This window comes from Primulina huaijiensis, chromosome 2 (genome assembly GCF_012295235.1).
Source record: "Primulina huaijiensis isolate GDHJ02 chromosome 2, ASM1229523v2, whole genome shotgun sequence".
Lineage (NCBI taxonomy): Eukaryota > Viridiplantae > Streptophyta > Magnoliopsida > Lamiales > Gesneriaceae > Primulina > Primulina huaijiensis.
Genome location: NC_133307.1, coordinates 27,946,307 through 28,090,485, shown reverse-complemented (window position 1 = coordinate 28,090,485; position 144,179 = coordinate 27,946,307). Strand labels below are relative to the sequence as shown.

Sequence of the window (144,179 nt, the reverse complement as noted above, 5' to 3'; positions counted from 1 at the left end):
TATAAATTATTATTCCTTAAATTGATGGTGTTCTACCAGGTTTGTAAGTCTACTTTGCCAATAATAAATCTTAAAAATATATGATTTTAAAATTCCTTTTATTTATTAAGTAACGATATATTTTTTTTAAAAAAATTAATCGTGACAATATTTTGGTATATATAATGGAGTAACGCACGCATATATATTAAATTATAATGTGCATACAAATATCACTAATTATTTTTTGGGAAAATGATTTTTAGGTCTATTAAATTGTTCACTTTTGGGTTTTGTTCGATTAAATTTTCAAAGTTTTGCTTTGATTCACTAACTTTTAATTGTTTGTTATTTTTGTCCAATTGCTGACGCGACATCTGATAAATCAGCAATTTTTTATGTCAGAACATCATTTTTTTGATATCATGTGAGCATTTTCTCGTGCGAAATCAATATTTCCGGTGTCACATCAATATTTTTCGTTGTCTCATCAACAACTGGACAAAAATAGCTGAAAATTAAAAGTTAGTTTACTAAAATCAAACACTGAAAACTTAAAATTGAACAAGTTAGTGGACCAAAAAATTTATTTATCTCTTTATGTATTTTTTCCAAAATCATTTTGGATGTTGACCTTATAAAATAATGTGTAACTTCACTGGACAATGCTTACCCTTTCATTTAATTTCCAACCCGACATATACGAAATAGGCCACAGTGTGAGATTTTTATAATCCATCAATAATTCATTAAAAAGAAAAAGAAATTTGTAAATTTACATATAATTTAGTCAAGTCAAATTTGTTTTATAATACATGAAATGAACTAAATTGTCACCATTTAGTAAAACGCCTCTCATGAATAATTTTTTTCATAATACACATATTTAACTTTATAAATAACTAAATATAATTGCAACAAATGTATTTGTAATTAAGTTCACTAAATCGGGCGACTGATGCTGATCAGGGTTATTGAATTTTAATTTTTGGGGGACCTTCCAATTATTACGTTTTATCAATTGTCTTTTTTCTACCAAAAGCATAATATATTTAACAAATCACCTATCAATAAAATTCTTGTTTATAAATTGTGTTTAATATAACGATTGGTAGTGATCTAAATGTGCAGCTACATACATAGAGCAGCTACTTACCAAAATTTTAAATATTTTTTTTATCATAAGTGAACGTTAGACAAGTGTTCCGTTGACACTACATCAGTGTCGTGTCACAAAAATGATCGAAATTGTAAAGAACATAGATTGTAGATTAAATTTGAAATATGACAACAAAAATGACCAAAAATGAGAATAATTATAACCTTTAACGAAAATATCATTTTAAAATAGTGATAATTATATTTTTGATTCCTAATATTTTGCGCCAAATTCAATTTCTACATTCTTCTTTGCCATATGCCAAAAGTTCCATTAACTTGTGAGTTCTGAATGCTTTTATCCCCGATGATGCACGATTTCTAAAGTCTAAAAGCAGACGAAAAATGGCGAGATTGCCACAAATGCCAATTTTTTTTTTTTTAAAAAAATACCTACTTCCATAAATTTGTATTACTTGTGTTCGGGACTAAAACCAATTCGATCTCTCTATTAGACCTTTTCCAATAATTTTAAACAAAAACTGTAACGTCTCATATTCGACGACTGTTCTCACTGTATCAAGACGGACTTTTCCAGCATGCTTATGTCCTCACTCACACGAATCCTAAATAAGTTCCAAGGGGGTCACCTATCCCAGAATTGTCCTAAGTCAAGCACGCTTAACTATGAAGTTTTTATGTGACGAGCTACCGAAAAGAAGATGTACCTTCATGATATAAGTAGTACATATCAAATCTTTTAAGTCCTCGTCAACTACACAGACTCATATCTGAACAGTTTCGGAATCACTATCTTTCCGGTGTAAGATCGGTTCATTCATGTTCCTTCTGCCTAGAAACTTGCCAGGAGCCGCTCATTGTCCGTGCAACCTCATGACACCGGCGATNTATAAAATATTAGGGTTGTACTATTATCAACAACTAATATTTTTGATAAAAGATGAGTTTGGTCATACGATATAAAACACTCTATTTTTATATAAAAATGGAAAAAATAAATAAATTTGATTGGAATTACCACTCCATTTTCAATTGGCTGAAGTGATGGTTTCTATTTATAGCACGTCAACAGGTCTTCAAACCTAGAAGATGACAAAAATGGAAACCTACCAAACCTCCCAACAATTAAATTATTACAAGTGCTAAAACTTAGAAAAATCAATTATTATTTATTTGATTATAATAGATGCGACACCGACCTGACCAGACATTTTGGTTGATCTTTTGGAGAACATAATACATGATTTTTGATTTATTTATGTAATTGTGGAGGATATGATGAGTGGGATGTTCTGTTCACGGGACCTAGTGGCAGCACAAAATTCAACCCCCCACCTTACTTATTAACATTTCGATAAATAATTTTGGAGAGATTATTGTGTTATTTATATATAAATTTAGAATAAAAATTATATGCATTTATTTAAAAATATTATAAACTATACAAAAAATTATGTGAAACTATTTCATGTTTCAATTTTGTCATACGGATATCCGATCTGACCCTATCTATGAAAAATATTAGTTTTTATATAAGAAAATTATTTTTCATTTCAAAGTATTATATTTTGTTATTTATATTATGAAAAATATTATGTAATATATGTTGATTTGAGTTAAAAATATAACTTGCAATGTCAAAAATATATTGTGTAATATATGACGATTTGAGTGAAAAATTTCACTACTTTTCACTGCGTGTATGGATTAGGTCAACCTATGTCATGAATATAGATCTGTGATATCGTTACACATGATATTTACTCTTATCATTATAACCATAATTACGGAATTGATCAAAATAAAGGACAAAAGTACACTCTGGGTATTGTATATTTACTTCTTGTTTTCGATTTTGACAAATTTCAGTTTTAGTCTATTTTTTTTCTTTTATATTGTAGTTTTTTTTTAAATGGTGCCGATGTGGCATACAGTTGACAAAGTCATGACGTGTAGCTCTCTTGCCAGAAAAGGCTAAAATAACCAAAAAAAAATTTGAAAGATATATGATTGGAAGTGAAATTAGATAACATAAAGATCGTAATCGTAAAGTGAAATTAGATAACATAAAGATCGTAATCGTAAAGTGAAATTAGATATACAAAACTAAACTTACATTTTTCAAAAATACATTTTAAATTCTCTTATTTAAAATCATCAATAAACCCCATTTTGAAATCAAAATAGCCCCCACTATCATAATATCGAAAACCAAAAATTATTGTAAATAAATATATGTGCAAAAAGATTAAAATAAAAAGATTCGTTAATCCTATCGGCCCATTCCTTCACTGCCATCATAGCTTCTTTTTTTTTTTTTTTAATCTCCAATTGTATCACATGTATGGCACCACGAGCCTTTCAGCCCAAGTTCCAGACCGGTCATCGCATGTTGGGTTGCAAATGTTTGAATTTGACATGCATTGAATTTCAAATTTAAATAATTATTTTTGGAGTCGTTATGGTGAATTTTAAATTCATTTCAACGTTAAGTCATTTTAAATCACCCTCAAATACTTCACCAAATCAAAATCCTTCAATGCAAAAGAAATCTTACAGTATTTGTGTAGGTTCGATATAGATATATCTATGTCAAATGATTATCCAAATTTTGAGACCAGTTTGAATAATTAAATAACTCTTAAAATATCTTCAAACTTGGGTAAAATAGGATAAGGTTTGTTTGTTTGCATTTGACTTAATTCACTTTCTCAATTGTCAAACTTAAAAAAATATGCCAACAATAAATTATAAAAATATGGAGAGATAAAGTAGATATTTGCGGCTGTTTGTTTTTCTAAAAGGTTCTTTTAAGAAATATCCTGAAAGGAAATGTGTTTCTTCCCATCTTTAAAAATTATTTTTAATTTTAATTATATGTTGTTTAAAAGGAAAAATGTTGACTCCTGATCAAGGGATCTTTTTTTCCCTAATGTAACATGTTAAAAATATTTACATATTATATATAAACTCCGATTTGGTACGTGCAAGTGTTAAGATATTACATTCTTCTTAATTATAATATAAATAATCAATCATGCAACAAATGTCAAAGACAAAATTAGCTAGAATTGACTTGGTAACTCAAATATTTAATATTTTTATTAAAGAATGTAGGCGTGAAAATGAACAATTTATATATTTATATATATATATATATATAATTTGGATAATGTTGGTTTTATATGTATGGATCATATGAAATATAATGGACAATAATACTTGTTAATTTCGTATTTTCCAAGAAAGTTATTGGAGATAGGATATAAGTGGAGGAAAGATTACTTTACAATATTAATTGGTTAGATGTTGTTCATCATCTCATCATTCGAATCAAACAACGTTTTTAACATAAATTCATTAACATCATGGACTTTTACAGATACAGATATGGTTTTTGGGTCGTGCCTGAGTGTCGGATTAATCATTTCATATCCTAATAATTATCGTTTTTAACCAGAAAACTAGTTTAAACAAATCGTTGAAACCTACAATTATAATATTTGGATTTTGTGAATTATTTAATTGAGCTGATTCTTTTATTAAATTTAGTTGAATAAAACCGAATGGAAATCGTCTTATAATGGCATGAGCTCATGAAAAATTTAAACAAAATCATTAAGCTCTGTTGGTTGGAATGAGAAAATTATTACGTCATTTTTTTGGGAAAAAATTACTAAAATTGAAAAATAATGCAAATTAATGGGCTAAAGTAAGTTAATTGACAAACAACAGGAGACAAAGTAGAACAACACATGCAAAAAGCTGATTTTACCAACAACAAGATACAAAATGGTAGATATAAAAAATTCGTTGGATAAAAAACACGGGTTTAAATGGTAAATACATACTCGTCTCTTGTATATGTCATTATGCGATTTTGATAATTTATGTTATCAAATTTCAGTCTTGATATGTTATTTTTATTTTTTTTTTATTTTTTTTATAATTTTAGTCATTTTCGATTTGGCATTGATGTCTCACATATCCAACGCCTATGTAGCTCTGACACATGACAATGATCTCCGATAAAAAAAATAAAATAAAATAATCAAAATTAAAAAATACAAGACTTATAAACTATAATTGAATAACATAAAATATCAAAATTACAAAACAATAAATATATAAGATAAAAATTACAATTTGTACTTAAAATATTCATTTATTTTATTTTTGAAATATAATATTGCTCACATTTAAACATTATAAAATAAAACATATCCGAAGGGAGGACATGATATTGTCTTACAATCGACATGATTAAATTCGTACAAGCCTTCTAGCAAATGCGAGTTGATCGCGAAGGGACGTTAAAATTATGCGTGCATGCATTTGTACTCCACATGATTTCTGTCGAATCAAAACATGATCAAACGTCAATAACATAGTTTTTTTTAAAAAAAAAAAAAAACAAGAAAAATAGTTAGTTTTTTGAGATTATATTTAATAAGAATTTTTTGTTAAGTATATTAGCAGATTTATATTGGATTGATTTATCATTTTATTAGTTTGCAAAATAGTTTAAAATTCTAAAATACAACATATTATATTAAATAATATATTAGTATTTTCAGAAAGTGGGTAAAATATTAATGATGATTATGCTCTAAGATTAAGTGAACAAAAGCATATTTAATTCAATTTTACATATAGAAAATTAGAATGATTTTATTCATTAAATGGAGTTTATTAAATTTTTGAATATTTTAATGAGTTCCTTCTCAATTCTCATATCCCCCAAGTACTGCATGCAAAGAACAATTTAATTATATGGCACAGCTCATCTCTAGCAGACATTTATAAAAGTATAAATTTTCAATAATTGGAAAAGATCGATTTAATTATATAACAAGACTCATTAATCCTCGAAGACTTTTGTAACATTAAATGATACAATTATGAAATGTAGCCAACAAATACTGCTAAACCGTCGTTTCATCCCGCCAGAATTTCTTGATAAGCACAGAACAAAACAAAACCCAATCTGGAAATTAATAAATCAGTCCCAAGATTTTAATAATTAGACCAAGCAATGCATGTGTTGATGTTTTGTTTGAAATTATTGATTAAAATTAACAGACACACTGTATTCATGTGTGAAATCTCAAACTATTGCCCGGCCGATTCATGTCGCATGAATTCGTATAGAAAATTCATGTCGCATGATCGAATTCGTGTATGCCGATAAATTAAAGTTGGTGCGGTAAAATCCCCAAGTTATAGGAGGTAAAACCCCCTATTTCGGATTTTACAAAAGTACATTGTCATTCTGATTTTATTTATACCAGTATAAGTGTACACACGTTGCATTGCGTTTATAGTATAATATATTTTTTGAAAAAAAATAATTGATTTAATTTTGGTTTTTTACAAAATATTTTTAAGTACTTGATTTAATTACATATGTTGTATCTAGAATGATGGAGCTACGATGAGAGGGAAAAAAAAAGTAGAAAAAAATTAATGAAAATTTTGAGATTGTAAATAAGTAAATGGAATGAAATATAAATATCAAATATGAGATTGTGGCAAAATAATTGGGGGATGAAAAATAGGTGTAATAAGTCATACCAAAAGTGATTAGTCTAGATTCATTTTTTTTTATATACTAGAATCTTTGTGCATTTGTTGAGTGTCTGTGTAGTTGATTTTTTCGAAATTTTCTTTTGAGATTGATTATTTTTTTAAAATTAATTTAATTTAATTTATATTAAACTATGAGAAATATCATATTTGTAAAAATTAATGAGAGTCTTAATACAATTTCTGAACTCAGCCACGCCAAACCTACCAAAATTGTCTTCATTAGGCTAACAATTAATATAGTAAGTGTGTGTATATGTATATATATAAAATATTTTTGTAATTTATATTTTTTGTCATGTGTTTTTGTTTTTTTTTTACAATTTTGGTAATCTATGTTGTTAAATTTCAATATCAATATATTATCTTTGTATTTTTCGCAATTTTAATCATTTTTCTGACTTCGCGAGCAAATAACATTTGTCAAATTTTTTTCTAAAAAAATATTTATTTAAAGTTTATTTGACTATACTCATGATAATGGATACACTTGGGAATGTTATTTCTCTAAAAAAAAAAAATGACCAATGCTATCTCCCTAAAAAATATCTCACAAATGGTAATAAATTAAGGAGTAAAAGTTTGTGTGGCTTGAATCACAAACTCGTGAACAAATATATATTATATTGTGTTGAAAAATTATTTTAAAATGTGAAAAATATTTGTGTTGAAAATGTGAATGTTGAATGTTGAAAATTAGGTAAAATTAGGTGTTGAATATTGAAAATTAGTGTGTGATGATGTAGGTAATGATGTATTTTATTTTTGGATTATTTGTAAAAATTTTCTATAAATAGATCTCTCATTTGTGAAGAAAATCACAATTGAGTTGAGAGAAAAATATTATAAAGTGTGTAGTGTGATAATTTTGAGAGTTTGAGATTTTTACTTTTTACCGTAAATTTTTACTTTTTCACAACACGTTATCAGCACGAAGCTCTAAAAGTCCTCCATATTTTTCCAAGCTCCGAACAGAAGAAAAAGGTAACAAAAGTAATAATATTTATTTTACTGTTATTTATTTATTGTTTATATATGTAATATATAATATAATGTTATTGTTAGAAATAATAAAAATAATTTTTTCAAAAACTTGTTATAAATCCTGGGAGGATGTTAAGACGACATCCCACACTCCCGGTAAGGGATACGACAAGTATAAAAGCCTATAAGGTTTTTTAAACAAAATAACTTATGACACCTAATTATAATAATGTGATATGATATACATAATTATTTAAATATGACTAATATTATATACACCATATTATTACCATAAAATTATACAAATACATACATTTATTTTCTTATACACCAACGGTAATAAACGGTAACAAAACGGCTAGTTTTTGCTCTATAAATACAATCTCACAAATACATTCAATCACTCCAACTTTCTCTTCTTCTCTAAAAATTATTCTTCATCAAATTTTCGAAGAAAAAAAGAAGATGGCTTTCACGAGGTTATTTTTAATTATTTTGGTTATCATACTCACCAGTCTTGTATTTATCGGAGAATATCCTCCTCGTGTGTTTTCTTTATTTTTACGAATACTTGTACTTGTTGTTTATCCATTACTTTGTATTGCAATATTCATTAACTAATAAAATGCATCGTAATTTTTAGTACCACCATGGCAAACTTGGCAAAGCTCGAATTCATCGCTCTTGATATTACTGGGAAAAACTATATGCCATGGACTCTTGATGTAGAAATGCATCTTGAGTCATTGGGTCTAAGCGAGACCATTAAAGAAAATGGTATATCTTCATCACAAGAAAAAGCAAAAGCTATAATATTTTTACGACGACACCTTGATGAAGGTTTAAAATGTGAATATCTCATCGAAAAAGATCCCATGGCTCTGTGGAAAGGATTAAAAGAGAGATTTGAACATATAAGGGAAGTTATACTTCCGACCGCCCGTGATGAATGGAATATGTTAAGATTCCAAGACTTTAAAAAAGTCAGTGATTACAATTCAGCGATGTATAGAATAATCTCGCAGTTAAAATTTTGTGGACATGAGGTTACAGAATCGGAAATGCTTGAAAAAACATTTTCCACGTTTCACGCATCAAATATAACACTACAGCAACAATATAGAGTGCGTGGATTTGCGAGATATTCTGAACTCATCGCCTGTCTTCTTGTGGCGGAAAAGAACAACGAGCTATTAATGAGAAATCATCAGTCCCGACCCACTGGATCAACAGCATTTCCAGAAGTAAATGCTGTAAGTAAAAATGAATTTAAACCTGGAAACCAAAATCAAATTCAAAGACAAAGTTTTGGTCGAGGTCGAGGTCGAGGTCGAGGTCGTGGACGTGGACGTGGACGAGGAAGTGGTCGTGGTCGTGGACGCGGCCGTGGTTTTGAAAATAATCGAGATAGTTATTTCTATAACTCATCTCAAAATAACGTCCCAAACCATCCACAGAAAAGGCATCAAGAAAACATGAGTGTTAATGAAAATCACTCGAAAAGATTTGAAAGTTCTTGTTTCAGATGCGGTACTCCAGGACATTGGTCTCGTATTTGTCGAGCCCCTGAGCATCTTTGCAAACTTTATAAAGAATCGATAAAGGGGAAAGAAAAGGAGACCAACTTCACTGAGCGAAGTGACCGTTTGAGTGATTCAACTCATTTTGATGCTGCTGATTTTATGAATGATTTCTCTGGAAATGATCAATATGTTGGTGGGATAGAAATGAACAATATTGATGCTGCAGATTTTCTCAATGATTTCTCTGAAAATGAACAATATAGTGGTAGAATATAAATGTACAATAATTTATTTTTCATGTATTTATATGATAATGTTTTATTGTACAATTATGATATGTGTTATATTTAAATATGTATTGTCATTAATTTTTTTTCATTGCATATTTTTTGAAGTTCAAATATGGAAAATGCTATGAGCAAAGCTGAAGTTTGCATACCCGATAGTGGTACAACGCACACTATCCTCCGAGATAAAAGATATTTCTTGGAACTAAAACCAACAAAAACAACGGTGAATACAATATCAGGTCCTGTAGACTTGATTAAAGGATGTGGTAAAGCACAATTTTTGTTACCTAATGGTACAAAATTTTTGATCAATGATGCTTTATATTCACCACAATCGAAAAGAAATTTGTTGAGTTTTAATGATATATATTCCCATGGGTATGATACTCAAACAATGAATGAAGGGAATGAGAAATATATGTGTCTTACCACATATAAATCAGGAAAGAAATATGTGATTGAAAAACTACCAATGCTCCCTACTGGATTGCATTATACACATATACGTCCCATTGAATCAAACATGGTAATTGATAATTCTTCAATATTAACCAATTGGCATGATCGATTAGGACATCCTGGTTCAACAATGATGCGAAGAATTATAGAAAATACACATGGTCATCCATTGAAAGACCAGAAGATCTTTCAGAATAATAAGTTTCAATGTAAAGCATGTTCTCTTGGAAAACTTATTATAAGACCATCACCAGCCAAAATCCAAACTGAATCACCAATGTTTCTTGAACGTATTCAGGGTGATATTTGTGGACCAATCCATCCACCATGTGGACCATTCAGATACTTTATGGTATTGATTGATGCCTCCAGCAGATGGTCACATGTATGTTTATTGTCAACTCGAAATGTTGCATTTGCAAGATTACTTGCTCAAATAATAAAATTGAGGAATCAATTTCCCGATTATACAATCAAGAAAATTAGACTTGATAATGCTGGTGAATTTACTTCCCAGACTTTCAATGATTATTGTATGTCTATGGGAATCATTGTTGAGCATCCTGTTGCTCATGTACATACTCAAAATGGATTGGCTGAATCATTGATTAAACGTCTGCAAATGATTGCTAGACCAATGATTATGAAAACAAAGCTCCCTATTTCTATATGGGGACATGCAATTTTACATGCTGCTTCATTAATTCGCATCAGACCAAGTGCATATCATAAATACTCCCCATTGCAGCTTGCATTTGGTAAAGAACCAGACATTTCTCATCTGAGAATTTTTGGATGTATGGTGTATGTGCCTATTGCACCACCTCAACGAAAGAAAATGGGACCTCAAAGAAAGATTGGAATTTATATTGGTTATGATAGTCCATCGATCATTCGATATCTTGAACCACAGACAGGCGACGTGTTCACAGCACGTTTTGCTGATTGTCATTTTAATGAGGAAATCTTCCCAATGTTAGGGGGAGAACAGAAACATACCGAAAAAGAAATTACATGGTATGTATCATCATTGTTACATCTGGATCCAAGAACAAAACAATGTGAAAAAGATGTACAGCAAATTGTGCACTTGCAAAGAATAGCAAATCAAATACCAGATGCATTTGCAGACACAAAAGGGGTAACTAAATCATATATACATGCTGCAAATGCCCCTGCTCGAATTGAAATTCCGAAGAAACAAATTGAAGATAGTCATGATGTCATTAAACGCCTGAAGCGTGGAAGGCCAGTTGGTTCCAAGGATAAAAATCCTCGAAAAAGAAAATTCATAGAGAAACACAATGATCACAAAATAGAGAATGATGTTCCTGAAGAAACACATAATGATCACAAAATAGAGAATGATGTTCCTGAAGAAACACATGATGATGAAAATGTTTTGTCAGAACCACAAACTGACGAGAATCATGAAATCTCTATCAATTATATTAATACTGGAAAAATATGGAACCGAAAAGATATAGAAGAAATTGATGATATATTTTCTTATAATGTGGCAATCGACATCATAAATGATAATGAAGATCATGAACCAAAATCTTTTGGTGAATGTAAAAATCGGCAGGATTGGATAAAATGGAAAGATGCCATCCAGGTTGAATTGGATTCGCTAAATAAACGTAATGTTTTTGGACCTATAGTCCTTACACCTGAAGGTGTAAAACCTGTTGGATACAAATGGGTTTTTATTCGAAAGCGAAATGAGAAAAATGAAATAGTAAGATATAAAGCTCGACTTGTTGCACAAGGTTTTTCTCAAAGGCCTGGAATTGATTATGAAGAAACGTATTCTCCTGTGATGGATGCAATTACGTTTCGGTATTTGATTAGCTTGGCAGTATCTGAAAATTTAGAAATGCGTCTTATGGATGTTGTTACAGCCTACTTATATGGATCACTTGATAGTAATATATATATGAAAATCCCTGAAGGATTTAAGATGCCTGAAGCACAAAGTTCAAAACCCAGAGAATGTTATTCTGTGAAATTACTAAGATCATTATATGGGTTGAAGCAATCCGGCAGAATGTGGTATAATAGGCTAAGTGATCACTTGATGAAAAAGGGATATGTAAATAATTCAATATGCCCTTGTGTTTTCATTAAGAAAACAACATCCGGATGCGTAATTATTGCTGTATATGTTGATGATTTAAACATCATTGGAACGAATAATGAAATTCAAGAAGTTGTGTCATACTTGAAGGAAGAATTTGAAATGAAGGATCTTGGAAAAACCAAGTATTGTCTGGGTTTACAAATTGAACAAAAAGAATGTGGAATATTTGTTCACCAGAAAAATTATACAGAAAAGATCCTTAAACGTTTTAATATGGATAAATCAAATCCTTTAAGTACTCCAATGGTTATTAGATCATTAAACATAGAAAAGGATCCATTTCGTCCATATGAAGATGATGAAGATATTCTTGGTCCAGAAGTACCATATTTAAGTGCTATCGGTGCCGTTATGTATCTTACAAATTGTACAAGGCCTGATATATCTTTTGCCGTAAATTTATTGGCAAGATTTAGCACATATCCAACAAAGAGACACTGGAACGGAATTAAACATATATTCTGTTATCTACGAGGAACGACAGACTTGGGACTTTTGTATTCAAAAGATGCTAATCCAAGTATAATTGGTTATGCCGATGCTGGATACTTATCTGATCCACACAAGACACGTTCCCAAACTGGATATGTATTTACTCGTGGAGGCACTGCAATTTCTTGGCGTTCATAGAAACAAACGCTCGTAACAACTTCATCAAATCATGCCGAGATTATTGCACTACATGAAGCAAGCCATGAATATGTGTGGTTAAAATCAATGACCCAACATATCCAAATCTCATGCGGATTATCATTCGACGAGAAGCCTGTGATACTATATGAAGATAATGCTGCATGTGGTGACGCTCCATTAATTATGTGGAGAGATAAAGTAATCAGAGAGAGAAAATTTCAAGAGAAAATGTAGAATTATCGATATGTTAATTCCCATCTATCCAATCAAGATTCAAGTTGATACAAAAAAATTAAATGCAATTAATTAAGTCGTCGATCACGCGTATTGAATTATAAAATCAACACACAATTACGAATATATTTGATTAAATTATTTTGTATCGACCCATTTCTAAATTTTTATTGTTCGACATACGACCAACATATATGTGTACGTTTCCATTAAATATTAATAGATGTAGCTCCTTTAAATGCAGCAAGGACAACCTCCACATGCAACCTTCCAATTCTCTATATGAGGTTTTTTGATCTATTGCCTTTTTGGCATATATTATCTAATTTTTAATAATAATACAATGAGAAAATAATAACATTGATATTTTTTGTCATATAAATTGTCAAAACAAAAACTAATATATTTGACTAATATCAAATGTTGACGACGTAAAAAGTAATATTTAAGACATATTTTGAAATTTTTTCATAATATGCCTCTCACAAAATATATTTATTTATTCACGAGGCGATGCGCCCTGCCTTTCGCGCTTATTTGGGCCCTTCTTGTCTTGGATTATATACACACGAGCAATGTCTTACACCTTCGAAGGACTAAAAGCGAAAAAAAAAACAAATTTATTAGACTAAAATCAAATTTTGACGACGTATGAGACCATGGGCCAAAAACACTAAATTTTAAGACAAATTCTGTAATTTTTCCATAATACGCCTATCACAATTTTTTTTTATTTATGAGGGGACGACTGCTTCTCCGCGCCCTTCCCTTTCTGGCGTATTGCAGTGTCCCTTGTTGTCTTGGATTATATATACATTAACAATCATGAAAGCAAATAAGGACAGGAAACCGTGTCGTCTGCGTACATATATACGGGCACAAGTCGGTTCATGTTCTAATGTTCTTGCAGTATGTTCGTATTTTATTAATTTAATTTGCTGGAAATTGTTCGATGTTTAAGCCAACCTTAGCCTCCCTATACCATCCACTCGTTTAATGTTTTTTTAAACAAAACTAACGATAAAAAAAGTGTGAAACTGTGAGTTACGTCAGAAGAACTAAAGGGTTTTCGTTCTTGGATTGTTCCTATGTTTTAAAATAATCTGTGCTCAGATTTTCATGCAAGCCGAAACCCTAGAATAATTTTATCACTTTACTTCTTATTCACACTCGAGGTCCATCCATTCTGTATTTTAACATTGGTTTTGCTTCTATTATATTGGTCGGTTATCATTTAAAAGATTATTTTTTAAGAAAAATTTTATACATGTGAAGATATATGTAAAATAAAGTTTGACTGAACTCCAATTTGATGGTGCAATACTCTTGAATTCTTGGTTCTATATTTTGTTATGTTTTTAAAAGTATCAAACAATGTGAGAAATATTTTTGTATAATAAATTTTAAATTTATTATAATATAATAAAAATGATATGATATCTTTGGGAATTGATAAAAAGTCGATTTATAATTAATTAATAATTATGTGTGAGAGGTTCAAATATTGAAAAAAAAAATTTGATTACATCTTAGAATGGTTGGACTAGAAAAATCAGATGGAAAATTAAATATTTATCTTTGCTCATTTCAGTCGTATAAATATTCAACAATAATAAGTGCGAAGCGAGTGATAACTCTTCCCATACACATTCCATTAATACTATATATTTATTTTTAAAAATAGTAATTAATTTTACTTTTATAACTTTGATAAACAATAATATGATAATTAATTAGCTTATTTCCAATGGATTAACTACTAGCCAGCCAGTGATAGAAATCGTAAGAAGAAAGGGAAATTTGAGAAATCTGGATTTAGATCCTCTACTGTGTTGAAAACACAGTACCAAGTGCTGTGCACTTTTTAAACGAGATGATCACATGATCATTTCGTTTAATCTGACAACTTTTTAAATTTATCTCATATGGTGAGATGTCCACAAGATGATCATGTGATCATCTCATGTAAAAAGTGCACAGCACTTGGTGCTGTATTTTCAACACAATAGAGGATCCAAATCCGTGGGTGACCGTCCGCCTACCGATTTTTAGAACACTGTTTTAAATAAAAAGAAAGTTAGAACATTAATTAAGTTGAAGATTTCTTCAGAAGTTTACTCGTACATTAAAGAGGAATTTACACAGAATGTGAGAAATTAAGCAATTGTGAATTGTGATCCCATGTCCTACATTATCTGCCTAAGGAAACATCACTACCTTCGCGAGGCAAATACAAAAGAATAGGTAATATTTGTTATTGCATTAATGGTGTGTTGAGAAAATATTTCTGGAAAATTTATTTTGAGATATTTTATCGAGAAATATTAGGCGTTATAACACGATTTTTTTCATATGTGGAACACGACTTTCCCTATTTGGCATTTGCGTGATTATGGTTTAAAAAAATTAAGTTTGACCAAGGTTATTTGGATTTGGATCCTTTACTGCGTTGAAAACACAGCACCAAGTGCTGTGCATTTTTTAAACGAGATGATCACATGATCATCTCGTTTAATCTGACAACTTTTTAAATTTATCTCATATGATGGGATGTCCACAAGATGATCATGTGATCATCTCGTTTAAAAAGTGCACAGCACTTGGTACTGTGTTTTCAACACAGTAGAGGATCTAAATCCGTCACCCACCGCCTACCGCCTACCGCCTAGGCGGTTTTTTTAACCTAAATATATAGTTTTTTTTGTTTATCTCCATATTTCTAAAAAAAATTCTATATATCGAATTCAAACTCAAAATCAATGGTATATATATTTTTTTAATAAAATACAAATTGATTAAAAAATATTTGAAACAATCTTTTTTTTAAAAAATAAAATAATATACACACACACACACATTAGGTAGTCACCTAAACGGATTCTAAAAATCGGGGCGGCTTTCGCTCACTGCCTCACCGCCTAGGCGGCGCCTAGACGGTCAAAGGCGACGTCTTTTAGAACACTGATATAAAAACAGAGTATGGTTAGTGTGATAACTTTGTCCCACATCTGAAAAATCAAATATTTAAAATGAGTTTATAATGGCTTACAATGGACTTCTATAGCAACTTGGGTTAATTATTTTCGTAAAGCGAAGACGAATACGAAGTAGTTGTTATAGGGGCCTATTGTGCAGTCACGCAGGTGCGGGCCCGGGCTCGGGGCGTGACAGAATGGTATCAGAGCCGGTCACCAGCATGGAACACCGGGAAATAAGTGCTATGCAGGGCAAATTGCTACGTGCATGGGAGCCACCTCTTGAACCTGCGGGAAAAAGTGCAACATGACGGGAGCCACCTCTTGAACCTGTAGGAGCCACCTCTAGATTCTCTGTGCTGGTGGATCGAGGGGTCAGGCCGCGACGAGGACGTCGCGTTCTGAAGGAGGGGTGATTGTTATAACTTTGTCCCACATCTGAAAAATCAAAGATTTAAAATGAGTTTATAATGCTTACAATGGACTTCTATAGCAACTTGGGTTAATCATTTTCGTAAAGCGAGGACGAATACGAAGTAGTTGTTATAGGGGCCTATTGTGCAGTCACGCAGACGCGGGCCCGGGCTCGGGTTGTGACAGTTAGCATGAGACACTCTAGTGAAAAATTATTGATGATATGTTTAATTGGCATTTACCAGCACTCTGGCTGAAAATTAATTAAAAATTTCAAAAATAACTAAAAACATAAAACAAAAAAAATAGCAGACTAAAATTGACTAATTTTTCCCTTAAATTGGATGCATTGCATTCATGAAGACAGATATATTTTTACAAATATCAATTAAGTTATCACAAGCAAATAGCTATCAATTATTCAATCAATTGATTACCGGAGGCATTTTTCGTTTGGTAAAAAAAATTACTAAGAGTTAGACTGATGATATTGCATAAATTCTTTTTAATACTTATCAATTATTTTTCACAGAGAAGCTGATGCCTTCAATATTTTTTTTAAATATTTACTATATTTCAAAACAAATTTAATTTTTAGGTAATAAGTTCACAAGAATTTTCAAAATCTGTCATGAATAAAATATTGACATGTATATATATTGAATTCACACCTTTCCCAGATGAGAAAATGGAACTGAACCCTGAGACACGATATTATCTATAAATTATGTCTTTCGGACCTTATTTTTGAATGGAATTAATGTACGTACAAGTATAGTAGGACTTCAATGTTTGCGGCTCCTACTCGCACACACATAATAAAATAAAGAATATACATATTAATTTTCTCAATTACTTTCTGCAAATTCAATTATTTACTTATATAAAATAAAGAATATACATAATTTTCTCAATTACTTTCTGCAAATTCAATTAATTACTTATATAAACACCTAATTAATTTATAAAGATTTCAGACATAATAAGGCAATCACATGGAAACATGAACTTCCTAGGAAACATCCAATTGTACTTAATTTGGTCTGTTTTAACTTCATATTGGCATTAGTTTAAATTCTAAAGCTGCACAAATTCAGACATTCAACAACACAAATTAAAGTAAATCTAATTCACACCTCTTTAATAGGTTAGTCTTTGTAAAGCCTTTTTTTTTAATCTTATTTGACTTTTTTGTCTTCTCATTTACCACTCATTTAATATTAATAAATTAAAGCTTCTAAATATTAAACTAATAAATTTTCACAACATCTTTTTGACAAGCTTAAGTAAGGGGATCCGACTTTTAATAGGACACGTACCCGAATGTCCAAATACAACAGATATATATACATGCGTGTATATATATATATATATATATATGACAAATAGAGGCCAAAATAGTAATTTCAGTCCATAACATTCCTCCGTATGGCCTTTAAATACCCTAGGCATCCTTGATGTGGACTAGACTGGATAGTGTTGGAGTTGATATATATCTTTCTTCCCTTTGTTTCACTTTGTGCATTCATAATAATTTTAATGGGTGATCAAGGGCAAGACACTGGCGGCTCGAGGCCGAGCTACGGCGGTGAGGCTGACCAGAGAAACGAGCCGGTGCGGTCGAGGTGGACCCCGAAACCAGAACAAATCTTGATCCTGGAATCAATCTTCAACAGTGGGATGGTGAATCCCCCCAAAGACGAGACGGTGAAAATCCGGAAGATGCTCGAGAAGTTCGGGTCGGTGGGCGACGCCAATGTCTTCTACTGGTTCCAGAACCGCCGCTCCCGCTCGAGGCGTCGGCAGAGACAACTCCAGGCGAGTCTCACGGCCGTGGAGCTGCCGCAGGCCCCGCCGCATGGCGGGGGAGATACAATTCAGTTCGATCAAATTAACGCTGTCACTGCTGGTTTCGTGCCTGGTTCCTCGTCTTTCTATTCGAACACGAGCTCCTGGTTGGTGGGCTCGGGCTCTTCTTCGTCTTCTGGGATTGGCGAAAACACTTGTATTCCTCATAATTCTCATGATTTCTACTCGTTTTCAGGCCATTCGGGCCCGCAAGAACTGGAGCATAACCCCATGTTTTGTCACTCTGATGCTTCCAGTTTGCATTACCAGCCAGGTGAGTGATCATTTTTTCTCTCTCTCCCAAGATTTCAAACCCTAAATTTTGCAATATCAACGAGGTGGTCGGTTAAATGTTTTATTTTTCTAAAAACTAAATTAATTCATTCTCCAAATATTATGAAATTGTAACCTTTCTAATTTAGCTCAAAATATTTTGCCACTAAAATTACAAATGCTTGTGGTCGTGGTTCAAATTATTATTATTTTTGAACCTTTTCAGGTTCAAATTATATTTACTAGCAAGATTCTTGTACGGGTAAATTTCGAAAAAGTAGGAAAAAAAATACAAATGAATGGTACAGTAAACCGGACAAGAATCCATTACGATGTCTAATTTTCATCCCTTAGATCTAATTTTTTATTCCCAAAATAAAACAAATTATCATTTTCAATCATTTTGGAAAAAATATTTCCACCATTTTTTTTACCACACAGCTTAATCATTGAGTTGAATTAAACTTCTCACCAATTCTAAAAAATACATAAAATTTTAATCAATATACTAATTTTAAAATTGAACAATACATGGTTTTGACACTGATAGTTGAAATGATCTCAAATAAACTTTTTCAGCTTTTAAAATCATTTCTCAAAATATTTTATTAAAATGTTCAAAATTGTGGGTTTTTCTTTGCTCTTACATAATAATTAAATGATATAATTAATTAGCTGATCATAATCTTCTTCACTATTATACATACCGCATAAAATTCAGGAGTGATTACAGTGTTCATAAATGGAGTAGCAACAGAGATGGCGAGGGGTCCTCTGGATATTAAGGCTATGTTTGGTGGAGATTTTGTGTTGTTTCATTCTTCAGGAGTGCCACTTCAAGTCAATGAGTATGGATTTCTGGTGCAGAGCTTGCAGCATGGTGAAAGCTATTTTCTGGTAAGTTTTTTTTAATATTATTGATCATTAATTAATTTATTTAATATATTTTGCATTGAAATTTGAGTCCCAGAAAACGTCAGCCCAGATTTTAATTGTTCTCATGTGAATATGCACTGAATTCCATCGTCGATTTCATAATGATTAAATTAAGTTTTAATTTTATGGCAAAGAATAATATGTTTTTACAAATTTTTTAGAGTTCTAAAATATTTTTATCTTCAAAAATGTATGCTGGAACTTTAATCAAATTCTCGTGCCACTGAATATATGGTGTTCAAAAAATTTAACTTTAGGATATGATAATTCAAGTGATAATAGGTTCGATTAATTTTTTTTTTCTTTTTAAGCAACGTCAATCGAATTTGAGTTGGAGAATATTTATATAACTGAAAGGATCTATATCTATATCTATATATCTACCGATTAATCGGTAAGATCGCTCTTGCCTGAAAACTTTTCCCAAAATACAATCAAGAAACCCCTATAAATAAAATTTAGCATATGATAATCCACATTTTCTAGTTCTGTGAAATTATAATTGTAGATGTTCAAGTTTTTTGTGATTGCAGCAATTTATTTTTTGTTGATTTAATAAAACGTAACCTTTTAATAAGTAAACACATAAATAAAATTTAAAAAAATTTTGACTGCGTCGAATTTAAAAATTGTTCTAATTTACGATAAAGTACATCTCTTTTTATTGAATTTAGCAAAACGAAATCACCACCTCTGCAAAGAGTTGCATTGAATTAGTTATCTTTTCCAGGAAATATAATTACAAGCAAATTAAGTATAAACACTACGTTTTACTGTTAAGTAAAGAGACTTAAGATGAATATTTACAAGGTCTTTTGGTAACTAATTAGATTATTCCTTTAAGCCATATTATTTGTTGTTACTTTTCATATTTATGGTATTTAATTTGTACTAATTTTTTTATATAGATATTGTTCACGAAAATGTGTCAGTATGTTAGAGTTTACCGTTTACATATAAGTACTGTAATAAACATGAAAACTATGTTTTTGTAGAACGTCGGTTTTCTTACGAACTCTAACATATATCGTCTCACGAATTCGTTGTTTTTATACACTTTTCCCCTGAGTATGAAACATGGCGGTGTGAATAAATCATACCCGAAACGAAAATTTTGTTAGATTAATATATTATTATTATCGCTCGATGATATATTAGTCATTTTATTCTTTTTATAGTTTAATCTAACCATCATTCTTTGTAATCTTTATTATTGACTTCATAAGACTGCGACTTGAGTTTTCACTCTCCGTTTCTTCAGAATCGAGGTATGAGAAGCACACATTGTTTTTATTCCTTATAATATTCTTGGAATTGTTTTCAGGTTCCCAGACATTCATGAATTGAAGTGCATGACGCATGTTTCTGGGAGGTTCCAACGTTATAATAATTTGGGAGGCTAACGCCAAATCTGTTATTTTTAGAATTGTAATAATTATTGTTATAATATATTGATAAATTTTTCTTTTTTGTATCTTTTTTTTTTTTTTTTTTTTTTTTTNTATATTGCTTCAGTACAATCAAAAGTTTGAGAAATTAATCATATAATTTTGCACTTGGCATGTACGGTAATATAAACCTTGGAAAATTCTAAGCATGGAGGGGTATAAATAAAATGAATCAAATCGAATTATATAACTCATATGCTCTAGTAGAGCTCAAAATTAAATTTTATCGAGTCAGCAATAAATTGCTCGATTTAATTACTCGGGTTCGAATACGATACACACAATGTAATTGATCAAAATTATAAATTTTTCATACTTGCAATTAATTTTTTCTTTAGCTAAGCACGAAAAAAGTGAATTAAATTATTATTGCCTATATGTTCTTGAAGCTCGAAGTGGATGTCTCTGATTTTTGTAATGATAGATTTTTTTTTTCCAAAGCGAGAATATAATTTAAAAGGCGATCTTTTATAAATAGAAATGGGAACAATGATACAAACAAAATATGTGAACAAATAATTGTAAAACAGAAGTGTGAAGTCTCACGAAATTAAATTTTTTTTGGGCTTATTAACTTGTCCAATTTTGGGTTTGATCTATTAAACTTTTAAAGTTTGGTTTTGATAAAAACAACTTTAATTTTCGGCTATTTGGTTCAATTGCTGACATTGACAAGTCAACAATTTCCGATATCACGTCAGTATTTTTTTTATATCATGTCAATATTTTCTGATATGATATCATCATTTTCAAGTACCCGAAGTAAGCAATCTAATGAAATAAACTGAAAGCTAAAAAAAAAAAAAAATTCAAGGGTAGGACATTAAAGCAAAATACATGAAAAGTTAGTGATAAAAAACCCAAAATAGGAAAAGTTAGCGAATAAACCATCGTCTACCTCATTTAGTAATAGACTAATAGTAAGCAAAATAAAAGGAGAAGATCCTTCATGGCATCTCTAAAGACCTATAGGAAATATTTTATATTAATATATATTTTTCATTTCGCTTTCCGTTTGATAAAATAAATTGCTGATTCCCAAGACTCATGCATGCATGTTTCAAGGACTTTAACAATAAATACATTGCAATTTATCTGAACCATTATTAGTAATTATTTGTACGCGATTACATTATAAAGTTCTGAACAGTGTAATAATTTCATTTTATTCCCACGACGAATAATGGAAATTCTAGTTTGGTGATCAAAGATTTAACTTGTAGTTCTTTTAAAAATTGAAAAAAAAAATCAAATTATCATTGTTTTATGAAAGTTTAAAATTTATTAACCCTTGAATTTTATAAATTAATTATATATAACCTGATTTTCACATCTCTATTTTACTGTAATTTGCGAACCAAATATCTGGTTGAAGTATCTAATAGGAGCTGTCTACATGGAGAAAAATTGTCATTCTGGTCATGCACATTTATTTTCATTGTTTTTTTTTTTTGCAATTAAGACTTAATATAACTCTACCCCAAAAACTAGTTTTAGGGGGGAGAATCGTCTGAATCCATATATATAAATCTAAAAAAGTAATACAATCGATGTTAGACATCTAAGACGACTATATTATAAAATTTTTAATTTCGATCTCAAATTTTAATATGTTTTTTTTAATATCAATCCAAAGTTTTAATAGAGGTGTGAAATATTTTGGTAAAATTAAATTAGGAGAAACTATAATTTAGGTAATATAACTTGATCAATTTTTTAGTCCAAAATACATTTTAATGCATTTAGTTGATCTTTATTTTCATTGTTAGTATTTTTTCAACACTAGGATGAAAAATGACTAAAAAACATTGAACTAGAACTGCAATTTGAATAGATTTTAGACAAAAAAAATGAATAAATAAGTTAGATTATCAAAATTCCTTAAATTAATTGTCATCTAATAAATAAAACATTTGTATAGTTTAGTTGATTATCTTTATCTGTGTGGGAATATAATCTATTTGTAATTAATTATACTAATACCATAAAATGGAAAATTTGGAATTATAAAGTTTTTTTAAGTATATATTTACCAAACGTGTGATGAGCGAGAGTAGGCATTTTGTCTGCTGAAACCTGAAAAAAGGTTAATGAATCCGGAATTCAATGGAAAGATCTTAAATTACCTTTTAGTATATCTATAGCTAACAATGATCATGTTTATTTAAACAATTAATTTATAAGCCATTCGATTAATTAGGTTTAAGATGTACAAATATAATAATTAAAAGCAATCTTTGGTGCAGTGAACTAAAATTTTTAATTGTTTAACCACATCCATGTATGATAAATTGTGAGTGGAAGCACTCATTTCTACCACAATTGAAAATTTTTTAATTAATTTTTTTAGGAAGTCAATGTCATTTACGCTCCAATTTTGGTTAATCACATTCCACTTTTATGCATAAAATTTATTAATAAAAGTGGAGTGTGGTTAACAATGATTGGGTGTAAATACCTCACTCATTTTAATCACGTCCTTCGAGGCCTGGGGCGAATACAAAATATATAATTTTTAGACATAATAGACACAAATTAGTATTNGGCCTATCCTTAGCCAAGGTAGAAGACCTATGACAGACCCATGTATTCTCCTATAAATACAAGGTTTGGCTGTCCAACTCAGCAAGATTCACTATATTATTTTTCAGCAGCACCCTTAGCTGCTTTCTCCTAATATCTTCAGTGTCTGACTTGAGCGTCGGAGGGGCTACGCCGGGATACACTCATGGCCCCATTCTAACTGTCTTCTTCGTGATTTCAGGATCATGGCAAATTCGAAACCTGCGTCTGGACTAGTGTCACTTGTTGGAACCGGACCCTAAATTTTTATTGAGTATATATATATAGACACACTCGATATGTTATTGTAGATAAAATCCCATAAGTTCTTGGCTTTAGAGATATCTGGAGATGATGAACTTAATAAATAAGATAAGAATATCGAGTGAATTGAGGAATCTCTATAATGAGTTGAGGCGGAAAGGCGAGCGGATTAAACATTTTGTTATAAATCCATTTGAGGGAATTGCCGACCCCTCAAAAATTTAAGGGACTATGTTGGTTGTTGAGATTTAGAAACCTTAATAAATTAGCACTTTTTTTTTCCATTTTTGAATCCTACTTTATACATGACATTGTTCTGTTTGTTTTTTCATTTCCATCCATTTGAAGTAATTCCAACTAATGATTCAACAATGAAAAAGGTAATAACTCTAGTTACTTGCGACGCCTCATATTACCGGAATCCGAAAAAAATAGTAGCCATCACTTCGTCGTGACCAAAATATTAATCATGATTCTCTTGACTGGTTGAAACGAGCTGAAAGAGAAATGGATTATGAATTTTCAAATTTAAAACTTCCCAAATCTTACTTTATGTGTCATCAAATCGTTTCTAAAATAGAATTGAATAATTAATTAGTTTGTGAAACAAAATCTCTCTATTGAATGAAGAACTAGAACGTATTAATGATATGTAGAATCAAAAGTATGTCGTTTTTCATACAAAACAATGTTTCACCTTTATTTTATAGACTTTGTAATAGGTCAGTAAATTTAATTTGAGCTTAAAAATGGGCTGCTAGAATGACATTGACATTAGATTTGGACCTTTTAGTCCATATAAATTTATTTAGGTCCATAAATTTTACGAGACTCGAATTCTTTAATATTGTACTAAAACTGAGGGATAAAAAATAGCTGATTATTTTTAGTTCATTTTACATTAAAATCTTAATTTTAGGACAAAATCTCATATTCAAGATTTAGTTATAACATTATCTTCCCCAAACTTAAAAAAAATACCAACGAATAATTTTATATATTGCCCATATATTAATTTAGGAATATGTGAGACGGTCTTACAAATATTCTCAAATGTGTCCTTTGTTGAATCTGTTGGTTGTCAATTCTATGTTAGAAGAGATCTCATTCCCGATCCGCCATTTATGGATCAACTTAACTGTTCTGAAATGTTAAATTTTTTAAATGCGTGGAAATTGTGGCATGAAGACATTGTTTTGATTGTTGCAGATGGTTTCCTATACAAAGGCGATCTCTGTTAAGCTTCAGGACTCATCCGAAGTCATCGACTCATTGGTGGGAAATGGACTAAAGCATACGATGGGAAAACACTTGAGGTTCGGTTGTGTGGCAATTATTGACAGGAAAATGTGTACAGCCTGCTGCTTTGTTGTATGTGGAATAATAATACCTTCTCATTTTCAATTTTTTTTGTAAAAAAAAATTCCAAATTAAGAATAATTTTATATATTTGTAAGTTTCAACATTAATTTAAGTTGGAACTAATTGATAATCTGATAATGAAATTTGATATCGAGATGGAATTTCTTACATCAATATCAAATGCAGCCTTTGGATTTTCTGCAGCTATTTTATATATTTATATATACGCGATAGAGACGCTAATTACAACATGTTTATCTTATTGGCACTCTCCTGCGAAGGCTCATTTTCAGTTTGTCTTTTTTCCATGATCTCTTATAAACTTTCAAGAAGATCCTCGATTGTAATCCAATCTTTTGTCATATTCAAGGGTTGTCGATGTCAAGAAATCAGCTGCTCTGTTTTGTTCTCTATAAAAATTTGATCGATCACTCTGAATTCATGTCTTTTAGCGAGTAAGTTATGATATCTCGATACCAAATTAAACGAGGACTAACATAGTGTCGTCCCTTCTGCAGCTATTGTTGATCTAATCAAAAGATGCATTTATATAAGCTATATATTTATTGTTCTATATATCGAAGAGAAGTCTTAAGAAAAAGGATATTGAATGGTTTGATGAGCTACTCAATCAATTTGGAACCATATATATATCTCTATGTTTGTAAAGTGTTTAAATTTGAGAAGTTGCATGATTCTTAATTTGTATTCTCTTACAAACTAACTAAAAATGCACCTTTTTTTTATTTTTTTTTTAAATTTTTGAAGCTGAACACTGATTGGTGCTCTCAAGGAGATCCCGATAAAGACATTACAATCAAAGAATTCATTAGAAGATAAGGGGTCATTCTGATAATTCGAAGAGTTGAGGGGTAAAACTAAATAATAATGTAACAGATTCCTAGTCCCAACATGCAAACCCCAACGTAGGTTTTTAAAGCCGTGTTTCTGTTTCTGTCACCCAATATAAATATATTTCTCTTAGCCAAAAATCTACACATGAAATCACCGGTTTAAGTAAAATCAGCGCCGCCTTCTGTTTCGGGTAAATTTTATATTGATGTGTGTTCACTGAAATTGAATTCCTCGTGATAATTTTTTTGCTGCCGCTAAGAACATGGAATTATCGATCAAGAGATACCCTTTCACGTTAATCGATCAAAAGATGGGTCTTTTTTTTGTCTTTTCTTGGCTTTATTGATTTGGAAAATCCCTATCTGGTGTTTTAGTCTTAGAGTAAAGATTATTAATGCTACCGCTTAGCTGTTGCAGGTTGGTTGAGATTTTGGGTTGTTTCCAATCTTGTTTGTAATGGGGCCATTGAAGAGTGAATCGGTGGTTTGCCCCATTGATCAGAAGTGCTCCAAGTGGGCAAGAAAGTACATGGGTTTTTTTATTTGCACGAGATGAGTTTTCATTGGCATTGGGCTTGATTAGTGTGATGAGCTGGTGTGTGGCTGAAGTACCTCAGATCATCAGCAACTATTCGAAAAAATCTGCAGATGGACTCTCTATGGTATTTCTTTTGACATGGATAATTGGGTAATTTTTTTCCATTTAATGGAAACTGTTCTCTAGCTATGATCGGATTGTTCGCGAGATCAACCCGGGATTTTTGAGTTTCCACAACCTTATGGAGCAATGCTGATGCAGTTTGTGCAAAAAAAAATTTTTAGTGTAGTTGCGGACAGAACCGCGTTTTGTGCAGTGCGTCTTGTTTTTTTTTTTTATCTGTATCGAGGATCATTGTAGCATGATAAGCATGTTTTCTTGTGGTTATATGCAAATCTAGTGGCTGGTTCCCTGTCAATCGCTTCTTTTTGCAGAGATTTATTCAACCTTTTTGGCTGCATGCTAGAACCAGCAACTGTAAGTTGTTTTACGAGTAATGCTGATGCATCAATACATATCAGAGAAAACCTGTGCTTGTTCTGTCTTAGAAATTCTCTATGCCATCCATATGCCTACACAAGTTAGCTGTTAACATAAATTCGGACTGCCTCTGAGTCTCTGACCATGTCACATTCTTTTGCATGAATGAGTTTTCTAGGCTGTGTTGCCAAAGATATACAGGGATGAAAATCAGTTTGCTTTAGATTTTTATGTTCATCAAATATTTTGTTGAGAAACCAAAGGTCTCCGAGGACGTTACTGCATAAATAACTGGTAAGACATCATTCTAATTTCAAACTTTAAATTTCTACCTTTATATCAAAGTTGATCTATAAGTGAGGTTTATACTAATTTGTTATAGATGTATATTGCAACTACCTTGACGCTTTCCACACAAACAGTATACTATGGGCATAATCCACGCCTAAAGTCCAACAAAAGGAGGCAGGAGGTTAGAACTTATAAGATGTGTTACAACTAAAGCTTCTTACATTGATTCATAATTCTGTGTGTTATAAAAATAGAATTGTACTGCAAATACTTGTCGAAATTTTTAATCGTGCTTATGCATAATATTCCGTGATGGTGGTTTGGTCTGCTAATCAAGAAAATGGAAAATGGAGGGAGTTGATTATGGATGACCCATTTTGGTTTGGTAGGATAGCCTGGATATCTGTGGTACTTGGCACACACAAGAAATAGGAAATGCCGGATACTTACACAAATATGAGAAAGATGATGACAATAAAAAATGTTATGCAATGAGTAAAGGAAGAAATTATTAGAAGGAAAAAATTGCAATTTTAGTACGGTATATTTGTATATGTCTGCAATTTAGGTCCTCTTTGTTGTCAAATTTCAGTTTTAATCCGCTATCTTTATTATTTTTGTCATTTTAATCTTTTTTGAGGAGGGACTTATGTGCCGCTAATATAATGTTGATGTGTGCAGAGGGTCACATCAGCATATCCGTTGAAAACTTACTAAAATTTAAATATATATATAAAACTAAAGACTGAAATTGGACAAAATAGAGGACCAAAATAACAAATTAACAAACAAAAATTGCAGTTTTACCATTGTTAGGATCGACTATGCCACTCGCATAGTTAATGTTTTGATATGAATATTCTTTACAAAACAATGAGATGATTGTTAAGGAGCAAGAATTGTGCAAAAGTGACTATAGCCAAAAGTTGGAAAAGGGAGAACTGGTGTAAAAGAAGTATGAATCACACCTTAGATTCTGAACAATACAATACCATGTGAGAGTTATGTTGCATAAAAACTCCACAAAATTTGCCCTTGAACTAAGAAAAATTCTTCTTTCAGTTTCTTAAAGACGTATTTATGTCTTTGGTCATCGACATCATTAAGTTTTAGTATGAGGGTTGTTTGGGTTGGCTACATGGATCTCTCTTTTGTCCATGATATCGTAAAGACATTGTTTTGAAAATTTTCTTCTGCCCTTATTAAACAAATGCCAACACGTAGTCTAAACATCACTCTGCTTTAGGAACAAAATCATAAACCCCAGTATGACATGCAAGCAAAGATTTTTACCAACTACCGTTATTGCACATAGTTTATTCTTTATTTTAATGCTTCAAATATTTTGCCAACCTTCATCCAAGTAAATACTTTTTGTTAAGGCACTAGAACTTCAAATATTTGTTGTTGTCGAATATTTTATAAGGCTTCACAAGAAACAGATGAAGAACAAAAAAGCGAGTACAATTATGGTGTCAATGCCGAACAAGTCAACAATGTAGGGAAGTGTAGAATTGCTCCAAGCTCTCCCATCCCTGTTCCAAACAGTTCTCAAAGTAGTTCCCATGAAGATGAATGGTATCTTATGTAAGGATTTCCTCTATAAAATTAGAACGCATGCTTACTTTCATGGTGAATATTGCGAGTAATTTCTTGATCTCCATGCGTGCAAATTATTTAGTCATACCAGAACTACAGTATGACTTGGTTATTTCCTCTTCCCATGTGATTGCTATTTTGATCTCTTTCCTTCAAACTGAGATGAAACCAAACTAGATAAAACTTTTGCTCTTCAAACTTTACAAACACCTCCATTCAGTCAAAATACTTGTTGACTTGGTTCTTCACTTGTTGCACAAGTCAATAAAGATCCAAGTATGCTGTTTACACTTAATATTTATTTCACAGACTGTATATAGTGCAAGCAATTGCATGCACAATGAGTGATTTTAGTAGTTGATTGCCTTTCTGAGACTTTAATAACCCTGGGCATTTTTCATGTTCACGGGTAAGTTTAGATGCTTAAGGGAGCCACTAGTTGATGTGAGAATGAATGCCATTTGTATACTAAACATTAATCACAGATCTCACTCATCACATCCTCTTTAATATGGTGATGTGGAGTGCCGGAGTCTTGTTTTTTATCTGATGTTCCTGTTCATTAAGTTGGGTTATCTCTCCTAAGTTCTGTGTTTGATGTTTTTTTTTTTTTTGATTACAACGCACGCTGGGAGGAGATCGAACCCGGGGAGGGAGCCAGCTTAAGCTGGTGGGTGAGACCATTAGGCTAAAGCCCGGTCTCCTGTGTTTGATGTATTAACTGGCCGGGAACAAGAGTTTAATGTGCTTTTTTCCAAGGGATTTCAAACAGATTTGAGCATCTCATCGTATCGTTCTTAAAATAGATGCAACTTTTATTATTGAAATTCTGGTATCTTCTCGAACTGCTCACTTGGTGTTTTGATTTCTTTCAAGTCAGCAAGATCTCTTTCGGTTAGTCATACCCCTACAGCAGGATCCATCCCAGCTCAGAGAACTCTGACTTCAGATGCTGAACAGCAAGGGCTCAAGGAGCCATTGCTCGGTGAAGTTAAGCCAATGCCATCCGCTTCTTCTCCAAAACCCAAAACCTTGCTCTGTGTGGTGAGAGCTTTATACAGCTTCCTTTTATAGAGTCGGAACAATAGGAATCTGGTTTCTTACATTCTCTTACTTCAGGTTGAGATTACTTCCAGTGAATCGTACTCTTTTAATTTTATTGTTTCATGATGTGTCTACCGAGGAATGAAAACAAGTCAAATACTAGCCATCTTTATATCCAAGCTTGAGCTCATACGAAGAGTCAAATACTAGCCCTTTTTCGTAATCGAGCTTGGACTCGATTTTTTCAGCTAGCTCAAAATTTGAAACATGAATTATTTTGAACTTGATTTCAACTAGGATGAAAAATCAAAAGCGTGCTTGATTCATTTGGTTCGAACTTAATTGTGCTAATTTTAAGTATTTAATTCAGGCTCGAGCTTATAAAATTTTAATTAACATGTTACAGGTGGCAAGCTATCTAACCAAATAGTTTGACCATATTTCAGCTTGCGAATACGTTAATATGTTCGAGCTCAGCTCAAGTTCGATAATTTCAAATATCAATCATATTCAAGTTGACTCGATTCATTCGTACCTTAATCTAGCATGTGTCATAAGTTGCCTAGTTTGTATATTTCTTTTCCAATTGCACGAATAATAATGTGAATGAAGTTCTCTCCGACTCGTTGTGTTACACAATATATTTGACAGCATTTTATCGATCATTTTAATTTCAGGAAATTAGAGTTTCAACACAGGGAGCTGTGGCTGCAGAGAGCAATCGAATAGGATCATTTCTTGGCTGGGGAATGACAGCTATTTACCTTGTTGGGCGTCTTCCTCAAATCAGCCTAAATGTAAGCATACTTTATGAATTCCTATCATGAACTTATGGTTTCATCCGTCCATGAAATTTTACTGCAAACACTAGTTAAAAGTCAAGCCATCAACGGACCAAAACTGGAACCAAAATCATCTATAAAAAAAAAACAAAGGGAATCAAACTATTTTTTTAGTTTCCGTTCCAAAATCAGACTGGGACTGATGGTTTGATTTCAGTTTCTAAAAATTAGAGAACAAAACTGTAAATGTCTCTTAACTTTTATGGTGATGAGTACTGTTAGACAACTTGATTTATATATTAATCATTATTTTACTTAACCTTTTAGGCTTTTACCAGTTTCAAAAAAATAATTTGTTTTATATTATATTATATGACATTATAGCACGATACAATATTTTTAAAATATATAACTACTTAATATGACATTACAATATTAATCGTAATAACATTTTATGTGATGAACTACCTACCAATCATAATAAAATACATTTACTCGAAAGGTCACTAGTTCTTATGCAGCAAAAGCAAGAGCAACCACGCCGTATTAGAGCCTCCCTCCCACGGTCGACCCTCGGCCTAAGACGAAATCCGGTGGCCTTGTGCCACACACTTAACCGGCTGCGGCCCCACGCTCACCGCCTTCTCTTGACGGCACCCCATTAGAAGCAGCCCATTTCCCTTCCGCCACCCGCAGTGGCCACCCACCTCCTCCTGTTTCTGCAGCGGTTCCATGATATCGGCTTTGCAGATTTCTGAGGCGGAGGCTGAGATATTAGTAGTGACACTTGCCTTGTCCAGGCCCTCGGCCGTGGCCACGCTCCAGTCAATGCTAACTTCACTCGGCGCCGTAACACTCAGAAGCCGAACATGGCTCGTCCAGGCTTTTCATGTCAAATTCAACCTTGCGAGTCACATTAATGCCATGCGCGGATATTGCAATTCTTCTCGCACTAAATGTAGAACGTTCCTCCACTGAATAATCCCTTCCGCAGTACATTGAATTACACGAAGTTGGGGCTGATAAGCTATCGATCTCGAATAGGTCCGAGCTCGCATCGCTCCCAATATCATCATCTATGTTCGTTACACCCACGATTGGACTTCCTCGATCAAAAAGGCCTGCTCGACCACTCACCAGATTTATCGGTCCTAAGACCGATGACAGATCAAGAACTGCACGAAAAACTTCCAAAGACTTGTGGGGTGGATCTTCAAAAGGGCTAGTATTCGATTTTCTCCCGATATTCTTCAATGCAGGCATATGATTCTCATTCTCCCGGTTAGAAGTGCCTACTATAGGGAACCAAAAACGCCTCAATTCTTCGATAAAAGGCCTCCCTTTAGCTGATACACGCTGTTTGAGTGTTTCTTGTGTGGTCTCGAGATTGTTTTCTTGCGAGAGCCTCTTCTGTTGGTGATTTTTTAAGAAGTCAGAAGGCAAATGGTTGTCTTCATCATCGATGTTCTTACCAGTTTTAATCGAGTCCAGCATTGTTTTTTCTGGCTCCAACTCAACCTCCTTAACCTGGACAGCTTTCTTGCCAATGCAGCAGTTACCCTTTCTATCCAATTGCCATTTCTTGGCAGCAAATGTCCTTCTCTTGCGATCATTCGTAGGAAAATTCTTCAAAGAAACTCCGGTGGGATTTGACATCAACAACCTGGTTCGACTATTCCAACTAGCCTCCGATGTAGATGCCGTAAGAGTAGCGTTGAAAGATCTTCTCTGTGGGAAATTCCTGCAATATCCATCAACAGAAGAAACTGGTGACGGTACCCTTTGATCATCAGTAACCAAATCGTGAGACTTCTCTTCTTCTGCAGCTGTCTTCCGACCTCTTTCGGATCGTCGATTCCACTGAAATACATGTGTGCGTCAAAAATGCTCAGCTCGGTGTCATTAATGGAGAATCCGCTCTCATTTTGTGAATTTTTTGCAATATCCTTGGGTTTCATCATGAGGTACGAGGTGAAAGATACATCTTCAAAGCTAGATTTATTTAGCGCAAAGGCAGTATACCGAGGGGGAGTTTCCTTAGAGGTGAACATTGGCTGCTAACGTACTGAATTGTGCTGAAGTTTTCTTGGTAAAGTTGCTGCTTTTTGAAGGAAACTCAAACTCCTACCATGGCCTTGGCTATTCCTAGATCTTCTATATATATAAACACACACACACACACGTGGATATAGACTCCACATAGGCATTTTGCGTCTAAAAATGTTGTACAAAATTAGTAACTGCATTTTTAAGTCTTTCAAAAAAAAAGAAGAAGATATTTATATATATAAATAAAGATATTGCAGGGAAGATTGTTAAATTGATCGTTTGAGTTGGCCTTCTTGTAATTTTGTCTATCTAGTCACATTTCAGTTTTAGTGTAATAACATTTTTTTTTCAATTTGTAGTTTTTTTTGTCTCGACGTTGATCTGGTGTTGGATGTTGCTGAAGTGGTGCTAATAATCGCTGACATGGTGCCGGATATTGTTATGTCTTGTGCCACGTTGACATTTCAGAGAAAAAAATTATTGGAATTGTAAAAGGTGGATTTTATTGTACGAGAATATTTCAATTTTTGTCATATTTCATCGAGAATGATGATGTGATACTGTACACATTTCTGGCATGTCGGTGTCGCATCACCAACGCATGTACGCATCGTTGTCACGTAAGAAAATGACTAAAATTGCATAGAAAAACAATTTAACGTACAAAAGCTAAAATTTTACAACGTCGAACACCAAATCGCAAAAGACATAAAAATACATGGCAAAAATGTAATTTCTCCGTACTAACATTGAAACCTGACTAAGTTGATTGCTAAAATCACGATGACGAAACATATCGGACCAATTTTGTTTTCCCCATAAATATATAAACAGACAAGAGTTGGGCACATGTTGCTCAATTATGTTCACACAATGAGAACTATCTTGAAAATTGTTGACTCATTATCTTAATTTTTTGGAGTAAATAAATCATTTGCTGGAAATATTGATATCTAAATAAATTTAAATAGTAGTATTTATGCATTCATGTGATTTTCCATCGCATAAAAACGAACAATGCACTCTGCGTTTTGCATATATCCATTTATTGTTGGGAAACTAAAGTTTGAAAGTACTCCTGATCGAACTTCGTTTCTGATTGGATGAAATAATTAGGGTTAGATAATATAAATTTAATCTGAAATTTTAATTTTTTTTCTTTGGAATAGTGGTTAAATGTATTGTTGTTACTATCATATAATAGATATCTTGGAAAAGATAAATATAACCCGTTGGATATACCGTATACAGACAATGTTAGATGTAGAATGGGGAACCTAATATGATCAGTATTTGTCTTACGGATCTTTTTTTATGAGACGAGTCAATCCTATTCATATTTACAATAATAAAATAATAAATTTTTGCATAAAAATTAATATTTTTTTAATGAGTAACCCATGTTGAATATATGTCTCATAAAATTAACATGTGATACCATCTCACATGAGTTTTTGTACGTGTGAGATGAAAGTTTCGTCTTTGAGGAATTCTAATCTTTAATTCTATAAGGTTAAATAAAAACTCCATATTTTTTTTCCCAATAAGATACAACTATGTATGATTGACAGATTTCATATTAGAAATATTCACAATCGTTACCTTAATTTGCATATCTCAAAATATGCATTGGAATCGATAGATTTATATTATTCGATTTCGAATTGTTTGACTTGGATTGATTAAATTCAAATGAATTCTAAAATTAAATATATAAATTTAAACATTTTCGATAATAATTGTATATTTCAAACATATTCATATATAGTGTCATTTGAAATATGATTGCATTTAAACATTTTATATTTATAATTATGGTTCCTTAATCTCCACAACCTAATTTACTCGGGTAGCAATGGTCGATGAGCATTATGAATTTTATGATATGCCTTCTTTTCGGGCTGCATGTGTGACAAGCTCCATGGCCGCAAGCTGGGTTAGATTATAATATTATATTTATTAATTACATCAAATTAATAATAGCAATAGATTATCAAAAGATTGTGAAATATTAGTGTTGGAGGACTAAATTAGAGGCCCAACATATTTCAAATATGAGTTGGTGGACTGAAACCTAGGCCCATTAACCATTTTCTGAATACAGTCCATTGTTCCTTAAGCTAGGTTTTTACTAGCAACTCCTCCTATCCCACTCGTACAAGATCATGGCAGAGAGAGGCGGAGGAGATCGTGGCGGTTTTGGACGTGGCTTCGGCGGTCGGGGACGCGGCGGTGACAGGGGGGGACGCGGGCGTGGAGGCCGCAGGCCGCGTCGCGAAACGGAGGAGGAGAAATGGGTGCCAGTGACTAAACTTGGACGATTAGTGAAAGACGGGAAGATCAAATCTCTGGAACAAATCTACCTCCACTCCCTCCCAATCAAAGAGTATCAAATAATCGACACTCTCGTTGGGCCGTCGCTGAAAGACGAGGTGATGAAAATCATGCCGGTTCAGAAGCAGACTCGGGCTGGGCAGAGAACCAGATTCAAGGCGTTTGTGGTGGTTGGGGACGGAAACGGGCACGTGGGATTGGGTGTGAAGTGCTCGAAGGAGGTGGCGACTGCTATACGTGGCGCTATTATATTGGCCAAGTTGTCTGTAATCCCGGTGAGGAGAGGCTATTGGGGGAACAAGATCGGGAAGCCGCACACTGTTCCCTGTAAGGTGACCGGGAAATGCGGCTCTGTTACGGTGCGGATGGTTCCGGCACCCCGAGGGGCTGGTATTGTGGCGGCGCGTGTCCCTAAGAAAGTGCTCCAGTTTGCTGGTATAGATGATGTCTTCACTTCTTCCCGTGGGTCGACCAAGACCCTTGGAAACTTTGTCAAGGTCTGGACTTTTACAGCTGATAGTCTCTGTGATATCTTTGTTTTCTTGCATAATCAAGTTTGTGTATGTTTAGCTGCATTCAACATAATCATTACTGGCGCATAAAATTGCTTGGTTTTAGATTTGTATTGTTTGGATCTAATAATTGATTATCATTTCATTTAGCTTAGACCGTAGGGGAAAAGGATATTAAGAAAACAGAATATCTTGAATTCTAATATTACTAGTTTGCCTAAAAATATGTACATAAAACTCATCTTAGCGATTCCTGGTGTTATGTAACATGGTACGATGCGTACCAATAATATATGAAATTTGCACTCTTAAAATGTTTTTGAGAAGTTCTCTGAAATGTTTTCTTATTGAATTGGAACTGTGTTATCATTTTGTGGGATTCTCAATTGTTTATTTTCATGTACTCATTGGTGTGTTTTTAGCAGTGTTACCTCTGTGTTGATGTGTTGTGTTTGATTCTTGAAGTTACTAGTTCTCTTCTTTATTTTTTTTATTTCTTAGACACTTGCAGATGCTACACAACCAAATATCATCTAATTGAAGAAATATAACTTCCATGGCTAAAATCGATTTGGTGCTTTCGGGTTCGGATCACGCCCCAATTTATTTTTGTTGTTTTTAAATAAAAAAAATGAAAAATAACACAAATATGACTAGTCTAAGAAAGCTTATGAAGGAATAAGAAGAAAAGTACTTTTTTTCCAATTATATAAATTTATCAAATATCCATAGAGAAATAGAAAAAAGTTAGAAATTATATATTGGCTTTTTTGGCTGGGTTTGATTGCACAAGAGTTTTGGGTTTTCTGAGTTTCATTTCATAAGCATGTACATGTATATATTTGGTAGTTTGTGTTCAAATGTGTGAAACCTGCGACCAAGCCAGTGATACATGCAATTCATGTTGTGGTATTGACTGAAACTCATTCTTTGCAGGCAACTTTTGATTGTTTGTTGAAGACATATGGCTTCCTAACTCCTGACTTCTGGAGGGAAACCCGCTTCACAAAGTCGCCCTTCCAAGAGTACACTGATCTATTGGCTAAGCCCACGTCCAAAATCATCCATGTCATAGAGGACAACGAAGCCCATTCTGTTATGTGAGGATGCTTCAACTTATATAATTTCCTAGTTTGTCTTCGGTAAGTTGAAATCACTTTTGTTTGTGAACGGACTGCTTTAAATACACTCGACATTTTACTTTCTTAAATCTTTGAACGATTCAAGTTGTTATAACTTAAATTTGTCTGTCCATCCCTGTAATTGATGTGTTCCCTAATCGCCACAACTATGGTGGAAACAGTAGCAATCATTTCGGTTGAAAATCGACTTGAGCTCTGTTTTAATCGAGTTCAAATTCTAATTCAGTCAGAAATATGCATAAATTGATCTCTCCTTTTCTTTTATGTTTATGGGCGTGTACTAGACTTAATGGAGCGACCTCATTCAAACAAAAAATTATTTACATTATTCAAAATTGTACGACCATGCAAATCATATTATCTCAAAATTCATCGAATTGTGACCATCACTCTAAAAAGTTCAAGAAATGATCTCCATTACTTCAATAACTATTTTCTTGAGGATCGTGCAAAACCTTTTATAAGATTATTATCATATAAGATAACAAGCTACGGGCGAGTCTAGATACAGAAACTATAATAGATCTTTAAATGTCGTGGATTCGAACTTTTGAAGTTACTGATCCAATCATACGAGGATGACAACGATGCCAATGTATGAAATATATGTGTCAACATGATTCCAATTTGTAAACATGAATTCAAATTCTTAATGGTCGAAAACTCGGATGCAGCCATCCACAAGTTGAATCCGACTATTTAACAATAAAACGAAAGCATAAATCAATCTCAGTGCAAATCAATTTCCGATTGATGAACTCCCTTGCATCTCAGGGTCAGATTCTAAATCTGAAACCTTATCTTCGGGTAAGACCAGAAACGGTTTGAAGGTCATCACGAGGCCGATAAATTCAACTACATTCAGTATAAAGAAGACCATATGAACACCTGCATCACAACGCAGCACTGTCAAAAGTCGGAAATAGACTAAGGGTGAAGATCGAAACTAGAAAACACAAAACTCATTCAGACCTAGTAAACACCAGACTGATTAGAACCCAACCTGGCCAAATCTTTTTTATTTTATACATATTTAATCTACTATAGGGAAAAAAATGTTCAGATCAGTGAAGAGTTGTGTGAAGCAATGTAAGAGCACAGTAAGACCAACTTAGCCTTTTATTTTAGTTCAAGTCCCACATAAACCTGATAAACCCTTATATTATTCACAGTACCTTGAGTCCCAAAATGACTTTTGGCACTCGGAAACAAAAGAACTAAAAGATAATAGAAAAAAACACAGGCAATGCTATGCAAGTTCAAGGTAACCCGAAATGGATGGGGACAGAGATTCTTTTTTTGTGGGTACTCCCGGGAACAAATCCAGTGGAGACGGGGTAAGGCCTGTAGCTCAGAGTATCAAAGCACATCGCTACGAACCACGGTGTCGAGGGTTCGAATTCCTCCTCGCCCAAAACCGTCCCAAAAGGAAATATCTTTCCCTCTGAAGGTAGGAAAATAATGATTGGAATAGCAGACCAAAAGCTATGAAACTTGGGTGTGAGTCTTTGGAATGACTTTTTCTTTTTATCTATCGTGAATGACGGCCTCATTACACATAGTATGTCCCCGGCCCGTCAGCGTATCCTTTTGTTTTACTCCCCGTAACTCTTCTTCAGCTAGTCTTGGGTAGAATAAGCTAGCAAGTACAAGTATTAGTAGCATAATAAAAATGTCTACCTTGTCATTAATACATTTGCTTGCGGTAATTGTAAACTCTTGGGAGAATATATAACATCTTTCATGCAAAGCTAATATACCTGAGAATTATTAATTGGCTAGTTGTAAATAACCACGGGGCTGTAGAGCAAAAGATTATCCCGGAATTACACTAAGCTATTGACGATCATTTTAAAATCTCGTGGGCACTCGGAAACACAAGAATTAAAACAAAATAGGAAAACACGGGCAATGCCATGCAAGTTCAAAGTTAACATATTAAAAATATTTGAGTTGAACTATTCTCACTAGATGAAAATTTTCGTGAAGTGACAACTATTTGTTATAGAGTCAAGTCATATTTTCGATTCTTAGGTGCAATTATTGGAATGAAAATTATTGAAGAACAATAATTCTTCATGCTACAAGAACGATTAAAATGTGGTACTTGAATTGTTGTATAATTTAAATTATTTAGGTTGTATAATTATCATCGACTGTAACTATTGGTTAAACAGATAGCTCTTGATCCAATAAAAAGAAATTAAGACTTTGTACCTGGTAAAAAGTTTGTGTTTCGGCGGAGTTGAGCCCATGAGAGTCTGTAGTTAGTGAAAACCATTAGTAATGTGAGAAGATAGCAAGTGCAAAGAAACTTGGTCTGTATTTCTACATTTGCATCGTCTCTGAATTTAAGTTCTTTTAATGTATTCTAACGAGGATACTACTCAATTATAAGACACTGGAGATACTGCTCAAGTGTTGCCTGCCCTCGTACAAATTAATTATACATAAAAAAATGATATTTGCAGAAAATTTAAGATACGTATCAAAAGCGGTTTTCACTTTAAATAGTATCTCGAAAAAAGTTCATATTTTTCCTCCACTTACGATGACATGTCTGCACACAAAAAGATTTAATACTTCCACATATTATTAAAGATATGGGTATTTTTTCTAGAAAATTCAGAAGATTTCACAGACCAAAAGGGGCTTTCTAATAGCCTTTTGTTTAATAGAGAGATAATAAAAACTAAGTTCATAAAAAAGAGTAACTCACAAGGAACCCCCAGCCGCAGGACCAACTGCTTTAAAAAGAGACATGGCAGACATAGATATGCCATTTGCAGCTCCTCTTTGTTCTTGAGGCTGAAATTAGTACCAAATAGGTTTTAGGTACTGGAATTTCATCGATTCAATATGCTTAGGTGTTCAAAAATTCAAAAAAAGTACAAGAGAAAAGGAGATAGTACCACAGCTCGATTTTGCATGACTAGCAGACATGTCGTGATGGATATCTGTTTACATTTATAATGAATCAGAAGCAAACATTACATAAACATAGCGGGAAATCATTCTCTAACACATTTTGGTTGTTTACAATTGGTTAGATGATATTTGGATACTCTAAACTAAATTATGTCTTCTGTAAATGAAGTTCATATAAAATGCAATCTTTGTAAAGCTCTCATATAGTTGTTCGTCAGTTGCAATTTCACAAGAGAATGACCCGACCATCTTGACTGAAACAAATAAACGTGTCAATGAACAATGTGAACTCACAGAGAGAACATTCTTTAACATGGAAGCGCAATTAAGCACAAGCAAAAGAATCAGACCAGATAATCCCGCTATAAAGGGATAACTCGATAGCAATGGTATTGTTATAACCTGCAAAGAGGATGATTACAAGGGTGAAAAACCAATACACTAAAAGGAAAACATGATGAAATATTCGATTTTATGAGAGGCCTACAGCTCCAATTCGAGAAACCATGATGGTGCCCAATGTCTTCTCCACCCAAGTATATAGAAAGAGCTGAAAGATAAGCATACCAAATCCTGAACGATCAAGCAAAAGGTAAATGACAGATATCAACCAGCGTAAATTATAGTAAATGTGCAGACATATCATCGTAAGTGGAGGAAAAATATGATTGGTTCACCATCACATAAATAAATTGCAAAGCAAGGTGAGAACTTCTTACCCTGTCCTAAGAACTACCACTGAGGGATAAACCATGTACCTGTTATGACAAGAACAACACCAACATCTGAGGTTGTAAAACTCAATCCTCCAAACTTCCTTGGGCTGACAGCCCACAATGAGAATATCTGAAATGAATAAGGCTGTTGAAATAGAAGCTATAGAGAGCAATATATTTTTTCAAGCATAAAAATAGATAGAAAATAATGTTTTTCTTGTGCATTTAGATCGTTGAATGATATAGTGCTTGCCATCGTCACACCATTTATTTTTTGGAAAAAATTTAGTAAAGCTAGGATAGCTTACTAGTTAATCCAGTGACTGATAATATGATGCAAGTGTAAATAGTACGAATGATGAAAAAATAAATATCAGACTGCAAAAAGGAATAGCGACGAAAGGATACAAAGTATAGAAACAATGAAATCAAAAAATATGCATTAGACAGTGGCTAAAACTTTAGTGAGAAGGCAAAAAGAAATGGAAAGATAAAGATACCTCAGTGTAGGCCATATCATGAAGTTGAAAAATACAATACACCATAATAGCAGATAATAACGGCCAGTTTTTAAGAATACTCCTCTTCTTCAACGGGAGACTGCCTTCAGAACCTTTGATTTTATGTGGCTTAACTGACTTGTAGGAATTTCCCTCCAAAACAGCTTTCCCACCATCTTGTTCTATGTTTTCTTTTTGATGAGTGTGCAGAGTTTCCTACAATTATCCAATATTTTTGCCAAAATAAACAAAATTCAGGAATCATGATTATATGGATATATCTTCCCTAGTAAATATTCACATCTTGAGCAAGATGAAAACCCAGGTAGACGGATATAATAAGAGAGAGAAACATACGGGAAGCCAGCAAGATACAATTGATGCAACCAACGCAAAGACTGATATTGTAAGACAAGGTAAAAAATATGGAAACCTACAATAAGTGTTCATCGATAAAATGGTAAATAAGTTTGCATCTACACAGTTAGTAAAATAGAAATAAACAAATACGCCGTTACGCAAGATAGTTTGACTTACCTCCCAAAAATAGATTCCTTAGAAAAGATGTGGGGATACTTCTCTGCAGGCTGAAATCAAAACAAGTGAAACAAGTAACTCGTATGCTATTTATCACTCTTTGTTGAGGCTGAAGACTGTAAAGTGAAATATCACGCATAAATTTGAAGTCTTAAGCTACCAACTTAGATGGAATTAGGCTAAGCTAAGGAAAAATTATTATATCTGCTGTGGTGGTGTAAGATATGTTATAACTAATATTGGATATTATCTAAAATTATTATATATCATCTTGATATAAAATTAGGACTTTTAGCTAATTAGATGGTTTTAGTTAAGATAAGTAACCTTGTCAAAAAAAAGTTAATAAGTTAAGTATTTTGTCAGATACAATTGATTTGAGATTTGAATTTGAATCAAATCATTAAATCCATTGATCCAAACACAACTTTAAACATGAAATTCTGATGAGAGAAATACTGTCCCATTGATCCTCAAGAAGCAGAGAAAAGACACTACCTGAGCGAGAAATCCTCCAACAGCTGGACCAATGACCAAGCCGATACCCCAAGATGTGCTAATCTATAATCAACCATATTCAGGGAGCCAAATCATCATAGTGAAGTTGACAAGAATTGCTGTCGAAGAATGAAAAGGATTAAATGCCTTACAACTGACATCCCCAAAGCTTCGTGTTCTTTGCGACAAATCTCAGAAGCATATGCCTGGATCAGTCGGAAATTGAAATAAATAAATTTAATTGCCACATGAATTATTATGACAAGTCATTTACGGACATACTCTCATAGGACCAAGTATTCCACACAAACTTCCAAGAATGAACCTTGTGCTAATTGCCATCCAAAAGTTTACACTCAGTCCAAAAAGTGTGTTGAGAATAACCCTGAATTTTACCAAATTGAAAAGGAAACAATGATGTCAAATGATAAAATCATAGAGAACCACAGCAAAAGAGAATAAAAACAATAAGGTTATTGGCACCCACACTATGATAGTACCAAAAAGTATTATTGGTTTTCGACCATATTTATCAGCAACCAGTCCCCAGAGAAGAGAAGTCAAGGCTCTACCCAACATGAACGAAGATCCTTCAAGAAACATTACATAAATGCCAATTGAAAGCTGCCACAATGGGTGGTATATAGCACCTAAACCAGAAACTAACCCACATATCCAGCATAAAAACTTATATCTTCCTCCCTTTTTGCAATATGGAAGTCCCTGATCTGCACCAAGTTGAAGGAGAAACGCTCAAAATTGAACCTCTTAGAGGAGGCCAATAATCTAAGGTAGTCTATAACCAGCGCACGAACAAATTAGTCAGCATGAAAATAACCAATAAAAAACTATATAAGAAAAATGGCCAAAAGTTTGCTGCAGGGAAGGGAGTGATGCGGAAAAAATTCAAATGGTCGTTTAAGCCAGGCAAAAATACTCCATGAAGTCAAATGCCATTTGTTTTTTGGACGAGAAGATCCTGAACGTACAATTGCAACAAGAAATACAGGAAGTCAGAGCATGTACCATAAAATAAAGGAACGGAAAGAGAGATGATATTGGCAGAGCTGCAATGACACCAGAATAAACTACTAAATTAGAAAGCTTAAACTCAAATTCGGAAAATACGATATCAATAAGTGGTAAAACATTTGTTAACAAGACAATTAAACTTGCTCAGTCCTGGTTCACCAAACACACATAAATCAAACAATCTAGAAACTTTAGTTGTCTATACTTTAGCTTATTGCACGCAGGAATCTTTAATTTAGTCTTGGGTGACAGTGATTCTACTCCTGGACTATCCAATCTTAAACGTGCCTCATGTTGCCTCGTGTTAATCACAAAAAGGGCAAAACAAATAGGGAACCCTGGACCATCCAATCTTAAACGCGCCTCGTGTTAATCACAAAAAAAGGTAAAAACAAATAGGGAACCCTTGATGATTTGCTTCAAGGAAAAAAACTTCAACCTTGTAGGAACAAAAATCTCCCAACACAAACCAAAGTTACTCAAGTTCTCAACATTTCTTTAGTTTTTTTGGATGCAACGTCAAAAATCAAATTAAAGCACAAACAAAATAAAAACCATAGTAATAAAGAAAGACAACCAGCCGATTCAAAAGGGACTCTTGCTTTATACCTCGTAATTAATTCTTGAACATCAAAAGTATAATACTTCAACAACAACAAAAAAAAGAAACCTGCACAAAGGGTGACAATCCAAACAAATGTCATGTTCTTATAAGGGATCCGACTGTCTGATTGCTTGAGCTTCTCAATCTTACAACCCGGGCAATCATCATAAAATACGAAATCTTCTTGTTTCTTGAGCAGAGGTTCATTAGCAGCATGCTCCTCCATTCCCACGTACGGCTCTCTCTTAGCTCAGACCTACTTTTCAAGATGGAGACTTTGTCAACTGAGAGCAAAAGGACAAAATTTGTACCGTAATCGAAAGTCCGCGTCTAATGTCGTATCGGGCCACGTTTCATCATGATTTCGGAAACTCGTACGTAATTTTATAATCTTGATAGATATCGGAACGTGATCGAAACTGTATGTGTTAGTTTAAATGTTTAATTATAGATAAAGACATGCGAGAGAACAGGCGAATTGCGACCGGCTGCGAGGCAACATCCAAGAAACATAGCATAGCTTAGCAGCTGTTCGTTGTTGGAGGGGTATTTTGCAGTTTTAAAAAATCCGCTTACGCCCAGTTTAAACATGTTTAAATTTGAAGTTCGATAAAAATTAAAGATAATTAAAACGTTTAATTAAACTTATTTAAACAAAATTAATCACACTTATTAATTTTTAAAATTTTTAATTTTGAAAGTATATTTTTTATTTTAAAATAATAAATTAGGTTTATAATTTAGATGTTTATTTTTTAATTTTAATTATGATTAAGCGTGTCTGATAATAATTTGACAAATATTTAACATTTTTAATGTGATCTAATTGCAAAAACAAATAAAGATTGTAATTTTGAGATTATTATGCTTCTATAAATATGAGAATTAATGCATCAGACTTAAATTTANAGGCTAAAGCCCGGTCTCCTGTGTTTGATGTATTAACTGGCCGGGAACAAGAGTTTAATGTGCTTTTTTCCAAGGGATTTCAAACAGATTTGAGCATCTCATCGTATCGTTCTTAAAATAGATGCAACTTTTATTATTGAAATTCTGGTATCTTCTCGAACTGCTCACTTGGTGTTTTGATTTCTTTCAAGTCAGCAAGATCTCTTTCGGTTAGTCATACCCCTACAGCAGGATCCATCCCAGCTCAGAGAACTCTGACTTCAGATGCTGAACAGCAAGGGCTCAAGGAGCCATTGCTCGGTGAAGTTAAGCCAATGCCATCCGCTTCTTCTCCAAAACCCAAAACCTTGCTCTGTGTGGTGAGAGCTTTATACAGCTTCCTTTTATAGAGTCGGAACAATAGGAATCTGGTTTCTTACATTCTCTTACTTCAGGTTGAGATTACTTCCAGTGAATCGTACTCTTTTAATTTTATTGTTTCATGATGTGTCTACCGAGGAATGAAAACAAGTCAAATACTAGCCATCTTTATATCCAAGCTTGAGCTCATACGAAGAGTCAAATACTAGCCCTTTTTCGTAATCGAGCTTGGACTCGATTTTTTCAGCTAGCTCAAAATTTGAAACATGAATTATTTTGAACTTGATTTCAACTAGGATGAAAAATCAAAAGCGTGCTTGATTCATTTGGTTCGAACTTAATTGTGCTAATTTTAAGTATTTAATTCAGGCTCGAGCTTATAAAATTTTAATTAACATGTTACAGGTGGCAAGCTATCTAACCAAATAGTTTGACCATATTTCAGCTTGCGAATACGTTAATATGTTCGAGCTCAGCTCAAGTTCGATAATTTCAAATATCAATCATATTCAAGTTGACTCGATTCATTCGTACCTTAATCTAGCATGTGTCATAAGTTGCCTAGTTTGTATATTTCTTTTCCAATTGCACGAATAATAATGTGAATGAAGTTCTCTCCGACTCGTTGTGTTACACAATATATTTGACAGCATTTTATCGATCATTTTAATTTCAGGAAATTAGAGTTTCAACACAGGGAGCTGTGGCTGCAGAGAGCAATCGAATAGGATCATTTCTTGGCTGGGGAATGACAGCTATTTACCTTGTTGGGCGTCTTCCTCAAATCAGCCTAAATGTAAGCATACTTTATGAATTCCTATCATGAACTTATGGTTTCATCCGTCCATGAAATTTTACTGCAAACACTAGTTAAAAGTCAAGCCATCAACGGACCAAAACTGGAACCAAAATCATCTATAAAAAAAAAACAAAGGGAATCAAACTATTTTTTTAGTTTCCGTTCCAAAATCAGACTGGGACTGATGGTTTGATTTCAGTTTCTAAAAATTAGAGAACAAAACTGTAAATGTCTCTTAACTTTTATGGTGATGAGTACTGTTAGACAACTTGATTTATATATTAATCATTATTTTACTTAACCTTTTAGGCTTTTACCAGTTTCAAAAAAATAATTTGTTTTATATTATATTATATGACATTATAGCACGATACAATATTTTTAAAATATATAACTACTTAATATGACATTACAATATTAATCGTAATAACATTTTATGTGATGAACTACCTACCAATCATAATAAAATACATTTACTCGAAAGGTCACTAGTTCTTATGCAGCAAAAGCAAGAGCAACCACGCCGTATTAGAGCCTCCCTCCCACGGTCGACCCTCGGCCTAAGACGAAATCCGGTGGCCTTGTGCCACACACTTAACCGGCTGCGGCCCCACGCTCACCGCCTTCTCTTGACGGCACCCCATTAGAAGCAGCCCATTTCCCTTCCGCCACCCGCAGTGGCCACCCACCTCCTCCTGTTTCTGCAGCGGTTCCATGATATCGGCTTTGCAGATTTCTGAGGCGGAGGCTGAGATATTAGTAGTGACACTTGCCTTGTCCAGGCCCTCGGCCGTGGCCACGCTCCAGTCAATGCTAACTTCACTCGGCGCCGTAACACTCAGAAGCCGAACATGGCTCGTCCAGGCTTTTCATGTCAAATTCAACCTTGCGAGTCACATTAATGCCATGCGCGGATATTGCAATTCTTCTCGCACTAAATGTAGAACGTTCCTCCACTGAATAATCCCTTCCGCAGTACATTGAATTACACGAAGTTGGGGCTGATAAGCTATCGATCTCGAATAGGTCCGAGCTCGCATCGCTCCCAATATCATCATCTATGTTCGTTACACCCACGATTGGACTTCCTCGATCAAAAAGGCCTGCTCGACCACTCACCAGATTTATCGGTCCTAAGACCGATGACAGATCAAGAACTGCACGAAAAACTTCCAAAGACTTGTGGGGTGGATCTTCAAAAGGGCTAGTATTCGATTTTCTCCCGATATTCTTCAATGCAGGCATATGATTCTCATTCTCCCGGTTAGAAGTGCCTACTATAGGGAACCAAAAACGCCTCAATTCTTCGATAAAAGGCCTCCCTTTAGCTGATACACGCTGTTTGAGTGTTTCTTGTGTGGTCTCGAGATTGTTTTCTTGCGAGAGCCTCTTCTGTTGGTGATTTTTTAAGAAGTCAGAAGGCAAATGGTTGTCTTCATCATCGATGTTCTTACCAGTTTTAATCGAGTCCAGCATTGTTTTTTCTGGCTCCAACTCAACCTCCTTAACCTGGACAGCTTTCTTGCCAATGCAGCAGTTACCCTTTCTATCCAATTGCCATTTCTTGGCAGCAAATGTCCTTCTCTTGCGATCATTCGTAGGAAAATTCTTCAAAGAAACTCCGGTGGGATTTGACATCAACAACCTGGTTCGACTATTCCAACTAGCCTCCGATGTAGATGCCGTAAGAGTAGCGTTGAAAGATCTTCTCTGTGGGAAATTCCTGCAATATCCATCAACAGAAGAAACTGGTGACGGTACCCTTTGATCATCAGTAACCAAATCGTGAGACTTCTCTTCTTCTGCAGCTGTCTTCCGACCTCTTTCGGATCGTCGATTCCACTGAAATACATGTGTGCGTCAAAAATGCTCAGCTCGGTGTCATTAATGGAGAATCCGCTCTCATTTTGTGAATTTTTTGCAATATCCTTGGGTTTCATCATGAGGTACGAGGTGAAAGATACATCTTCAAAGCTAGATTTATTTAGCGCAAAGGCAGTATACCGAGGGGGAGTTTCCTTAGAGGTGAACATTGGCTGCTAACGTACTGAATTGTGCTGAAGTTTTCTTGGTAAAGTTGCTGCTTTTTGAAGGAAACTCAAACTCCTACCATGGCCTTGGCTATTCCTAGATCTTCTATATATATAAACACACACACACACACGTGGATATAGACTCCACATAGGCATTTTGCGTCTAAAAATGTTGTACAAAATTAGTAACTGCATTTTTAAGTCTTTCAAAAAAAAAGAAGAAGATATTTATATATATAAATAAAGATATTGCAGGGAAGATTGTTAAATTGATCGTTTGAGTTGGCCTTCTTGTAATTTTGTCTATCTAGTCACATTTCAGTTTTAGTGTAATAACATTTTTTTTTCAATTTGTAGTTTTTTTTGTCTCGACGTTGATCTGGTGTTGGATGTTGCTGAAGTGGTGCTAATAATCGCTGACATGGTGCCGGATATTGTTATGTCTTGTGCCACGTTGACATTTCAGAGAAAAAAATTATTGGAATTGTAAAAGGTGGATTTTATTGTACGAGAATATTTCAATTTTTGTCATATTTCATCGAGAATGATGATGTGATACTGTACACATTTCTGGCATGTCGGTGTCGCATCACCAACGCATGTACGCATCGTTGTCACGTAAGAAAATGACTAAAATTGCATAGAAAAACAATTTAACGTACAAAAGCTAAAATTTTACAACGTCGAACACCAAATCGCAAAAGACATAAAAATACATGGCAAAAATGTAATTTCTCCGTACTAACATTGAAACCTGACTAAGTTGATTGCTAAAATCACGATGACGAAACATATCGGACCAATTTTGTTTTCCCCATAAATATATAAACAGACAAGAGTTGGGCACATGTTGCTCAATTATGTTCACACAATGAGAACTATCTTGAAAATTGTTGACTCATTATCTTAATTTTTTGGAGTAAATAAATCATTTGCTGGAAATATTGATATCTAAATAAATTTAAATAGTAGTATTTATGCATTCATGTGATTTTCCATCGCATAAAAACGAACAATGCACTCTGCGTTTTGCATATATCCATTTATTGTTGGGAAACTAAAGTTTGAAAGTACTCCTGATCGAACTTCGTTTCTGATTGGATGAAATAATTAGGGTTAGATAATATAAATTTAATCTGAAATTTTAATTTTTTTTCTTTGGAATAGTGGTTAAATGTATTGTTGTTACTATCATATAATAGATATCTTGGAAAAGATAAATATAACCCGTTGGATATACCGTATACAGACAATGTTAGATGTAGAATGGGGAACCTAATATGATCAGTATTTGTCTTACGGATCTTTTTTTATGAGACGAGTCAATCCTATTCATATTTACAATAATAAAATAATAAATTTTTGCATAAAAATTAATATTTTTTTAATGAGTAACCCATGTTGAATATATGTCTCATAAAATTAACATGTGATACCATCTCACATGAGTTTTTGTACGTGTGAGATGAAAGTTTCGTCTTTGAGGAATTCTAATCTTTAATTCTATAAGGTTAAATAAAAACTCCATATTTTTTTTCCCAATAAGATACAACTATGTATGATTGACAGATTTCATATTAGAAATATTCACAATCGTTACCTTAATTTGCATATCTCAAAATATGCATTGGAATCGATAGATTTATATTATTCGATTTCGAATTGTTTGACTTGGATTGATTAAATTCAAATGAATTCTAAAATTAAATATATAAATTTAAACATTTTCGATAATAATTGTATATTTCAAACATATTCATATATAGTGTCATTTGAAATATGATTGCATTTAAACATTTTATATTTATAATTATGGTTCCTTAATCTCCACAACCTAATTTACTCGGGTAGCAATGGTCGATGAGCATTATGAATTTTATGATATGCCTTCTTTTCGGGCTGCATGTGTGACAAGCTCCATGGCCGCAAGCTGGGTTAGATTATAATATTATATTTATTAATTACATCAAATTAATAATAGCAATAGATTATCAAAAGATTGTGAAATATTAGTGTTGGAGGACTAAATTAGAGGCCCAACATATTTCAAATATGAGTTGGTGGACTGAAACCTAGGCCCATTAACCATTTTCTGAATACAGTCCATTGTTCCTTAAGCTAGGTTTTTACTAGCAACTCCTCCTATCCCACTCGTACAAGATCATGGCAGAGAGAGGCGGAGGAGATCGTGGCGGTTTTGGACGTGGCTTCGGCGGTCGGGGACGCGGCGGTGACAGGGGGGGACGCGGGCGTGGAGGCCGCAGGCCGCGTCGCGAAACGGAGGAGGAGAAATGGGTGCCAGTGACTAAACTTGGACGATTAGTGAAAGACGGGAAGATCAAATCTCTGGAACAAATCTACCTCCACTCCCTCCCAATCAAAGAGTATCAAATAATCGACACTCTCGTTGGGCCGTCGCTGAAAGACGAGGTGATGAAAATCATGCCGGTTCAGAAGCAGACTCGGGCTGGGCAGAGAACCAGATTCAAGGCGTTTGTGGTGGTTGGGGACGGAAACGGGCACGTGGGATTGGGTGTGAAGTGCTCGAAGGAGGTGGCGACTGCTATACGTGGCGCTATTATATTGGCCAAGTTGTCTGTAATCCCGGTGAGGAGAGGCTATTGGGGGAACAAGATCGGGAAGCCGCACACTGTTCCCTGTAAGGTGACCGGGAAATGCGGCTCTGTTACGGTGCGGATGGTTCCGGCACCCCGAGGGGCTGGTATTGTGGCGGCGCGTGTCCCTAAGAAAGTGCTCCAGTTTGCTGGTATAGATGATGTCTTCACTTCTTCCCGTGGGTCGACCAAGACCCTTGGAAACTTTGTCAAGGTCTGGACTTTTACAGCTGATAGTCTCTGTGATATCTTTGTTTTCTTGCATAATCAAGTTTGTGTATGTTTAGCTGCATTCAACATAATCATTACTGGCGCATAAAATTGCTTGGTTTTAGATTTGTATTGTTTGGATCTAATAATTGATTATCATTTCATTTAGCTTAGACCGTAGGGGAAAAGGATATTAAGAAAACAGAATATCTTGAATTCTAATATTACTAGTTTGCCTAAAAATATGTACATAAAACTCATCTTAGCGATTCCTGGTGTTATGTAACATGGTACGATGCGTACCAATAATATATGAAATTTGCACTCTTAAAATGTTTTTGAGAAGTTCTCTGAAATGTTTTCTTATTGAATTGGAACTGTGTTATCATTTTGTGGGATTCTCAATTGTTTATTTTCATGTACTCATTGGTGTGTTTTTAGCAGTGTTACCTCTGTGTTGATGTGTTGTGTTTGATTCTTGAAGTTACTAGTTCTCTTCTTTATTTTTTTTATTTCTTAGACACTTGCAGATGCTACACAACCAAATATCATCTAATTGAAGAAATATAACTTCCATGGCTAAAATCGATTTGGTGCTTTCGGGTTCGGATCACGCCCCAATTTATTTTTGTTGTTTTTAAATAAAAAAAATGAAAAATAACACAAATATGACTAGTCTAAGAAAGCTTATGAAGGAATAAGAAGAAAAGTACTTTTTTTCCAATTATATAAATTTATCAAATATCCATAGAGAAATAGAAAAAAGTTAGAAATTATATATTGGCTTTTTTGGCTGGGTTTGATTGCACAAGAGTTTTGGGTTTTCTGAGTTTCATTTCATAAGCATGTACATGTATATATTTGGTAGTTTGTGTTCAAATGTGTGAAACCTGCGACCAAGCCAGTGATACATGCAATTCATGTTGTGGTATTGACTGAAACTCATTCTTTGCAGGCAACTTTTGATTGTTTGTTGAAGACATATGGCTTCCTAACTCCTGACTTCTGGAGGGAAACCCGCTTCACAAAGTCGCCCTTCCAAGAGTACACTGATCTATTGGCTAAGCCCACGTCCAAAATCATCCATGTCATAGAGGACAACGAAGCCCATTCTGTTATGTGAGGATGCTTCAACTTATATAATTTCCTAGTTTGTCTTCGGTAAGTTGAAATCACTTTTGTTTGTGAACGGACTGCTTTAAATACACTCGACATTTTACTTTCTTAAATCTTTGAACGATTCAAGTTGTTATAACTTAAATTTGTCTGTCCATCCCTGTAATTGATGTGTTCCCTAATCGCCACAACTATGGTGGAAACAGTAGCAATCATTTCGGTTGAAAATCGACTTGAGCTCTGTTTTAATCGAGTTCAAATTCTAATTCAGTCAGAAATATGCATAAATTGATCTCTCCTTTTCTTTTATGTTTATGGGCGTGTACTAGACTTAATGGAGCGACCTCATTCAAACAAAAAATTATTTACATTATTCAAAATTGTACGACCATGCAAATCATATTATCTCAAAATTCATCGAATTGTGACCATCACTCTAAAAAGTTCAAGAAATGATCTCCATTACTTCAATAACTATTTTCTTGAGGATCGTGCAAAACCTTTTATAAGATTATTATCATATAAGATAACAAGCTACGGGCGAGTCTAGATACAGAAACTATAATAGATCTTTAAATGTCGTGGATTCGAACTTTTGAAGTTACTGATCCAATCATACGAGGATGACAACGATGCCAATGTATGAAATATATGTGTCAACATGATTCCAATTTGTAAACATGAATTCAAATTCTTAATGGTCGAAAACTCGGATGCAGCCATCCACAAGTTGAATCCGACTATTTAACAATAAAACGAAAGCATAAATCAATCTCAGTGCAAATCAATTTCCGATTGATGAACTCCCTTGCATCTCAGGGTCAGATTCTAAATCTGAAACCTTATCTTCGGGTAAGACCAGAAACGGTTTGAAGGTCATCACGAGGCCGATAAATTCAACTACATTCAGTATAAAGAAGACCATATGAACACCTGCATCACAACGCAGCACTGTCAAAAGTCGGAAATAGACTAAGGGTGAAGATCGAAACTAGAAAACACAAAACTCATTCAGACCTAGTAAACACCAGACTGATTAGAACCCAACCTGGCCAAATCTTTTTTATTTTATACATATTTAATCTACTATAGGGAAAAAAATGTTCAGATCAGTGAAGAGTTGTGTGAAGCAATGTAAGAGCACAGTAAGACCAACTTAGCCTTTTATTTTAGTTCAAGTCCCACATAAACCTGATAAACCCTTATATTATTCACAGTACCTTGAGTCCCAAAATGACTTTTGGCACTCGGAAACAAAAGAACTAAAAGATAATAGAAAAAAACACAGGCAATGCTATGCAAGTTCAAGGTAACCCGAAATGGATGGGGACAGAGATTCTTTTTTTGTGGGTACTCCCGGGAACAAATCCAGTGGAGACGGGGTAAGGCCTGTAGCTCAGAGTATCAAAGCACATCGCTACGAACCACGGTGTCGAGGGTTCGAATTCCTCCTCGCCCAAAACCGTCCCAAAAGGAAATATCTTTCCCTCTGAAGGTAGGAAAATAATGATTGGAATAGCAGACCAAAAGCTATGAAACTTGGGTGTGAGTCTTTGGAATGACTTTTTCTTTTTATCTATCGTGAATGACGGCCTCATTACACATAGTATGTCCCCGGCCCGTCAGCGTATCCTTTTGTTTTACTCCCCGTAACTCTTCTTCAGCTAGTCTTGGGTAGAATAAGCTAGCAAGTACAAGTATTAGTAGCATAATAAAAATGTCTACCTTGTCATTAATACATTTGCTTGCGGTAATTGTAAACTCTTGGGAGAATATATAACATCTTTCATGCAAAGCTAATATACCTGAGAATTATTAATTGGCTAGTTGTAAATAACCACGGGGCTGTAGAGCAAAAGATTATCCCGGAATTACACTAAGCTATTGACGATCATTTTAAAATCTCGTGGGCACTCGGAAACACAAGAATTAAAACAAAATAGGAAAACACGGGCAATGCCATGCAAGTTCAAAGTTAACATATTAAAAATATTTGAGTTGAACTATTCTCACTAGATGAAAATTTTCGTGAAGTGACAACTATTTGTTATAGAGTCAAGTCATATTTTCGATTCTTAGGTGCAATTATTGGAATGAAAATTATTGAAGAACAATAATTCTTCATGCTACAAGAACGATTAAAATGTGGTACTTGAATTGTTGTATAATTTAAATTATTTAGGTTGTATAATTATCATCGACTGTAACTATTGGTTAAACAGATAGCTCTTGATCCAATAAAAAGAAATTAAGACTTTGTACCTGGTAAAAAGTTTGTGTTTCGGCGGAGTTGAGCCCATGAGAGTCTGTAGTTAGTGAAAACCATTAGTAATGTGAGAAGATAGCAAGTGCAAAGAAACTTGGTCTGTATTTCTACATTTGCATCGTCTCTGAATTTAAGTTCTTTTAATGTATTCTAACGAGGATACTACTCAATTATAAGACACTGGAGATACTGCTCAAGTGTTGCCTGCCCTCGTACAAATTAATTATACATAAAAAAATGATATTTGCAGAAAATTTAAGATACGTATCAAAAGCGGTTTTCACTTTAAATAGTATCTCGAAAAAAGTTCATATTTTTCCTCCACTTACGATGACATGTCTGCACACAAAAAGATTTAATACTTCCACATATTATTAAAGATATGGGTATTTTTTCTAGAAAATTCAGAAGATTTCACAGACCAAAAGGGGCTTTCTAATAGCCTTTTGTTTAATAGAGAGATAATAAAAACTAAGTTCATAAAAAAGAGTAACTCACAAGGAACCCCCAGCCGCAGGACCAACTGCTTTAAAAAGAGACATGGCAGACATAGATATGCCATTTGCAGCTCCTCTTTGTTCTTGAGGCTGAAATTAGTACCAAATAGGTTTTAGGTACTGGAATTTCATCGATTCAATATGCTTAGGTGTTCAAAAATTCAAAAAAAGTACAAGAGAAAAGGAGATAGTACCACAGCTCGATTTTGCATGACTAGCAGACATGTCGTGATGGATATCTGTTTACATTTATAATGAATCAGAAGCAAACATTACATAAACATAGCGGGAAATCATTCTCTAACACATTTTGGTTGTTTACAATTGGTTAGATGATATTTGGATACTCTAAACTAAATTATGTCTTCTGTAAATGAAGTTCATATAAAATGCAATCTTTGTAAAGCTCTCATATAGTTGTTCGTCAGTTGCAATTTCACAAGAGAATGACCCGACCATCTTGACTGAAACAAATAAACGTGTCAATGAACAATGTGAACTCACAGAGAGAACATTCTTTAACATGGAAGCGCAATTAAGCACAAGCAAAAGAATCAGACCAGATAATCCCGCTATAAAGGGATAACTCGATAGCAATGGTATTGTTATAACCTGCAAAGAGGATGATTACAAGGGTGAAAAACCAATACACTAAAAGGAAAACATGATGAAATATTCGATTTTATGAGAGGCCTACAGCTCCAATTCGAGAAACCATGATGGTGCCCAATGTCTTCTCCACCCAAGTATATAGAAAGAGCTGAAAGATAAGCATACCAAATCCTGAACGATCAAGCAAAAGGTAAATGACAGATATCAACCAGCGTAAATTATAGTAAATGTGCAGACATATCATCGTAAGTGGAGGAAAAATATGATTGGTTCACCATCACATAAATAAATTGCAAAGCAAGGTGAGAACTTCTTACCCTGTCCTAAGAACTACCACTGAGGGATAAACCATGTACCTGTTATGACAAGAACAACACCAACATCTGAGGTTGTAAAACTCAATCCTCCAAACTTCCTTGGGCTGACAGCCCACAATGAGAATATCTGAAATGAATAAGGCTGTTGAAATAGAAGCTATAGAGAGCAATATATTTTTTCAAGCATAAAAATAGATAGAAAATAATGTTTTTCTTGTGCATTTAGATCGTTGAATGATATAGTGCTTGCCATCGTCACACCATTTATTTTTTGGAAAAAATTTAGTAAAGCTAGGATAGCTTACTAGTTAATCCAGTGACTGATAATATGATGCAAGTGTAAATAGTACGAATGATGAAAAAATAAATATCAGACTGCAAAAAGGAATAGCGACGAAAGGATACAAAGTATAGAAACAATGAAATCAAAAAATATGCATTAGACAGTGGCTAAAACTTTAGTGAGAAGGCAAAAAGAAATGGAAAGATAAAGATACCTCAGTGTAGGCCATATCATGAAGTTGAAAAATACAATACACCATAATAGCAGATAATAACGGCCAGTTTTTAAGAATACTCCTCTTCTTCAACGGGAGACTGCCTTCAGAACCTTTGATTTTATGTGGCTTAACTGACTTGTAGGAATTTCCCTCCAAAACAGCTTTCCCACCATCTTGTTCTATGTTTTCTTTTTGATGAGTGTGCAGAGTTTCCTACAATTATCCAATATTTTTGCCAAAATAAACAAAATTCAGGAATCATGATTATATGGATATATCTTCCCTAGTAAATATTCACATCTTGAGCAAGATGAAAACCCAGGTAGACGGATATAATAAGAGAGAGAAACATACGGGAAGCCAGCAAGATACAATTGATGCAACCAACGCAAAGACTGATATTGTAAGACAAGGTAAAAAATATGGAAACCTACAATAAGTGTTCATCGATAAAATGGTAAATAAGTTTGCATCTACACAGTTAGTAAAATAGAAATAAACAAATACGCCGTTACGCAAGATAGTTTGACTTACCTCCCAAAAATAGATTCCTTAGAAAAGATGTGGGGATACTTCTCTGCAGGCTGAAATCAAAACAAGTGAAACAAGTAACTCGTATGCTATTTATCACTCTTTGTTGAGGCTGAAGACTGTAAAGTGAAATATCACGCATAAATTTGAAGTCTTAAGCTACCAACTTAGATGGAATTAGGCTAAGCTAAGGAAAAATTATTATATCTGCTGTGGTGGTGTAAGATATGTTATAACTAATATTGGATATTATCTAAAATTATTATATATCATCTTGATATAAAATTAGGACTTTTAGCTAATTAGATGGTTTTAGTTAAGATAAGTAACCTTGTCAAAAAAAAGTTAATAAGTTAAGTATTTTGTCAGATACAATTGATTTGAGATTTGAATTTGAATCAAATCATTAAATCCATTGATCCAAACACAACTTTAAACATGAAATTCTGATGAGAGAAATACTGTCCCATTGATCCTCAAGAAGCAGAGAAAAGACACTACCTGAGCGAGAAATCCTCCAACAGCTGGACCAATGACCAAGCCGATACCCCAAGATGTGCTAATCTATAATCAACCATATTCAGGGAGCCAAATCATCATAGTGAAGTTGACAAGAATTGCTGTCGAAGAATGAAAAGGATTAAATGCCTTACAACTGACATCCCCAAAGCTTCGTGTTCTTTGCGACAAATCTCAGAAGCATATGCCTGGATCAGTCGGAAATTGAAATAAATAAATTTAATTGCCACATGAATTATTATGACAAGTCATTTACGGACATACTCTCATAGGACCAAGTATTCCACACAAACTTCCAAGAATGAACCTTGTGCTAATTGCCATCCAAAAGTTTACACTCAGTCCAAAAAGTGTGTTGAGAATAACCCTGAATTTTACCAAATTGAAAAGGAAACAATGATGTCAAATGATAAAATCATAGAGAACCACAGCAAAAGAGAATAAAAACAATAAGGTTATTGGCACCCACACTATGATAGTACCAAAAAGTATTATTGGTTTTCGACCATATTTATCAGCAACCAGTCCCCAGAGAAGAGAAGTCAAGGCTCTACCCAACATGAACGAAGATCCTTCAAGAAACATTACATAAATGCCAATTGAAAGCTGCCACAATGGGTGGTATATAGCACCTAAACCAGAAACTAACCCACATATCCAGCATAAAAACTTATATCTTCCTCCCTTTTTGCAATATGGAAGTCCCTGATCTGCACCAAGTTGAAGGAGAAACGCTCAAAATTGAACCTCTTAGAGGAGGCCAATAATCTAAGGTAGTCTATAACCAGCGCACGAACAAATTAGTCAGCATGAAAATAACCAATAAAAAACTATATAAGAAAAATGGCCAAAAGTTTGCTGCAGGGAAGGGAGTGATGCGGAAAAAATTCAAATGGTCGTTTAAGCCAGGCAAAAATACTCCATGAAGTCAAATGCCATTTGTTTTTTGGACGAGAAGATCCTGAACGTACAATTGCAACAAGAAATACAGGAAGTCAGAGCATGTACCATAAAATAAAGGAACGGAAAGAGAGATGATATTGGCAGAGCTGCAATGACACCAGAATAAACTACTAAATTAGAAAGCTTAAACTCAAATTCGGAAAATACGATATCAATAAGTGGTAAAACATTTGTTAACAAGACAATTAAACTTGCTCAGTCCTGGTTCACCAAACACACATAAATCAAACAATCTAGAAACTTTAGTTGTCTATACTTTAGCTTATTGCACGCAGGAATCTTTAATTTAGTCTTGGGTGACAGTGATTCTACTCCTGGACTATCCAATCTTAAACGTGCCTCATGTTGCCTCGTGTTAATCACAAAAAGGGCAAAACAAATAGGGAACCCTGGACCATCCAATCTTAAACGCGCCTCGTGTTAATCACAAAAAAAGGTAAAAACAAATAGGGAACCCTTGATGATTTGCTTCAAGGAAAAAAACTTCAACCTTGTAGGAACAAAAATCTCCCAACACAAACCAAAGTTACTCAAGTTCTCAACATTTCTTTAGTTTTTTTGGATGCAACGTCAAAAATCAAATTAAAGCACAAACAAAATAAAAACCATAGTAATAAAGAAAGACAACCAGCCGATTCAAAAGGGACTCTTGCTTTATACCTCGTAATTAATTCTTGAACATCAAAAGTATAATACTTCAACAACAACAAAAAAAAGAAACCTGCACAAAGGGTGACAATCCAAACAAATGTCATGTTCTTATAAGGGATCCGACTGTCTGATTGCTTGAGCTTCTCAATCTTACAACCCGGGCAATCATCATAAAATACGAAATCTTCTTGTTTCTTGAGCAGAGGTTCATTAGCAGCATGCTCCTCCATTCCCACGTACGGCTCTCTCTTAGCTCAGACCTACTTTTCAAGATGGAGACTTTGTCAACTGAGAGCAAAAGGACAAAATTTGTACCGTAATCGAAAGTCCGCGTCTAATGTCGTATCGGGCCACGTTTCATCATGATTTCGGAAACTCGTACGTAATTTTATAATCTTGATAGATATCGGAACGTGATCGAAACTGTATGTGTTAGTTTAAATGTTTAATTATAGATAAAGACATGCGAGAGAACAGGCGAATTGCGACCGGCTGCGAGGCAACATCCAAGAAACATAGCATAGCTTAGCAGCTGTTCGTTGTTGGAGGGGTATTTTGCAGTTTTAAAAAATCCGCTTACGCCCAGTTTAAACATGTTTAAATTTGAAGTTCGATAAAAATTAAAGATAATTAAAACGTTTAATTAAACTTATTTAAACAAAATTAATCACACTTATTAATTTTTAAAATTTTTAATTTTGAAAGTATATTTTTTATTTTAAAATAATAAATTAGGTTTATAATTTAGATGTTTATTTTTTAATTTTAATTATGATTAAGCGTGTCTGATAATAATTTGACAAATATTTAACATTTTTAATGTGATCTAATTGCAAAAACAAATAAAGATTGTAATTTTGAGATTATTATGCTTCTATAAATATGAGAATTAATGCATCAGACTTAAATTTATGATATTTATGTATTATTTTATCTATTTATTAGTTTGATATAATTACAATTACACTAAAAATAAAAACACTTTTTCATGTTTAAGCATGTGCTAATCTCGCTTAAGCTTGAAAAACTTGGAGCTCGACATCCGCGCTTCGGGACGCTTCACGGTTTTTATAACCTTGGTATTTTGTTATTAAAATTCGTCAATAATTATTTTTAAAAATGATTTTTACTATATTTTGTACGATGTAATTCAAATATATTTGAAAAGATTATTTTTTTAAAAAAAAATAGTTGATCAGATCTATTTTCTCATACATATATATACTTGAAATTTTATTTCTGTAAAATGTATACAATAATTTGTTAAATTGACTCGACAATCGACACATTACAATAGAAATTTATAAATTACAACTCAAAAAAATATCTTAACGAAAACCAATTTACTACAAGTATAATTTTTTTTATTCATAAATCCAATTTTTTACGTGTAAAAAAAAAATCAAACCTGTTATAACGACATTCTTAAAAATCAATTACCAATTTATTTTTAAAAAAAATATATTTACAATCTAATTCACTTCATAATAATTTCCACCAAATAAATTTTTTTGCACACCAGTAATGATAAAATTATTTAATTTAATTAACTAAAATATCTATATGAAAAGTATGTCTGGGCTTCAGACAGCATCGGACGTTTTCCTTCTAAGTTTTACTTTGAGTAGTCTATTCATTAATCATTGGCAACCCTAGCTTGTCTAAGTAATTTTCAAAATGTTTTATGTTTTAATATTTGTTAATTAATATGTTTTAAATGAAAAAAATTAAACAAAATGGATAAATTAATTTGATAAAAGGTCTAAAAAAATAGTTATTTTTAAGTGTGCAACATAAGAAATACTTAAAATCAATTAAACAACCCGTTCTCACATTGTGCAAATTAATTATTATTTGTTTGTAATATTTTTTGGCGCTGCGTAATTTTGCGTAAAAGATCTATAATTGAATTTATAAAAAAATAAAATTTTTTAATAAGAGTTTTTGATAAATAATTAGGAAATTCTTTAATCAAGATGATATTAGTTATTTTCGAAACTTATGGTGTATTATAATTATTTCGTGGGTTAGGACATAGGATTAATGTGATTATTCAAATCTGGAATATGATTAGTGTAGTTTCATATCTTAAATTGTGTTTGGCTGGAAGAATTTCTGACTATTCTAAATTGGATAAATAAATTATCTATTTATTTATATATTATTTTAGATGTAAAAAATCATAACTAAATTAAATATCTGAGAAATTATTATTTTTACATATAAACATCATAATCAAACTAATTATTTGAAAAATAAAAACCTAATGAAAAACTCCAATCTAAAGTCAATCATATTGAATCTACCATATTAGAGTGTTTTTTTAATATAAATTAATAATATTATGTAAAATTATTAATAGAGATAATTTTGTCCACCTAACTTTAAAGCTCTATATAATTAATATGGTAATTATAAATTAAATAGTAAGTTAATTTATTAGTCGAATTGAAGGGTAGTAAGTTAATTTATTAGTCGAATTGAAGGGTTTGACCTTATGATTTGTTTAGTTTACCAAATTTGATCAATTACATTATTATAAACCATTATTGAGAATCATTAAATCAATAATTTTACATGTGGGGCACAATTTTTTTTAATTAATTCAATCAAAATAAATTTTACGCAATAGAAATAGCATTACATATACATCAGCAGTTGTGCCCAAAATAATGCGAGTGCAGGTTGTATCCCTAGACTAATCTAGTTGATACGAAAAATATAAAATAAATAAAGCAGTCAAATGTATTATTATTATTTAAACATAGACGTGCAGTGTTACAACTAAATTAGTTAATTGACATTAATACAAATTTTCGGAAAAATAATCTAATATTTTAGTTTTGTGGTCCGAAATGAATTATTTATAGCATTAGTGCACAAAGCACGATTCCAATCACTACACGATAAAATGAGGTGACGTGGTTAAAATTGATTAATGTTTGGTAAATAGTTAGGAGTTCAGTTTTTTTAGGGATGATGATAGTTTATGTTTAAACTCGACCTTGTGTTAAACTCGTTATGGTGAGACTGATTTAGTCCGGCCTAACCGGAACACTTAGAGGAGCTCCTGTATCAATCACTTCCATTCCTNGTCTCGGAGCAAGTCAAACCCGTCCCGAACCACCCATAAAAATATGATATATATATCATTAATGATATAATTATGTCCCAAACAGTTGTGCGTATTTTATGAAATAATGAAATTTTATTTAATTAAAAAAACACCCAAAACAAACAAACAAACTACAATTTTAGCTTTCAAACGTAACAGCTTAATTGTTGCTAAAATTTGTCCAATTTACATAAGTTCCACACAATCAACCATTATCTTTAAACCACATATATTTTCATATTCTTAATCTTAATTATTACTCATTTATTTTATAATCCCTTCCTTTCTGTCTAAGACCGCCCAATTGCATTGCTAGCATTAACACACGAGTTAGACTGCGAAAGCTTTTTAATCATTTCCATCTTCCTCGCTATCTTGTGCAGTAGTCCAATCGGTGCTATATTTGAAGTATTTCTGCTCTTATAATATGGTCAAATGTTAATCCTTAGATCATCAATATATGTCAATTTCTATAAAAATGCGAGAGACTCACATAATATAATGATAATATAATGATATTGAAATAAGGAGAAAAACACTCATTCAACAAACTAATAGTATTTATAAGGAGGCTCGTAAAATATGGAAAAACTCAGTTCTTTGGCCAATGATGAACGATTCTCGGGGAGGCTTTTTTCAGTACTTGTTTAGCTATGTTGTATAGAATGGCAAAGGGGATGATTTTCAGATTTTTGTGGTGGTCTGTTGGATTAGTTGGGGAGAACGAAACAAAATATTATGTACAGGAAAACAAATATCAAAGGAAGATGTAATTGCTAGGGTTGGGAAAAGCAGCAACTAGCTATCTTCTACTACCACAATCTACGACTAAGCTTGCCCCTCGATAACTCATAAGTCACAATCCTATTTGGCTACCATCGCCTGCTAAAGTTCTTAAAGTGAGTGTAGATGCAGCAGTGACTGATTCGAGTGATATGTTTAGTGTGGGCTTACAAGGCAGAGATCATCACATACATGCTTTATTCGTTGATGGCAGGCGTTTCTCTGGCAACTAAGGAAGGTGTTTTGCAAGCTGTCCAATTTGGATGGTCAAAGTGCTTTTGTGGTCAAGTTCCAGCGTCTTTTTCTATGGTCGATCTTATTGTCAAAGTCGTGTGAAGCTGCTGTTCACAAGCACATTGTGCATCAATCAAACACTGTCCACGAACTGCAAATAAGCGGCTCACGAAATTGCTCGAAAAAGCTTCTTCAATTGTCGGTCACAATTTTGCAACAGAATTTCGAATTGTCCAGAAAGATAACTCTTCATACGAGTTCGGATGATTTTAGAAGGTCTCTTGATATAAGCTATGTCAATGTCCAAAATAATGGTCCCTCTTTGCACGAGTGTCCTTTCATGTGATCAAACTATGACCCTTGGTGTAAGTACTTTGCATTTAAAAAAGTCCTTATTTCCATAATCAAACACACCAACAAAAACATTTCATCACAACAAAGAGTTCAAAAGTATTCTAAAGTTCTTTGTTCTTGTGATTTAAAATGCTATTAACACAAGAAAAAAATCGTTATATCTTGAGAGACAATTGTCATATGCTATAAATACCATGTGTGAGACAAATTCATCATAAAGACATCTAGTTTAACTCTAGACTCGATTCAACCGAAATTTTCCATTTCAGATGATGTTATAGATTCAATTTGCAACAGAAGTTGAGACGATGTTATGTCAAACGAAGATACCACACACAACGTTCACTAAATAATTTCATGAGTTTGTGATAAATAATTTTTGACTCTCATTTTTTTATGTCAAATCATTTTGAAGTTTTGAATGTTTTTATTTTGTTATATATAAAAAAATCCATAGATTTATACATTTTAGATGTATTTATTTTGTTATTATTACATATTTAGTATTATTTTTTTATCAATATTAATAGATTATTTTATTTAAATAAAAAATAATATTTATCAAAATATACAAAATAAAATTTGTCATAAATCTAAGAGGCTGGTTTTTCAAACCCGGGCTGATTGGGTCACCTGTTCGCCTCGTGAAATCGTGGGCAGTCAGTTCTGTGGAGCTGTAACCCGTTTCATTCAAGGCTTCAGGGGGATGAAATGCTGCAAATAGCTATGGAGGATAGCACTTTGTACAGGCATCTGCACAAGCTGGTGGGCTTGAAGTCGGGGGAAGAGCTTGAAAACTTGCTTGAAATGCTATGGAAGACCCGCAAAACTGGTCTTTCCGCTCCACAAAAGTCTTCCCTTCAGTCCCTTCTCAGGCTCCCCCTTCTCACCGACCTTGACCCGGTAAGTGATTATTGTTCCCTTCCCAGTAAATCTTGTTTTTATCCAACAACATAATTCAGGTATGATATCATGTGTTTCAGTCAAAAGAAATATTGTTTGATCTCTACGTTTTAAGAACCTAGATAAAAAAAAGTGGTCACTCTAAAGGGCTTTCCCTTAATATATAGCATATTAGCCACATATGTATTTGATGTGTTATACTTTGTGTTCCATCCAAGAATACGTCTTCTGGCCTGGAGTTTGAGATTTTGTTAAAACTCTGTGTTGTGAACAAAGTGTAATGTGATAGTGAGTTACTGTTTTCGGTTTGCTTCTCTTTTTTATGCATGTTCTTTACTGGCCTCTCGAATGAACCACTTGATTGGAGGTATTCGAAGATATGAATTTCAAATCTACCGCTACCGGTTGATTATGACAGCTTTGAAATCCTTCCAAGATGGTATCAATTCAAATCCACTCTTCAGATCCCTCCCCCACAAACAATCAAATCCTCTCATCCAGTACAACATAAAATAAAAGATATTTCGCTTGGTACAGTTTTAGTGGCACCATACAGGGCAGAAATTCAATTGTAGATAACTAGCTGGCATGGTCAGCCACGTGTTTGGATAAGTTGGCTTGCATGCATCGTCTTGGATAGTTTGTATTGTCCGTTCAATCTGTATAGTATTGACTATTTGATTCACAAGTTTCATGAATAGATTCTACTCCATTAATGGTTAGCTGAGAGTGTTCAATTGGTAGGATTCTGATCAAATTTCGACATATACTTAAGTGTTGATCATAGGTGCTGGCATGCCTTCGTTCTCTTCTTATGAAGTGTTTGCACAAGAGTTTCGGCAGTGATTACATTTTGAAGCTACTTCCACCCGATCTGACATTGGAAATGCAAAGGATGCTGCTTGTAACATTGCAGAAACATCAGAACCAGTGGAAGGAAGAGCTATCCCAAGAAGAGGTAATCTTTTTTCTTGATTTCAAACAATATGGGATACAATATCCTTCTTGTGATAATGAATTGTAGAATCTCTTTGACGCGTGTGATTCTTGCAAACATATTATGAGCAATAATATGCTGGGCATATATTTGTTATCATCTTTAATTGTAACAATTTTATGTCTCTGGCAGTGTTTATTCGGAAAAACCAGCTTCTCGTATCAGCTTAATGCTGGCCTTCCGACGCCTTTGTTATCGTGTTCCTTTCCAGAGGTTTCTGGGTCATTATTGCCACAACAATTTCCTATTACTCAATTGAACAATCATAATCTTGGAGGTCATACTTCCATTGCTGCTGAAAGAAACATGTTGAGTTTTCCATCAACGTTAACTCTTCAAAATGATGCTTTCCCCACTGACACTCTGGTATGCTATTTTATAAAGAAATTTTCTGCCTTTCCCTTTTGAAATAATTTTCTGATGGAAAATTATCTTCCCCACTCCTTAACCACTTTTTTGTCTACTCATCGATATGTTTTGACATTTATTCATGCTGCCTCCGTAATCGGGCCACTTGTCCATTGTTGTAGAATATTGAAGTAACATACTTATTTCTTCCTTCTGTTGTTTTCTCATAATTCACTCAAATTCCATTCCAGAATGTGACAAAGTGATCAAGTTCATAAAAGTTCACTTTCTACTAAAGGAAGCTGTGCTGCTAATCTATGTTGATGTATAAACTTGTTGTAGGGAACTCTTCCCCAACTAAAGTTCATGACATGGACTGTAGAGAATAAAAATGCAGTGCCAGAGAGCCGAGTGGCTCTTATTACGCTTAAGGTATGCGAATTAAAAAAACTTCTATGATTGGTGCCCCACTTAGTTGACCAAAACATCACAAAAAATAAGAAAGATTAAGTGAATAATGAGTAGCCTAATGGATACATAGTCATTCTCGCTGTCCTTGCTGGGACAGCCAGCCATTAAATGGTTCGTAGATTACATGATGATTTGAAATCACAGACTTCTATCTTTTAGATTTCGCTAAGGTTGCATATTGAAGTTTCATATAAAACTTTTTTGGTTATCTTTGTTTTAAAGTTCTTCATATATACTCTGCAAAGCCTTCTCTCTTTTACACTCTGCTAAGGATGCATTCATCTTATAGATATATATTTATTAAAGATTTAATTAGATTGACTCATTACGGGCACTTTTGTAGAATGTTTTTCAATATATTTCGATAATTTTTTTTTAAAAGCATGCATCAGGAAGTGTCTGTCTTTACCGTTCTCATTTTTTGTTTTAAGTTTTAAAACTTAAATATCATGCCCCTTTTCGTGATTCCAATTCCTTCTTATGTGATAGCTGCAAGATTATAACAAGGCTCCTCCAACGGAGACAGAAGTCAAGTTTCAACTCACAAAAGACACACTCGAGGCAGTGCTGAGATCAATGACTTACATCAACGAACAGTTATCACGATTTGTAAGTGAAGTATTCTCTGTTTTGTGTCTTTTATGCTTATCACATCAGTCAGCACAGTGATAGGACTCTTTAAGGGAAACAGTTGTGCCTTTATGATATTTCTGCTTCTTCTATAAAGCTGCTGGGTATTCCTTGTGTCACTGAAACCCAATATGGTGTTTTTTGTTTTGGTGTCTGCATCATGAAAATTATTAGTTTTGCAGTTTTGTAATGTATATATCTTGCAATTTTTGGTTCAGGCAGGACCGTCTTCAGCCTCATTGCAGAAGAAACAAAGACGATAGCCTCAGTTTTCCAGTAATGTATATATCTTGCATTTTTGTTTGTACTCCTGTGCCGTGTCTAGATGAATATTACTCACCAATTTCATCAGCCTTGCTTTGTAGTCTGTAGAGCTGTCTTCTTGTTGCTTGATGAGTCTCAACTTCGCTTGAGAACCCCTTTTTTCGGGTCATTACCGAGCTGTTGTATGCATATTCAAATACATGTAATTTATTGTGCATGATTTAGTATGAACACAAATGGTGCTGGCAGTTTATGGCTATAATAAGTTCAAGAATTTTCCATTTGATATATAAAGTACATCAATAAAATAAGCATATGTTAATATCAAAGTCGCACAAAACACAAAATTACTACAAAAAATTTGTGACAAATCCTGTCGAATGTTCAATACCAAGCCCTACACAAGCACGAGATCCGATCACACGCCTCGAAAGATGATATATGAATTAGAGGACAAATATGAATTAGAGGACAAATGCAAGCATTATCCCTGTCTTTTCTAAGATCAAAATGACCAAGTTTTGAGCACGATATTTCACATAATTTGTTACTTGTCCGACATCGTTCACTAGAGTTGTATATATCCATATTTACAATAAAAAATAATATTTTTAACATAAAAAGTAATATTTTTTATGAGTGATCCAATTAGAATATTATTATCACATCTCAAATTTTTTTTATGAAAATTATATATTTTTCTCATCTATTTTCTCATAATGTAATAACGATACTGTAATAAAGAATAATTCTCTCTTTGTTCAAAAAAATGTATTTTATTAGAATAATAAATGTATGTGTGTATAAAAAAAGAATAATAAACATATATTCTCTCTTTTTTTAAAGAAAAAATAATAATAAAGAGAGCGATAATTTCTCTTGTTCGTTTGCCCGTCAATTTTAATTTATTTCTCATCTTGACCTTCACCACCTCTTTCGTGCGACCCCAGCTCAGCTCTTATTCTCAAGGGTTTTTCCAATTTCTGTAATCCCTAAAGCCCTGTACGCAATCCATATCGCGAATATATTCGAATCCGTTCGTAATCCTACATTAACTTTACAATTAGTTTTGTTTCGCTTTCGTTTTCATTTCAGATTTATTTTTCTTTTGGGAAAATGTGCTATAATGGAAGTGCTTCAACAATCAGGTATTCCATCGTTTCCTAATTTGCGTGAAATTTATATTTTTATTTAAATATCTTGCAGTATTGTTTTGCGGAGACAGCGGCGGAGGGAGAGGGGCTGGGGGGTCTGTCGGGGCAGCCTTTGGATGGCCTGTCTTAGATTTTTCGGTGGTCTTATGGATTTGTTATGCGCATGCAAAAGGAATAACCTCTTTCTTTTAACTTTTGGAGTTGTGGTTTCAAAAACTTCGGGCTCGGTCCAATAGGTTGATATGAACTAGTAATTTTTTGTTCTTTTTGGCCTCAAGATTTGTTTTTTAAATGTTTTTTTTCTCAACTGACTTCTTTGGGTAATTGGGTTGGTTAAAGAGGGAACTCGAGTAAACAGGTTCTTAGAACTATATGTTGACTGTACATACATGAACACGTGTACTTGTGTGACGCACATTAGTAAATGTATCTTATGAACACTAGCATGTGGAATGCCTGAAAATTATTGTATATTTATGAAGCCCATAATTTGTTAGCCGTTTTTGGTGGGATTGAGAATCCATGCAAATTAGAAAAAATTTTTGTTCTCAAGTGATAATTCATGTAAAGTGAAATTTCAAGTCAAGTTGAATGCCTTAAGATTTTGACATTTGTTATATTGTCTTCTTTAGTTGAGTTTTAGTTATTACCATGAATAATCTAATCAAATTTTATCTTTGTCTTGGAGTGTTAGAAAAGCTTAATTAGTCATCGTTCTATTTTCCTGTTTGATTTCTAGTAGATTTAATCAAACTCTAATAATTTTTGCTTTAGATTTATGAATCACGATTTATGCAAAATATATTAATATTAACTTTAAAAACACACGACTGTGATGGAGTTTTAGGTTACTTAGTGTCATTTCCCATTAATTATTTTTTGAGATTCACCACTGAGAGAATACTATAGGGATGCTCGGCGGTCATTTTGTCTTAATCCATATTCACTTGCTTGTGGATTTCTTTCTTTTATTTTTGAAAGTTACGTCTTGGCCGTGATAGAGAGTGCATATTTTTTAGCATGTTTCAAATGAGAACATATTTAATGATGGTAATATGTTGACCGTCTTGTTGAGAAAACCGATATTTGTACACGGTAGCTGATACGATGTGAACTTGTAGATATGCTTTTTTTATTTTTTATTTTTTATTTTTTATACTTTTATATATTTATTTTCTGTCTCGTGAAAAACACTTCTAATAAAACGTGCTAGCGAAGTTTTGATTTTACTTTCTTGAAGACTTTGGGCTCTCTTGGTGTTGTTTTAGGAGTTTTTTGTGAAGTTCTGGGGAATATTTCGAGAAAATATATAGTTACCATAATTGAAAACTAATGAATGATATTTTAAAATGAATTGGAAAAGTATTTTGACTGAAATAATGAAATGAGATAGTGGTGTTTGATTTTATTTTTTAAGATGTGGGATATATTTGGAGAAATGAATCTAAACTAGGGTTATCCTTCCTCGCTTTATTGCCTCCATCACAATTAACCTGTGCAGAAACCTTCATCTCAAGCAAGCCTCTTCCTCACTCACGCTATACTAATATCCCAAAATTGTATCCTAAATTGTGGTAATTTTTTTTCTTTATTTCATTAATTTGCTATCTGTCATTGACAGAGTGTTGTGTAGATGAGTTCAAATCGATCCAAAAAAGCAGTCAAGTGCTAGGAGTTTTGTTTTAGCCATAACTTGGTCCTTTTTATCAACAAGAAGGCAAAATAGGTTACATTCTTCATTTTTTTTTATGATTTCCAATGATTGATTCTAATTTGGATTGCGGGTAAGCAATTTAGATCGCGTGTTTTCCTAGATTTCTGATTAGTCTGACTTTATAGTTCTTTTTTTCTTAATTATTCTCTTCTTTTCCACGAATAACTCTCCGATCTTATCTTGGAGGTTGCAAATTGAATAGATGTCCGTAATCTGTCGTTGGCTAACTCCTAGATCTTCGATGTGGTTCATGTCAATAAATAGTGAGCACAATCAAATCTAAATGCAGAATCTATACAACAAAATGGGCCTTCTATAGTTTTTATTATCGTTTATATCCTCATCATGTGCATCAATCTATATTTAATGGTTATTGATTTTCTTTTTGTGATTTTTACCATTTGTAACTCTAGTGCCTTGGTGATAGAACGAGATTATTGACACTTTTTGGACAATTTCCATTGCAAACTAGTTAGAGAGTCCAGATGTGGTGCACTAGTACACTTCTCATGAAATATATTTAAGATTTGAGGCGTGAGTTGAGGTGGAAAATGGGAGGGTTAGTTTGGATTTGATTTAAACCAGGTTGCTATGAAAAAGATTGATTGGCCGGTCATATAGTGGGATCTATCTGGCCTGACCACAGTTCCAAAACTGACGGTTCTGGTTTCAATGAAAGGTGAAATCGAAGCCGAACCGCTTGGATATGGTCCCGGTTTTTGACGGTTCTAGGTCCAGTTTTTAGCGGTTCCGGTTATGGTTTGAAATGATTGAACTAATTGAACTAATTGTTCAACAACTATATTATAAAATAATTTTAATATTTAGTTTTTATTTTTTTAAAAATAAAATAAGGTAATTTATATTCCATTTCCAGTACTGAACCGAAAAAATAGTTTCAATTCCCATTTTTAAGAGATGGTTCCGGTTTCAGTTCTACTGTTCCTGGGAACCGTGGTCGGATATGTCTGCCTTAGGCTGACCTGAAATACTGACTACTGTGTTTGGCTACTGGTAAGGTTGTTGGGAACTTGACATTCGGCTGTGACTTTGATCAGATATGTATCTACTATTCTGGCCATGGAAGGCAACTGAAGGCTGCTTATTTTTCCTACCGTTATTTTTCCTGTGCATTTCTGAGCGATCTACTGGCATCCCACAAACTTGTCATGCCGACCCATCCACCATCCACACCTAACTGGAATCTTGTCGATCACCTATCCTCCTCTATTTCATGGTACCCTTATGACATGAACTTCTTTCCTTGCCATGGGACATCAAACTCATTGGTGATGTAAAAGATACAGCCATTTCGACTTGCAGTCTAGGTTGTCCAATTGAATTCAGCTGGTTAGTACACTGGAAATATGGCCCGTTGCAGGGAAGCTTAGGAGGTGATTAATCCATTGCTTTAAATGGCAATATAAATTGTCTGGATATACATGGATTTTCAAATGCTCTTATGTGTTGGTTCTACTTACTAAACGAAAATCCATGAGATGAAAATTATGAAGTCACTATTCCTATAGAATGTAAATTGTATAGTTTGACAAAATTGACATTGGTTCTAAGGTTAATAAACTGCTCAGATGCTATTTTTACACTCTGATTTTCTGTAAATGATTATTTTTCTATGTTGAACTATATCTTGCTTTAAAGTTTAATTGTTTATTACTTCTAACTCTCAGTAGTACAATTTCGTCTTCTACCACTATCTATTTCATCAGGAAAAAAGCTTTAATTTTCCTCCTATCCTCATCCCTGAATCATTCTTCTCTATTTTTCTTTTCCTATGTGATTTAAATTCATATGTACTATTGCAGGCATTTGTAGGGATAAGTAAATTCAGCAAACAGAAGGATGGCTGATGATATTTTCGATGAGAAGTCATTGTCAGAGAAGCTGTCTAAACTAAATAGTTCTCAACAAAGCATAGAATGTATCCTTTCTTTATGAGGCAGTAGCCATTCATATACTTTTTAATTTGGAAGTTGTAGTGTCACGTCATATTGGACATTAATTTTCTTTCTGCAGATGATTGTATCATCATGCATGCTATTTTTCTTGTGGCTTGAGTGATGTAGAAAATCTTTCATTCCACGCATGTACATATTTCTTCTTCTTCTTCTTCAGGGAATATTTACCCATTTTTCTACTCCTATTTTAATCCATTTACCTTTGTTGGATGGAATTTGACGTGTTGGGAGGGGGTTTAAAGGTGGGTGTGTGAGGGTCTATTTTATTTGTGTATATATGTATCTATCTATCTTGGGTTTTGAACAGTATATGCGATAACCGATGGAAGGATTGAATCTTACAATCCCTTCTTATCTTGAGTCACATGTTTCTGTTGTATTATTTAATAAAAAAGTTATTGTTATTTTTGGTTTATGGAATTTGAAATAGTTTTTTTTAAAAAAAGACTGAATATAATAGTGTGCAAGGAAAGTGGATGAAAGTGAAAACCGTTTTTTTTAATGTTCAACAATTATGTAAAGTATAGATAAATTATTAGGGTTATATTGGTAATTTTGTATAGTGGTCATACCAAAATGAGTGGTCATACCAAAACGATCAAGTTAGTAATAGGTAGATTCTTTATAAAATAGTAATATATTTACTGACTGGACAAGTTATTGGGTGCTGTGAGGATGCTAACTGATTCTCTTGAAGGCTATACGGTTGTACTTATGAGGAAGCCAATGGTTTTGAGAATAATCTTAGTTTCCTAAGTGATAATTGCTATATCTGATACCTTTTGATTTCTTTACTCGGATCTTTTGAAAGCCTCCAAAGTTTCTGTTCTTTCTTGGGATGCTTTGGTTTTTGTTATACCGAGTCTTTGATAGGTTTCATCAAATGTTGGGTACACTTGAGATTGTGCACCCCAGCAGTTGGAGGGAAAAATGCGAAAATTATTCTTTCCAAAATTCAGTATGAGTCGATGGAGTTGCTTGTCAAATGATTATAGGTCATGCACCTTATGCAGTTCTTGCCTCTGGTTTTGATTCTGGAATTTACTTGTTAAATAAATATGCATTTTAAAGATACAAGATAGTAAACATGAAATTACATCTCTATCGATGTTGAGTTTTTCTCCTTTTGTGTGCTTTGCTTTGTATGGTGCGATGGTTCTGGATTAGATAGAAAAAGAGGGATTTCTTGTTAGGTAGTTTTCATTTCACCTGGAGTTTGGCAATGGATCGTGTTAATTTAACTACCGAACCCATTCAAGTTGCTTAACAATAATTTTTTTTATATGTAACTTGCTTTAAGTTTTTCTTATGGCCTGAATAAGATCAGCATGAGACACAACGGATTTGGTGTCTTAAACGTATTTGATGTTGCATAAAAACACTTTTCTTCTTCTTCATTTTGTATAATTTTTGTTGATATCGACAATATAGTCCCCAAGGAAAGAGTGTGATTTATGGTGCATTTCTTGATTTGTATTTTGCAATTTGAGATATGTTTTGATTTATGGCTTTAGATTTTATAGAAGTATTCTATAATGATTAGTAAATTATTATCTTTGATGTTTTGATTTTCTCAAAAGACTCAATTTTTCTTTACTTTCCTTGATAGATTAGGTGATAAATCATTGAGAAATTCCATTCATTCAATGAACTAATGTTGCATTTGAGGAGTTGAATTTGAAATTCATGGATTTCGATTATACTTTTATTGTTAACGATGAAATAAATTATAAAATCTTAAATTCATACATTACTTATTTTTTTTGATAGGACATACATTACTTATTATATATTAGTTACACAAAGTAGAATGAATTTCAAATGTCTCTATTATTTGATGAACTTGAAATCTATCATAATTAACGTAAAACACCATATAAATATGGAAGAGGTGAATTTGAAGTTTATGATCTTGCTTTTCTAAAACTAAAAAGTACATTTGATTATATTGAAATCCATGGATTTGAATTCTATCAATGCAACCTAAGTTTTCTTGTATACTATACATAATTCCGGATGATTTTTGGGGAACGCACTCCTTCTATGGATTGGTAGATCTATGATGGTGTAAAATAAAAAACAATTTACTCGGTTATGCTTGTGAGATATTTTCGCTATTATTATGTGAAAGTTGAATGTGAATTTGAAGATGTTTTGTGGCATATAATCATTTTAAAAATTCATAGTATAATGCAGTTTCTTTAAAATCCAATCAGCTTTGTCTCGGTGGTGCATATCTCACCGGAAAAAGGCCAAGCAAGTTGTTGAAACATGGGATAGGTTATTTCAATCTGCACAACAGGATCAACGGGTATCTTTCTTGTACTTGGCCAACGACATCCTGCAAAATAGCAGGCGTAAGGGCAGTGAATTTGTGAATGAATTTTGGAAGATCCTGCCATCAGCTCTCAGGGTTGTTTATGATAGCGGTGATGAAAATTGCAGAAAAGCTGCCACTCGGCTGGTATTTTATCTAGTCTTTTTTCTTCCTACTGAACCTTTTCTTTTCTTCTACGTAAGCATGAAAAGAAATTGCATAACCTCCTACCAGAGCGTGAATAACCAACCAGTCACGTCAATGTTTCCTCCCTTTCTTATTTCTCTGAAGGGGTGTATTCTTGTCTTACATTCTCTCGGTAAATACTAGAGGAGTGAGACTTGTCTTTTAATTCTCATGGATATAATTTGTTTGCTTCTTTGTTCAACTTCTTGTACGTGTTTTTGGACTCTAATTATCTTCTTAAAATTTGCTAAAGTACAGGCATGATAGATGACGAAAAAATAGTATATTGTTTGCTATGGGCATTCTGAGGATGGGAGGGTATTTATTTTATCTAGTGAGCTTTGTCCTGCGTATTAGTGGTAGAATTTGCATCAGATTCTCTCGCAAAGTTGCATTTAATTTGAAAATATTTTTCAGTTTATGTTTGATAAACTTTTTATGGGAGGCACTTTGATAAACTTTTTCTGGGTGGCACCGGTTTACCACATTATTTGTCAAAACATCAGAACTTCTGGTATTTCTTTGCTGCTTTGAGACCACAATTCTGACCCAGTTATCTCTGTCTCCTGGTACAATATTTTGATTCCTCTCTTTGGTGCAGCTTTATACCATGTGCACACTGTTTCTTTCTTATATTGCTCCCACCATTGCACTGTCACCACTTGGTTGGTTCGCTACAAGGGCCAAATTTCTGTAGGCTATATGGATACTGCTTTTTTTTTCTTCCTATTATTATTGCTCTTTTATTTGTTCTCACCTTCTTAATTACTAGCATTTCGCGTTCTCTTTTCTCCCCAATTTTGGGGGATGCTCTTTGTGTCAGGTTGACATTTGGGAAGAAAGAAAAGTATTTGGATCTAGGGGTCAGAATCTCAAAAATGAATTGCTAGGAAAGAATCCTCCTCCCAACACCGGAAAGGATCCTTCTATAATCACCAGTGGCAAGAATTCGAATCCTATCAAAGTTGTGAAGAGAGATGCCCACTCTTTGAGAATTGTAAGTACAGATCCTAGCAAAGCATAGGATATGTATTGTTTTGGGTTTTAATTGGCATTTTTTGTTAGCTTTATTCTCAAGATATTCCCCTTATTTTTTGATTCCAGAAATTGGCTGTTGGTGGCATGCCGGAGAAAATCTTAACCTCATTTCATTTGGTACATGATGAGGTTGCCAATGAAGAAGCTGCCTTAAACAAAAGCCAAAGTGCTATTTCTGGTGTACAAGAAATTGAGATCGATGTTGCGAATGCTTCTTCTCAAGGTTCGACCAGAGTCAGTGTCCTCTAAATTTACTTGCTGTTGGTAATGATCATGCCTTGGTTGTGGTTTTCTATTGTGGTTACTCTATGAATGCATCAACTATCAAGCATGCTATTAACCTGTTAGGAGTGTTATAGATTCTTTTTTCTGATTCTATAATGATGTATGAATGGTGTGAATATTATCCAACTCTATAGATGCTAGCTGCAGTTAGTTTATAAACTTTCTGAATTACTTTAATTTTGTCTTCAGGAGACGTTCATGGTTCTGTTGTTATGGATAACATAGAGAAACAGGAGAACATGCTTCACCAATGCGTTAGCCAGCTTGAAAAATGTGAAACGATCAGAGTTGCTTTGGTTTCCCAGCTTAGAGGAGCTCTTCAGGATCAAGTATGCTTTTGCTTTGGGAAAAATCAGTTTATGTTGTTTTATTGTGCATATTTATGTGTCCTAATGTTCGATGTTAATCAACACCTACTAATTTTATGCGTGGATATGGAAAATCTTAAATTTTTTAAGGTTTAAAGTATTTAAATTTAGAAATGTTTAATAGGATAGAGTGAGTTAAACAATAAACTAAAATCTTTCCAAAATAATTGTACAATGAACTAATATTGCCTGGATATATTATTTGATTGTATGACTATCGTTACAACTTGGGAAATTCCCAATCCTCATATAGATTCCAAGCTGATCTTAGGAGAGTGAGAATGCATGGTATGCAATTTTGACTCCACATTTTCAGGTCCTGACACATCATAACTTTGCAGGAGTCAAAGCTGGAGCTGATTCAGAGCGAGTTACAAGTAGGGTCAATCTCCATCACTCTCCCTCTCTACACAGTCACACACGATTTTTTGTTTGCTCTGGCGTGGACAGTCACAACACACTAGTCTTTACCATCAATAGTAATCTATGAATGTTTCCACATAATCTGGTTTCCAAAATGCTAAACCACATATAGGATACCCATCTTTGTTGAAAAAATATATGAGAATTAAATAATTATTTGTATTTTTGTCCACACCATATAACAAGGGTGTATATGCACAAAAAAGAGTAGTTAATATTCGTACAAGGAAACTGAGATGAAAGTAAAAACAAAAAAGTCTAAGCTAAATAAATATTGGAACAATCTAAAGTACTTATAGAATACGAGAGGCCCTAATTTTTCTTATTAAATTTTCTTAATCAAATTGTAATAAAAAGTCTCAAAATAGGTGAGAAATATTGAAAAAATAATCCCAAAAAAAATTAGAAACAAATCATATCTTATCAAATTTAATTTAACCAAAAATCCTATTTAATATCTTATTTAAAATAAACCAAATTTATAACATTCTCCCTTAAGTTGATGTGGAAATATGAATCATGCCCAACTTGCTGATTTGGTCTTCAAAGACTTGTCTTGAGAGCCCCTTGGTCGACTGCAACTTGTAATGTGGTTGGAACAAATGGAGTGCAAATCACTCCTTCAAGCTTCTCTTTTATGAAACATTTGTCGACTGCAATATGCTTCGTTAATTCATGTAGAACGGGATTATGAACATTGTTGATAGCAGCCTTATTGTCATAGTATAACTTCATTGAAAGTTTTATTGTTATTTTCAAATCATCCAGAATTCTTTTTAGCCAAAGAACCTCGCATACACCTTGAGCCATAGATCTGAATTCAGCCTGTGCACCACTTCTTACAACAAAGCTTTGTTTCTGGCTCATCCAAGTTACTAGATTCCCCCATAAGAAAGTGCAATATCCTGAAGTTGATCTTCTGTCTGTAATTGAACATATCCAGTCTGTATCCGTATATGCTTCAATCTATTTTTTTCGCTCTTCTCAAAGAACAATCCTTTGTCATGAATATTAAGAATACGATACACTGCTTCCAAGTGTTCCTCATATGGTGAGTGCATAAACTGACTAATCATACTTACAGCGAAGGCAATGTCCGGTCGTGTGTGTGACAAGTAGATCAATCTTCCAACTAGTCTTTGGTACCTTCGTTTATCGACCAAGACGCCATCTTTAATTTCTCCTAATTTCCCACTCGCCTCTATTGGAGTGTCTGAGGGTTTGCATCCACTCATCCCTATTTCTTTAAGAAGGTTTAGTGCATACTTTTGTTGAGATACCAAAAATCTTTTCTTAAACTTTGCCACCTCCATTCCAAGAAAATACTTCCGAGTGGCCCGAATCTTTGATGTGGCCAAACTTTTCCTCAATAGGTTCNTCGAATTGTATTTAGCTTTGCCACTGGAGAAAATGTCTCATGGTAGTTAACTCCATATGTATGAGGGAAACCCTATTTGTGAAAGGGTTCAGTGGCGAAATTAACGCAAAATAGGTTTTAAAATAGTAAAATTTGGTTTTTTTTGTTTTTTTTTTTTTTTTTTTTTNACGATTTTTTGTTTGCTCTGGCGTGGACAGTCACAACACACTAGTCTTTACCATCAATAGTAATCTATGAATGTTTCCACATAATCTGGTTTCCAAAATGCTAAACCACATATAGGATACCCATCTTTGTTGAAAAAATATATGAGAATTAAATAATTATTTGTATTTTTGTCCACACCATATAACAAGGGTGTATATGCACAAAAAAGAGTAGTTAATATTCGTACAAGGAAACTGAGATGAAAGTAAAAACAAAAAAGTCTAAGCTAAATAAATATTGGAACAATCTAAAGTACTTATAGAATACGAGAGGCCCTAATTTTTCTTATTAAATTTTCTTAATCAAATTGTAATAAAAAGTCTCAAAATAGGTGAGAAATATTGAAAAAATAATCCCAAAAAAAATTAGAAACAAATCATATCTTATCAAATTTAATTTAACCAAAAATCCTATTTAATATCTTATTTAAAATAAACCAAATTTATAACATTCTCCCTTAAGTTGATGTGGAAATATGAATCATGCCCAACTTGCTGATTTGGTCTTCAAAGACTTGTCTTGAGAGCCCCTTGGTCGACTGCAACTTGTAATGTGGTTGGAACAAATGGAGTGCAAATCACTCCTTCAAGCTTCTCTTTTATGAAACATTTGTCGACTGCAATATGCTTCGTTAATTCATGTAGAACGGGATTATGAACATTGTTGATAGCAGCCTTATTGTCATAGTATAACTTCATTGAAAGTTTTATTGTTATTTTCAAATCATCCAGAATTCTTTTTAGCCAAAGAACCTCGCATACACCTTGAGCCATAGATCTGAATTCAGCCTGTGCACCACTTCTTACAACAAAGCTTTGTTTCTGGCTCATCCAAGTTACTAGATTCCCCCATAAGAAAGTGCAATATCCTGAAGTTGATCTTCTGTCTGTAATTGAACATATCCAGTCTGTATCCGTATATGCTTCAATCTATTTTTTTCGCTCTTCTCAAAGAACAATCCTTTGTCATGAATATTAAGAATACGATACACTGCTTCCAAGTGTTCCTCATATGGTGAGTGCATAAACTGACTAATCATACTTACAGCGAAGGCAATGTCCGGTCGTGTGTGTGACAAGTAGATCAATCTTCCAACTAGTCTTTGGTACCTTCGTTTATCGACCAAGACGCCATCTTTAATTTCTCCTAATTTCCCACTCGCCTCTATTGGAGTGTCTGAGGGTTTGCATCCACTCATCCCTATTTCTTTAAGAAGGTTTAGTGCATACTTTTGTTGAGATACCAAAAATCTTTTCTTAAACTTTGCCACCTCCATTCCAAGAAAATACTTCCGAGTGGCCCGAATCTTTGATGTGGCCAAACTTTTCCTCAATAGGTTCATCTTTATCACTATGATCTTCTGTTCATATTATGTCGTCGACATAAACAATCAGTACGGAGATCTTGTGAGTGGACGACTTTCTTGTGAATGAAGTGTGGTTAGATTGACACTGACTGTACCCTTGGCCTTTAATGAAGTAAAAAAATTGTTGAATCCTGTATAATCTGACACGGATTCTTAGAATCGAATCCGGTACAGATTATACCGGATGGTTATAAATATATAAATGTTACCAAATTGCTTTATATATANGGGAGGTGATTGGGCCCTATTTGTGGCACATGTTGTTTTTGGTCTTAGTATGGGTGGCGTCGAGGACAAAAACTGGTATAGCGTCTTGGACCATTTTGTTCCTCAGCATTACTAATCTCTTCTCCGAACTCGAGTTCTTTTAGGGTCTAGTAGGGTGTTAGCTTCCATGTTGTCATGTGTTGCATTGGAGCCTGTATAATTCATTTTTCTCAACCTCAAGATATAGAATGGTATACTAGAATGCTATCTATGATTCCTAACATCATCAGTTTGTACCCGAAGATTCACAATGATGCTTTTGCCTTAGTAGAGTATATGCTACAAGAGTCCGCCAATTTGATTTGCCTGATTTGCTCTGTCTTTTCATTCATAATTGATTTGTACGTCACTCCTTTGTCATTAAGCCATCAAGCTTTTTGCAGGTTATGCATTTAATGTTTAATATACTATATATGTACACCACCCTCTAGTTTAATTTGTTTTGACATTTACTCATTTAGTTTCATGAAAGCAAATTGCTTCAGGATTTTGAAGCTGATCACTGTTTCCTAGAACTGTAGACTTCAAGCATGATATTACAGAATAAATTATGAACTATATAGTTTCATTACTTTGCTTTTTATGTATTGGTGCATGATGTCATGATGTGATAGATACAAGAGATCAACAGTTTATCCAACATGCAGGCTGCTCGGGGCCAGCTTGAGAAAGCGGCCAATATAAAACTGCAGCTCACATCGCCACCCTCGGCACCAACTGTGAACCAACCCATATTTTCTCCAACCCTGACAAAAAACAATCTTCCGGCGCCTCCACCTTCCAATCCTTTAACTTCTTTTGTGAACTCCATCGACAAAGAGGAGTCACAGAAGTTGACGGCAGCTGCAGTTGCTGCAAAACTTACCGCTTCCTCGTCATCTGCCCTGATGTTTACATCTGTTCTGTCCTCTTTCGTTGCGGAAGAGGCAGCGTCAAAAAGCAGCGGGTTGAAGAGGCCCAAGTTGGATATACCCTTTCCTTTTTCAGGTGTGACCAACCTGGAGGGAAATAATTCAGCCTATTTTCCTTCTACGCAGCAAGCATCAACTAATGTACCATCTGTTCAGTCGTTAGGCGTTCAGTCTGTGTCCCAGTTGAACCCATTACAAGCTCCGTTCCTTCCACCACCCCCAGCTCCACCACCGCTCGCACCTCCTGCCAATGTATCGGGGAATCCATTAATGCAATCTACAATGATGGGGCTGCCATATAACTATGGTGCCAGCAACATACTTCCTGCACCATTGTCTTCAAACTCCGCAGCTGCGTATACCAGGCCAGGCCCTCCACCACAGCAAGCACATCCACAGCTGCAGAACCAGCAGGCACCCGCACAGCAGCAGCCACCTGCAAATGGTGGATACTTCAGGCCATCGGCTGTCGGGTTCTACGCTCATAGCCATCAGCCAACGACCCCACCCGTACACAAGCAGTGAGTAGGTAATGTTATGGTAAGAACCCCACCCTCTTGTCATTTTTGTACATTTATAGAAGTCATTAATGGCATAGGAAGTATAATGTTTCTTTCGATATCCTTTGGTTCCCAATGTGTTGTCAAGACCGGGATGTTTTTAACTAGGAAATGTGGTACTTTTGACAAATGTAAACTACATGTAGAATTTGTAGTGCTCAACTATAGTCAAGACGTCTGTAACTGGAAATATGTTGCTTTTGGACCTAGCTAGGCTTATTATGGTTTATGGAAACACCGAGTCAAAGAACTCTTCCTTCTCTCTGCACATATTATTATTGCTTTATGGATTCAGAGCTTTTTATAGAAATTAATTTTGGTATTTTTAAATTTATGGACAAACTACTCCCCTTCACTTTTTAAATAAAATAAATTATGATGGTCAAAATTTACGCCATTTAACGATCTAACCTAATTCAAATCTTAATAATTTTTTTAACACTATATATAATTTATTTAAAAAATCTATTAGATATATGTACGTAAAATAATGTCTGCTACCCTACTTAAATTGCATGCACTAAATAAAAAAGTTTAAAAGTTTAATGCGAAATATCGACTATGATAGCTCGCGTGGAGCATGAGCGATCCAAATTTTGCTCGTCTTCATCTGAAGACTTCATGTACCATCTTTGGAGACGATCTGTAGTTGTATCCACCTGCAATTTAGATAATCATTAATTTTAATTGACAAATTAATTAACATTTTTTAAGTAATAAATAATAATAAAATTACAATTACAATTTCATCCCAATAAGTTTTCCATATCAAGAAGCTTATCGCCAATGTTTGAGTTATGACTTCACTCATCATTCCAACCCATATACCCTTCAAAATCACCAAATACTTTTATAATTCCATACCACTAGAAGCCATGTATAACATATATATACATACAAATACTAAATGTGTATATATTTCATATATGCATACACAAACACAAAATTGGTACTTTGGAAAAACATGGAAAATTTGTTATTATTACCTTGACTTGAAAATGAAGCACTTATGCAAGCCAATAAAAAATAGAAGCAAATGAGGTTGATTAGTGCTACCTTTGTTTGAATACCTGCTCCTATCGCCACAGCTGATGTCCATACAGTATATAGTGATAAAAAATGACAGAAAAAACTAACCTATTCTTGGAGTAATTTGAAAATAATAGAATGTAGGAACTTTAGAAAACTTTCCTGAGAGCAGAGTAAAAGCCACCAAGCAACATTGCGAAAGCAAGCAATATGTGAAGATCCGAGACCATCCAGAGCGACGTCTTCTTCATCCGTGAACAAGTATCCGAGTTTATCACCAAACACTAAGCAAAGGATCCGAAAGAACATCCCCATAAGAAATGAGGTGATCATCACCACTTTTATTGAAAATCTAGTGGCTTTAGCATCTCCATTTCCTAGTTCATTCGCAAGACGTAAGCTGTCGGGAAAAAGAAAGAACTGATACCTATCAAGATGCCTTTAAGGAGCACGGATTTGTTTATCGAAGTAAAGAACTCATGTACATTGAGTCACCAATCATTCCAAGACAAATCATGAACTCCCAACCAATGATATTAAGGCTGAAATTTTTCTTCTCATGAGTTAGTGATCTCGGTTATTTTCTTGACAAGTATGCAACGATATGACTCGAAATCAAGACCGAAAATCGTAAAGCAAGCTTGTATTGGGGTGAAGGATTAGTTACCAAATAGAGAAGGCGGATATGGCCTTTGCATTTTTCATATATCCAGCCAACAAGACTAGGATGGCATAGTACCACAACTCCAAGCTATGATCAGACCATTTGCAAAAGAAAATAAGTTGATGACAAATTTGTCAAGCATAATACTGGAATAATAACATGAGTAAGATTTTAGCACCTACAATGAATATCTTTAGTTATATAGTTATTCCAATGCACAAAATTGAAGGATTTTATTCACAACAATCAAATGTGTCAATCAAACAACATCACACGAATAGACGAAGGTAAATAGAGTTTCGCTTTACCAGACCATGAATCCGGATGATGCCGAAAGCTTCACAACAGGTTACACATCTCTCAATGCTGCAACACTGAACCCCTTCCATGTATCTTGTCAGTTGTCACAATCCACCAAAAAAGTACACAAATTCTCCCAAAACTAAAAACCACGAAGAAATGCGTAGTGCACCCATTGCCCCATTGATCCCATATTTCAGAACATACACGAAAAGCCACGATAAAATAACATGGATCACGAATTGTGTAACCGAGAGCCAAGCAACGACCATGTTTTCCTGTTGTGCTTGCAGATACATTTGGATGGTCGTTGCAAACATGATGCTATAGTTAAAAGGAATGAACCAAATGGAGATGTATCCTGCAGATTTTGTGGTGTCTAGTTGCTCACCTAGGAGATTGAATATGGAGTTCCAAATATGAAGAAAGGGAGTAGGATTGTGAGTGTAATGAGATCGACTAGCCATGACCTTTGCAAGAAAATGCCCATCATGTGGTTTTGTTTAGCTCCATGAGCTTGCCCACACACACAAAGTGTTTCAGTTGCACTCGACATTCCTATCTGCAAAGGAGAAAGTACAATTCTTTAACTTCACATCTTCTCGCTTTCTAGGCACAAGGAGCTCTATAAACAACTTTTATATATATATATTACAAATTTGATTGACTAAAGCCGATGAAGAAATAACTGTTTAAAACATTTTAAGCATTCCCACATGGCACTGTAGCATTGTACAACAATCACCGTTGAACTCATGATGTTGCCATCACATATCAGGATAGCTGACATACGGTTTTGGCTTCGTAAGTACAATCTCATTTCGAATCTCTAGCAAACATGGATTGGTGTTTACTGTTCTGGATTGACAGGCTATTTCCCACCAATCAATACTATGTTCTAAAATTGGTGGACTTATTGAGAATCGATGAATGGGTAAGTAACATAGAGGGAAAGGCTATCATCAGCTCAATATTGATAATGTAGTTGATATTAGATTATATGCAAGATTAAGGTGAATACAATGATTGAGGGAAAAGATCAAAAGACTATCATCAGCTTAATGTCAAATTATGCGCAGCCGGATGTTGGAGCAAAACAAATCTGATTTATAACTAAGGCACTTGTTATTAGTTCTAAATTGTACAACTTCTCTTCTAACATCATATCTATTCTTGAGGGAGTTCCAGAGCCTCATTTTGAGCACCAGAGTATTCTATAGGGCTTACTGTGGACGCTTACGCTTCAAGTTTCAGCTGAGTAAAGCCTTTAAGTTCTTTTTGTCATGGAAGTCCTGCCGAAACTTTTGTTAAGAGCCTCTACAGGCTGTACAGCAGGGCTTGAGAGTCGGTGATGTGATTCTCGTCTTTTTCTTGAAGCTTGAATAAAAAGTAGTAGTACATGTATGCACTAGAAGTAAGAAAAAGTTCTGTAGATGCATCCTTGGGGTTCAGGATCATGCTTAGGAACATATTTGACATATTAGAGTAGTGAAGACATTAGCTGAATAAGTAGTGACAATATTTAGTCTTGAGGCCCAATTTTCTGTGCGCATAGTCTGCAACAGCCACACTACGTTTGGGACCCCGTAAACTAGAGCTAGCATAATACAAAGGCTATAAACTAAGATACTATGTTTTTATCTAGACATGCATAGACTTAAACCAGCCAACCGAAAAGCGCTCAAATACTATCAAGTCTTTGGTGTACATGGGTACAACATTACTCTATTGAAGACGAGGTTAACCTGAGTAACCAATTTACAACAGACCAGACAAATCTTCAGCAGTACTTCTAACTTCTGTCTTAACATCTGACATGATAATACATGGTGCGCCGAGGTTTGATACAATTGTGAATTAATCCCAAAAACAGTAAAATATTCGCAACAAAGAGTGCAGATAACGAGTCAGCCATCATCTGTGTAGCGAACCAATGGATCTGCATATTACTTCGAACTCCCATCTTCAATAGAAACCCACGTCCCTTCTCCATGTTGGGAACTGGTTAGATGAACATCGGGTGCAACCTCTATGTCCATATCAGGCTATGGAGATATTGACGGTCAATGTCACAAAAACAAATAAATCGATTAATAGTGGAAACACTGAAGATACACCACAGAAAGAGATCGCATATTATACCTGCCACAGCTTCAACATAAGCCAAAACAAATAATCCAATATCATCAGCAAACAAAAGAGCTTTCCTGCCCAAGAACCACAAGAAAGGTACCTAAAAATATAAAAGAAAGGTTATGATGCTTTCTCAATAAGTACTGTAATTCAAAGTCTTGTTACTTCAACAAAAACTTAATTTGGAGAGAGAAAACTTAAAATTAAAAAGAAAATGCAACATGATATTTCAATATTTTGTTATTTAAAACAGCACTAATCCTGTGATGAGCAAATATCAACCACCAAAAACCTTAAACCTTAAACATAGCCATGAGAATAGTAAGTGTCAACGAGAATCCTCACAAACTTTGGACACTGATTTAGGCCAGTGGAAATTAGCACCTTCAGAGAAGCAAAAATCAAATAGGATATGTTGTTTTATCTCACATGAACAACTGGCCCTCATCAAATCAACAAAAGAAGGGGGGGTCGTTCATCTACCACATTCAGAAGAGTGAAACAGTGTATGTGGGAAAACACAAGTGTATTTCTTTATAAATATGGTAGGCTACATAAAAAAAACAACTTGATGAGCATACCTGGGCAACCTTTCCAAGAGATCCTGATTGGAACATCTCAAAGCACAGTCATAAACAATCACCGTCCTTCTGGCAACATCATGCCAACTATAGAGCTTTTTCATCTGCAGAGGAATAGTAAACAACATTAATAAGATTTCTTTTATTGTTTTGTTGACATATCTTGGACAGAAAACTACATTTTGTACTCAGTCCACAAAATAAAGTCGGCCTCAGCATTTAACAGAGCATATATATACTAGAATAATGTAAATAAACGTCAGTATTTGACAACTTAGGTTAGAATGCAGATGATGAACTCAAAGATTGCATAAGGGCATTTGATCAAACACTCAATCCTATATCTTTAAATAAAAAGGTCATACACGTACATGTTTCACCATGCCCTCACACTACATGCAGTAATGAGTTTACGAATTGTTCATATTTGGATCCCCTAATTTTTTATATAAAAGCCACTACATTTTAATTTGAGATAAGAGAGAAACAAAATATAAATGTTAGTATCATTGCCATAGAATATCAATATATTCCTTTTTAGATTCACAGAACTCACACGATTGTGCATGGATTGTGGATCAATTTGGGGAAGTAAGTTTATTGCTTTTGTAATTGCCAGTACCATGTCGCTTGGATCCGGCTCTGCAAGAACAACCATATCACCTGGAAGAACCTATGACACGAGGACAACTTTTCAGAAACCTGAAATAAAGTACATCCTGAAAATATTATAATCCTGGATGACTGAACGTATCATTCCCACATTATTAGAACGATGTCATCAAATTTTCCAACAAAAGTAAAAAATTCTGATAATCGTGCCTCGGGAACACCTCCAACTCGTGTACTGACAGTCAATAATCCACAACTAGCAGCTTCCAATATGGCTATACAAAATGCTTCGGTTAAGGAACTGTCAAAAATAAAAATATAATTGGTTCTCAATAATTAATTAATTAAATAAACAAATCACCAGGTATAAAAAATTTGTACCGTTACATAGATAGACAAGGAACATATCAAATATTCAAAGACGTTACAGTTGAAGCACAGGCCCAGCACTCAAGCCCAGACCAGAATCTCAGAACCCTCCCCACCATTGCATAAATAAAAAACCATCACCCCAAGAAATAAGAGCTGTAAATGGATACTCAAATGAAACTCACCATAAAAGCTATAAAGTACAGAGATTTTGCACACTCGAAATTAGCTCCACGATAATTCTAGAATCGACATCAAATTCCTTGCTACCACAATCCAGGTGAAAAGAAATTCAGTTTTTCAAACCTTTTCACACCCTAATTGCATTCAAGCACAGTTCCTTTAGCTGCTGTTAACAGTGGTTTTCTGTGTTACACCGCTTGTTAAAATTCAGAATTTTATTCTAAATCAGAACAAATAGATTTGTCAGTTCTAAAAGCAAAAAATCCAGGAAATCCAAAATAACATATACTTCGAGCTTTGAACGATTTAGGATCTAATGGTAGGAGTATATATTACTAGGTTTCAACCCTGATACGGTGGATACAACAATCATTACCACCTATTACGGTGGAAAACCATTATTATATTTTTCAGACCCTTATATGCTGGGGAAACTGGTATCCAAACTTTTTCTGTTATAAGTATTAGTTCTAAAGAACTGATATCAGTTAACTCTGAGGAATGCTATAATTTCAGTGCTATAATTCAGCTAAGACAAGATAGATCTTCACCTCAAGTTTACAAAAAAAGTCGTACAAACAAACTCCATGATATTTATGGCAAGGACAAGCATTTTAAGTTAAGATAGCTCTAGTGTGTGTTTTATCACCCAAGCTGTATAATCACTTCAAGGACACTTCAGCTACTACTTCAAAGTGGATTTCTTGTTTCTTCTGCTTCCAGAATTCATGTCTATTACTTTATTTGTAAAAATATTTTAAAAATTTGGGATAAAACCAGTCTATGGTTTTAAAAGCACAGAATTCTAAATTTATGAACTCAGAAATAAGAGTTAGCACTAAATATTTTGGAACCAAATGGGAGTACAAATGTTCCATTTTGCTATGTACGGACCCTGATGCAATTTTCAGACCAATCAACGGTGCACAAATCGTTGTTATGACCCCTTGTCAAAGCTCCATATAGTTCTTTATTTGCCAATACTACCCATCATTAAACCTAATCCTTCGATTCTAAGCATTCAAAAATCGCAAGAATTATGTGCCCATAAACCCATGAATATCATACATTGTCCCAAAAGTACGGGTACATTCGTTGGATACTCGATACTTTTGCATTCAATTAAGAGATTTTCAAACTGAGAGTGATGTCTGTAGAACCAGAATATCCACATCAAGACCACAAAATTTGTCTAAACTAAAGTCGAAAACAGATGAAATAATAATCTAAAATATTCAATCAATTCCGTCAAACTAACAATTTAAAAGGATAAGATACCTATTTAAGAATATATGACCAGTTATTAAAACTGACTGTACTTTAGAATGTGGGACAGCACCCAACATATCAACTCTATCTTGAAGAGAGTGTTTTTCTCTCATTTCTTCCAATCGCACTCTTTTAGGTCCATCTCCACCAACAATAAACCGAACCTTCAGAAAATTAACAAAGGATGTGAACAGCATAACAGAGCATATGCAGACATATACTCACTTTCCCAGCTAAGCAGTTCAAGATTGTGTAAAATATAAACGAAGAGGGGGGCAGTTTAACATGAAGTTTCACAACTACAAAAAAGAGAAGAGTCTTTCAGCATTGGTCAAACATCATGGTGAAGTTTTTTTTTCATAATAATAACCAGGATTAGTTGGATGCACAGACGTTTGGCATTAATGCTAGACTATATCATGAACATGGTCAAGACTTCACCAAAAATGAACTAGCATTGTTGTTTATTGCATCAAATTACCAACTTTAAGTGGGCAGCACCAAAATATTCAACAGCATACATATAACATCGCTGTCGATACTCTTGAAACACAAAGGCGTGTGTTTTGAAAGTGTTGGTCCATAAACAAATGAAAGGTCACTCATTCCATGCATGGGCAATTGATATGTTCACGTGTATCAAGGAGAATAAACTTCAGTTTTGTCAAGATTGGCAAGCAAGCACGGTAGAGAAAGAGAGGAACGAGAGACATATAGATGAAGATCGTTTGCAATTCAAGCGCAGAAATGGTTTGATTTTGCTAAGCGCCTAAGCCACTTTTTTTCATGAAGGCCTAACATCATTTCCTTCAACATCCATAACCTTGGCGTTTTCAGAGTCTGAAACCGCAAGATATGCTAAAAATACAAGTCACGCAACAACACTGTTCTGAAGAGCAAAACTGCTTTTTTTAAAGGCATGATAGGCTAAATGGGAAACCATACGTTGGGATGCAAATGGCACACTTCAGGGATGACTTCAACCAGTAGATCCGCCCCTTTCCTGTAAACCAATCGACTGATCACAACAATAACTATTTCATGACTGCCGAGTCGCTTTGGAGCAGGCTTGAACATTGCTGTATCCACAGCATTAGGAATAACAAAAACCTTTTCAGGTGGCAATCCAGATCTCAAAACTGTATTTTCCTTGCTTGTATGAGAAACACATATAGCTTGGCTTACATCTGCTAGGGTAAACTGTAAAACCTTGTTCATGTGAATACTTCCCACATCAGCAAAACCATACAAAGAATGATCAGTAAACACAACTTTGTACCCCATTGTTCGTGCGTGCATTAGAGCTTCATGACATAGAGTTGAAAAGGCTTGATGTCCATGCACCAAAGATATTTTTTCTCGTATCAAAATTGTTCTCACAATCGGCAAAGTTCCATAAAATGTAGGCAACGTATTCTGCATGAGAAATGGTCTCCACGGCACGTAATAAACTTTTAACCCACCAGTCATATACCTCACTCCTGAACGATTTTTGTAAGCATGAGTCATAACAACCACCTGCCAAACAATAAAAGCTTAAACATTCGTACTGTTTATAATATTTCTGCAACTAATCTTGAGATGAAAGAGGGCAAAACTTCCAACCGCAGGCAATTTTAGCCAGGGCTGCTAAGATTATAGGGGGACGAATGATCTTTTTAGAAAAAAAATCAAACTGTACATGAACATCATGATATAGGAACCATTTTCATTTTATGAGTAGTACAGCTAGTCCCCCTTCAGAACTCCTAATCACCACTATCATAACCAGGAAAAAAAAACGATTTTGGAAATTAAATGAGTTCGCTAACCTTGTGGCCAAGTTTTATCAAGCATTGAGATAAGTAATAAATGTGATTCTCTACGCCACCAAAGTTGGGATAGAAAAAATCAGACACCATCAAAATTCTATGCTTTTCTCGTTCGTCCATTTTATCCGATTCTTCACCTACAAGATTGACATAACGAAAACAAAGTTAATGCAGAAGTGAAAAGTACAGCGCTGGAAGTTTTAGCAAAAATTTACAGCATCGTATCTGAAACAAGAATATGCAAATAAAGCAGCTTACCTTGTGGTTTACCGACAATCGAGATGACGGAGCAGGCATACGTGTCGGAGTGGACAGGCGGTGGAGCTCGGCGCCGATCGTGGGGGTAACGATCGGCTTTACTAATCCGGCAGCTCGTTATATATTTTTTTAATTTGTTTTTACTAAATATGCTTCGGTCGAGTAATTGCTATTAAGATTTTATTTTTTTTAATTATGTTTTGATAAATATAATTATTTTTCTTTTATTAAAAACTGAACTATTGATATTCTTGTTTTCAAAGATATCTTTCGTCAACCAAACATAAAATTAATTAAATAATGATACGAAATTATTAACTAAATGATATGTTTTAAATTAATTAGATGTAAAATCATGAACGTTTTATAAAATTATCTTATACAAATTAATTTTCATAGAATTAGATAAAAATTAAATTAATATGCATTTTAAAACGTAAAATACAATGTAAATTAATATCCTAATAGAAATTATTTAATCGATATCAATTTTTTTTAAAAAAAATAAGTTTTAAATTACTGATCTTTTTATTTAATCCAAAATTTGTTTTTGATTTCTTTAATTTAAAAAAGCATTTCTGCATAAATTTAGGATTTCGAAACTGGAAGCATGTGATGACTGAAATTGGAGCACTATGGTAGGTGAAGAAAAATATGCTTTAAAATACCAAAATTAATTAACTACTTTATGAGATTTTTCTTTAATATTAAACTTATCATAGTATATAGTCTCAAATATCATATTATGCAACATTTTGTGGTATGTTAAATTTTCCTTCAAGATGCTAAAAGATAGTGTAAAAGAAGCCGAAGTCCAAGCCCTCAAAAAGTAAAAGGATAGAAGTACAAAAGGAGCATGATCAGTCAAATGTATTCAACGTTTTATATGTTAAAGGGAAAATTGAAAATCAGAACTATCTTGTATCGTTTGTGTATGTATGACTATGGTTTGTACGAAAGATGGTACCTAAGCTATGCCTCATGCACAGGCAGTCGGCAGAGTAACGAAAGTTTATACCGGTGGGGTGGAACATACGGGGTACTGTGTACCATTGTCAAGAAACCTTCATCTGCTCAGTTTTTTTTCTCCTTGGCTATCATCATTTTCATTTTTGCAGTGGATATTCAAACTTCTCATTTGATCAAGGATTTTCCAACTCAGATGTTGCTTCATTGTTATATGGTAATGGATCGTTTTCATCAGACACTTCTGAACCATTGTCTGACAACAAATCCGACTGCTGTGATTCAGAAGTGATGCTTGTTTGATCAGATGGTGATGCATCGCCAGGACTCTTGGCATCAGATTTCTGCTTCTCTGCGTCAATCATGTGCTTGGCATAAGCTTCGAAGTTAAAACTGTCCTTGCTATCCCCACCGAAGGCCGACTCCAGTTTCTTCTTGTCGAATAGTGCTTCCATTGTCTTCATACTCTGAGGTTGGTCCGAGCACACAAACTTTACTTTCTTTTATGTCTTATGCTCGAGAAATGGTTTCACCATCTGCAATTTGAGTTTAAAAAAGAATGAGTCCATATAATAAAGTGTGTTTCACAGTTTTCCAAACAAATGCAATAGACTTGATAAGATACACAGGATAAGGAACAAATGTAGTGTGGACACAAAACAGGATGAGAATATTGTTACTTACCATCCAAAAGGATTCAAATACTTTTGGGGGATTGTAGAGAATGGCAACACCAAGCCTTTCAGGATAACTGTCCTGCAATATTCGTGCTGTTTCTCGAGTTACCTTCACTGATGTGCTACTCATGTTCCACCGATGAAAGTCTATTAACCATACCATCTGCTCTTCGCCTTCATTAATGTTCATATGGCATTTTCCATGCAATAAACTAAGCACTTGACTTGCCTACAGAGTTTGTATTCTGATATATGGGATATATAATGGCAAAAGGAGAAGATAATAGGACGTTTATAGAAGAAGAATATAAGCTACACCACAACAGTTTTTAATAGAATTATTTACCTCAAATCCAGGTCTCATGACTAGTACAGTCCTTCCAAAGCTATCAAGATAGTTGGCTCGGTATAGTTTCCCGGTCTCAGCTTCACGAGCAACATCCTCCTGAATCAACAAAATGATTCTGAATGCCACATGAACAATAAGATTTGTGAATGAAACCTTAAATATGACTCCACAAAATGATACATGGACAATAATACAATAAGCAAAAACAAATTTTGGAGATAAAATGAATGCAATAATATCAATTTAACCAACAGCTAGCAGACATATTTTGATCCAGCATAATATTTTTGATTTCAATAATGTGACCTCCTTTAAAACGTTATTAATCCACATTTGGATTGGAAGATTCGAAGGATGACTGGATTAAAATTGAATTGTGAATAAGTAAGCAGCAGCAGATACCCATTTGATCTTCTCAAGCTTGTACTCCAGACGCCACTTCAGTGTCTCTTTCAACAGCTTGCTCGCTTTCTTTGTATTCCAGTTCCTTGCTTCAAGAAACCTTAATATTGATGCATCGGAACATTGCATCAGAAATTGGCTGGGTAATAGGGCCAATTAATTTTCTAATCTCATTGATCTGCATTCACAGTAATAATCAATCGACCCACTCCAGGAAACTTCTGAGCATGAAATGAGTCTCAGAGCATTTCACGAAAGACCAAATCCCAACTTTTAGAGAGCTTTGTATATTGAAACACAGTAGAAAAGAAAAACAGGACAAGCTTTTTCAGTTTCAACTTCGGAAGATAGTTCACAGTATCAACACGTCAGTTGAATATGACTCATAGATGAAGTTTCATTAATCTTTAGACTTTAGAGAACCTACAAGTCTACACTATCTTGATCCCGCTTCAATTTTTACAGATCATTCATATTGAATGATCTGTTCAAGTTCCTTATTAATCATATCTGCATGACTTAACTTCTCTTAAATGTAAACTGAAATCAAAAGGTGTATACGTGAACTCCATTTAATCAAAGAAACATTCCATTTAATCAAAGAAACATTATTACAATGGGATTCAAATATCATCGCACATTTTTGTCCTCTTAACAAAAAGCATTTCCATTCCAGCAAGACATTTTTTATTTTCACAACGAGTTATGACTCAAGATAGCAACCTTTTATATCCACTAAACCTTTGGTGCAAAAACAATCAAGACTCACAAGATTTATGACGAAAACCAGTCATGTAAAGCATAACCCGTCACTCACCTTTGATTGTTCCTCTGCTTGAGATAGAGTATTTTCAGAAATACTCGCTCGCAGCTTCTTCAATGACATTTTTCTTCAACTTTCAGCAAAAATTAGTTGAAGGATACGAAAATCTTCAACGTATCAAAAGATAACTAACTCAAAGCAGTGGAGATTTAAACTACTCTGATGAGAAAAATATTATATATAATATTCTTTTACATTTCTTCCGGCTATTTCAGAATCGTCAATCTCCTTCTAATTTTGGTGGAAAAGCTTGGCATACTTCGAATCTTCCAACGGGAAAAAAATTAAAATAAACTTTCAGTAACGACTGAATGTGTGTCTGCGAGTGATTTTATGTGAAAATCATTACAAATATCGAATCCACCAAGAACCCACATTTAAACACACGAAAGCACGATTGAACGTGTGCTGCTGCGCGTTACTCCAAGCCAAAATGCATTATTTCACGATGAAACTCGAAGAAATGCATGCGAGCGTTGTAATAATCTGGAGAAGGGACGTCACAATCTAACATCTAACGTACATGTAAATATATTACTTTTTATTGTGAATTTTCTAATATACCGTTGTTCATTTAATTTAGCAAATTAAATCAATAGTTTTTTTATAGATTCTTTTGTAATTTAATTTATATATTAAATGTCTTTGAATATTAATGTGAATTTTCTAATATACCCTTGTTCATTTAATTTAGCAAATTAAATCAATAGTTTTTTATGGGTTCTTTTGTAATTTATTGTCTATCTTAAACGCCTTTGAATATTAATGCATATTGAATTTATCAATTTACTCATTATTTTTCTTTGTTGCTACTAAAATTTGTTACTAAAATGAGTGTATTTTTTTATGATTGCTAATGAATATTTAATATTTATATCTTATCTTATCTTTTATTTTACATATAAATACGTCAATTTTATAATAAGTTGATTTTAAAATATGAACTAAGAAGCATCATATATGTTATAGATATTGAAATATGTTAAAGATTATTTCTAAGAATATTTTTTAACGTAAAATTATTATGTGATTGCATTTTTTCAATATTTTTCTGAAATTATTTTTTAATTGTGATTTTGCTACTTGTACCTCTCATTACGGAGGTAGAAAACCTTGTACCATATATGGATATATAACTCGCTTTACATTACATACATAAAAAACAATTTTTTCTCTTTTCTATGTATTAATTAATTTATCATTATATATGATGAATTTATATATATAAAAACTATTTTTCACATTTCAAAATAACAAAATTGTTATTTAATATTACTCACTTATTAATATGACTTCTAATTGTGAATTTTCTAATATACCCTTGTTCATTTAATTTAGCAAATTAAATCAATAGTTTTTTTATAGGTTCTTTTGTAATTTAATTTATATCTTAAATGTCTTTGAATATTAATGTGAATTTTCTAATATACCCTTGTTCATTTAATTTAGCAAATTAAATCAATAATTTTTTATGGGTTCTTTTGTAATTTATTGTCTATCTTAAATGTCTTTGAATATTAATGCATATTGAATTTATCAATTTACCCATTATTTTTCTTTGTTGCTACTAAAATTTGTTACTAAAATGAGTGTATTTTTTATGATTGCTAATGAATATTTAATATTTATATCTTATCTTATCTTTTATTTTACATATAAATACGTCAATTTTATAATAAGTTGATTTTAAAATATGAACTAAGAAGCATCATATATGTTATAGATATTGAAATATGTTAAAGATTATTTCTAAGAATATTTTTTTAACGTAAAATTATTATGTGATTGCATTTTTTCAATATTTTTCTGAAATTATTTTTTAATTGTGATTTTGCTACTTGTACCTCTCATTGCGGAGGTAGAAAACCTTGTACCATGTATGGATATATAACTCGCTTTACATTACATACATAAAAAACAATTTTTTCTCTTTTCTACGTATTAATTAATTTATCATTATATATGATGAATTTATATATATAAAAACTATTTTTCACATTTCAAAATAACAAAATTGTTATTTAATATTACTCACTTATTAAATTTACTAAGTTATATTAACCAATTCATGGTGCATTATTACTATGATTGTAATTTAATGGAACATAGGTGAGGGCATAGGGTGGTCATCCTAATAATTAATATTTGTGTTTAAATTATTATTAATAATTAAAATTACTGTGTTCGATGAAATTATTTGATCAGTGAGAATAAATTTGATTTAGAGAAATGATTTCTAGAATGTAAAATAACATCCATATCATATTTGTTACGTGCAATAATTGTTTATGCAAGGTAGAACAATCGAAATGTGACGTTTGAGTTGTTTTACGATTTTAAAATATTTTAGTTAACATTACATTGTTACTCCGGTTATAACTTTTGGTAAAGCGACATATTTTTTGTAGCTTAACTGTTTTTTGTAATATTCGACAGTACTCAAAATATTGTTTTTCTATATATTACTTTTTAATGATTATATATATTTTGTGTGTGATATAAATATATTCTAAATTAGTTTTAGAATTATGTTAATATATGCATATATTTTTTTTATATTTTTATGATGTTATGACTTAAATTTTTTAAAAACATTTAGTAACATTTGAAATATTAATATTTGTATCTAAAAATTACGATGTGTCCCATTAGTTTTTTTTTTAAAGAAAAAAATACCGTTATATTTTGGACTTTTTCGATCATGAATTATTTTGAATTTTTTTTTGCCTCCTTAATAAAATATATATCTACATCCATTATCTCGATAGAGTTTTTTTTCTAATATATTATCTGCTCTTGAATTTTCTTGTATTTTCTCATAATTTTTATTTCAAGTAATTATATCAATAATTTTAAAATTAATATATACATCATATCTATTTTAATCACTCCAATTTTTTCCAATTGTTTTTAGACCCAAATCGTGAACGACTCAAATATACAAAACAGGAAGATCATAGTAAAAAACACACAAGCATCAAAGAGATTAATCAAAATCAAATCTGACGATGAAAAGAAACATAAAAATTAATTATGATGTTATGATTGCTGAATTTAATCGAAGAAAAATAAACTGTGAAATAATATATGTTATTGAATAATTTGTGAAAAATTATGTTTCGACGTTCCTTTGCAAATTTAGAATCAATATTCATAACGTACTTAAGTTCGTTATCCACGTACAACGCATGTGTTTTGCTACTAGTACATATAAATATACTACTTCAATTGTGAATTTTCTTATATGTCCTTGTTCATTTAAGTTGGTCAATTAAATTATTAGGTTATCTTAAGGGTTTTTTTTTGTAATTCATTGTCCATCTTAAATGAATTTGGACATTATTACACATTCCTCTTTCTTTCCTAATTTTATGCCAAAAAAATTATTTATTTATATTTACTTGTTCATTTAAGTTAGCAAAATGTCTTTTTAAGGGTTTTTTTGTGATTCATTGTTATCTTAGATATATTTGGACATTAATACACATTCTTCTTTCTTTTCTAAATTCCATGTAAAAAAAAGTATTTATTTACATTTCTTAGTCAATTTTTGTGATTCATTATACATCTTAGATATATTTCTTAGTCAATTTTTTTGATTCATTGTTCATCTTAGATATATTTGGACATTAATACGCATTCTTCTCTTTTTTTTCCCTAAATTTTATGTAAAAAAAATTATTTATTTACATTTCTTAGTAAATTTTTTCACAAGTTGATTTGTAAATATGAACTGATAAAATCATATATTTCTAATATACCAATTCAATTGCAAATTTCCTTACATATAAATATACCACTTCAATTGTGAATTTTCTTATATGTCCTTGTTCATTTAAGTCGGCCAATTAAATTATTAGGTTATCTTAAGGGTTTTTTTTTTTTTTGTAATTCATTGTCCATCTTAAATTAATTTGGACATTAATACACATTCCTCTTTATTTCTTAAATTTTATGCCAAAAAAAATTATTTTTTTACATTTTCTTGTTCATTTAAGTTAGCAAATTAAATTAATATGTCTTTTTAAGGGTTTTTTTGTGATTCATTGTCCATCTTAGATAGATTTGGACATTAATTCACATTCTTCTTTATTTTCTAAATTTTATGTAAAAAAATTATTTATTTATATTTCTTAGTCAATTTTTGTGATTCATTGTCCATCTTAAATATATTTGGACATTAATACACATTCTTCCTTTTTTTCCTCTAAATTTTAAACTAAATTTATGATATAATCTTTAAAAAAAATTTAATCAATGTAATCCTTATAATAAATATGAATTATATTGATAGTTTATTATCATTTGTTATATATTACAATTTTACATATAAATTTTTTAATTGAGTATTACATATTATTTTATTTATATATGTTTTTTACTATATATATTTATTTGAGTTGTATTATATTAAAATTTTATTTCTCTTAAATTATTAAACACCAATATTAATTTATAAATGATTGATTCTGATATAAAATTAATTATATATAATATGTATTCTAAAAAAACGTAAAAATTAAATAAAATCCGCAATGTGTTAAAACTTAACAAAAGCAAAAGTGATATTTACCTTAATAACAAGTTTAATGATTTTATTTTAACATTATTATGATAATTTAGTAAATTGAGAGAATTTTATTTGACGTTTGTCTATGTGTACTCTATTTAATTAAATTTTAGTTTTGATTTTGGTAAAATTCACTATAATGTTAATTTTATTTTTATTGTTTTTTTTCATTTTGAATGATATTTGAATGAAAAATATTTTTGTTGATTTATCATTTAAGAGAGTTGCATTATGTCGCGGATTGAAAAATGTCATATAAATAAGTGAATATATACGATTTATTGTGATGATGTATTTTTATGTATTGTGTTTTGATATATTTAGATTGATAAATACTTATAAACATAATGTTATTCAAACGACTTTAAACATTATCTAATTCTCGTGATTATATTTTTCATTATTAGTCACCTACGTGCATCGTACGTGTACATTCCTAGTGAATAATAAAAAAACAAGTATTTGAATGAACAAAGGGAAAAACCCGTACCCAAATTCAGAAAAAACCTGAAGTACTGAGGTGAATTTTTTTTTATCGTAATCACGAAAAAATGAGAAGAAAAAAAAAGAAAGGAATTTGGAAATGGAGTGTACAGTGAGCCTGTTTGTTGTTGCGGCAATTTGGCTGACGTCTGGCAACTGGCCATTCTATTTATCAAATTGACACTTGGATCCCAAATATGTCTTAAATTCCGTATCTGCCTCAATTTAATGGAGACTTTATGCAAATATTTTCTCTATTTTTAGGCTGTTATTATTTTTATCACGATTGTAGGTTAAGAACTCGACGCTTTACAAAAAAAAAAAAAAAAAAAAAAAAAAAAAAAAANGAAAAGTAGTAATGCTGGAGTTACATAGATTAGAACTATAATAGTATCATTTTCAAAATTATCTCACGTGCCGTTTTGATGAATATACTATGTGATTAACACAATACATGTAGGGAAACCATCCCTTATGTTTTATTATAATCTTCTCCATTTGATCCAAGAAAAGTAATGATTACCCTTATTACACACCCACAATCAAATGACACTATTTTTCTTTCCAATATTTATTACAAGAAACTGAGGTTCACAGCATTCGGCCTGTGACCTCAAACAGCAGCTGTTCGATACTTTTGTGATCAGATGTATCCTTAATCCAATGAATCGGATTTAACAAATCATCATCGCCATTACCATTATTTAAGATTTGGGAAATGTTCCTTCAAAAAAAAAAAAAGATTTGGGAAATGTCATAAATTCTTTATACAAAAGTGATCACCAATTTGAATGACAGACCGAATAGAAAATTTGACAGGCAAAAAGTAAGATCCCCCATATCTCCTTTTCACATTCTCCCTTTCATGCTATTGGGTACACACGCCTACCCCTCATTTCTTTTTGCATTTTTTATGTCTAGAGTACAGATTTATAAAACTCAAGGCCAAGAAATTACTGATACATCTATTTGCTATTTTCTGTTTTCCAAGATTGATCCTTGGTTTAATCTTTGGTACAGTTGGGTCTTTCGCTCTTTTCATCAAATTTCTATCCCTTTTCTGGGATTGTATCTTTTATCTGTTCTGGGTTTTTTTTTCTAGGATTGGTTGAATATATCCGGTTCCCCTTAATTCTTGTTCCATGTTTCTGAAAGGCAAGTTCTTGACTATTGTGGTTACTAGTTTGGATTATATGGCTTGATCCAGTAGTAATCATTGTTGGTGTGATGTTGAATTTTGTTGATATGACAGATTTATAAGGAAATATTACTTTTTGAGAGTAAGAATCGGAGATATTTGTATGGAGTTCTTAGAGATTGGAGTTAAAATGAGGAAAGGGGTGTTCTTTATGATCAGAAGGTGTTTTAGATCAGTTTGTGATCATCCATTCCTTGTGGGTGTCTTGTGTTTCTTGCTTTATCTGTACAGATCATCTCCTTTTATTTTTTCATTGTTGGTGTCTGCATCTCCAGTGCTTGTGTGCACTGCTGTTTTACTTGGAATACTATTAAGTTTTGGGCAACCGAACATACCTGAAATTGAAAGGGAAGAGAAAACTACTCACGAGGTTGTCTCCGTGAAAATGGGTATTTCTAGAGATGCTACTGTTATTGATAAAAATGAGAGTTATTATGGTGAGAGATATGGTGAAAAGGATAGGGACGGAGGGGAAGAGGTGAGGAAGTTTGGTGATGTTCATAGAGAGGGTAGTTTGGATGATACTGCACCATTGATTGATGAACGATCGGCGGAAATTCAAAGAGCGAATGTTGAAATTTGGGAAGCAATCAGAGAGTTAGGTGTTAATGAAGAGAGACTTAGTGATGAGGAAGTTGTGGAGAATGAGTATCCGTCGATTCCAAAGATAAATAATGACGAACATCTCCAATCAGATGATGAGAAATCTGAAGCAGATTCTTTTGATTCAGAGAGGGTAAATGTGGATTCTTTGGACTCTCCTCCTCGCTCGCCTTGGAAACGAGTAAATGACCTGGAGGAAGAACAGGACGAAGAGGAGGAAGAAAATGATGCCTTAGAATCTGGGTCTGATAAGGCTGAGAGTTCCTCTCCAGATGCTTCTATGACTGACATAATACCAATTATTGATGAGCTCCACCCTCTTCTTGATGAAGAGACTCCACAACCTGATCATATGTCTCATGAAGGTTCTGATGCAGGATCTGAATCGGCTTCAAAATCCAGTATGAGCAGTGATGAGTCTGATGAAGAGACTGAAAATAACAAGGACTTGGAAGTTGCTGACGAGGATAATGAAGATGGCGAAGATGAAGATGATGTGCAAGGGGACGAACAAGAGCAGATGAAATCTGCCATTACGTGGACGGAAGAGGACCAAAAGAATCTCATGGATCTTGGGAGTTCGGAGATTGAAAGGAACCAGCGATTGGAAAATTTAATTTTGAGGAGGAGAGCAAAAAAGAACATGAGTATGGTGCCTGAAAGGAATTTGATAGACTTGGAAAGTTTTGATCTCGGATTCAATATTGCTCCCATTTCGACGGCAAGAAAGAACCCGTTCGACCTTCCTCGTGATACTTATGATATTATGGGGTTACCTCCAATTCCTGGTTCAGCTCCTTCGGTTTTATTACCGAGGCGGAACCCTTTTGACATTCCTTACGACACAAGTGAAGAGAAACCCGATCTTATGGGGGATGGATTTCAAGAGGAATTTACCACAGCTCAATCTAGAGAACCGTTCTTTCGGAGACATGAGAGTTTTAGTGTGGGACCATCGATCTTTGCACCAGCCAAACGAGAGAGGCAAAATACCAAATTGAGGCCTTACTTTGTGCCTGAGCAGATGTTTTCCGAAGAGTCAAGCTACTCACCGTTTCAGCGGCAATCAAGTGAGCTAAGCGATTCAAAAGTGAGTTCAGTGCCTGAAACTGAATCAATTGGTTCAGTCGAGGATACGGTAGAGAGGGGACTCTCAGAAGAAGACAATCCACCAGAAACAGAGGCAATTATCGGGACAAAAGAAGCCACTAAAGAGAGCTCTTCAGGAGACCTAGAACCGATTTCCAAGAGGGAAGACATCCCTGAAGAATATATGCCTGGGGAACCAGAGTTGATCTCAACCATGGAGCATGTTGGACATGGAAGCCAATCTTCGGAAGAAGACGAGCCACTAGAATTTGGCCGAATTGAGAAGAGAGATGTTGAACAAGATGGGCACGAATTTAAATTAGAGGATGCTGAAGATCATTATGAAGCAAGAGGTGTAGATAAATTTTTGGAAGTCCAGGTTACTGGATATCATCCAAATTCTGAAACTATCGAACAGGTAGACAGTAGGGGTTCAAGCTCTTCATCATTCTCAGAAGTTAGTGAAAGGGTGTTCAATGAGACAGAAGGTGAACTGTCAATGTTGGAGGGAAGAAGTGGTGGCTTTGCTGAAGATCCAGGAATTTCAACCCAGACTTCTGTTGGAAGTAATTTGAGTGTCACATTAGTTGAAGGCATGCCGCTCAGGGATCCCATTTATGATTCGAGTCCACCAGCAGTCAGGAAGAATTCCCTATCCTCTATGTCTTGTGATGTGCATATAGAGTCTGATCCTGATTTACCACATGTGTTGGTCAAGCAGATGGTATCTTTCACAGAGAGAGAATCTGTAGGGATCAGTGCAGAAATGAATGATCCCAGTAACATTGAGATGTCACCTAAATCATCAAAGCCTGATTCTGTAATTGAACATGGATCAGGACAGATAGATATGGTTGAGATAAGGGAGCATGATCATTTAAACTTTGATTCCCCCAGACTTGAGCAGAGATCGAGTTCATCTGTTAATGCTTCTGCAGAGGAAAATCTTAACGATCATCATATACAAGGCCAAGTCCCCAGTTCAAGTTCTGATAAAAATATTCAAGTTGTGCTCGAATATTCTGAAGATAAAGGTCAATCAGAGGTGGGAATGCATTTACCAATTTCTGAAATACGTACAGTTGAAATTCATGCACCGCTTATGGAGGGTCGGTTGACAGCAGATCATTCAATCGCAGATGAAGAAACTGCTGAATCACCAAAACCAGTAGTCAGAAAGAATTTCTCATCCTTAGTGTCTTCTGATGTGCATATAGAGTCTGATCTTTGTTTGCCACCTGAATTGGTCAAGAAGATGGTATCTATCACCGAGATGGAATCTGAAGGAAGAAATCTGGAAATGGATGTTCCCAGTAACTTTGAGATATTACCTAAATCAGCTACGCCTCATTCTGTAATTGAACATGAATCAGGACAGATAGACGTGGTTGAGATAAGAGAGCATGATGACGAAATCTTTGATTCCAGTAGAGTTGAGGAGAGACTGAGTTCATCTGTTGAAGCTTCTGTGGAGGAAAATCTTAAGGATCATCATACTCAAGGTCAAGTCCCTACTTCAAAATCTGGCAAAAATACTCATGGTGTGATCGAATCTTCTCAAGATGAAGGTCAACTAGAGGAGGAAAAGCATTTGGTAGTTTCTGAAAAACATACAGTGAAAATCCCTGTGCCGCTTATGGAGGGTCAGTTGACCGCAGATCATTCAATCGCTGAGGAAGGAACCGTTCAATCACCAAATTCTGATGCTGATGTTTACCATGAAGCGAATGAGAAGTTGATATCCACACCTTCTGCCGAAGGAAATGAGTCATTTTTTTATGGTAGTACAATCCACGAACGGTCTTTTGAGCATGTCCACGAAGCGCAGGTAACTGAAATTTGTATGATTTTTCCTTTTTACTTTCTTGTTTATTAGAATTGAGCTTAGTGATATATAATCCAATGAGCTAAAATTTGAATGCTTTGCTTTTAAGGATCTCAATAATTGCTTTACAAGTTCGGTTGTTTCTTTAATAAATTTGTCATTACTCAAGAGTTGTTAATCCTGCGCATTCTTAAAATTCTAGTCAGCATGTCGTAGATCAAACTCCTCGTGTTAGTGCGTTTATGTCTACAAAGTGGATTATTGACCACGAGTTGAACTCTAGAATGCAATTTGCATATGAAACTTGTAGATATTCAATCCATGCAACGGAAAAATGATTTAGTCACCTTCTTACATTATTATTTGAGTAAGGAAAATGTTTTTCAACATGTTTAGATTGAGGATGGCCAGTTAGATGTGCCTATCTCAGGTATTTTAGGATATTAAGGATTGTGAACTATTATCAATGGGATTCATGTGTTTCCAGAAGATGTAGTAGAAAGATAAATTAGGAAAAGAAACATGTCATTGTTGTGCTTGCAAACATGTAATTCTATTTATTCGAACATGAATATGCTAACATGACTTGGTTAAGCTCTCTCTTTTTCTTGGTCACCAAGTGATAATATTTTATCTATGCTTTCGATATTTACTGATCTTGCTTTTAATAGAATGTATTGACATCATTGTAGCTGATGATTTTGCATATATCAAGTGTCACAAGAAATATGCATAATGTATGTCGACTTTGCTTTCGGTGTAGAACAGTGGATATGGTAGTGTAACAAAATTCTGAATTGGTCTCATTTGATTTTTAATTTCACATGACATCGGTGTTGTAAATGGCGGTAAGTGGTGGCGCGGCGGTTAATGACCGCCTACCGCCTAGGCACATATTTTTTAATATTTTTCATGCATATTTATATATTACCATATTACCAAACATTCATATGATTATGAGTTGGCTGTAAAATAATTACCAAACATTCATATGATATTACCAAACAGGGAGTGTTCACTGCGGTGGTGGGCTGGTCGCGGTGGTGGTGGGAGGTTCGAGACGGTAGGAGGGGTGGGCCTATCAATGTTTTGACTTTCGGAGGAGAAGATGTTTTAATAATTAGGGTTTTATTAAAAATAAATGATGCCTCGTCTGTTACCTCGCCAGCCGCTGCTCCTCGTCGGCGGCCTACAACACCGCCTAAGGCAAAGGTGGTGCACTCGACGACTGCCTCCTGCCTAGGCAGCCGTCTGGATTGCCATTTAGAACACTGCATGAGATAATATTGCCACTTAGGGAGAAAAGATATTGAAAATTGTATGTGTCTTGATGTTAGTTTTGTCTCAGATTTAGAAGGTACTAAAAGCAGATAACCATGAAAGGATCGACAAGTAGGGCATAATCACCTTCGTTTATTCAATGCTTAAAGTTATATACAACCTCAAAGTTTCAGAATATATAAAAGACTTCTACAACTAAAGATAAAATATCAATCTAATTTAAATAACAAGATAAATCATATTACTTATCCTAACAACCTTATCAACCCTCATCAACAAATACCAATCAAGGTTTAGTTAGGCTATTTAGTTTATTTTTGGTTCCAAGAATAAAAAATGTTTGCTGAATTATGTTGTTATGACCTTATTTTTCAAAGTACAGATTCAGAGATAGTAAGAGGAAAATGTCTTTTCTTGGCATTATGATGTTCTTTACATGTTTAAGGATATATATTTTTCAATACATTGACAAAGATATACTCATCCGTGAAAACGGATTATCTTGTTTGATACAATGCAGGTACCAAATACGCCTGTTGGATCATTTGAGGAACGACAGAGAATACAGATTCTGAATATCCATGAGCTTGATCAAAAGATTTCAGAGAATCTCAACTCTCCATTAAGTCCCGATTTTGTTTCCATACCATCCATGTCTTCTGGGGCAGCTAGTCCTCATGTTGAAATGCAGACGATAATTGAAGAGGATGATGAAATCAAGGACATTGATGAAGAATTATTGTCGGAATTAGATAGTGTCGGGGACTTTACTGTTAAAAAATGGGGCTCAGCCTCAGATGAATTCGAGAAACACGAGGTCGTGGCTTCTGCACATTGTGCTGAAACAAGCACCTCGGGAGTTGTTGAGGTTAACCCTCTTGAAATGAGTAAAATAGAAAATGCAATTCATTCCGGTAATTCTAAGGAGGAGATTGATGTACATGAGGACATAGAATGTATTTCAGAGCTACATACACGGGATAATAGTGTAGCTGAAAGTATTGATGTTTCAAATGAAGAGTTGGATGAACGAAATGGCCAGGACTCGCCTGATCAAAAAATGACCAAAGAAAATACTGTATTTTCCAACGGATATGAAGATCTGAGTTTTGGGATTTCTCAAGTTGACACAGAAGTCATCAAGGACGCTGATCTTTTAGCCAAGAAGGATGAATTGGCATCTCTGGAGGGTGAAGCCAGAGATGGAGCTCCCAAGGCATCCCCTCAAGTTGATATACGTACAACCTCTGTAATGCCTGAACCTGAAGCTCGAACTACTGAGGATGTCGGTTTGATGTTTAAGAAAACTGATGACAAGGAGATCGAGAAATCTGTTGTTTTGGAACCACCTCATTCTGAGCTGGTAACTGGAGAAACCATTGGTGACCAAGGTACACTGTATGTTAAGATGGGCGTCACTCATGGGATGCCAGTTATTGATATCAAACCTGTTAAGGATGCTAGTTTGGATCACACGCAAGTTAGTTTTGTCACCGTAGACAATCGTGTTCTTCCTGAATCTGAAGATCACAGTCTGCATGTGATTGGTGTGAGAGAAACACAAGGAATATCTTCAGATTTGCATGCTGCACAAGCCATTTCTTCAGGAGGTACTAGTTTACCTCAAAAGCTAGTGCTAGATGGTAACATTGAGGAACAGCTGAAGGCAAAAACAAATTATGGATCAGTAGAAGTCAAGGCAGATAAAGAAAATATGTGTCTGGATAACGAGCCTATTGTAGAAGAAATAAGATCTGCTGATACCAAAAAGTCAGATCACAAAGTCAAAGTTCACGAAGACGTGCATTCAATTGAATCTATCAAAGGTAAGAGTAAGATTTCGAAAAGCTCAAGCTCAAGTTCAAGCTCAAGTTCTGAATCAAGTTCAAGTGATTCCGATAGGGAATAGATCTGAGATCACCCTCTCATACTTTTCATTGAGCCCTTTTGCGATTTAATTACTGCTTTATGATCTTTTTGCAAGATTGTTGCTTTCTTCAAGAATGAGTTTTCATTGATTTTCTTGAAGATTCGAGGTTTGATGAGATTTCATCTTTCTGCGTTTGCAGTTTTGAGGTTGGTGAGTGAAAACAGTGTGGACCTATAATTAACCAGTGCGGGTTCTGTAAAATATGTTCACCTATCTTGAATTTATTTATCCATCTAAGCAAATTCTTTTACGTGCCCCAACATATGGGAAGAAGCTGGTTTTTGATGGTTTGGCATTGTATACTGTAGTTTTTTTTATATCTATAATGACAACTTGAGTGCAGTTTTTGTGTACAATATCAATCCATATAAAAGTCTTCCTTGTTCAAAATTGCTCTGGTTTTACTTTTTAAGCTTCTAAATCCTGAGAACTCTGTTATGTCCACTTAATACTCCGAAGAGCAATCCTCTTAAGGGGAACATATGCAGTGCGGCCTTGCTTCCCACGAATCAAGTTTCTTATTGTCATCAGGAAGTCACGGGTTCAAGTTCATGAAACCATATACTGTATCGAAGGATATACCAGATCTAGCAAGCACTTTGGTGGGGTGATAGTGAATCCTGTCTACAACATAAACCTAACATCCCATAACTTTGGGAGGCTCCAATGGTCAAGCTCAGAGGAAACCATTACATTGGTCGTCCCACTTATCCAATCCACCAAAAAATATGTCAATATCAGTCTTTTCTGCTCATATAAGAAAAGGAGAAAAAACTGGTCAATATTGGCAAATATAGTATACAATAGAAAGCCAATTAGGCAGGTAGTCGGAAAGTGTTGCAGATTTCAACATATTTCATAGTTGGCTACTACACAGGTTACTACAAGAAGCTTGCAGCGTCAAATATATCAAAACAGGCAAACACGCCAACTTTAACATAGTAGGACTATTTAAAGAGCAAAGACACATATATTAGAGTAGGTGACCAATAAGCTAATTTGCAGCAGTGGCCAGTGGGATTTGTGATATTATTTTGTAAAATACTCTTTATTCAATTAACAGTTTTTTAACATTCCTTATATTTATACTCATCTTTTCGGATAAATGAAGATTCTGTGATTATTATAGTTCATATAAAATGGGTTGTCTGCTTGCTATCAATCATAGTAACTGCTCTCTCTAAATTTCTTCTTACTCGATGATGATTTAATAAAAAGGATCTTGATTACTCGCTAGAGGTCAATATTCATATTGTGTCATTACTGTGTTTCAACTGTATAGATGCAAACACATACAAACTGTAGGTTGTCGTGGGCCTTAATAATATACTACAACAAGTCAATATTCATATTGTGTCATTACTGTGTTTCAACTGCATAGATGCAAAGACATACAAACTGTAGGTCGTCATGGGCCTTAATAATATACTACAACAATATGGAAAGTTCAAACCCAATGAATTATTCTGCTATCTTTTATTTAGAAATGAGATTTGATGTTTTTTTAACAATAGGATCACTCTATAGATTCGGCGATCTTCTATTTATGTTAGGATTTGATAAAAAAATTTATCTTGATCTATTAGTAGTTGATAGTGATAAAAATTCTATGTGAGATAAATGGTTAACCAGAAATTTTCCTAAAAGCCAAGACATCTACGAGATCGTGAAGTTCTCTATTACTAGCATCAAATCATCCACAAGATCGTAAGGTTCTCTCCCAAAACGAGCCTCAATTTTCGTCAAATATCTATGAACGGCCCCCTAACGTGATCTATTACTCGGGACCATGACATAGTTGCTTATAGATAACCCACACCTTATTCTCTAAATGGTTACCACCAGTTGAATAGATAGTCACCATTAATGCTCACGATCCAAGATAACAGGCTTGATGATTTTGGTTGGCGACCAAGTTTTGGCAGATTGTGAGTATCGACAAATTTATACCGTTTCAATCTAATACGGCACGACAGATCCACGATAGACGTCATGACGTATATTCTTTTCGTGTATGGTTCTACATAGGTTTCGAAAAATTTTATTATACATTTTGTTTTGTTCTGGTTTCATGATATGCCAGCACATTTAGATTATATAACAAAAAATAACACTCAATAAAACGTTGTAAACGGCTTTATGATCTAGAATGAGCCGCCAGGACAAAAAACAATCTTTCCTAGGACAGCTTTCTGAAGGCTATCGGCATTTAAATCCACGATCACCATATTCACCTCACTTCCAAAGGACGCCTAGAAAGAAAACAACCATTCAGCGGGACCTATTCATGCCTAAATGAATTCACAAAATCTCGAGCAGGGTCAACCAATTTGCTAGAGCTGGGCCCAAATACGTCAAATGCTGCGAATATTTGAAAAAATAATAATTGAAAGTTCAAGTATTTCTGAACAAAACAGCAGTTTCCACTTCCTTTTCCTTTCACACTCAATTATTCATTAATTTCTAACAACTAATTCAATCAATACCAAAAAAAAAAAAAAATACCAGGCAATCAAAACCAGTAAGCTTCCACTAGAAATTCAGTAAACAAATTGCCACCAAAAAATTCCGAAAATGTGAAATATATAAAACTTCAAGAAACTCGATAAGTACTTACAACCGAGTGACGCGGTTATCTTGGTTGGAGCAACCGTGTGGAAGTAGGTACATGGGTTCACGAGGTTCGGATCCAGGGACGTAGCCAGAAAATTTTTTGACCTTGGGCTGAATGATTCGATAAACAATAGTGACATAAACTAGATATAAGCTACTGAATATGTGTCATGTGGTTTTTCATCGAATAAAACTCGTCGATTATTGATTTCTAAAATGAATATTTCAATCAAATCAAATTTTATCAGCACATGCATGTCCAGGATGAGAAGACCATCACAAATGAAAGGTGTAGAAGTTATCACCAAACATTTTAAATGAGCATCAAAACTAACTTCGATAATTAATAACATCCAAGCACCTAAATAGGATGAATGAATACATATTAGGAATTTAATAACATTAAGACAACAACATAAGCATTTCACTTTACTAAAACCCTTGTAAAACAATTCATTATCGTCTCAAAAACTCAAATTAACTCAAAATAGTATGTCGCAGTCACTTGACAAATCATTGAAAAATCACTTATTAATTTCTGCGCATGAACAAATATAACATGATTTTATTTCAAAGAAAAACAGAAAATCTTGAAACAACTAAAAATATACATTATACGGAAGTTAATGTCAAGCTCTATACATAACAAAAATCTAATATTATATGACTTCATCACTACATAAGCTAAAAAATAACTACAAACTCAACCAAGCTACATTTTGAATCTTTCTACATAATAAATGGAATAAACCAATTAAGTAGCAAAAATCAATCATTTCACCTTGTGCTAACTCAATCGAGGCCCTCCGCCGTACAATCATTTTCAACTCCAAGTCTTTGCTTCCAAAACTGTATTTTATAGAGTAATTTGCATATCACACCAATTCGTTATGTATGGATGATGAAATTGAATTGATACAGAGCCAATTCTAATAGACTTATTGGAGGGTCCCATTGGCGTGCATCCAGTAGGAATTGAACCTACGAATTCGCCAATGTTGAGTTGGGGCACTTTAACCATTCAGCCATGGATGCAAAGAGACTCGGCGACCTCGCCTGGCGCCATTCCCGGACCTAGCAGCAGACGGGCGGGCCGTCAGTTTACTTATCTTATAAAGTCAGACAAAGAGTCAAACCATCTTTAATATCAGGAGTTTCTCTCGAAGAGGTTCCATGTCTAAGACTCAAGATCTCTCCAAACGTGGTCGTGTTCTTATCAGTCGCTAAGGGGCTTTTCTTTCTCTCCTGCTCCCCTTGTATAGGTTGGGAAAGGGCCGGGTGGATTACCTTTGGGAGCTATTCTTATTATTAAATGGGTTTAAGATAATTTTAGTAAGCTAAGTTATTAAATATAATTATTTTATGGGTTGGACAAAACTTTAATATAAATTAAATTTCATATATACCATAATTAAAAAAAAAAATTAATCCAGGGCTGGAGCCCACCCCAGCCTTTGGGGTGGCTCCGTCCCTGTTCGGATCCCAGCTCTGGAGCACATTATCAGGATCGGACAACTTCCGCCGTAGTCGCCCTCGGAATTCCCACGTGCTTTCTGTACGATTGCTGATGACGAAAACACCATATTTAGGGCTAAAAACAACAAAAAATCTCTCCCTTCAGCCGATTTGAGCTTTGATCGCTCGGAAGGGAATGATTTGGTCGATGAACATCAGCTGCAGAGTGAGTGCTAATGATCGATATGTGAAAGCAAATCATTAGTGGAGATGGGGTATATATATACACACACATTATTACATTTAATTAAATAAAATAATAATAGAAAATTATAATAAGGCGTGAAACCCGGCCCATAAGATTTCTTATAATATTCTATTTTTTTAGATTTTATAATTTTTTTAATAAAAACCAAGTAAGATTGATTAAAAAAAATTAATAAATAATATGGAATAAATTAATAATAATAGTAACAATTTTAAAATTAACAACAATAATTATAAATAAATATATTTAAGAAATAATTAAATCAATTAAAAAATGTATCGATATCAAATAAAATATTTTTATTATGTTTATAAAATTGGTTTGGTTATGATTTTTTTTTTTTTAAAAAAATCTAAACTTTGAACAAACCCCATATTTCGGTTTGATAAATTTTAAAATTGATCCAAACCTATATTTTTCGTATTTTTCCTTCCACTATTATGGTTATATTAATTGAAGTAAATATTTTACAAACTCAAAAAATATTATAAAATAAAACTCAAAAATAATATTTTAAAAATTCAACTAATATACTCACATCTTACATATAAAAATAATATATATTTAATCCAATTCATATTAAAAGTTAATATACACACGCATATCGTATACAAAGGCGGGAATAAAATCCAAATAATTCTGTAACCGTTATAACTAGAAATAAAAATCGCTTTCCAACGCAAAATATGTTTGTAAAGTTAGTTATTATATATTAAACAAATAAACCACTATTTGCCAACATCGTTATTATATGAATTTATAATAGACTAGGCTTTTGGCTTTGGCAAAAACTTGTATGAGACGGTTTCACGGGTCGTATTTTGTGAGACGGATCTATTATTTGGATCATTCATGAAAAAATATTACTTTCTATGCTAAGAGTATTACTTTTTATTGTGAATATCGGTAGGGTTGACCCGTCTCACAGATAAATATTCGTGAGACCATCTTACAAAAGACCTACTCTTTGGCTTTTGACTCATAAAATTCTTTTTAGATCAGATGTATGGTAAGTTGATGGAGAAAAGATTTTGTATATGGTGTAAAGTGTTGTTTATATCTACGATAAAAAATATTTTTTATTAATAACTCAAATAAAATATTTTTTTTTCATAAAATTGATTTGTAACATCGTTTATATGAGTTTTTTGTGTTTGAAAAAGATAGTTTCTTCTAGTTTCTAACGATCTTCTAAACTGAATTATGGCTATGCTCCACAATCCACGAAATTAATAGGATTTTTCCATACATAATAATATTAAAATTGTATTTTATTAAATATTTTATCATTATATTCCACAAATAATTTCAAGGATTAAATTCAATGCACGATTCGTGGATTTCAGGTTTTTTTTTTTTGAGTGATTTTACTCTTGAGTATCATCCAAGAAAGTGTTGGTAATGATAACTATCAGACCTATTCTATCAACTGGATAAAAAAACGAATCATTTAATAATTTAATTCATACGTACCAAAACACGTCTACTAAATAAATAAACAAAGTAAATGCGTCAAAATCCGGAGTCAAATAACACATTACACGAGATAAAAGAAGATTCCACAACCATTACAGCATACCATTTTTTTAAATGACCATAAAGAAACTAGATTACCATTACACTGATCGACCCCTTTTTCTTTCTTTTTTATTTTTCCCCTTTTACAAATCTTATATCGATAAAGCCTTTCCAGATATAGAAGAGACGAGAACATCACTTGGCCATCATAACTTTCACGAATTCATCATAATTAATTTGGCCATCGCCATCGACATCTGCCTCCCGGATCATCTCATCCACCTCCTCGTCAGTCAGCTTCTCACCGAGGTTCGTCATGACATGACGGAGCTCAGCAGCAGAGATGAAACCATTCTGATCCTTGTCGAAAACTCGAAACGCTTCTTTTAGCTCCTCCTCAGAATCGGTGTCCTTCATCTTCCTAGCCATGAGATTCAAGAACTCCGGAAAGTCAATGGTTCCATTACCGTCAGCATCCACCTCGTTAATCATATCTTGAAGCTCAGCCTCTGTAGGATTCTGCCCCAGGGATCTCATCACGGTACCAAGCTCCTTTGTCGTGATGCAACCTACACAAAAAAAGAGACACTTGCAATGCTGAAGGCAACAACAACATTCTTACCTACCATAGAGGATGGAACTAATTGCGCAATAAATTCACATGACGTAAATCTAGTTAGGAGAAAAAATCCTGTTCTAGATATTGTAAATTCCAGGATGTGGTCAACCATGAGTTAACAACTCCCAAGTGTAAATGGAGGATAGATGCAAACTCCAACAACAATGAAGTTAGGATATCTTTGCGAATACTAGTAAAAGTGGCCACAAACCCATGTCATATCGTGTCAGATATTTGAACGTGTATCAAATACTTTTACAGTCTCATGTAAACATATCCATCAGCAAGTGAAATACGGTACTTCTACATTTTTGCAGAAATTACAAGTTAAACTTGCACAACCATTTAATCTAACTACATCTCTTTATTTCTTCTACACATATCAGATCCCAACCAAAACCTATCCTTCTGAATCAAAGACCAAGATATCCATTAACTCATATAAAGCTATGTTGCATGGATACGGGTACGAGTATCGTATCGAATACGATACGGATACGACGACACGTCAAATTTTGAAAATATAAGACACGATACGGCTAGGATACGACAATCATTAAAATATATATAAATATTATATATATTTATATTTATATAAATTTAGTATTGAAAAGTAAAAATTATAGAGATAGATGTAATATTTTATTAATCATAATATCTTAAGTACAAAATATTATTTAGGGATAGATGTAATATTTTGAGCATAAATAGAATGAAAGAGACGAACAAATGTATAGAGATAGATGTAATATTATAGAGATAGATGTAATATTATAGAGATAGATGTAATATTTTGAGCATAAATAGAATGAAAAAGACGGACAAATGTATAAAGATAGATGTAAAAATTATAGAGATACATGTAATATTTTGAGCAGAAATAGAATGAAAGAAACGGATAAATGTATAGAGATAGATGTAAAAATTATAGAGATAGATACAATATTTTGAGCAGAAATAGAATGAAAGAGACTGACAAATGTATTTAGGGATTTAAAAGCCTAACCTAATTTATTTTAAATTATTTTTCTTTTAGACCTTAGAAATTTTAGTTTTTTTAATTAACCCCTAAAACTTTTAAATATTTGCAATTTTGCCCAAACGTATCCGAAAAACGTATCCACGTCGTATCCATGGCGTGTCCTCGCCGTGTCCAACACGTATCCGACTGGTCAACCCCAAACAAAGTCAACGATACGGATTTTGAAGTATCCGACACGCGTATTCGCGTGTCGTATCCGTATCCGTGTCGTATCGGTATCCGATACTTCAAAAAAAAAAATTTTAAGGTATCCGTGCTATATAGATATAAAGTCTAAAGCTACTTCCAAATAGAGGAGATGGGGAACTCGCCCCATCAGACTAAAATGTGATTTTTTTAAAAAAAAATAATAAACGCAAGCTTCCAACAATATTAGTCTCAAGTTTTTTGTTGTTCTTCATAGAACGGTATGCTGTAGCTAAGCGCAATAGTTTTCAAAGTCACGATTCCATTTATCCCAAGCTCAACCTATTTTCGAATTTAATCCGTTTCAGCCTAGCTCAGTCCACATGGGATTACGCTCACAGGGAGTGTTACCCTTCGAAAATAAGGTGGACCCCACCTGCACAAGCCCATCTAAGGGATTTGCCTACACCATGTGCGACAGAAGTCCACATATAAAGGCATCGATAATACAACATAATTCATTAGCAACTGTCAATTTCTAAAATATATATTTTTTTAAAAAAAAAAAAAAGAAAGAAAGAGGGAGAATTGAGTCTAAGTTTCAATTCCTTGGGATTCGATAAAGTCGTAATATAATTTATTACACATTAATCTCAAATTAAGAAAGTCTTTTCATTTGAGTAATTGGGGCATTAACTGATTCAACCTATTGCATATAATATACTAGAAAATCTTCAACTTTACATCTAAAAGCATCAATACTCAATACGTCACAAACAAATTTATCGCCACTTTCCGGAAAACTAAAGCAATTGACACAAATCCGCGGCAATATTAAAAGATTGCACATCAACATGTTACAGAAAATAAACAAAAACTGGTGAGATCTGAAACAGAAACAGAACAAAAAAGTCGCTCATAAAACGATCAGCTCGCATTAAAAAAGAGAAACAAGTGCTCATATGAAATCACGCAATAAAAAAGGATGGAATAGGAAAATCGAACCATCGCCATCCTTGTCGAAAAGGCTGAAAGCCTCCTTGAACTCGGAGATCTGGTCATCGGTCAATTGATCCGCCATCTTTTCAGCTCGCAATCTCTTGATTTAACTCACCAGATTCGTAGGGTTAGAATCAAATAAATGAGAGATGATTCTGGAGAAGGAAACAACGGGCACGGTGTGATGTTATTTCTGCAAAAAAAAAGTCAGCGTGGTTTGTAAGCTAAACTTGAATGAAAGTTAATTGCTCTTTACCCCTATTCTATGTCTAAAGTCACATTTTGATCCCTTGACCCCAATTCCTTTTCTGCAATCAAGTTTGGGCAAGAAAAGAAAGATATAAATATATATTTATTATATTCTTTGTTTTGTTGTTATTAATATTCAAGATTCGTAAAATGAATTTTAAAACTACGACGATGTCGAGATAAAATAATCAGATATATCAATTTTTTTTAAAGAAAAAATGATGAGATATATATTTTTTATTTGAGAGACTTGTTTTTATATTTCAACAACATAGTTAAATATGTGTTCAGTCTCTGTCATATCGAAGCTTTCTCTGCACTCTTTGATTCTCATTAAAAAATGTTTCTGCACACCATGGACCTAAAATTATTTTTCGGATGAAATTCGATACAAAAATTGAAAATCTGAAACACATATATGATATTGCAAAACAAATTGTTTTAAATCTGGTACAAAAATAAATTTTTAGGTATAAAATTGGAACAACTATATTAATATTAATATATTTTTACACTTGTTTATGTACTAAATATCATATATTAGTATCTGATATGAAAGAGTTTATGATGAAATATCTTATATTAGTGTTATATTTTAATGTTTTATACCAACTTTCATTAAAAAAAACATGTGCCGTTAAACCAAAATTTTTATATATTTTTGAGTGCTAAAAAATCATATAATTAATGTCATATCTGAAACATTTACTACTCAAATATCATATATTAATATCATATTTTCAATATTTCTTACAAATTTTCACCTGAAAAAAGACGTGTCATTAATAGCAAAATTTGTTATATGTGTTTGGGTACTTAGTAATCATATACTAATGTCAGATATGAACTATTTAATACTTAAATGTCATGTATTAAGAGCAGTTTTGCATAGGTTTGTACCGAATTATCATCCGAAAAAGACATATCATTAATATCAAATTTTGTTATACATGTTTGAGTACTCAGAAATCATATATTAATGTCATATCTAAAACATTCCGTTCTGAAATATCATATATTTATTCTAAATTTTCAATGCATTGTACCGAATTTCATCCAAAAAACAGATGTGAACCCAGAGAGTGCATAAATATTTTTGTGTTTGTGAGGGATCATTGAAAAAGAATAAGTCTGATAGAGACTGAACATATACATGTTTGAGTACTCAGAAATCATATATTAATGTCATATCTANTAATAATATGCTTAAGATATAGGTTTAACTAGATTTATGTAATTGAATCGTAATGTAGTCCACATTGCTAAAGATGAGGTGGGATTTGCTATTAGAGCATGATTGAGGGAAGTTTTTTAAATTGTCTTAAAATAAATGTATGACAGAAAAGACACGTCGCACGTAAATGACTTACATCGTCTTTGTCATTAATATGGCGTGTCGAAATTACCAAACGATAAGCTTCGCACAATTAATTAAATCCTTAAATTTTTAAACTAAAATTATTGAAGGAGACAAATTACAACATTACATTATTGCAAATAAAAATATAATATGGTTGACTTGACCATAAAATAAGTACTCAATATACTTACTAGGTATGAATTACAAATTTATATTATCCAGAATTGGATTGAACAACGATTATGACTCAAAGGAGACGAACAGTGATGAAAATGAACGTCTGAATTCAATGGATTTAATAAATTGCCAATAGTAGTTTGTCTTGGGCCTGATCTAGAACTGTTCTCGACAGTTATTGTATTTGAATTAGTGAAATAAGTGAATGTTAGATCAGTTGTTAGGAGTTCGGTTTCTCTTATCAACATCTCGGTGGACAATTTTGTCAAACAAGACAAATTTTGTGTGGTACATCTGGCTAAAGTGATTAATCAGCTATTACGTTAGTATGAGAGTTTACCTTACGCACACTGAAAGTTAACAAGTTTCAATATAATCCTCAAAAAATAAAGATTATGCATAAATTTAAAATTGGCACAAGTTAGAACTATGATGTCCGGCTCTTTTGGCATTCCAAAATAGAAGCGACCAGTCATACTTCCAGATCAATACTAAAAAATTATCAGCTTTTATGACATCCCCTCTTTAAGTATATCATAATATAAGATCACAAATGACACTACTTAGTACAATCAATCTGGTATTCGATCCGAATGGAGGAGAGCATGGAGGAGTTTTTTTACCCGATTAAATAAATAAGTAATCAGGTATGAGGATTTTTGGGTATTGGATGAAGGCTGATATTAAAGAATTCTACACATAAGGTATGAATGTTCAATCCTCTACGGGAATCAGAATGATGAAATTGAATACTCGTTGAGGTTGTAGATAAAAATAATAAATGTGGATATGAAATTTTACCCAAACTCGACCTATTGTCATCCCTATACTACAATCCTCTTATGCCATTTATCCAAATCGATTCGAGGGTATTAGTCGGAGCATACCCTATATGGCTTTAGTGATCGATCGTGTTTGATTTGCATAGCATGATTTTTTACCTTGGTAAAGACTTTCTGTTTTTATAAGCACATCTTACTTCAGTTTAGGACCCGTCAATACATATATCAATCAACATAATGCATATGAGTTATCTGCTTGCACCCAAAAAAAAAAATTATTAATGAATATATACCATAATATATATGTAGAGCTCAAAACTAATACTTACTGATAAATTATTAATGAATATATACCAATCTATACTATCAATAATTAATAGTTCTATATTTCAAAATAAGATTATTAACTTTTCAACAGTGCTATCATTGATTCAATCATCATTTAGACCCGAAAAATTCTATAATAATAGAAATGTAAAATCTCATTAATATCAATTTATTTTATTCCTGAAATATTGAAGCTATCATTTTTAATAAAATGAAATGGTCACACTAGTGAGTAGCTATAATATTTTTTCATATCATAAACCTATACTCGCAGTGTTGGGCAATTGCTTATTCAAAATTCACCAATACCTTCAGTTTTTTTTTTATATATAAAAAAATAGTAATAATTTTCATAAGCACAAAATTAATATCAACTTCAAAAAATAAAATGTGTTCTCAAACATACTTAGACCTCAGACACGTTGATTCAAGCAAATACACTAACCAAATGTACATTATAGATATGAGCTTTAAGCAAATTTGATTTATCAAGATTCGCCATGCGCATAGAAATAAAGAGAGATATAGAATTGTACCTCATTCCTTGATTAATAATAGTAAATGAGAAGAGATTTAACATGACCATCTCCATTTGGATATCAGACAAACAATGTCATGAATTCGAATGAATCGACTCGTGCGAACCAAGAATTCCAACCTAAAAACTCTTTAGATTGTTGGAAATTTGAGAATATTGAGAAAAAAAAAAAGGTTACAAAATTCAATAATAATAATTACCTAATAATGTAAAAAAAATTAATACCATTAATTTAGAAATTAAAATCAATAATTATTTTTTTGAAATATAAAATATTTTTAAAAAAATTCCAAAATTTACGACGTCTCAAATATCTCGACACTTGAATGGTATATTCGTTGTTCATTTTTCCATTTAAATATTATTACCAATCGAGTCTTCTTATTTCAAAATTCAACTCAACGAAGGGAGGGGACACTTAATCATATTTCCATTCTAGCCGCATTAGCACGCGGAGGAGGAAGGTGTCATGATAGCACCAGAAAATATTGATGTGCCTTACAATGCTCTACTAGATTTCTTCCAGCTCCTCCCAACCTTCTCTTCTTCTCTCAATTTCATACAAATTGTAGTTATTTTCTCAATAATAAAATATTTGTTGCGTTTGAACATATTTGAAGAAATGAAAAATAAAAATCCCAAGTTATCCTAGATTAGTTTTGAGTATCTTCATCATGTTGGTAACCCACTTTTTAATACATCTATCACATTTAGAATATCATAACTAAACCAATTTTATTTGAAAGATAAAAATACATTTCATATAATATTCATATATTATATTACACACGATCATGTATACTGCACACGCTAGCTTTTAAGGATTTAGGTTAAGGATCAGTGCAAATCAATATTTTGATACGCACACTATATATTATTTAGGTTATATATATATATAACGACTAAATTTACTTTTTGGCGTGGTAATTAAAAAAATGGAAAAAGCCGATACTTTGTTGGAAGTGTGGAAGAAACCTATGATTAAATGAATAAAGGAAGTAAATAAATAATATTACCGAAATGTAAATAATGATATTTAATAAATAAATAACAAACCGGCTATTTTTAGTTCTTTTTTAGCAGCCGTGCAGTCTGTCTCGAGGCCTCTGCAGCTAATCTTCTCCCAAGAAAATTCCTCACAGCACGAGGGATTATCGCACTCTGACAATGATGCTAAAGAGACAGGAGAGTTCACTCTCCTCGTCCCGCCGCCTCGCCGCCACCACCCCACCATTGCAGGAAAATCGCCATGCGAAACCCATCGGCTGCATGTCGGGCATTTTTCAGCTCTTCTCCAAGTACCAGAATTCCAGCAAACGACTCACTTTTGGTTAGAAAATTCTGATATTGTCCAACTAACAATTTTTTTCTGAATTCTTTTAATTTTTCTGTTTTTGAAAATTGTTTGGAAAATCTTTGAAATGGTTAACCACATTTTCAGGAAGGAAACGAGAGAAATGTAGGCCAACTTCTCCAGCAAAAGACAGAGACAAGTCCATAAAGGATCCTCTTTCCTCGGCCAAAGAAGACAAAACCGGAAGCCAAAATCTTGGATTATCGCTCGAAATTAACTTGCCGAGAAGTCCATCAATTCCGCCTGAGATCCGGCTGCCGAACGTCGCAGTGAAATCGCCGGAAAATCCTAGAACTCCGTCCTCCGTGGTGGAAAGGTTGATGGGTTTGGGGGATATGAATACTTCCGTGAAAAGGTCGGCACTGGAGGAAACAGATACCATTTCGGAGAAGAGACGGCAGCTGATACGAGCTTTGGAAAAATGTAATGAGGATTTAGACGGGTTGAGGAGGATCATCCGCGCGGTGCAAGCAAATGATGTGCCTCTGCAGCCTCCATCGCCGGTTGCGGCGAAGAGGGATCTTCCTGGCAGCGGAGACGAAGACTCGTGTGAGAATCCGTGCATGGAAAAATGGCGCCGCCGTGGGAGCTGAAGCCCGGATATCTGTTAGTGGCTTCGCCGAAGGACAATATACTAGTACGTCTCTTTTTCTAGGTTCTATATTTATACATATATATATACATATATATCTATTATTGGGTGTCTTTTTCTGGTTTTCATTTTCGTTTTTATTTGCAAATTTTTGCTAAACATAAAACAACCAGATGTGGTATCATCTGTATAATCACAAAATAAAATTGTAACAATCCAAGCTAAAAATTTTAAAAATTATTATGTTTTTAATTTAAATGGTTATCCTAATTAATGATTAAAAATCTTATAAATTTATCTATGTATACAATTTTTAATTTTAATACTGTCTCTAAATTTTTTTATCTAAAAATTATTGAATGACAAAAATTGCACTTTCCGTTTACCAAGTCGTTAGTTTGATTATTTTTTGAAGCATAACATAATTTATAAAGTGAAAAAACATTCGTTTTCTGAGATAGAGTGAGACAGTGAGTAATGACCAAAACGTGAAATCAGAAAATAAAATATTTGAAAAAATTAAGCGAACTTCAGCCCTAATTTTCTGGAATGCAGATAATATAACTGCAAATTATATTTTGGTATCCCCAAATAATTGGATATAAAGTATTTAGGGAGTAAAATCATGTATTTATAGACTCTAATTAGATACTCTTTCTATTAATTTAGGTANATATTTTCTTAAACATTTAAAATATTCAATTAGCCAAACCAAATATTTGGAACCCCAAAATAGGTAGTTTATCGGTCAAAATAAGTATTTTTCTAATTTCATGATAAATGATTAACTATATTTTTCTAAAAAATAAATTGACATGAGTAAGTCATCATAATATATTTTTCATAAAAAGACCAACAATGACTGAATTTGTGGCGATTACTCGAAAATATAGTATTTTTTTATACATTTGGAGTATTCGAATAGCGAAATCAAGTATCTGAAACCCCATAATAGGTACTTTATATGTAAAAAAAAGTATTTACTATTATTCTATGATAATTGAGAAACAATATTTTTTTTAAAATTATTTTTTAGATGAAGAAGACACTTGTAATTTTTGTGGATAAAATCATTTATTTATTTAAATAATAAAAAGGCAAAATTGTAAATTTGGGTTTGTAGGGAATTAAAACTAAAATTATAGTTCATGTACTAATCCTTAAAAAAGTGTTGGGTGCAATAATTGTCCCTACTTGGTAGAGTGATCGAACCGTGATGCTTGAGTTGTTGTGCGGTTTAAAAGATTTGAGTTGTACCATTACCACTAACTATAGCTTTTGGTAAAACGGTAAGCGTTCGGTCCTACAATTAGTATCAGAGCCAAGGTCACGGGTTCGACTCTCATTTATTGCAATGAGTGCATGTCCCTGCTTAGTAGAACGATCGAATCGTGGTGCTTGAGCTGCTGTGCAGTTTAAAAGATTTGAGTTGCACCATTACCACTAGCTATAGCTTTTGGTAAAGCGGCAAGCGCTCGGTCCTACAAAAAGTGTGGTTAGATACTGAATCTTAATTCAAACATTAACTGATGTATTTTTCACAAATTGATATATCCAAATAATAAACATAAAATTTCCTAATTTTAATCCAAAATATATAGTCAGCACAAAAGGAGCTACACTGAAGGAGCATCTATTTATAGTCTTTTTTTTTGTTTATTTTAGTTTTCATTTCCCAATTCTTGAGTCAACTTTGTAGGTAACGTACCTCACGAAGAAAAACAATATACAACGTTAATATTGCTTACGATTGTTATATGATTTTAAGGTGAATGAATTTGATCTAGGTAGCTTTTAAAGTGTAAAATTTATCTCATTATAAATTACCTATAGCTTAATGCTTAAACTTGTGCTTACGATTCAATATGCAACAATAAAAATTTACGTACAATTCAAATACCCATTTAAAAATATAAATTTACAATTTTGTAACTGAATACTTTCATAGGACATTTCAAGATCTACGGTGACTTTACTTACGTTTATCTTCTTCTTCTTTTTCGGGTGGTTGATATGTTAGTTGGTTGGTTTCCGAATTAATGTAGAAATTTCTAACGAAAGACCTTTAAATGTGTTTTCATATTTTGATATGACGAAGAAAAATCTTTTCCAACTGTTTTATGCAATTTATTTTACACTTCAACTTTATTCATAAATTTTTTTAATGAGAGTTGATCACATTCATGTACATGTTAGGATCATATGTTTACGATAAGGCTAAAATTTGCAGTTGTTAGAAAATACGCAACGTTATTCCTTATATTGTGACAGCGCAAAGTCCCATAATAAATGACATGTGGACATGAAAGACTGCACCTAATTGAGTGTCATTAAGTCAGGCTTTTAAACACATGAGTCTGGGATGAGCGTGCCTTGTTGTTGTTGTTGTTGTACATATCACCTTACATATACGGGTCTGATCCTTGACGTTGATGTTTTCTCCACTATATATCAGTCTTACCCATATAATAATATATTTTTGTATGGATATATATGTTTAATTAAATTAGGTTGGATACTTTGGGTGATAAAATTATATATGTATGGTTGAAATAATAATAATAATAATAAAGAAATATGAACCGAATGCCTATCCATTACTGGTAACGAGAAAGAAATATTAAACTATACTATCTTTTTTTTTTATTGTTATAATATCTTGATGTGTTTAATTTTCAAAATACAATTTACATTAAAATAATATAATATGTTGTGCAATAGTTACAAGGTTTTCTCCTAATATGTCGTCTCTCTGTATTCAATAACGTGTATTGAAATCTTGATCCTATGCGTTGTCATTTCTTTCTTTCTCTATATAATTTACTAATTAATTATTGGGAAAATTAGCATAAATCCATGCACGCTAAAAATTTTATATCCGAAAAACCTGTTAAACAAAAGTTTTATCTGAATTATCTATGACACTAAATTTTCAAACGAAAAGATTCGTCACATCAAAATCTAATTCATGCAGTCAATAATCGACTTATTACAAGCCAAGTTTTAGTGATCGAAAGTTTTAATCTTAAATCAAGAGTTCTAAGCTGGTCGTCTCCAAATGGAAATCAATTTTTATTAATTTAAATGAAAAAGGTTATGAGATAATTATATCATAATTTTCTTGTTGATGAAAATCCGGCGGAAAAATAGCGGAACCAAAAAAAAAAAAAATCAAAATTACTGGCTGAAAACCAAAATCCTGAAAATGTCGACTTACAAAACTAAAATGGTTCCTCACATTTTTATGAAAGTTGATAAATATGTTCATTATCTAAATGCTAACATTTGACCACATCATAAGAGATAGCGCAGAATAACCCCCAAAATGCCGACTTTCTTATATTTCCACGCATCTAACTATTCATTAAGTGTTTGTGGAACTTCCAATTTTTCAATAGTTAGAGATTTTTTCATATATTCCGAGTATTTAACTCGTTTCATAGTTATTTAATTTTTTAAATCACACACACTACAGCTTCATTTTTAAGTAATTCTCAATACTCTACTTCCTATGGATTTCTCTAATTTACACTCTCCAATCTCGATTATCTTTCGATTTCTTAAATGTTCCCCTTAAATGCTAACATGGGAGCCAAGATTAAAAAACACTTGGGGCTGACTTCGTCTGGGGTTAGACACTAATATGGAAGAATATTCAATTAAACCGAACATTTTAAAATATAATTAATCGAACTTTTTTTCAACAAACCAAACCAAACGAACTTTACTACGAAAACCGAACAAACCAAACCAAATTTTATATTTTTTTAAAAAAAATCAAGATTTAATAAAAAAAATCTATATAAAATTGAATTAAATAAATTTAAATTTTATTTATTAAAATATATATTTTTTAAGTCTAGTCCTATTGTCAAATAACTTTATCAGAAAATTTTATAATATATTTTTTAATAGAAGTTCAGTTTGTCTGGTTAACCGAAGTTTTATATTAAAATCTAAAATCAAACTGAACCAAACTAACCGATGTTTTAAAAAACTAAAATCAAACTTCCAATAAACTGGACCGATTTTTTAAATTAATTCACATCGACCAGTTATTTTTGTTGAAAGAGGTATTTTTCTCACCCCTAGACCGACTGAATTGTATTTGCCCTTATCTTGAATCAAAAACGGATTTTTCAATTTTTTTGAATATTAGGAATCATTCGTGTCAAAGGCCAAAACCAGTTCAAATAAGCTTTTAAAACCAACAGTTAAAAAAATTAATGTATTGATTTGGACATTGACAAACATCGGATAATAAGATGAATATAATAAGAAGCAAAAAGCTTGGTACATCATTCAAACAATTATATTCGAAATTCAAAGCATTGATAAATATAGAATTACATCGAAATTTGAAAATTTTGAAAGGTTGTTTACTTTATTTTTCTCAGTATCAATCCTTATAAATATACACTAATTCATATTAAAACTTAAAACTCCATAAAACTTTTAGTATTAATAAAAATTAAATAAAGATCTAATAAAATATGTAACGACTTCATTTATATTAACTCAATTTAATATATTTGTATGTTATTGTAAAAATGGTCTAAAAAATATATTTGAAACATAAAACTAATTTTAAAATTTAACTTATATTAAGTCCTTCAATCCTTTGATCGAAATGCGACAAAAGTCATATTTGATTATATTTATTTGTAGAATATCGTTTTTTAAAAATTTCTCATGGTTAAAAAAATTCTCCATATTTGCATCAATAAAACTATAATTCCTTTTTAAAAAAATTGGGTGGGGTTAGCTAGAGCCCACCCTAGTTCAACGGTGGCTCCGCCTCTGCATGCTAATAAGATAGATATGTAGCTGGATGGATATTTTCATCTCAGTATAGTGCCCCATCTATATATATATATATATATATATATCCTATTTAAATGAAAACAGCACATATAAGCTAGCCACGTACACCTTGTCATGTCAGATATGTCTGCTGCGCGCAAATTAATAATACACTTCACATATTTTAAATAACCAAAAACATATATATTTATTTATATTTTGGTATTAGTATATAAAAGACATTCATATTATAAAGATAACAATTTTTTTAGGTCATAATAACATTCTTTTAACTTTTGTGTTTGAAAAGTAATAATGTATCGGATCATCAGACTTTGGTATTCCAAAGAGGTTAGAAAAACTTGGTAAAAAAAAAAAAAAAAAACAGCTTTATGGCACGAAGAACCTTTGAAGATCTTTCTAGCTGGGAGTTTGAGAATTGCACAACAGATTACCACAAGCTCTTTTGTATTAAGCCATAGATAATCAAAGAGGTAAATTTTACACTTTAAAAGCTACCTAGATCAACTTCATTCACCTTAAAATAATATAAACTCATGAGGATCAATTGATACATGATCAGTAAACTAGCTTAATCTGCAAGAGTTGTGGTTGTTCAAATTGTTAACAATTATTGCAATATTAATGTTATTGTGTTGTTTTTCTTTGTGAGTTGCGTTACCTAGCTACAAAGTTTGCTCAAGAATTGTGAAATGAAAACTAAATTAAACAAAAAAGCTAAAAGTGTAATCAGAACATGCAATTATATCTAATTCTAACTAATCTTTCTTAATTATTTTTCGTTAACTTAGACGTGATTATATATGGATTGCAATCTAAATTTTATAGAAAGTTTTATTGTCAAACTAAAAGTTAATTATAAGTCGTATATTTTGGAAAGGAATTCAATTTTTATGTTATAGTAAAAGTTTGTGATAGGACCTAATTAAATAGCATTCATAATAATCTTTGCGATTAATTTCAGTACTAAAACTCAAATGAAGTGGAAATGAATACTTAAAATGCTATTAAAATTCAAAATATATTATATTCAAAAGAAACCTAGCTAAAACAGCATGCATGACATGATGACTCGAGCTCAAACGACGACTCTGCTATATATAAATTCCCAGGAACTATTTACGCGGCTCACATGATAAAAATATAATAGCCTCGAAACGTGAGCACAGGCCCAATATAAAATTACCAAAATCAAAATCTTAAATAAAGTGTACGTAAAATGAAATATGATCAAACAAAAATGCAATGCATAATGCCAACAATTCGAAAAATCAGGAAAATGGAGATACCGTATCATAGGGCACGATCGATCATTTGCATGCATCTCGTAAAGATGTACTCCTAACATACATGTATAATACATTTTTTGTCATGTATTTTGCACGATTTTCACTTTTGGTCTTGTGATTTGAAGTCCTTTCTAAACCACCAGCTTTCATTATTCACGCTCTCTTTGAAAAGTTTAGGGAAAATAGTTATTTATGTGTCTATTGACTTTTTCAATTTTGGTAAGCTGTCTTTTAATTTTCACATATTTTTGTCGAAGTAATGTGATACTAGAAAATGTTGATGTAACATTGAAAATGCATACATGAATTGAAAAATTAATGTTGATTTGTCATATGTTACATTAACCATTAATAGACCAAAATCGTAGAAAATTAAAACTTATATATTGTACCAAAATTAAACTTTGAAACTTGATCTAAAAACCTAAATTGAATAAATTGATGAACCAAAAAAACCATTTTCCCAAAAGTTTATCATCTTCTAAAGAATCATCACCATAATAACTCACTAAAATAATTTTCTTCATCATCATCACCTTCCTCTATTAGATTTTCTTCAATACCTATGTCTATTCCTGTCTCGTTCATTACCCCGTCGCTCTCATACTCTACTGCCCCATCAATCATATCCTCGCACTCATTTTATACTGCTCCTTTATCACAGTGTCAGTAATATACACCATCCCTCTCATCTTCTACTGTCATCTCAAACCCTGCTTTCATCCTTATCTTTCTCCCGACGGCCCTGATAATCCATAGGTATATATGGACAAAATAAAGTGCACATCCTCAATGTATATGTGAAATTTTCTAGGAACTTTGATCTTCTCCTCACAAATTTTAACAAAATCAGTTTCATCCTTAATCTATCTAAAACGACATGTTCAAAATTCGTGAAAAACCTCGTAGAATTTTAGCACCATGATGTTCAACTACCAACTTAAAATAATCTAAAACGAGCATATCAAACTCATAAAAATAAAACTTATACAATGCACTGATAATAATATAAAACAAGTATATCCGAACCATGAAATAATGAAATTCGATTTTTATTCCTTAATTTATATTAAATCATAATGAAATTCGCCCTTGAAAATTTAATGCCAAAGTCCCATGAAATAAAGTCATCTAACGAAATATTGCATCAAATTTTCTTAAAAAGAAAAAAACCCATGGCCATTAGAGTTAAAAAGTATTATGTTTTTGTATAATGACTGTGGAGAAATATGCTTAAAGTACGATATTTTTTCACTAAAAATAGCTTAATTTGACTGAAAAATTAATTTAAATATATTGATTATTATAATAAAAAGCAGTTTTTACAAAAGATGCAATATAAATTCATTACACTGAAAGTAATACAAATCAAACATACATATAATATTTTCTAAGTCTTTTTCAGTTTATTAAGCAAAATTTTTAGCTAGTAAATTTAAATATTAAATGTTAACACAATGCACTGACACAAATTTCTGGTATCGGTATGAAAATTTGGTGGAATGGAGCTTTTTGGATAAAATCTTATTTAATTAAAATATAGAATTCCTTTTCCATCAATGAATTAGTGAATGAGACGGGAAAAGGAAGAAAAATGACAACACAGAGGACTATTTCAACACTCGACAACTTCTCCTTTATTCATGACTGTTATCAAAGAGTAACATCTAATATATATATAGATTCTACATGCATACATCATACATGATATTTATTATTGAAGACAAAGAAACACAGGAGACGAATATGTAACTGGCGCACATCTTGCTGCCAACAAGCTGGCTACAGTATTACTTTAACCAGAATAAATACACCTATGCGGAGTTTGGCCAACAATCCTAGGATTCCCGTAATCAAGTTAACTAAAATCAATGGAGCTTTGAGGATTCCGGTGGGTGGCAAGAGTGTGCAGTTCGCAACCGGAAGCTGAACTTTCGTAAAACAAGGAAATAGAGAGGGGTATAGAAGTCCGCCAGCAAGATCTAAAACTCCATCAATAACTCCATCAGGATCCGTTAGCAAGCTGCCAACGGTAGTGGTGCCGTTGTTGCAAGTGATGGTGACATTCACCCCGCCAAGGCCACTACAAGTAGGGCAATAGTTGCCATCGACAGAGCAGAATAGGCGGCCGGCCACCTTAAGACCCTTTATGGTGATGAGATCAATCCCGAGCAGGGCATGAGATGGAAGCATCAAGGTTGCGGAAAGTAGGAAAAGGACGAAGATGGCGGTCGAGGAAGGGGATGCCATGTTAGAAATTTTTTTCTCAAAAATCATGTTTTGCATGTATATAAACATGATATATAATATACGGAAGCGGATCGAGAATTATCTCCGGGCATTGAAAATTTTTTATTTCTCTGAGTTCCTTATGGTTGAAACCTTCTAAGCACTTCACGTTCTCCGTAGATGGTGTATATTTCTTATGAGATGTGTGTGCTTAGGGACCTCAATCGTCTCTATTTATAGGCGTTTTTTCATACCATCGATGAATGTATCGGGAGCCGAGATCTAGAAGGAGAATCGTGTACGCATCTAAATTTTCTTGGCCGTCGCCAATATGATCAATTTGTACACGATTCTTCTTTAACATGTGTCACGTTTTTCTTATATTCTCCCACTTGACACATATATCTCTTTTACCATAGGAGAAAACAAAATACATGAATCATGGCGATAGGTCATCTTAAAACGAATATTATCTTCCATGTATTAAATTGCATTATGTCTCTCAAATCTTTATAACTTAATGAATAAACCCAATATTTATTCGAGGTCCAACTTTATTGATATTTCTCAAATCAATGAATGTGTACACAACAAATATGAGAAAATATCACATCATAATTTCATTAAATTTGTTCTTACAACAAAATTACATAAAGGAACCAAGTCCCATTCTTTCTGTATGATCCTTAAATTTCAATGGTGGCATGCCCTTAGTCAAAGGATCCGCAATTATCAATTCAGTGCTAATGTGCTCGATAAGTAACTTCTTATCTTTAACACGTTCTCGTATGGCTAAATACTTAATGTCGATATGCTTGCTTCGACTACCACTTTTGTTATTTTTAGCCATAAAAACAGCAGCTGAATTGTCACAATATATTCTTAATGGCCTAGATATAGAATCCATTATTCTAAGCCCTGAAATGAAAATCTTCAACCATACACCATGTGAGGTTGCCTCAAAACAAGATACGAACTCAGCTTCCATAGTGAAAGTAGCAGTCAATGTCTGCTTTGCACTTCTCCAAGATATAGCTCCACCAGCTAGCATAAAAATATATCCTGAAGTGGATTTTCTTGAATCAATGCAGCCAGCGTAGTCTGAATCAGAGTAGCCAATTACTTCCAAATTCTCAGTTCGTCTGAACATAAGCATATAATCTTTGGTCCCTTGAAGGTACCTCATTACTTTCTTTGCAGCTTTCCAATGGTCTAAACCTGGATTACTCTGATATCTTCCCAACATCCCAACAACAAATGCAATGTCAGGTCTAGTGCAAACCTGAGCATACATCAAGCTTCCGACAGCAGAAGCATAAGGAATGTTTTTCATTTGTTCCCGCTCTAGATCATTCTTTGGGCATTGGCTCAAATTGAATTTATCGCCTTTCACAACAGGAGCTATACTTGGTGAACAATCTTTCATCCGATATCTCTCTAAAACTTTGTTGATATAGGTTTCTTGAGACAGACCTATAATACCTCGAATTCTGTCTCTATGTATCTTAATGCCAATGACATAAGATGCATCACCCATATCCTTCATATCAAAGTTTTTAGAGAGAAATTGTTTCACCTCATATAACAAACCCTTATCATTGGTTGCAAGTAATATATCATCCACATATAGAATAAGGAAACAAATCTTGCTCCCACTGACCTTCTGGTATATACATTGATCCATGGGGTTCTCAACGAATCCGAATGAAGAGATAACATCATGAAAATTTAAATACCATTGACGGGAAGCTTGTTTCAATCCATATATAGATTTCTTAAGCTTACAAACCAATTGCTCACCATTACTAGAGAAGAATCCTTCAGGTTGTTTCATATAAACCTCTTCCTCTAGTTCTCCATTGAGAAAAGTTGTTTTCACATCCATTTGTTGCAAATCAAAGTTAAAATGAGCAACCAATGCTAAAATGATACGAAGAGAATCTTTTTTAGATACAGGAGAAAAAGTCTCCTTATAATCGATTCCTTCCTGCTGAGTGAATCTTTTAGCAACGAGTCTTGCTTTATACCTTTCAATGTTGCCTAATGAGTCTTTCTTTGTTTTGAAGACATATTTACATCCAATGGCTTTTACACCATCAGGCAACTGAACAAGATCCCAGACTCCATTAACTGCCATAGAATTCATCTCTTCTTTCATAGCATTAAACCATAGTTTTGACTCATTACAACTCATGGCTTGTGAAAACGTTTCAGGATCATTTTTGGCTCCGATGTTAAAATCCGATTCTTGTAAATACACAACATAATCATTAGATATAGCTGATCTTCTTATTCTAGTAGATCTCCTAAGGTTGTTTGGTTGATCAACAATTTCTTGTTGTTCTTTATTAACAACTTGATCTACTGGATTTTCATCAGCGATTTGTGGAACTTCAGTAACTGGTTGTCTAACACACATTTGGTCTTGATGGGTGTGAATAACAATCAATCTGTCATTTGAATAAGAGGATTGTGCATTAATGTGATCATTCTCAAAAACTATGTCATCATCACTCCCACTAATCAAATCATTTTCAAGAAATTTTGCATTTCTTGATTCCACAATTTTAGTGTTGTGAGATGGACAATAGAATCTGTACACTTTGGATTTTTCGGCATACCCAATGAAATATCCACTTATAGTTCTTGGGTCCAGTTTCTTTTCATGTGGGTTGTAAACTCTTATTTCAGATAAACAACCCCAAACGCGTATATGTTGCAAACTCGGTTTCCAACCTTTAAATAACTCAAATGGCGTCTTTGGGACAGCCTTGGTTGGAACTCGGTTTAATATATACACAGTTGTCTTAAGAGCTTCAGTCCACAAGAATTTAGGAAGTTTAGAGCTAATAAACACGCTCCTCACCATGTCCAATAATGTTCGGTTTCTCCTCTCAGCTACGCCATTTTGGTCCGGAGAACCTGGCATAGTATATTGGGCAACAATCCCATGTTCTCGGAGAAACTTCGCAAACGGACCAGGTGCCTGTCCATTCTCATTGTATCTATCGTAATATTCTCCACCTCTATCAGTTCTCACGATCTTAATATGTTTTCCACATTGCTTCTCCACTTCAACCTTAAAAAGTTTAAAGGCTTCAAGTGCTTCGTTTTTATTATGAAGCATGTAGATATACATGTATCGTGAGTAATCATCAATGAAAGAGATGAAGAGATGAAGTATTTCGGACTTTGCATGTCCATATCTGGACAACAAATATCTGAATGTATGATTTCTAATATTTCTGTACTCCTCTTGGCACTTTTTTTACTGTGTATGGTCTGCTTTCACTTTATGCAGTCCACACAAGTCTCAAAATCAGTAAAATCTAAAGTACTGTGTACTCCATCATTTACTAATCTTTTAATTCTCTCTATGGAGATGTGTCCCAATCTCCGATGCCATAATATAGAAGAATCTTCATGTATAACACATCTTTTAATACCTCATTGAACATGCATAGTGGTGTTATTATTTTGTAAAGAAATAGAGAAAAGACCATCAACCATTGTATCATTTTCAATAAGATTTGATTTATAAAACAAATTTATTGATTTATCCAAAAACTGAAATGAATAACCAAGGGGTACAAGTTTTGAAACTGAAATTAAATTCCTAGAAAAACTAGGAACATAAAAGGTCTTTTCCAATTTTAAAATATAACCACTATTCAACACTAGGCAGCAAGTCCCAATAGCCTCCACATGCGAAGACATCTTGTTTCCTGAATAGATGCTTCGTTCATTTTCTATTGGCTTCCTTAGGTTTTGCATACCCTGCAAGGTATTTGTAACATGGATTGTAGAAGCAGAATCAATCCACCATGTGTTATAAATCATATCAACCATATTAGATTCATAACAGAAAAATGAAGTAGGAATACCTTTCTTTTCAAGCCAGTCTTTAAATTTATTGCAATCCTTCTTTGTGTGTCCCGTCTTTTTACAGAAAAAACACTTGGATTTTTTTTTGATGTCAGGTTGGGGTGGTATTATTCCTTTCCCTTTTCCCTTGACTTTGTCTTGCTTCTTGTACTTTCCTTGTGTAGTCATAAAAATATTATCACTCGTTTCCATTAACAACCTTCCTTCCTCTTGAACACACATGGTCATTAATTCATTAATTGACCATTTATCCTTATGTGTGTTGTAGGAAATTTTAAAAGGTCCATATTGTTGTGGAAGAGTGCATAGAATGTAGTGCACAAGAAAAGTCTAAGACATTTCCACTTCAAGTGTTCTGAGCCGAGCCGCTATGTCCCGCATTTTCATGATGTGCTCTCGCACACCTCTCACACTGGTGAGCCTTAATGAAGAGAATTCCATAATTAGGGTGCTTGCTAGTGCCTTATCTGAAGACTGAAACTGTTCATCAATAGCCTTCAGTAAGTCTCTGACATTATTATGCTGATCGACAGAACCACGCATACCAGCAGAGATTTTGGTCTTTATGAACATTATGCAGATTCGATTAGATCGCTCCCATTTTTCATAAAGATTAACATCATCCGGAATGCTGTTTTCAGTAATAGCAGATGGTTCGTCTTTCCGTATAGCATAATCAATATCCATCCACCTTAATTGAAGAAGAATTCTTTCTTTCCATATTTTATAGTTATCGCCCTTTAGTTCGGGAATGTCACATTTCATATCAGAAAAACTCACATGTTGCATAACTGCACAAAATATTATATGCTTAAAATTTTGAGACAATATCATGTTTTACCAATGTAATTCATGTTTTAAAAATCTAATGACATAAAATTTGCCTGTGGGCTAAAATTTTAATTCAATAAGATTTTTCTGTAACTTTATGATAAAACTATCAAAATGAATTTTTCTTAACTCCTGTGGGTAAATTAAGAAAAATATATTTTGATATTTTAACCTAATTAGTTATATAAATATAATAAAAATCCCTGTGGGGTAAAATTTATTATGTTTATATAATTAATTACAATTGATGTCCATTATGTGATCCAAATCCACTTAATGCATAATTTTTCATAATTAAGGATGCTGTGGCTATTCCTCAATTATTTAAAATTATACGGTTCACCGGACAAAATTTTGGCTTTACTTAATGCTTTATATAATAATTATTTCGCAATCAACACTTTCCAAGAGTGCTCCCAGGAAAGATAGGTAGGGCTAAGGCCCTTTAAATACCTAACTCCTAGACAGAGCAACATTCCTCAGGGAGACCAGTGGCTAGTCAAGGCAATTTAAACCGATCTATGAAGAACTCCCTCGGATCATGTTTTCTTACGTCACCTTATAATTATTATTCAACTTAATTATCCACATTTATGTGAATCTTTATAAGCCAAAATTTTTCATTAAATAACTTTATATTCACATTTTTACTTAATACGAACAAATATGTTTTCCATCAGTTTTTCTCTTCAATTAGAGTAGTGATAAAGTGAGTATCACATTTACGTGAAAATGTGGGCTCCTCATCAGTTTTTCTCTTTTATCAGAGTAGTGATAAAGTGAGAATTATTTGTTCATTTGTGAACATCTGAAATATTTTAAAATTTTATATTCACATCTTACTTGATATGTTCATTTCAAATTATAAACAACTCAATATAATTTAATATGAACATAATGTGAATTTTGATTTACCAAAAAAAATTTTCAATACAATTTGCATTTTTTAAAAAAAACTTCAANTTAATTTCTTAAAATGTATTGAAAATTGCATCGAACTTCGAATTATTTTAATGTGTACAAATTATTTAACCAAAGGTTCTATGTATACCGAATTAAACATATAACCTAATAACATATTCATCATTATTTATTAATTAATTATTATTATTGAAATAATAATAATAATTAAAAAACATTACCGAGAATTGACAATTTTGTCAATTTTCGTGGGACCCACATTNCCATCTTCATTATATCGATCATCTTCATTCTCTCTGAAATAAAATTTTCCCTTCGTCTGAAAATTTCTTTTTTCAAAAAATTTTCAGAAATCAGAAAACGTAATATTTTCGTCTTCAAGATGCCGCCAAGAACAAATTCCAGGTAAGTTTCATATAAAAAAACTTCAAAAGAAATTTTATGATATCGCGTATTTTTCGGAAAACAAATTTTCAAGGTAGAGGTATCACTGGCTCTGATACCTAATGTTAGAAATTTTTTTCTCAAAAATCATGTTTTGCACGTATATAAACATGATATATAATATGCGGAAGCGGATCGAGAATTACCTCCGGCCATTGAAAATTTTTGATTTCTCTGAGTTCTTTATGGTTGAAGCCTTCTAAGCACTTCACGTTATCCGTAGATGGTGTATATTTCTTATGAGATATGTGTGCTTAGGGACCTCAATCGTCTCTATTTATAGGCGTTTTTTCATACCATCGATGAATGTATCGGGAGCCGAGATTCAGAAGGAGAATCGTGTACGCATCTAAATTTTCTTGGCCGTCGCCAATATCAATTTGTACACGCTTCTTCTTTCACATGTGTCACGTTTTTCTTACATGCCATTGGATATATGACAAAATAGAACTTGAAAGATGGTGTTGGTGTGTCCTTTCGCTTGAAGGGAACATCTATTTATAGTGTTCTTTACTTTTTTATAATCTTAATTAATCTTTAATTTTAATTTCAATTTTTGCAAGTCAACTTTGTAGCTAATTAAGTAGGGCTAACTAACCCTAACAAGGGAAAAATATATGTGTTAAATTAATGCGTCACTTATTAAATTTCAAATATTATCCATTTGAACTTTAACTTTATCCTTTTTATATCAATTTTTTCATCCACATATATATTTTATATATCAACTAAAATAGAGTTTAATTAACTTCATATTGTTTTTAGGTGAATGAAGCTGATCTGAAGTTTCTCTTAAGGTGTAAAATATAACTAAGCTAGCTGATCTACAGTTTCTCTTAAGGTGTAAAATATACCTCGCCAATTAATTTATGACATAATATATATATTAAACTTTTTTATAATTCAAGTACTCATGTGACCATAAAACTGTAATTTTCTAAATGAACATTTTCATACAACAATTCATGAATGTTTTATGGTGACTACTTGGATTTCATTTTCTTTTTGGGGTTGCGCATGGGGAAAATAATTTTTTTAATCTACTAACTTATATAATTTAGATTTTTTGGCCTACTAAATATTCAAATTTTGATTTTTGGTTATTTTGATCGTATTATTAACTTAACATCGGACAAGTCAGTGATTTCATATGCAACGTCAGCATTTTTCATTGTACATCAGTATTTTCTAGTGTTAAGTCAGTATTTTTCGGTGTCTTGTCAACACTTCAGCAAAATAAGGCTGAAATCCCAAAAAATTCAAAATTAGTGCATCAAAACCAAACTTATTGGATCAAAAACCAAAATAAGAAAATGTAAGGGCAACTTAGGATTAGTCCCAGACACTAATAATAGATTATGATTCAGTCCCCATGTCAGAATACTTTGTTTGAACTCTTTGTCCTCACGTGTTTGATTTTACTATTTCCGCTCCTTAACTTTTTTTGGGTAAAAAATATGTAAATAGTGGCATAAATTAATGAATTATGGTTAACAAAAAAAATTGAATTGGTATATTATTTATGAATGTGCAAGACACAAAAATTAAAACAGAAAATATAGGCACATATTGTTGAAATTACAGCACAAATGTGCAAATCTAAAGTACCAACTGAATCAAATTAGGTATGTAACTATAATTTCCGAGTAGGTACACTTTTTTGGGTTGATATAGGAACATATCGTTTAAATCATAGTACAAATGTACACATTTCAGGTACCAAACGACACATATTGAGTGCATTTTTCGGTGCAAAATTAGAATAACAATGTTTGGATATTGCAAAAAAAAATTATTTTGTAGTAAAATTAAACAAATATTTATAAACTAATAGTATCAGTCGACTCAAACTATGGTTTTCAGGTCTCTAATTTCATAGAGTTGAATTTAAAAAAAAAAAAAAACATGTGAGCCCGAAGAGTTGAAACTAAGGTTTTTTTACATAAGAACTGAATTTTAAGTTATATTTATTGTTAGGGACTGAAAATCAATTAACCCAAAGTGCACTTAATGAGCACATAATAAAATTATTTCCTTAATAGGTAAATAGTGTCGGCAAAAGTATACTCACGTGATTTGGCCATATTGAGCAAAATAAAGATTGGCTAAATTTCTTAAATTAAAAGTAGGGAGAAGCAAATTCCACCTTTCTTACGCAACTGGATGAGACATAATTTATGACATTTGTGGAGTCATTATGCATATATTAATCTTCTCAAATTCGGTATATGTTTATTTATATCAGTTTGGGTGATAGAATTATATATGCATGGATAAGTTATTATTGTTGTTATTATTATAATTGGATAGTATAGGAAATAGCGATTGAATAAATAATAATAATATGTTTAATTTGATTGATTAAAATTGAGATTAAAATACTAATTTATTCATAAATTAAATATTTGTCCTTCAAAAATTTAAAATAATATTATATTTCATTTCTTATAGTCAAATCGGGATTTTGGTTGAAAATAAATTATTTTGTTGTAGATTTTTTTTTTTAGCAAAAAAGTTTTCACAATTTCCTCAATATAATTTTATTATTTCTTCCTTGTAATTAATATTAAAAATTATGAATATCCACCTTAAAGACAGTCATATCCTTGAAATTTTGCGTACTCATGCTTTAATTTTTTTAAAAGCGTGTAATGTAATGTGATGAAATATGTAGTATTTAGTTTGGTTTTGATGATGAGGACCAAAAAAAAAAAAAAAACTACGTAAATCTCAAACTGATACCATAATTCAGAATTAGCAATAGATGGGAACAAAAGGATTTATCACTTGAAGCTTGTCGGAGACGATGGATGGGATCTGGTCGGGGATACCGGGCCATTTTCGAGTTAGATGAAAACAGATATAGGACCCGCACAAGAAAAAAGGTGGGTTTTATTTTCTCTCCGAAAATGGCATGCACTTGATTTCCTGCCAGCAATTTGGGGATTTCGTCCATTTCCAGGAAAGGAAGACACTCATCTTCGACGACACTCCGTGAAAGCTGCATCCTATTTTTCTCCTGCTATATGAGAATTATCCTGCGGCGGAATATGGACACATATTACAATGAATTCTACCGGTGGGTTTGCAAAGTGTTTCATCCACCTCTTATATGGAGCCTAAAATATTATTTATCACATCTTTTACTTGTGATAAATTATCAAGCATTAAACTCTATGATTGCGATTGGATTGATGGATTTTAAATCGGTAATTTTAAATGTATTCAAATATATTTTTGTTGTTTATATAGATTTCAAATTCGTATGTTCAAGTATACCCTATAAGTCTTTTAACGAAGAGGGGACTTTAAAAAATTATTGGAATGTGGTGGTGTAGTATGGCTAAAACCTAAATTACATATTTAACCAATACATTTGAACAAAAGTGACTACAAATTTAACCCTATCTGGGTATCTCTAGCTACAAATTAAACTTGAACGTGATAAATGAGGTTAGTGAGAAATAACTTCCACAAAACCAGCGGGAACTTTCATGCGTTCTCTCATGAATTCCAGTTTCTCATTCTTGCTAACTCAATAAGAGGGTTACCTTCTATTCTCTCAATTCCAATTTCTCAAGTTCTATCCGATGTATGGAGGGCCCTCGACTCAACACGGCGGAAGCCAAGGTTAAAAATTCTTTCCAATTATTGTATATTGATATTAATAACTAGTAGATCAAGGTATTTATACAAAATGTATTAGGTTAAACATTGTGTATATCCCATGCATGTATTACGTTACACACGCGACAACAACTAGTTAGGTAAATATGGATGGGTTTTATGAGGTAGTATGTGCCATCTTTAGTTGGGTTTTACGTATAGAACTCCTTTGAGTGGATTTCTGGATAAATTTCCCATTAACAAATTAGTAAATAAAATAGGAAACGAAAGAAAAATGACAACACGGAGGAATATTTCAACACTCGACAAGTTCTCCTTTATTCATGACTGTTATCAAAGAGTAACATCTGAAACATGTATATAGATGCTACATGCATGCATCATACATGATATTTATTATTGAAGACAAAGAAACACAGGAGAAGAATATGTAGCTAGCGCACATCTTGCTGCCAACAAGCTGGCTACAGTATTGCTTTAACCAGGTAAAATGCACCAACGAGGGTTTGGGCCAACAATCCTAGGATTCCCGTAAGCAAGTTTCCAACGAAAAACAATGGAGCTTTGAGGATACCGGTGGGTGGCAAGAGTGTGCAGCTCGCAACCGGAAGCTGAACATTCGCAAAACAAGGAAATAGAGAGTTGTGGAATAGAATTTCGTCAGCAAGATCGAGAACTCCATTAAGAAATCCATCAGTATCCGTTAGCAAGCTGCCAAGACTAGTGGTACCGTTGTTGCAAGTGATGGTGACATTCACCCCCCCAAGGCCACTACAAGTAGGGCAAGAGTTGCCATCGACAGAGCAGAATAGGCGGCCGGCCACCTTAAGACCCTTTATGGAGATGAGATTACCGAGCAGGGCGTGAGATGGAAGCACCAAGGTTGCGGAAAGGAGGAAAAGGACGAAGATGGCGGTCGAGGAAGGGGATGCCATTGGATATATGACAAAATAGAACTTGAAAGATGGTGTTGGTGTGTCCTTTCGCTTGAAGGGAACATCTATTTATAGTGGTCTTTACATTAATTTTAATCTAAAATATGCTTTTTTTGTGTTTTCTGTTTTCTTTAATTTAATTTTCATATTCTTTTTTGCAAGTTGTCAACTTTGTAGCTGATTAAGCAGGGCTAACCAACCCTAACAAAAAATATACGTATAAATTAATGCATCAATTATTAAATTTCAAATATTATCCATTTAAACTTCAACTTCAACTCGATCCTTTTTATATATTTTGTCCATGTAAAATAGAGTTTAATTAACTTTATGTTACGTACGTGAATGAAGCCTCGAAACATATGACTAAAATTGCGAAAAACTGAAAGCTACGGGGTACTCAAATTCAATTTTAACAACATAAAGGATTAAAATTCAAGACAAACATATGTGTGAAAGTTACAGTTTTCTATACATAGTTTCATTACTAATAAAAAAGTATCTTATATAAAGCTGTGACTCCCACCCTATCGAAATCGAGAAACAACAAAAGTAGATACAAGTATTTTTAAGCTATTGTATTTGGAGAACTATCGTGTATGGAAGAAATTGTGTTCTCATTCTTCTCAAATGTAAGCAGTTATATGGCTATATGTACACCAACCAACCACAAGTGGTTATCGATCAAAAATATCTTAAACTAACTGTGCCAACTAACTATGCCAGCTGGTTGTTGACTAAATTAATTACATTTGCAGTCTAATACTCCCCCTCAAGGAAGACGGTAGATATCTCGGACGGCCAACTTGGATAGTAAAGGAAGGAGCATTGTGGACGGTAATGGCTTGGTGAACATGTCGGCGAGCTGGTGTTGAGAGCGAATGGGAAGGAGTTTGAGAGTTCCATGCGTAATCTTTTCACGAACAAAATGACAATCGAGCTCGATGTGTTTCGTACGTTCATGAAAAATGGGGTTGGAAGCAATATGGACTACAGCAGTATTATCACAAAATATAAGAGCCGGAGACGTAACTATAATGTGAAAGTCCGAGAGAAGCTGCTGAAGCCAAGTCAGTTCACATGATGTTGTCGCGAGAGCTCGATATTCGGATTCAGCGGAAGACCGAGACACAGTCGACTGTTTCTTTGACTTCCAAGAAATAAGAGAGTCGCCTAAAAAAATGCAGAAACCAGTTGTGGACTTGCGGGTGTCAAGACATGCTCCCCAATCAGCATCAGAGAAAGCCCGTAAATGCAATGAAGAAGAAGCGGAAAAGAAAATTCCTTGCCCAGGCGTGCCTTTGAGATAGCGAAGCAAGTGATGAACAGCCTGTAAATGAGGCACTCGTGGCTTGGAAATGAATTGACTCAGTTTATGTACGGCAAAGGTAATGTCAGGACGAGATAATGTGAGATATAACAAGCGCCCAACAAGACGACGATATTGCGAATGATCAGGAATGATCTCGCCTTCAGTGGAACTGAGTTGGATTCGAGGATCCATGGGAGTGGAGGCAGGCTTAGAAGCTAAGAAACCAGTGTCATCAAGTAACTGTAAAGTATATTGTCTTTGAGACAAACAAATTCCAGTAGCAGCCCGTGCTATCTCGATGCCCAGAAAATAACGCAGCGTGCCCAAGTCTTTGAGTTTAAAATGAGAGTTTAAGAACTGTTTAAGGGACGCAATTGCAGTAGAAGAAGGGCCAGTAATGATGATATCGTCAACATAGACAAGCAAAGCGACGAAGGATGAACCCGTGCCTTTGGTAAATAAGGAGTAGTCAGACTTTGATTGTTGGAAACCACAATCAAGTAAGGCCTGGGAAAATTTTGTGTACCATTGTCGTGAAGCTTGGCGGAGTCCATAAATCGATCTATTCAACTTGCAAACAAGAGGAGAATGATGCTCCCCCTGTCGAGCATATCCCATTGGCAAATCCATGTATACTTTCTTCCATCAAATCACCATTGAGAAAGGCATTGTTCACATCTAATTGAACCAAATGCCAACACTTGATCGCAGCCAAAGCTAATAAGACTTTTACTGTGACTAATTTCGCAACCGGCGAGAATGTATCAAAGAAATCGACACCTTCTTGTTGAGTGAATCCCTTTGCAACTAAACGAGCTTTGTAACGCTCAATAGAACCATCATCTCGGAATTTGATTTTATAAACCCACTTGCATCCAATAGAGTGTTTACCCACGGGAAGAGGCACAAGAGACCATGTGTTATTCGCCTCTAAGGCATCAATTTCACACTTCATAGCAGCACGCCATTCAGGTATCTTGACCGCTTGGTGATAAAACTTGGGCTCAACATTGGAAGATATATTCAGTGCAAAGGTTCGATATCCAGATGAAAGGTGGTCATAAGAAATAGATTGAGATATGGGATACAAAGGAGAAGTGGAAGAAATGAGAGAAAGAGGGGTGTTGGTGAGAAAATTACAGTGATATTCATGTAAATAAGAAGGTGGACGGGACTGTCTGGAAGAACGACGAGGAGGCACAATATCTGAATGTGGGGAAGCCAATGGTAATGGGGATGATACAGAGGAATCTGAAACGAAAGTTGTAGGGGGCCTGGGTAGAACTAACTCAGGGAAAGGATCAACAAGAGAATCAGGACATGAGATGGAATGAAAAGGGAAAATGTCTTCGTGAAAAACAACATCCCGAGAGAAAAATATATGTTTGGTTTCGAGATCGTAAACCTTGTAGCCTTTAATTCCTGGTTGGTAGTCAAGGAACACACAGGTGCGAGCCCGAGGATGGAATTTTGAACGATGACAGGAAAGTGTGGACACAAAAGCGAGGCAACCAAAGGTGCGGAAAAATGAATAATCGGCTGGAGAACCATAGAGAAGCCCATAAGGAGAATTAAGTTTAAGCACTGAGGATGGAACTCGGTTGATAAAAAATGTAGCGGTAAGCACACATTCATTCCAAAAATGGATAGGAACTTTGGATTGAAAATATAAAGAACGAGCCACATTTAACAAGTGTTGATGTTTGCGCTCCACGACAGAATTTTGTTGGGGACGATCCACACAAGAAAATTGGTGCAAAACTCCATGTAGAGCAAAGAAATCTTTAAATTCAAGCTCCTTAGCATTGTCGGAGCGAAATATCTTGATAGTCGTATGAAACTGAGTCTGAACCATTGCAAAAAATCTTGGAATGACAAAGCTCACATCAGATTTATGTTTGAGCATAAAGACCCATGTGAATCTAGTACAATCATCAACAAGAGTCACAAAAAAACGATCTCCATTATGTGCAGGTACACTGTATGGACCCCAAATATCACAGTGTATTAAATCGAAAGGTGATTCTGACATGTTATTGTGAGCAATGAAAGGTAACCTGCGTTGCTTAGCTTTGGGGCAAACATAGCATGGAGACGAATGAATAGAATGTAGGTCATCACATGGCAAGAAAGTCTTCAAGGCATCAAGAGATTTTGATGAAGGATGACCAAGTCGATTGTGCCAAATGGAAGCTGACACTTTATTCACAGCAGCAATAATATGTGATGCAGAATATACAGGATAAAAGATGTACAGATCGCCAACTCGATCACCCTTGCCAATCATCCTCTGGGGTGAGATCTCCTGAATAATGAATTGATCACGATAAAAATGAACCATAAGCCGTGAGTCTGCTGTTAAAGCACTGACAGATATCAGATTAAAAGTGAATTGTGGAACATATAAGGTATCCTTCAGAAACAAATGAGAACTTAGGCGGACATCACCAAGTGCAGTTACTGGAATAACAGTGCTATCCGGAAGAGTCACTGTAGAGTTCCGCATAGGCTTCATGTTCAAAAATAGAGTAGCATCGGAACAAATATGCTTAGATGCACCAGAATATACAATCCAGAACTTACCAGGTGCTGAAGCATGGTTTAATGACACTGATAAGCAGGTACCTGTAGCAAAAGACGAGCCCATCATTGTGGAGGAATCGGTGGGAGTAGAACTTGATAAGTGTGTAGCAAACATCCTCATTAGTTGTTGGTATTGTCCAGGGTTCAATGACTGAAAAAAATTGCCATCTTGAGGTGCTGCTGGACTGTCATTGTTGATCACATGATTGACAGTGGCGTTGGCTGCTGGAGAATGAGTCGCCATGTGATCAAACTTTGGCTTAGGTTTGGGCTTATAACCAGGAGGGTACCCATGAATTTTATAGCAAGTATCAATCGTATGGCCATTAATTTGGCATTTAGTACAAAATGGACGCTCCCTTTGAGCACCTCGAGTTCGAGAGCCAAAATCATGACCAGCACTCCTACTTCCTTTAACAGCGAAGGCCAAGTTATTCGACATAGAGGTGTTAGCCCCAGATTGCGAGCTTAGAGTTCGTTGGCGTTCCTCTTGCGATATCAACGAAAAGACCTTGTTGATAGGAGGTAAAGGATCCAAGAGTAACAATTGTCCACGAATCTGTGTAAATGATTCATTCAACCCCAAGAGAAATGTCAAGACATATTCATGATGAGAAAACACAGCAAGATCTTTGACGCCTCCGCATGTACATTGGCCACAAGTACAGCTAGGGCGAAAATTTGACAGCTCATCCCAAAGAGATTTAAGTTTGGTGAAATAGACAGCCACTGATTGTTGATCTTGACGAAGATTTATCAGTTCCCGACGCAATTGAAAAATGCGTGGTCCATTCGATTGTTGGAATCGCTCGCGCAGATCATTCCAAATCTCATATGCCGAATCAGCAAACAGAATGCTTGCAGAGATGTCTTTTGAAACCGAATTTAAAATCCAGGCAATAACAACATTATTGTTCCGAATCCAAGACGAGAAATTCAGATCTGTATCTGCTGGTTTCGCAATCGATCCATCCAAGAACCCCAATTTGTTTTTGACGGTCATAGCGATGATCATTGCTCGACTCCAGGAGGCGTAGTTATCTCCTGTCAGCGGTTGAGAAACGAGCGAGATTGCCGGATTATCTGAATGATGTAAGAAATAGGGGCTGAGCGGATCATCAATGGCAGCTCGTCCAGCGGAAACGGAACCTGAATTTTGAAGAGATGAAGCCATGAAAATCTCCAGTGATGACTATCAGCAAGGCTCTGATAATCTGACAGTGAGATTGAAGCTTCAAATAACGATCATCAACGAT

General features: G+C 33.6%; 12 protein-coding genes, 2 long non-coding RNA genes and 1 pseudogene across 29 annotated transcripts; 9 read left to right on the top strand and 6 right to left on the bottom strand.

The window, feature by feature from the left end:
- Nucleotides 1-17,878: 17,878 nt before the first annotated feature.
- On the top strand, nt 17,879-20,839 carry LOC140961168 (WUSCHEL-related homeobox 11-like). Its single transcript, XM_073419490.1, has 3 exons — nt 17,879-18,461; nt 19,182-19,357; nt 20,721-20,839. Exons 1-3 carry the CDS (start codon nt 17,879-17,881, stop codon nt 20,736-20,738), a joined length of 777 nt encoding a protein of 258 aa, XP_073275591.1. The 3' UTR covers nt 20,739-20,839.
- Nucleotides 20,840-25,964: 5,125 nt separating this feature from the next.
- On the top strand, nt 25,965-33,242 carry LOC140961157 (uncharacterized). Of its 2 annotated transcripts, XM_073419469.1 has the most exons (7): nt 25,965-26,077; nt 26,305-26,574; nt 26,859-27,198; nt 27,287-27,376; nt 29,671-29,838; nt 30,516-30,635; nt 33,029-33,242. In XM_073419469.1, the coding sequence occupies exons 4-7, from the start codon at nt 27,287-27,289 to the stop codon at nt 33,047-33,049; spliced, it is 399 nt and encodes a 132-aa protein (XP_073275570.1). In that variant the 5' UTR covers nt 25,965-26,077; nt 26,305-26,574; nt 26,859-27,198; the 3' UTR covers nt 33,050-33,242. The 2 variants fall into 2 exon arrangements, with proteins under 2 accessions (XP_073275570.1, XP_073275577.1); XM_073419476.1 differs by lacking the exons at nt 25,965-26,077; nt 26,305-26,574; nt 26,859-27,198; nt 27,287-27,376 and adding an exon at nt 28,014-28,782.
- A 1,546-nt stretch (nt 33,243-34,788) lies between these two features.
- LOC140971275 (uncharacterized) lies at nt 34,789-36,769 on the top strand. The gene is made up of 2 exons (XM_073433468.1): nt 34,789-35,500; nt 36,452-36,769. The coding sequence occupies exons 1-2, from the start codon at nt 34,835-34,837 to the stop codon at nt 36,617-36,619; spliced, it is 834 nt and encodes a 277-aa protein (XP_073289569.1). The 5' UTR covers nt 34,789-34,834; the 3' UTR covers nt 36,620-36,769.
- Nucleotides 36,770-37,238: 469 nt separating this feature from the next.
- Nucleotides 37,239-43,874, bottom strand: LOC140971274 (protein ZINC INDUCED FACILITATOR 1-like). 3 transcript variants are annotated; one of them, XM_073433465.1, is made up of 17 exons: nt 43,539-43,874; nt 42,863-42,903; nt 42,504-42,564; nt 42,324-42,426; nt 42,119-42,221; nt 41,989-42,042; nt 41,837-41,899; nt 41,339-41,388; nt 41,159-41,234; nt 40,802-41,017; nt 40,344-40,431; nt 40,073-40,158; nt 39,880-39,987; nt 39,570-39,614; nt 39,377-39,465; nt 38,875-38,918; nt 37,239-37,545 (listed from the first exon to the last, which is right to left on the bottom strand). In XM_073433465.1, exons 1-17 carry the CDS (start codon nt 43,696-43,698, stop codon nt 37,397-37,399), a joined length of 1,536 nt encoding a protein of 511 aa, XP_073289566.1. In that variant the 5' UTR covers nt 43,699-43,874; the 3' UTR covers nt 37,239-37,396. The 3 variants fall into 3 exon arrangements, with proteins under 3 accessions (XP_073289566.1, XP_073289568.1, XP_073289567.1); XM_073433466.1 differs by lacking the exon at nt 37,239-37,545 and adding an exon at nt 37,630-38,296; XM_073433467.1 differs by lacking the exon at nt 42,863-42,903 and having other exon boundaries at nt 43,539-43,695.
- Nucleotides 43,875-44,428: 554 nt separating this feature from the next.
- Nucleotides 44,429-48,144, top strand: LOC140962341 (uncharacterized). Its single transcript, XR_012172523.1, has 3 exons — nt 44,429-44,740; nt 45,418-45,537; nt 47,931-48,144. It is a non-coding gene; the product is annotated as an uncharacterized lncRNA (long non-coding RNA).
- Nucleotides 48,145-49,691: 1,547 nt separating this feature from the next.
- On the top strand, nt 49,692-51,671 carry LOC140971273 (uncharacterized). Its single transcript, XM_073433463.1, has 2 exons — nt 49,692-50,402; nt 51,354-51,671. The coding sequence occupies exons 1-2, from the start codon at nt 49,737-49,739 to the stop codon at nt 51,519-51,521; spliced, it is 834 nt and encodes a 277-aa protein (XP_073289564.1). The 5' UTR covers nt 49,692-49,736; the 3' UTR covers nt 51,522-51,671.
- Nucleotides 51,672-52,140: 469 nt separating this feature from the next.
- LOC140971272 (protein ZINC INDUCED FACILITATOR 1-like) lies at nt 52,141-58,776 on the bottom strand. 3 transcript variants are annotated; one of them, XM_073433460.1, is made up of 17 exons: nt 58,441-58,776; nt 57,765-57,805; nt 57,406-57,466; nt 57,226-57,328; nt 57,021-57,123; nt 56,891-56,944; nt 56,739-56,801; nt 56,241-56,290; nt 56,061-56,136; nt 55,704-55,919; nt 55,246-55,333; nt 54,975-55,060; nt 54,782-54,889; nt 54,472-54,516; nt 54,279-54,367; nt 53,777-53,820; nt 52,141-52,447 (listed from the first exon to the last, which is right to left on the bottom strand). In XM_073433460.1, the coding sequence occupies exons 1-17, from the start codon at nt 58,598-58,600 to the stop codon at nt 52,299-52,301; spliced, it is 1,536 nt and encodes a 511-aa protein (XP_073289561.1). In that variant the 5' UTR covers nt 58,601-58,776; the 3' UTR covers nt 52,141-52,298. The 3 variants fall into 3 exon arrangements, with proteins under 3 accessions (XP_073289561.1, XP_073289563.1, XP_073289562.1); XM_073433461.1 differs by lacking the exon at nt 52,141-52,447 and adding an exon at nt 52,532-53,198; XM_073433462.1 differs by lacking the exon at nt 57,765-57,805 and having other exon boundaries at nt 58,441-58,597.
- Nucleotides 58,777-63,478: 4,702 nt separating this feature from the next.
- Nucleotides 63,479-66,743, top strand: LOC140971270 (protein FAR1-RELATED SEQUENCE 3-like). Of its 6 annotated transcripts, none has more exons than XM_073433454.1 (6): nt 63,479-63,759; nt 64,547-64,717; nt 64,889-65,122; nt 65,447-65,536; nt 66,065-66,184; nt 66,428-66,743. In XM_073433454.1, exons 1-6 carry the CDS (start codon nt 63,568-63,570, stop codon nt 66,575-66,577), a joined length of 957 nt encoding a protein of 318 aa, XP_073289555.1. In that variant the 5' UTR covers nt 63,479-63,567; the 3' UTR covers nt 66,578-66,743. The 6 variants fall into 6 exon arrangements, with proteins under 6 accessions (XP_073289555.1, XP_073289557.1, XP_073289556.1 ...); XM_073433456.1 differs by having other exon boundaries at nt 66,424-66,743; XM_073433455.1 differs by having other exon boundaries at nt 66,065-66,193; nt 66,424-66,743.
- Nucleotides 66,744-67,360: 617 nt separating this feature from the next.
- On the top strand, nt 67,361-80,854 carry LOC140971268 (uncharacterized). 6 transcript variants are annotated; one of them, XM_073433448.1, is made up of 9 exons: nt 67,381-67,471; nt 67,565-67,617; nt 71,161-71,276; nt 73,530-73,777; nt 74,640-74,813; nt 74,921-75,077; nt 75,329-75,468; nt 75,849-75,884; nt 79,796-80,854. In XM_073433448.1, the coding sequence occupies exons 3-9, from the start codon at nt 71,198-71,200 to the stop codon at nt 80,582-80,584; spliced, it is 1,623 nt and encodes a 540-aa protein (XP_073289549.1). In that variant the 5' UTR covers nt 67,381-67,471; nt 67,565-67,617; nt 71,161-71,197; the 3' UTR covers nt 80,585-80,854. The 6 variants fall into 6 exon arrangements, with proteins under 6 accessions (XP_073289548.1, XP_073289549.1, XP_073289553.1 ...); XM_073433447.1 differs by having other exon boundaries at nt 67,361-67,617; XM_073433452.1 differs by lacking the exons at nt 67,381-67,471; nt 67,565-67,617 and adding an exon at nt 67,725-67,859.
- Nucleotides 80,855-81,047: 193 nt separating this feature from the next.
- Nucleotides 81,048-84,070, bottom strand: LOC140958151 (protein DETOXIFICATION 24-like; annotated as a pseudogene).
- A 199-nt stretch (nt 84,071-84,269) lies between these two features.
- On the bottom strand, nt 84,270-90,050 carry LOC140971269 (phosphatidylinositol N-acetylglucosaminyltransferase subunit A). Its single transcript, XM_073433453.1, has 9 exons — nt 89,829-90,050; nt 89,571-89,707; nt 88,705-89,277; nt 87,769-87,923; nt 86,149-86,239; nt 85,883-85,999; nt 85,327-85,430; nt 84,755-84,845; nt 84,270-84,657 (listed from the first exon to the last, which is right to left on the bottom strand). Exons 2-9 carry the CDS (start codon nt 89,688-89,690, stop codon nt 84,559-84,561), a joined length of 1,350 nt encoding a protein of 449 aa, XP_073289554.1. The 5' UTR covers nt 89,691-89,707; nt 89,829-90,050; the 3' UTR covers nt 84,270-84,558.
- An 8,793-nt stretch (nt 90,051-98,843) lies between these two features.
- On the top strand, nt 98,844-106,227 carry LOC140971266 (uncharacterized). Its single transcript, XM_073433446.1, has 2 exons — nt 98,844-102,816; nt 104,615-106,227. Exons 1-2 carry the CDS (start codon nt 99,400-99,402, stop codon nt 106,001-106,003), a joined length of 4,806 nt encoding a protein of 1,601 aa, XP_073289547.1. The 5' UTR covers nt 98,844-99,399; the 3' UTR covers nt 106,004-106,227.
- A 572-nt stretch (nt 106,228-106,799) lies between these two features.
- Nucleotides 106,800-108,715, bottom strand: LOC140971267 (uncharacterized). The gene is made up of 2 exons (XR_012174284.1): nt 108,642-108,715; nt 106,800-108,385 (listed from the first exon to the last, which is right to left on the bottom strand). It is a non-coding gene; the product is annotated as an uncharacterized lncRNA (long non-coding RNA).
- Nucleotides 108,716-111,864: 3,149 nt separating this feature from the next.
- LOC140971265 (calmodulin) lies at nt 111,865-114,911 on the bottom strand. The gene is made up of 2 exons (XM_073433445.1): nt 114,671-114,911; nt 111,865-112,447 (listed from the first exon to the last, which is right to left on the bottom strand). Exons 1-2 carry the CDS (start codon nt 114,744-114,746, stop codon nt 112,074-112,076), a joined length of 450 nt encoding a protein of 149 aa, XP_073289546.1. The 5' UTR covers nt 114,747-114,911; the 3' UTR covers nt 111,865-112,073.
- Nucleotides 114,912-119,174: 4,263 nt separating this feature from the next.
- Nucleotides 119,175-120,118, top strand: LOC140961153 (uncharacterized). Its single transcript, XM_073419455.1, has 2 exons — nt 119,175-119,427; nt 119,539-120,118. The coding sequence occupies exons 1-2, from the start codon at nt 119,265-119,267 to the stop codon at nt 120,042-120,044; spliced, it is 669 nt and encodes a 222-aa protein (XP_073275556.1). The 5' UTR covers nt 119,175-119,264; the 3' UTR covers nt 120,045-120,118.
- Nucleotides 120,119-144,179: the final 24,061 nt, after the last annotated feature.

Bases quoted from the DNA above. Each gene is read 5' to 3' on its own strand.
- LOC140961168 (XM_073419490.1), top strand. From the start codon at position 17,879: ATGGGTGATCAAGGGCAAGACACTGGCGGCTCGAGGCCGAGCTACGGC. The intron at 18,462-19,181 runs GTGAGTGATCAT...CATAAAATTCAG, and splicing joins CAGTTTGCATTACCAGCCAG to GAGTGATTACAGTGTTCATA.
- LOC140961157 (XM_073419469.1), top strand. From the start codon at position 27,287: ATGTATATTGCAACTACCTTGACGCTTTCCACACAAACAGTATACTAT. The intron at 27,377-29,670 runs GTTAGAACTTAT...ATTTCTTTCAAG, and splicing joins CCAACAAAAGGAGGCAGGAG to TCAGCAAGATCTCTTTCGGT. The intron at 29,839-30,515 runs GTGAGAGCTTTA...TTTTAATTTCAG, and splicing joins CCAAAACCTTGCTCTGTGTG to GAAATTAGAGTTTCAACACA.
- LOC140971275 (XM_073433468.1), top strand. From the start codon at position 34,835: ATGGCAGAGAGAGGCGGAGGAGATCGTGGCGGTTTTGGACGTGGCTTC. The intron at 35,501-36,451 runs GTCTGGACTTTT...CATTCTTTGCAG, and splicing joins CCCTTGGAAACTTTGTCAAG to GCAACTTTTGATTGTTTGTT.
- LOC140971274 (XM_073433465.1), bottom strand. From the start codon at position 43,698: ATGGAGGAGCATGCTGCTAATGAACCTCTGCTCAAGAAACAAGAAGAT. The intron at 42,043-42,118 runs GTATGTCCGTAA...CGACTGATCCAG, and splicing joins GAATACTTGGTCCTATGAGA to GCATATGCTTCTGAGATTTG. The intron at 37,546-38,874 runs GTACAAAGTCTT...GTTGTGATGCAG, and splicing joins AAACACAAACTTTTTACCAG to GTGTTCATATGGTCTTCTTT.
- LOC140971273 (XM_073433463.1), top strand. From the start codon at position 49,737: ATGGCAGAGAGAGGCGGAGGAGATCGTGGCGGTTTTGGACGTGGCTTC. The intron at 50,403-51,353 runs GTCTGGACTTTT...CATTCTTTGCAG, and splicing joins CCCTTGGAAACTTTGTCAAG to GCAACTTTTGATTGTTTGTT.
- LOC140971272 (XM_073433460.1), bottom strand. From the start codon at position 58,600: ATGGAGGAGCATGCTGCTAATGAACCTCTGCTCAAGAAACAAGAAGAT. The intron at 56,945-57,020 runs GTATGTCCGTAA...CGACTGATCCAG, and splicing joins GAATACTTGGTCCTATGAGA to GCATATGCTTCTGAGATTTG. The intron at 55,920-56,060 runs GTATGTTTCTCT...GGATAATTGTAG, and splicing joins TTGTATCTTGCTGGCTTCCC to GAAACTCTGCACACTCATCA.
- LOC140971270 (XM_073433454.1), top strand. From the start codon at position 63,568: ATGCTGCAAATAGCTATGGAGGATAGCACTTTGTACAGGCATCTGCAC. The intron at 64,718-64,888 runs GTAATCTTTTTT...TGTCTCTGGCAG, and splicing joins AAGAGCTATCCCAAGAAGAG to TGTTTATTCGGAAAAACCAG. The intron at 65,537-66,064 runs GTATGCGAATTA...CTTATGTGATAG, and splicing joins TGGCTCTTATTACGCTTAAG to CTGCAAGATTATAACAAGGC.
- LOC140971268 (XM_073433447.1), top strand. From the start codon at position 71,198: ATGGCTGATGATATTTTCGATGAGAAGTCATTGTCAGAGAAGCTGTCT. The intron at 73,778-74,639 runs GTATTTTATCTA...TCTTTGTGTCAG, and splicing joins GAAAAGCTGCCACTCGGCTG to GTTGACATTTGGGAAGAAAG. The intron at 74,814-74,920 runs GTAAGTACAGAT...TTTTGATTCCAG, and splicing joins ATGCCCACTCTTTGAGAATT to AAATTGGCTGTTGGTGGCAT.
- LOC140971269 (XM_073433453.1), bottom strand. From the start codon at position 89,690: ATGGACGAACGAGAAAAGCATAGAATTTTGATGGTGTCTGATTTTTTC. The intron at 87,924-88,704 runs GTATGGTTTCCC...AATTTTCTGAAG, and splicing joins TGTGCCATTTGCATCCCAAC to GTTCGGTTTATTGTTGGTGG. The intron at 84,658-84,754 runs GTATAATATGCG...ATATCTCCATAG, and splicing joins TTATGTTGAAGCTGTGGCAG to CCTGATATGGACATAGAGGT.
- LOC140971266 (XM_073433446.1), top strand. From the start codon at position 99,400: ATGGAGTTCTTAGAGATTGGAGTTAAAATGAGGAAAGGGGTGTTCTTT. The intron at 102,817-104,614 runs GTAACTGAAATT...GATACAATGCAG, and splicing joins AGCATGTCCACGAAGCGCAG to GTACCAAATACGCCTGTTGG.
- LOC140971265 (XM_073433445.1), bottom strand. From the start codon at position 114,746: ATGGCGGATCAATTGACCGATGACCAGATCTCCGAGTTCAAGGAGGCT. The intron at 112,448-114,670 runs GTTCGATTTTCC...TTTTTTGTGTAG, and splicing joins TTTCGACAAGGATGGCGATG to GTTGCATCACGACAAAGGAG.
- LOC140961153 (XM_073419455.1), top strand. From the start codon at position 119,265: ATGATGCTAAAGAGACAGGAGAGTTCACTCTCCTCGTCCCGCCGCCTC. The intron at 119,428-119,538 runs GTTAGAAAATTC...CCACATTTTCAG, and splicing joins CAGCAAACGACTCACTTTTG to GAAGGAAACGAGAGAAATGT.